Below are 144179 nucleotides of genomic sequence, written 5' to 3' on the forward strand. Positions count from 1 at the left end.
GAAGGATCGCCGCCGAGGTCGACATTGGCGGACACGTGCGTTTAGCCACCATCGACACCGGGGCATCACGAAGTTTTATTAGCCAGGACATCGCCGATGTAGTCGGCCAACCACACCAGTTTAGGGAAGTTCGTACGCAGATCAATCTCGCTGACACGTCTCGAGTAGAAGTAACTAGGTTACTCCTGGCGGACGTGACACTCGCACGGAAGACAATTCAGGTTCCCCTTCTAGTAATGCCCGCCATGCTAGAACCTTTGATCCTAGGGATGGACTTTCTCGCTTCCATCGGCACCACCCTCCGATGTGGTACGGCAAGCCTCACGCTGTCTCGGCGAAGCCCAGGAGAAGACGAGCCGACCAGGCGTAACGGAACGGAACACGGCAACCACACGGAACCACCACCTCGACCCCGACCACGACGACCACTCAGCCACGAAAATACGCCCAGGACATCGAGTACACCATCAACGGAACCGCGGCTTGGCATAGCCAATCATGACATAGGAGGACCACAGAATGACAGGGGTACCAATGTGCCCAAAGAGAACAAGGAGGAAAACACAGAGAACAACGAGGAAAGCACAAAGAACAACGAGGAAAGCACAAAGAACAACGAGGAAAGCACAAAGAACAACGAGGAAAACACAAAGAACAACGAGGAAAACACAGGGAACAACGAGGAAAACACAGAGAACAACGAGGAGAACCAGAAAGTCAGAATATCAACAGAGAACAACAAGGACGGAACGGCAGCAGAGAACACACGAGGGATACCCGACGAAGAGATCGAGACCCAGGGGTCTCAACCAAACAACATTGAGTACCAGGAAAGTGACTGCGAGATTAATCCGCAAGTCCAAGCGTTCCTTGACAAACATCTAGCACGATTCGAAGGAATGACGGGAGTAGCAAACATAGCAGAACACCGAATCACTATGAGGGATGACCGGCCGATTAAACAACGCTATTTCCCGAAGAACCCGGCCATGCAGCAGATCATAGACGAACAAGTGGACGCGTTGTTGGAACAGGGATGTATCGAACCGTCGTGTAGCCCGCACAGTGCCCCTTTGGTCCTGGTCCGGAAGAAAACCGGCAAGTGGCGCATGTGCGTGAACTACCGACAACTAAACGCAAAATCCATCCCGGACGCATATCCGTTGCCGCGTATTAATCACATCTTAGAACGACTGAGAAATGCAAAATACATCTCGACCCTGGATCTGCGCAATGGATACTGGCAGATACCCATGGCCGAAGACAGCCGGGCATGTACCGCATTTACGGTACCCGGACGAGGCCCTTTTTCAGTGGCGAGTCATGCCTTTCGGCTTGCATTCGGCCCCGGCAACATTCCAGCGTGCATTAGATAGCGTAATCGGGCCAGACCTCGAACCGTACGCGTTCGCCTACCTCGATGACATTATCGTCATCGGAGCCAGCCTGGAAGAACACATGGACAACCTGTACAAAGTCTTCGAGCGATTGAGGAGAGCCAACCTGCGTATTAACCAGGAAAAGTGCTCATTCTTCAAGAGGAAACTAGCCTACCTCGGACATGTGATCAGCGACCAGGGCATTCACACCGATCCGGACAAGGTAGCCGCCGTACGAAACCTGAGCCCTCCCACGAGCCTTCGGGAGCTGAGGAGATGTCTCGGAATGGCCTCTTGGTACCGGCGATTCGTGCCTAACTTCGCTACAGTGGTCCAGCCCATGACGAACCTGCTGAGGAAAAACCAACGGTGGAAGTGGGAGACGGAGCAACAGAGTGCCTTCGACCTCCTGAAAAGTCTACTGACAGACGCACCCGTGCTGGCATGCCCAGACTTCTCGGTCAAGATGACACTCCAGACCGACGCCAGCAATTACGGACTCGGAGGAGTATTGACCCAGGAAATCGACGGCCAGGAACGAGTTATTGCCTACGTCAGCCGCAAGCTCGACGCCGCGGAGTTAAATTATTCGCCCACAGAAAAGGAGTGTTTGGCCATAGTCTGGGGAATACGGAAATTGCGATGCTACCTCGAAGGTTACAGGTTCGATGTAATCACCGACCACTTGGCACTGAAATGGCTGGACCAAATAGAAAACCCAACCGGGAGAATTGCTAGATGGGCGTTAGAGCTCCAGCAATACCAATACGACGTACATTACCGCCGCGGGAAGTATAACGTAGTAGCCGACGCCCTATCTCGGCAACCTTTGGAACACCTACAGAGACTTACGCAAGGAGAGCACCAATGCAAGTGGTTGCAACGGAGAATGAAGGATGTCCAGGACGACCCACAGAAGTTCCCAGACTTCATCATCGAAAACGGAGAACTCTATCGTCACCTTGGCCACCGTCCAGATGACCAGGACTACATACCATGGAAACTGTGCGTAGCAGCCGAACACCGAGCTCGGATTCTACATGAATGCCATGATGCACCCACGGCCGGACATCTTGGCGTTAGGAAGACAATTATCAGGATCTCACAGAAGTACTACTGGCCAGGGATGTTTCGCGATGTGCGACGTCACATACGTCAGTGTATCCTGTGCCAGAAATACAAGGCAGAGCAGCGGCAACAAGCTGGGAAGATGCTAACGAGACAGGTCACCGAACCCTTTGGCATACTATGTGCAGATTTCGTCGGACCACTGCCTCGTTCGAAAGAGGGGAATACCATGCTCCTCGTCTTCTTCGACACCTTCACCAAGTGGGTTGAATTGATACCCCTACGGAAGGCAACCACGGCGACTCTGATACGAGCCTTCCGCGAACGGATCATCAGCCATTTCGGAGCCCCGAGGAAACTGGTGTGTGATAACGGATCACAGTTCACCAGCAAGGCGTTCAAGGACTTCCTCAAGGAAATGGGAGTAGAACTCCAATTCACCGCCCCATATTGCCCACGAGAGAACCCGACTGAGCGCGCGAACCGCACGGTCAAGACAATGATCGCACAGTACGTGGAGAATGGACAGAACACCTGGGACAGTTTATTACCCGAATTATCACTCGCGATCAACACAAGTGTCTCAGAATCAACCGGGTATAGCCCAGCCTTTCTTCTACAAGCTCGAGAACCGCGGCTACCTGGATCCTGGTATGACCGTGTGACCCCCGGAACAGCAACATCGCCCCAGAACCCATCGGAGAGAGCAGAGCGCTTGAAGGAAGTCTTCCAGATCGTCCAGAACAACCTTCAAAAGGCCAGCAGAGAGCAAGGGAGGCACTATAACCTACGCCGTCGAACTTGGAAGCCCAAGATGGGATCACTGGTCCTCGTGCGGCAACACCACCTGTCCAAAGCGGCAGAAGGGTTCGCAGCGAAGCTCGCCCCGAAATTCGACGGACCGTATAAAGTGGTCGCTTTTCCTTCGCCCAACGTCGTCCGAATCCGCCTACCCGGTCAGCGGAAGGGACGACTTGCTAATATTGGAGATTTAAAAGAGTTCCATTCTTCTTCCCCAGGTAACTCCGACGATGAAGACAGCGAGACCACCAAGGAGGACACCGGCGATCAACCCGGACCGTCCCAACGAAGCCAACCGGCCGACGCAATCAACGAGGGGTGATCTTAAGTGCCTCAACCTTCCTTTGTGACCCGCTAATGTTAAAGTCAAAGCCAGAAAACCCTTTCGCTGCTGCCCATTTATCCCTGTTTTTTAAGTATCAATAGAACTAAGATAGTTTAGTTGCCTCTTCCACAGATCGACCAACATGGAAACGATCGTCCTGTTATCCAGCGACAGCGAGGAGGAATCTGACCTCAGATTCCAAAACAACCGCCAGTCAAGGGCCACACGAGACCCTCGGCTACGTCCAGGAACGGCGTACGCCGAGAGGTCCACCCGGCCAAGCTCGACGGGAAGGCGCCAACCAGAAGGCTCTGGTGGAGCGACCCCACTCTCGTCAGGGCCCAGCGCTTGGACACGATCCCGCCACGCGTCAACCAGCGAGTCGGAGGACGAGCCGATGGCGTCCCCCGTTCCGACCAGAGGAGGCTCCCCATTCTACACGGACGCGGCCGGACACCGGATATACGAAGCATCCCGTCAGCGAGACCCGAGTCCAACCGGGTCACCAGAGAACACATACAACCCGTGCGGACGCGGCCCCAGCTACGAGTCGGAGGACGAGCCGATGTCGTCCCCCGTTCCGACCAGAGGAGGCTCCCCATTCTACACGGACGCGGCCGGACACCGGATTTACGAGGCATCCCGTCAGCGAGACCCAAGTCCAACCGGGTCATCAGAGACTAAACTCGAATACAACCCGTACGGACGCAGCCCCGACTACCGCGACCACCCGGAACCCTACGTAGAGGACGTCAGCAGCGACGAATCCGGACACAGGGAACAGGCGCCCTATGGTGAGGACGCTCATTCGAGTGTTAGTCACGAGAGCGGCGACGATCCCCAGGAAGGGGCGGCACACTACGTGTACACGGGCGAGGACCGTTATGGATACCATCAAGGGTCCTGGATCTATCTCCTCAAGACGAGCTGGGAGATGATCCAAATGGAGGCACCATACCGGCCACCCGACGACCCGGTCATAACTTTCCCGCCGTCCCCCGTGCATCTGTGCATCATGGGGCCCGACGAAATAGAGGGAGCCGATACCCTAGGCGGTCAGCCGAGATGCCCGGCCGACATCGACTGTCCCCAAGACGAGGAGATGGGACCGGAGTCGCCCACTGCATCTTCTCTGCGACCCAATGCAAAGCCCTCTCACGGGTCGCCAGCGATCGAACCCCTTGATGCGCCTGAGCTACCATACTACCCTACGGGTAAAGCAATGGAGTGGGAATCCGAGTCCAGCGACGACGAGGAGAGCACCGGGCAACGCTTCCGACGAAAGGAGCCTACCCTTGCGGTGGTGCCCTACCAGCCACCACCAGTCCACGGGGCCTGCCCCATGACTCCCCCACGAGGAGCAAACCCGGAACAAGTCCCGACTACGCCAGCGTCCAACACCTCGGACACCTCAATGGGAATGTCGCCCGCGACGTTACAACACCTGTTGGGACAGATAACGCCGGAACTGGAAGGCCTTTGGTGGGAGTCATCAGACGAATGGAACGGATTTCACAACACACAACCCGAGGCGACAGCTCCGATTGAAGATCGCTCGGCCCCCGAAATTACTCCACCCTCCGGTGGCGAGCGTTATCCACTCCCGGCTGGCTGGACATGCAACAGCGCGGACGGACGAGTCCCGGAGGAAGTTTGGCAGGCCATCTGCGAACGTCGCCCCGCAGCCCGGGTATCTAGGCAGCGTTTTAGGATCGCGACCAAAGACGGATCGTATCAGGTCACGATGAAGCCGACCGGCACTGGAGCCGTTTCTTTCCTTTCCCCGAAGTAGGGAGGGAATGTAACGCCCTAAATTAAGGGCGCACAAATTTTAAGTTTTTATTTTTCTTTGGTATAATTATTAGCTATAAGTTCGGACACGGAGTCCTCCACCCAGTATTAGTTTAAGTATTAGAAAATAAGGATATTTTGTTAGATTAAGCCAAGACCCACACCCCGACCCTAACGCGTTATCGCACTCGCGCCCCGAACGCGATACTCGACAAAAGTGCGATCTCTGACGGGAGAATCGCAGCCAACTTCGCGATTACCGGGGTTTAGCTCGATCTCTTCCGTTCCTGACCTTTGCCGAGTGCAGACGCCTGCTCAATCCACGTAAGCCAAACATACCCCTTCGTGAGAACAGCAGCCAGGGCCCCTTTTTGAATAAAAATAACCTAGAAAAGCAATATAAAATTCTCGTGAATTATTTCTACACCTACACCCCCTTTTCCTTCTCCTATTCCTAGAACTCCTGCCTTAAAATAACCGTAGCCTCCGAGCCAACCGGAGAGTAACATTTTAGAATCCCTGCAGACTTCGAGTCCAACCGGAGTGCAGTACCTTAGAATCCCTGTAGACTCCGAGTCCAACCGGAATATAGCACCTTGAAATCCTTGTAGACTCCGAGCCCAGCCGGAGTATAGAGCCTTGGAATCCTTGTAGACTCCGAGCCCAGCCGGAGGGTAGAACCTCAGCCTCCCCCAATACACTCCGAGTCAACCCGGAATGTTGATTTCCCCCGCCTCCGCAGATCCCGAGTCCAATCAGAATCCTCCGCCGTAGTTAACCACCACCGAATATTCCCGGGATCCTCACCCCGCAGTGGGATCACTCATAGTACCTCTTCCCACCGACAGAGGGCGCGGCGAACTAAATATTCCCAGGTTCCCCGCCAAATACTGAGATTACCATTCTCTCCACCGGTAGAGGGCGTCGTGAACCAGTTTTATTTCCCGGTTCCCCGCCAAGCAGTGCGATCGGGTAGTACCCGTCTTTAACCGAGACTACAACCCCCTCATACGAATTCCTACTACAGGTTCCACCCTTCTATATAAATTTCTTGTATAGATTCCCTGGCCCCGATTGAGATTTTATCCCGGCCAGAGAACAAACATTACAGTCTAAATACGATTGCATCTAAATATGCTATGCTATTGTCCTTTTTTAGTTCCATTGTGAATTTAATTATATTGTCGGGTCCTTAATGCGCGCTCTTATCTTATCTGCATAATAACCATCGCTCTCTATCTCTACCATTCTATTCGCTCTCTCGTTGCTTGTTGGCTTCTACTCTGGGTCTGAAATTGTCTGATCCGTTGTAATTCTAACTCTTCCTTTCGATCTCGCGGACCATTTTTGTTAATTGCTTCTGCTAAAATAATTTCGCTGCCTTTGCAGAAACCGAACTCTAAATTTTCGTGTTTTTATTTAAATAGCTAAAAAAAAAGCTTATAAGCTCAACAATTATTATTGAAGGAATTTAAGGTGGTCAATGTATTTTCTATTTCGTCTTCTTTAATTATTCCAAAAAGATCGTCCACATATTTCGTCAATAGTCTCGGTGGTCGTCTTAAATTCTCCATCGTGTTCTATAATAAAATTTCCATGACAATATCAGCAACTACCGGTGAGGCGGGTGATCCCATTGGCATTCCTCCCCAAGGATATCTATTTTACGGTGCAGCGCCGCATTCTGCTCTTCTAGATAGTTGTTACGTTCTAAAATGGTAAATTAATTTATTTAAAAGGGATTGAAAATCCGTGAGGTTTTTCACGGAATCGAAAATTATAAAATGGACTTGCGGTGTAGCAGCCTAGCTGGGAATTTTCCGTCGCACGAAAGCAGACGCAAAGACGAATCGATGTAAATGCAATTTATTGCGCGGGCGCAGCCAACAACGACGAGAGATTGATATCGACTCACTCACACGAGCAGTGCCAAATTCTTACGAGGTTACAACTCTCAAAGCTTATCAGTATAAGAGTAAGAGTAAGAGTAAACTAATGTACAAGCGAGGCTTAGAGTACAAAGAACTTCATGTGACTTCAATTTCATCTACTTCAACTTATCTTTTTACTTATAATTACTTATTATTCTAAATTTACATTCGACTGCTCCAACAGGGATTTTATATATACCTAACTATATACAGCAAATAATACCTTTTAAGGCGGAAATTATCCTTTCTTCGGCTGAATCTGTGAAAAAAATTGAAAAAGGGAATTAAAAATTAAAAAAAAAAGTCAAGAAACTTACGAGATACGGATGGCTGATCTGCAAGTAGTGAAATAATTTTTTAATTTAAGTTTTTTTTAATGGAATTTATACTTACTCGACTCGGCAAAGCCAATTCGCCTAATTTTTATTGGTGGCTCCGACATTCTAAGTAAATAAAAAAGTACATAATTAAAATCATTGTTTTATAAATTTAAACCAGTTTAGCTTATTATAAGCTAGATTTTTAATAAAAATAAGCTAGAATAAGCTAAAATTAAAAAAATGCTATTTTTTTTTTTTTTAAGCTATAAGCTAGATGCAAATTTAACAAGCTTTTCCCGTTTCAAATATGCTTGAGATGGCTTATGTTAATCGGAGGACCGAAGTCATGTGTATTAATGCAGATTTAACATAACATAACATAAAAATAGCATTTTTTTAATTTTAGCCTATTCTAGCTTATTTTATTAAAAATCTAGCTTATTCGGACGCTCATCACATGGCAACACTGATCGTCAGGGGCGGACGCAGGGGGGGTCCGGGGGTCCGGACCCCCCAAAATCTCAGACTTTTTCAAATTCCCTTACAGCACAAGGTCTTTCAACCATATAAACTAAATCGTCCACATCACAAGTTGGTACATTTAAAATATGATTCATTCTGTTTTGTTTTGTAAAGGGACAGAAAGTGAGGTCCTACTAAAAGCTTACTATCGATAACTTTAGTCTATAGATGATAATCGACAGTAATCCAATGCGTTACATTCGTTTGCTTCATCGTTAATGAAAATGGCATCTAATAAAATCACTTCGTTTTTTAAACCGACAAATGCAAATGCTAAACGCGAACGCGAACAGACCGAAGAGGTATCCACTGCAAAAAAATCGCGGCATGACAAGGAAAATGATCGTCAACCGGAGCCCGTAGTAAGTTTTTTTAATTTTCGCCTAGTTCAATTTTGATGACTTTCTGAACTCTCAGAAACTTCAAGATCACGTGCATGATGTCCAACGGTTCTGTAGACGAAAACTTGACAATACCGAGATGTACGATCTCTTAGTCAATGTATGGACACCGGATTCTGATTTTGTGTTTCCAGCAACGGAAATTAACAGAAAACAGTTGAAATTCCAACATTCGTGGTTGCACAAGTATCCGTGGCTCACTTACTCAGCTTCTGAAGACGGTGCTTATTGTCGAGTTTGCATTTTATTTGCACAAAAAGAAGTTGGACATGGAAAACATGAACGTTTGGGTTCATTTGTGCAAATTAGTTTCCAAAATTGGAAAAAAGCTTTAGAGAAATTTAAAGAACACCAATTAAAAAAATATCACTTGGACGCCTTTACAGATGCACAGAATTTTAAGCTTATTTATGAAAGTAAGAAAAATGATGTCATTGTCGAGATCGACCAGAGCCGAAAACGGCTTCAAATGGAAAATAGGCGGAAGCTTGCTCCCATCATTCGTGCGGTTTTGTTCTGCTGCAGACAAGGACTGTCGCTACGAGGACATAGAGATGATGGCCCACTGGCGCTGGAAATTCCAAAAGATAATGACGGAAATTTCAGGGCACTTCTGCGTTTTTCGGTGGATAGTGGAGATCTGGCACTACAAGAACATTTAAAGGTGGCTGGTGGTAATGCAACATACTTGAGCCATAGAATCCAGAACGAGATCATTGATGCTGGAGCGGAAATTATCACAACAGAGTTGGTGAGAGGGATCAATGAGACGAAGTGTTTCACTGTAACCGCAGATGAAACGTCTGATGTAAGTGGAATCGAACAATTCACGATTGGTGCTAGGTTCGTTCAGGAAATCGAAGGGAAACACACGATCCGAGAAGACTTCTTGTGCTTTGTTCCTGTAGAGGACATGACTGGCGCCGGACTTGCAAATTTGCTGCTTACAACTTTGCAAAAACTTGGAGTTGACACTCACTTCATGAAAGGGCAAGGTAAGCTGGATAACACTCCAATTAACAAGGATGAAACTCCAATTAACCAGGATAAAACTCCAATTAACCAGGATAAAACTCCAATTAACAAGGAAAAACTCCAATTAACAAGGAAAAACTCAATTTAATAAGTATAAAACTTAAATAAACTAATTTAAAATTGAAATACTATAAAATACCATTATTTAATTTTAAACATTAATATATTGAATAAAAAATATTTGTCTAATATTTAATGTATTGTTGTATACCTCACGTTCACTCAATAAAACTAATAATTAAGAAAAAATAAAATTAACATGAATTAGCTAAAAGTAGAAAAAGAAAGTCAAGTTTTGGAACTACATACTATCCATTATCCATTTTGGATCAAAGGTTATGATGGAGCTCGAGCAATGAGTGGACAGTTGAAAGGCTGTGCAGCCATTGTAAAGAAGACATGTCCAGATGCTCTTTACCTTCATTGTGCCAATCACAACCTTAACCTGGCCATTACCCATGCGTGCGACATTGCACCAATTCGGAACTGCATTGGAACAGTTAAGCAAGTTGTGAACTTCTTTCGTTTGTCGAGCAAAGCTGGAAATTTATTGAAAAAACATATCCTGGCAGAAAATCCTAGTGCCAAGCAGACACGTCTGCTAAAATTTTGTGAAACGCGTTGGGTCGAACATCTGGCTTCTCTAGGATTGTTCTATGAAGCAGTGGAATTCATCTGTTTGACGCTCGAAGATTTAAATGAGCTGAGATCAAAAACTGATGGAGTACAGCCGAATAGCTTGCTTGCTTCCATCCAAACATCGCAATTCATTGTTGCATTGGCTGTTATGGTACCAGTGTTCAGCTTGACGAAGAACCTGAGCCAGAATTTGCAAAAAGAAGAATGCGATTTGAGTGACTGCGTCCAATATGCGAACAATGTTCACGAAGAACTAAAGGAGATACGCGCCAGGGCCGACGAAAAATTTGCAGAAATATTCCAGTCAGCAAATCAAATTGCTGGGAAGATGGGTATAGAGCTAACTGTTCCTCGGCGAGTAGGACGTCAAAATAATCGTGACAATTATTTTGGGAGTCCTGAAGAGTACTATCGACGGTCAATATTTATCCCATTTTTGGATAAATATCTGGAAGAACTTGACTCGAGATTTCTCGAACATCGAGCACTGTTGTCAATGATACAGAATATCATCCCAGCCAAATGCGCAGAGCTCGATGAAGAGGCAATAAAAAAAACTGCAAGTGTTTTTGAAGAAAAATGGCCGAACGACATCACTGGGTCTGTGGAGGAGTTGCAAGTAGACATCAAGCTTTGGAAAAGGTAATCATCAGTTATAAAAGGGTCTATTAATTTATTAATTGATTTTTTACATTTCAGGTTCTGTTCAAACATTCCAGAAAAAGAACGCCCAAAATCATTTATTGAAGCTCTGGACGTTTGCAATAGAAGATTAAACCCCCAAATATACAGGCTTCTTCAAATTTGTGGGACACTACCGGTCACAGTTGCATCTAGTGAACGGTCCTTCTCCACTTTGCGAAGATTAAAAACTTACTTGCGCAACCGCACTGGAGAGGAACGGCTGAACGGACTGGCGCTTCTGAACATTCACAGAGATGTGAATGTTACCAGTGATCAAATTCTGGATATCCTCGCAAAAAGATCAAGAAGGATTGACATCACTTTGTAGACTGCCTAATATTAAATATGCCTAATATTCCAAAATATTAAATGTGCCTAATATTCAAAATTTTTCGATCGGACCCCCCAAAAATTTTTTCTGCGTCCGCCCCTGCTGATCGTACAGTTGATGCAAAGAAACCATTAGGCGTCGATTTGGATCGGCTTTAACTGCATTGGGCCCAGCTTACGATTAAAAACAATTTATTAACTGTGCGCTGGCGCACGTAAGAGGTAGTTCACTTTTTTTACCCTTGCAGAGCAAAGGGTATTATAATTTCAGTCAGAATTTTGCAACGCAGTGAAGGAGGCACCTCAGACCCCATAAAGTATATATATTCTTGATCAGCATCACGATCTGAATCGAAATCCGTCTGTACGTCGGTCCGTCTGTCCGTCTGTCTGTTTCTATGTAAACTAGTCTCTCAGTTTTGAAGCCATCGTTCTGAAACTTTCCGAAAAGTTGTATAGTTATTGCACGCAGTATATAAGTCGGAACGAGCCGGATCGGCCAAGTATATCGGATAGCTCCCATACGAGAGATTAAAAGGAATTCTCACTCCGTTGTTTTTGATCAGATCGACTTGATTTCTTCCAGATGGCGTTTTGTGTACTACTATTGAATTTCGGTTTAAATTTTATCAAAATCGGATAACTCTGCCATAGCTGCCATAGGAGAGATCAAAATGTATATATAGAGTTAATGGAAATTAATTAATAACGTCATTGTTTTTCATCACACGACTATGATTTTTTTGAGTATGAAATTTTTTAACTAGCCTTGATTTATAAAAAAAAGTTTCATAAAAATCGGACAACTATATCATATAGCTGCCATAGGAAAGATCGAAAAATCTATATAGAATTAACGGAAATAAAATGATAACATCGTTATTTCTCTTCAGAAAATCATGATTTTTGCAATATAGAGTTTTCTAACGACTCTTGAATAACAAATTAAATTTTATCAATATCAGACGACTATATCATATAGCTGCCATATGAACAATATGGCAATATGGTATATAAGCTTCGGCAAGCCGAAGTTAGCTTCCTTTCTTGTTTTTTAAATAATATAGTTAATATTTAAAATTAATTAATATTGATTTATAATTTGACTAATAAATTTAATTTAACCCTCAGCGCACACACCTCTGTTTTTTAACACAACGCACACACTGGGTGTTTTTCACCCATTCGACTTTGCCCGTTAATAACTTTACTTGTAATTCTCCGATTTTCAAAAACTTTTTTTTTTTAATATGGAGAATTTTCTCAAGAATATTATGGTATAAGCTGTGAAGTTGTAAATTCAATTTTTCATACTTTAATTCGTAAAAAACTGATTGGTGTTCATGAAAAAGTCACTTTTTTTTCAAAAATTGTTATTAAAATGAAAAAAGTGATCAGTCTACAAAAAAATCATTTTTTCGAGAGTTCAGGGTACGAAATTTCAGATTTTAATGGCAGTTTAACCGTACTCTCCAAAAAGTATATTTTTTTAGTCATTTGAAAATGGGTCAATTTTTTCGTTGTTGCGGGTAAAGTGTGGTATAGAGTAATGCATTTTGGGGCTCAAATTCTTTGTCTTTTGTGTTTAGACATTTTGTTCTCAAGTAAAAAGTCTTTTGGGTCGTCCATTTCAGGCCTATCTTGGTAGTTTACGAATTGTTCAATTTGCAACCGCAATTGCATTTGCAACGATGGTAACAACAATCTCCTAACCAGAAATGGCTTCACAAGGGCCCGCGTCAGCATATTGGCGCCTTTTCTATTAAAACAATGATATGTCACATGTAAAAACGCGAAAAAGGGGGTCTACAATTAAAATTTCAAAATAACACGATGTCTGTACTTACGTGGAATTTGGAACACAACGCACACACTGGGTGAAATTCACCCGCTGAGCAACTTTCGATATTTCCCCTTCAACGAATTTTGGGACACTGAAGCTGAAACTCGGTGTGCGCGTAGTGGTGGCGCATAAGTTTCCCCCACTCACAAGCCACAACCTCCATCCATATTTAAATGCCGAACCGCCGAAAAATCGCGCTGGGTGAAATTCACCCAGTCTGTGCGTTGAGGGTTAAATATTATTCCCAGACAATAGCTGGTATATAATATTGTATAGTAATATTGTATATAATTATTTTCATTTTAAGTAAGTTATTTTAAAAAACTTTAAAACCCTTAAGTATACATAAGTCGAGCATGCCTCAGCCGTGGTTTCCACCGAAAACCCAAATTTGTGTTTCTAACGGTAAATGCATTGCCATGGCAACAATGCAATAAGAAAAACGAAAAAATAGAAGACAAATTTTTAGTCGGGCCGTCGTCGGGTGCAAGCAACAAAATCGTTTTATAAGAGTGAGAAAGAGAGGGAAACTTAGGAATATCCCTTTTCCTTTCAAACGAATTTATTATATGTAATAAGTAATAATAAAAATATTTTTTGTACCATAGATGGACGCAAAACAGCCGATGTCCTGCAAATATTCCACATAAATGGTAAACAAAAACTTTCTAATTTCATATTATTTATGTACTTATCTCTTATGTTACAGAATAAGATTTATTAATAAAATAAAAAAGAAATAAATATATATATATGGTTTTTCATATGAATTTGGGGATGACATTTTTAGGCTTGACATAGATGATTTCACTAAGGGCATCCTCGCAAAAGCCATCGATGAAAACTTCGCCTCCACGTCCATACAAAATTCGTATAAGCCACCGACGACTTGTTCGATGAAACGGACAAAAAGTTTATCGAGAGCGACATGTATACCGAAAACGGCTATGCCATATAAAATTTCTCTATGAAGTGTCGTCGGTGCGGCAACGGTTGCCGTCGTCGGTGTGTCTTCGCACATTTCATCGACGACAAAGCAATTTTGGAACTGCAGGGTGTAAACAAAAAGTATTCCCACTCATACATTCCTATTTGCCATGTTATTGGTATTTTATAGCTAAACAAATTCAGTATATTATATAGATTTCTGCTACTACTTATCGATTATCACAGTCAGCTTCACATTGTTTGCCGGCTTCTTAATAAGCTATGATTTATTTAGCTGCTATATAAATTTGTAAATAACAGTAATTGTTGAAAACAAATAAAATAACTGATTGCTAATTTTAGGCAATTCAGTGCTAATTGTGCTCGCATTGCCGACACCAACCTGAAAAAGGATGACCTACACTCCTGCTGCCACTGCGCCTACTGCCCGTAGACAAACAAATTAGAATTTGATCACCATTGCTACAACGACTCACTGGCGATGACGCCAGCGCTCCTCCTCTCTGGTTTGCTGTACATGGAAAAATCACCACTTTCCAGATTTGTTTCCCAGGACTGCTGTAATCCATTACTCCATGGCACTTCTTGGACGCTACACAATAAGGTATCTAGTCTTAAGTATTTTATTACTAATTAACTAAAATTAATTAGAATAAATTAACATATAAATTCGTAAACAATGTAAACAAAATCTGTTAACAGCTTTTATATGAAAACAACGAGTACGGCCACTCTGTAAACATTTCTCTTCCATTCCCATTCGCCATGTTACTGGTATTTTTCTTATAGCTAAAACAAAGTCAGTATCTTAACTTGAATACATTTATCTCTTATCGATATTTTAAAGTTAACATCACATTGTTTGCCGGCTTCTAGAGCTGGGATAAAATCGATTCTCGGTGCATCGATTCTATCGATTAAATCGAACAAAAAAAACAAATATTTATTTTTTTCAAATCTTATAAATTATGGAACAATGAACTTAAAAAGCTAACAAAAACAAAAACAGGAAAAAGAAAAAAAAGTAAATAAAAATAAAATTTTTCAAAATAAGCAAAGCATTTAAATTTCTGTTAGCCATTGGTTTTTGCTTGCAAAAATTAGTTTATCAACATATAACAATTTCTTTAAATTATAAAAAACCTTCCAATACTCCATCTGGAGTTGCGTGCGGCTTCTCCAAATATTGTCGGAGTACAATAATAGCATCAGATTTCGGTGTCCTCACTTTATTTTCCAATTTGATTTTCATGAATGATAATATAGGTGCTTTTCCCTGGGACTCGTGTGTTGGTGCATCGTTTTGTGAATCGAAGTATGGGTTCAAATTTGTTGGATGGTTGGATATTTCGTTCTTCAGAGCTTCAACTGCGAGATCAGCAGAGACGGTGGTTCGAAAGCCCTCCTTTTTAAAACGGGGATCTAATATTGTTGCTATTTTGGACACAGTCCTGCTTTCGTACGGAAACAGCCGAGTGTTTATCTCTTGCAATATGTAATTGCACGTTTCGACACCATCCAATGTCTTAAAAGATGGAATCATGTTGCTAAGACGATGGTGGAGATCAGCCGATAACAGTATTATTAATGATATTGTCACATAACTGCTTCTTGAGACCCTGTTGTTAGCAGCATCAAACGGCTCAAACAATAGCTTAAGGTGGTATAGAACTGAAACTTCTTCTGCTGTTAGCGATGAAAGAGCCTTTTTGTATCCAATAATACACGAAAAATTTAGTCTTTTATTTTAAGAATCCTGCTCACCATTTTGTAGCAGCTATTCCACCTAGTCGGGACTTCTTGTGTAAGACCGTAAGATGCATGACTTTCCTGGACAGACTTTAATTTCGCCTACGCATTTGAGCTGCTCTTAAAAAAAGCGTCGATACGGCTTTATCTTTTCCAGCTGTAAGGTAGAGCTGCAAAAAAATCGATAGGGCCATCGATAATATCGATGGTTGGCCGCCGGTCACCGACTTCGATATTTTTCAGACTATCACGATAGTTTTACAAAAATTCCCATCACTTGGACTTCGAACGAATAAGAAGGTACGCATATTTTGCACACAAAAAATGTAATATATAATAATTTTCTCTAGTTTTCGACAGAAATATTCAGATTCTGGTGGTTCCGGTGTTGTTGTGGTTCCTTTAAGGAACCTAACAATCTGTGACCGACGGGCGTCCCTGAAGCCAAAAACCGTCCACAAACTGTTATTTGTCAACAAAAATTGGTTTTTAACCAAAGAAATATGATTTAATTTCTCCTTCCAAATATGAATTAAAAGGATCTCATTTGAATTGAAACTAAATGCGTTTTTAATTAAAACAGGGGTATTCCCAAACAAAAATTATTTTAAGTATGTTGGTTTTACATGAATACCCCTAATGTTTATATATGAGCGATAGTATCGAGGTTTAGTCCGCAAACTATCAAAACTATCGATGGGGCTACCATCGATGTTTTTGCAGCTCTACTGTAAGGATTCCTGCATGATGAGATTCAAGGTATGGGCGAAGCAAGGCATGTGACGTTTTCCTACAATTGAGCAGGACTTGATCATGGAGGAAGCATTATCTGTCACAATGGCAGATACGTTGCTGGCCACACCCCACTCTGAGAGAACCTCGTGAAGAGAGCTAGCAATGTTTTCGCTCATGTGATCCAAATCGTTTAGCAGTTTGCTTGTGCACAAGACTGCGCTTTTGATGTCAAATATATCTTCATACATGTTTGACAATAAGACATCATTTAATGTCCTCCTGCAGGGTAAAGTGTATTGCGGGTCCAGACAGTAGACAAAATTGCGGAATCCTGCGCCCTCCACAATCCTGAAAGGCTGTAGGTCTGTAGCGATCATCGAAATAAGAGCCTTGTCCAGCGAAGATTTCCGGAATGAGCCATTTTCGTACGTTTTCTTTGAATTAGTGTCGAAAAAGTCCGCAATCCTTGCTACGCCTTTTGGAACGCTGAGCACAGTCGGATGAGCCCGCTTCAAATGATTGAACAGATTTGTGGTGTTTCCACAGGATTTGTTAACATGCCCACAGATGACGCATTTGGCTGATCCACTTTCTAATCGTTTGAAATGATTCCAAACATTGGACTTTCCACATTTGCGCTTGGGCTCATTCCGTTCCGGGAAAACTTTCTGGACCTCCGATTCCTTATCAATTTCAAAAAAATCAAAAATGTATCAATATAATATTGCATCAATGTATAATGAATAATAATGTATAAGATATATACATAATAAGTAAATGAAACTCCAAGTACTCACATCGCGATGCACGTGCTTTAAATTGAATTTATGAATATTTACCTGAGACTCCTAAAAACTTGTCCATTACTCCGATTCTCCGATCCACCAACACACAACAATCCTAGAGATTTGTTAAAAACTATTATTTATTATAATAAATATATCTATTCATAATTTGTGGGTGTTAGCGACCTTTCCAATCGAGTTCTTGGTGTTTTGCCGGCTCAAGGTCTGGGGGACATCAAAAAACACAATTTATGTTTTTGAAAAACCAATATATTTCGGTTGGTGGGGCGTCCGACTGAAGGCAGCAAAACTCTTGGTGGGCAGCGATGGCTGGCGGTGTTAAGCTGTGGGGGTGAGAAAAAGCACTCGGCGATCGCGGGAAGGAAAAACACTTGGATTTCGGGTAAAAGCGCGGACCGGCCGGGCGTTTATTCAAACGATGACGAATTTGGTACTACAATCAAATTAAATTAAAAATACCAAAATACTTGGAGATTCATTTTTTTATTATTTGATTTGTTTTTTTTGTCGAGCAACATAAAATAATTTTTTTTAAATTTATTTCTTTGTCTGGTTCTGGTAGGTTAATATTTAAATTGTAAGAAAACTGTATTTTAATGTTGATTGTTTTTTGTTTTTGTGTAGTTGCCCTGAAGACGGTTGCCGAGGAGCAACCGAAATATATTGGTTTTTAAAAAACATAAATTGTGTTTTTGATGTCCCTCAGACCTTGAGCCGGCAAAACACCAAGTATATTTAATCATTTTAAATCACAATTTTAATTAACTTACCCTTATTTGCTAGTTTTTCCCCTTTTCTTATTCACAGTGATGGCATTTTTTTTTTATGCTTCCGATACATCGATTCCCTGAAAACCGATTGATGCATCGGCCTAAAAAATTATCGATGTAATCGATGTTGACATCGATTTTATCCCAACTCTACCGGCTTCCTAATAAGCTAGACGTATTATTCTTAAAACCGACTATGGTTTCCGGTCTCTGCATAATTTATTTAGCCGCTACATAAATTTGTAAATAACATAGTAATTGTTGAAAACAAATAAAATAACTGTTTGCGATTTCCAGGCAACAGTGCTATTTGGGCTCGCATTGCCGACCCCGAAAACCACCAAACCGGGTTTTTTTTTAAACCAGCTAAAACAATTATGCTCGTAGGAAAGAGTGAACTTAAGGATAAAATTATACTAATACTGCTACCTTTTTAATAATATAATATCCTTGCTAACTTCGTATACATATTTGTATAACTAAATTAAATATCACAAATGTAACATATTTAACCTAGGTTTTTAATTCCTATTCTACGTTTCTAAAAGTCGCTATGTAAGACCCCCGCGAAAGCTCTTAAACATATTTCATAAACGTCTGTATATAGAGGTAAAGGAATAATAAAGAGGCGACTCAGTCTCGGCGTTATTAGTGCTCGCATAATTTCGACATACAAAGCAAATGCGTTGTTTCGATGGAATTTGATGTAGACAACTTGGAGTTGAAAACGTCGAACAAATCATTCATAAGTTTGAAAAGATCGGCGGTCTCGCACGCGCTGTCTACATCATATCCCAACGAATAGCATTGTCGGATGGAGCTTGCGGTTGTATTGGAAAACGTATTGTATTGGGTCGCCAACTTAGCCTTCTGCTTAGCAAGTGAGCTAACATTAATATGATCTTGAGTAATCTTAAATAATATAGATATATCAGACCTAGCGCAGTGGTTAATAGCCTGTTGGACTGTCGTCTTTGTCAATTTTTTCTGTTAACAAACAAACCGAAGTCGATGTGGTGATTTCTAATCAACTTTACCAAATGAGGGGTATCCGAAAACATTTTGAAATTTTCATCTGCTGGATGACTTAACCAGGTTTTTGCTGAAAAAAAAATTATTAGGGTAAGATGGGGTAAAACCGCCAAAAATGTATATTTGACGATGTCAAGCTTTCATTTATAAAATGATCAATGATCCAAATCATATTTCTGAAAGTTTAATCCCTTGGCTACATAATTCATTTAGAAAGTTTTTATGTAGCTTTTATTTTAAAAGAATTGTGATCGTTCAGAAGAAAAGTTTAAAACGGCGGTTTTACCCCACCTAGTGGGGTAAAAACGCCATTCTGGTTTTAGTGTAGTTAAGTACCCAAATAATGTCAATAACTTCTGAGAAAAATTTTTATTCAATTCAAATGGATATTACATGTCACAACGAATATATTATATAAAAGTAAAAATAAGAAATTGAAGCGAAGTCATAAGCAAGTCGTCGAACTGCTGTCCGAGAGAAACCATGAAACATAGCTGATGCTTTCATGAGATATTTCTCAAGCGATGCCTCTTGGTCGTCAGTAAAAATCTGTAAAATAAGAATTACGTGGTTAAAATAGTTTTAAACTAAGAATAAATGTCGCATTAACAAAGGTTTGAAACTGAAAATTAAAATATTCTTATTTAAAAGATAAAATCATTTTATACAAAACTGTTTGCAATTATCTGTTCAAAAAGAAAGGCTGTTATTTTTAAATTGAATTGAATTCAAAATCATGACATTACATATTGTTTCAATTAACAAAAATTGTGAATATTTGACACTTTACCTGGGGATGATGGCCATAATAAGCGTTGTGCGCTTTGTTGACTCGGTCTCGCAAAGTCTCTCGGGGAATCCCATATTTTTCGGCAGCAACTGCCACCTTGCTGCCCTCCTGAACTTCCTCGATTGCCCGTTGAAATATATTTTCATCAATTTTTGATTTTTTTCTTGCGTAATTGCGAGGCATGATGCTGAAAGACATTCATTCTCGATTAAAACGAGTTTTTCCGTTATCAAATTGTGTGGCGTTTTTACCCCACCTTTTCGCGGCGTTTTTACCCCACGCGCCAATTTTTTTCGAGGTCACTTAGTTTGTACAATTTTGGAAATATTGGCTAACTTGATACATGTACATCAGTATCAAGGTTCGTACTATAAGCGGACACTTACCTTTTTTTTTTAAGCCGTTCACTTACACTTGATTGAGCAATCTTTATAACAAAAATTTTTTGGCGCCGTCGAGTGAAACAAAAATGGCGCTATAGAAATTGTCACGATAAAGCTGCAGTATTCCGACCGACTTCAAAAACCGCGCATTATCAATCAGAATCTACATTATCAACGGTTAATCGTTTCGGCGCTTCATTTGAATTTGAAATCCAAATGGCGGTTTTACCCACCGGCGGTTTTACCCCATCTTACCCTAATATTTGACGACTTGTATTATTTTTCTTTTTTTAACTTACTCTCTGAAATGCCTAGCTCACTCCATAGCCTTTGGATTCCAGGTCCCAAATCAGACACAATTGGAACTACTGGGTAGCCTTTTTGGTGCAAATTACTTATAATTTTATACAGAGTATCTGTGTCCATCCGAGCGTTAAAATCGAAGAAGACTGGCTACTTCCACTACTTTTTTAAGCCACGGACTATGGCTAGTTACACATAGTTTCTCAAGAGCTATCGAACTCAAAAGCAGCAGCAACCTTCATTTCGTCAAAAGCCAAGACGCAAAGCTTGTCCACTTCGGGCATCTGCTCGTCATCCATTAGGTCGATCACCACATCTAGAGTGCCGGGATTGATTTTTACTTCGGTCAACCATCTACATAATGTGCCCCGACTCGGATAAGGAAAGCCTTTCTTGAACAAATGGTGATAAGCTGTAGGTCCGGCGGAATGGAGACATATAGCTGCCGACAAGTCTTCCGTATTGAAATTCGCTCTTCTTCCTTCATTATACCCTTGCAGAGCAAAGGGTATTATAATTTTGGCCAGAAGTTTGCAACGCAGTGAAGGAGACACCTTAGACCCCATAAAGTATATATATTCTTGATCAGCATCACCATCTGAATCGAAATACGTCTGTACGTCTGTCCGTCTGTCTGTCTGTCCGTCTCACAGTGGGCGATTTGGTCTCGCTAGCGGCATTTAATTAATAACTTCTAAACTAAAATAGATATCTTCAGTCGGTTTTTTTTCACCGATCAAAGAAAAATCATACAATTTTTTAAGTAAAAAAAGTAGTTTTTTTATACTTTTTTATTTTTTTTTTTAAATTTAAAAAAAATATTTTTTAATTTTAAATTTTGTTTTATTTTTATGTTTTTTAAACTTCAATTAATATATTCCATAAACAAACATAATTTAAAAATGGCTAGAATTTTATTCAGAATCATCGGAATCAGACGGCGGCATAGTAAAAATACTAAAATATACTAAAAAAGAACCCTTTTTTGCTACTGACATTGTGCCTTAAAAGTACCATAGATTGAAGGCTAGCAGGTACTAGCAGTTCATATTACACACATTGGACGCCACTGATTCACACTTTCGGCTAATAAAAGAGTTAGACTGAATCCACTTGAATCAGGTAAGTTCTTCTCCACGAAAGACAGGTGTACGCTAATCCGGGCTCGTTGTTAATACACTGAATTGCAACTACGTTTTATGAGCTACACATTTATAGACCGGTCACAAACATTAATTTTTTTGTAATGCATACCTTGAAATTAATAAAAAACCAAACTTTTAATAAATTCACTAAAAATTGTAAATTTCCGAGGAACTTGAATTTTATGCGCGCAAACAGGTAAAATTTTGTAAAGTTCTTTGCAAAATCATTTTCTGTGTTTGTCCGTTCACAGCTGATGATCAGCTCATCGTAGAGCTTTTAAAATGCTTGGATAAATCTAATCAAAGTATCTATTATCGAATTGTGAAAAAAAATCATCGCTTTTTGAAAGTTGAAATTTGAATTAAATGCCGCTGGCGAGACCAAATCGCCCACTGTGCGTCTGTCCTCCTGTCCGTTTCTGCCCAAACTAGTCTCTCAGTTTTAAAGCTATCTTGCTGAAACTTTCCCAAAAGGTGTGTAGTTATTGCACGCAGTATATAAGTCGGAACGGGCTGGATCGGGCGACTATATAGGATAGCTCCAATACAAGAGATTGAAATACAAAATTCTAACGCCGTTGTTTTTGATCAGATCGACTTGATTTCTTCCACATGGCGTTTTCTAGTTACTATTGAATTTCGGGTTAAATTTGATCGAAATCGGATAACTCTATCATATAGCTGCCATAGGAGAGATCAAAAAATATATATAGAATTAATGGAAATTAATTGATAACGTTATTGTTTTTCATCACACGACTATGATTTATCGAGTATCAAGTTTTTTAACTAGCATTGGTTGATAAAAAAAATTTCATACAAATCGGACAACTATATCATATAGCTGCCATAGGAAAGATCGAAAAATCTATATAGAATTAACGGAAATAAAATGATAAGATCGTTATTTCTCATCAGAAAATCATGATTTTTGGAATATAGAGTTTTCTAAGGACTCTTGAATAACAAATAAAATTTCATTAAAATCGGACGACTATATCATATAGCTGCCATATGAACATTAGTCAAAAATATGAAAAATTAATAGAAAAGTCGTCTTTGCTTCGATGTTGTTTAGCCTTTGAGTATTCTGTTCGAAATATTTGATGACTGCAAGGGTATATAGGCTTCGGCTTGCCGAAGCTAGCTTCCTTTCTTGTTTTTTTATATTTTTATTTGTGTTTCCGTGAAGATCTTGCCTAGGTACTTTTCCAGTTTCTCGTACTCGTTAAGCTGCTGGCGTAAGTGCTGGATTTCTTTCTCTATTGAACCAAGTTTTTTTTCAGGTTCTGGTTCTTAATAGCCATTGCATGGGTTAATACTTGCCTACACTAGTTGTCAAAATTATTTAGACGACCCCTTTTTACTACTTATTTTAGCTGTTTGAGTTTAATGGAATAATTTTAAAAGAAAATATAATATATAAACAAATTTATTTTATATTACTTTAAATTTATGTTAATCATCGTTTTTTGTTATCTTTTGTTAATTTTTTAACCAAAATTAAGTGATTTATAAATATAATTTTTGTCAGTTAAGCTTAAAAAAAGTGTGGTGTGCATTTGGAAGTCAAATTTTGAACATTTTATGGTAAACACGATGGTAGGGGATATATTTGGCGTTAATGGTGCTGATACTTAAAATATAACATTAATACGCTATTATATACCTACAAAAAAATTTCAACTCGATATTCCTACTGGAAGTATTTTTGGCCGCCTTCTCCATACAAGACCGACCACTGTGGGAAGGTGGGAAATATCGGTTCGGAGAACTTTGGACTCGATGCAGCGGTGAAGCTGCAGACTTTGGACCCAAATATCATTGAGTCTGCGGAATTCGGACCCGCGCAAAGAGACTGTGAACTAACGGTACCGCGGAGGACTTTGTACGTGTTATAACGGTGAAGTTGCAGTCGCGGGCTTGGACTCGCACAAAGCGGAGTGACCGTGAATTAACGGGACCGCTCTTGCACTTTGGACCCGATCACGCCACCGTTCTTGCACTTAAAACTCGATATGGAGGGAAATTGCGGGACCATGGACGGCGTATAAAAGGAGGACGTACGCACGCTGGAGGGACAGTCAAGTGAAAGTCGTGCAAGAGATCGTACCAACACGAGTGAAAAACCCAAGATCGCCGAGTCAAGAAGCCCAACGTTGGTGGAGTCCTAGCAGTGGATGTGATGCGAGAGGTACCCGGCGTCGGTTTACACAAGAGTGAGGACCTGCCGAGGGCCAGGCCGACGAAAATCCAATTGAGTTGTGCGAAAGGTACCCGGTGTCCGTCCACACGAGAGTGAGGGCCTGCCGAGGGCCAGGCCGACGAAGTCCCGACCATGGTACAATTATACAAGGTAGTCTCGTCGGCTGCCTAATCGTTCGGCTTTTTAGTCAGTGCGTTCGTGCTTGTTGAAGGATGAGCACGCGTGCGGACGAATTTTTTTAGAGTATTAACCCTTGTGCAAAGATGTCGTTCTGCCCTTGGCTGCAAACTTTTTTTGTTTTTTAACATGTCGTTTCAGATAATTTTAGTATAACAAAAAATGTAAAGGAGAAACTATTAATAGCTGCTAAGAAACATTAATTTAGATATTACAAAAATTTACTTTAATATTGACATTTATTTTAAAAATAAGAACCTAAACAAAGAAATAACTACCCAAAAATATAAACAACGTTCAATTTTAAATTCAAAACTATTAAAAATTAATTTATAAAAAACTTCAACTCCTATTACTATAAATGAGTAATTTAAGACCCATGCACCATCTAAGGACTAAGCAAAAAACTCTTTTGTCGTTTCACTCGCACTTACTACGCAGACTCCTCTCACTCGCACTTGTGGTGAGTAATGAATAAGGGAGTGCTTTTTGCCGACGAGACTACCTTGTATAATTGTACCATGGTCCCGACCAACTCCGGGGTGGAGCGAAGAGTGTTGACTGCAGGCAGCGCAGCTTAGCCCCGCTAGTGAGGTTTCTGCTTAACATCCTCCAAGTTGTGAGAGACCAGTAGTGAGCCTAGTACGCGACCGGTAACAGAAAGATTCGGTAAGGCAGAGGACGCGAGATAGGCGTGCCGCCGCGGGAGTCATCACCGGCGTCAACGAAGGCGATATCGTCGCCAGACAGCAGCGGTTCAGATCGAATCAACTTATAAAATCGAGAATTAATAAACCAATCTCCCTATTTCTAAATCTAACCCTATTTCAGTGTATTTCTTGGTTTGGGGGTCACGCACATAAAAATTTGGTGGGACGAACACACAAACTCAGCGTTTACGTAGCGAGCAAAGATAAAAAATCAGTTCGTTACAAAGTATACCATCAAGATAAAGGCTCATCGAAATAGGCTTGGGCTGTCTTCAACCTGGAACACTAGCCACACACGACTCCGGCGACCCCACCCAGCTATTGTTAGGGCCGTTATTCCAAAAAAACTTTATTTTAACTAATTAATTATATGTATTAGGCTAAGATCAGAAGGTATTTGAAGCGAGGGTCGACTACGGGCGACGACGAAGGGGACGACCAAAGCTCCGATGCACATTGGGCCAGCGAGCCGATTTTTTGACGAAAATTCAAATTTTTCATAGAAAGTAAACCTTTTTTAATAATAAAATTTGAATAGTATATACTTTGACTAAAATGAATCAAAAGATTTTAATTGTTTTAATGCATTCCTGAAATTTTGGTAGCCCTTCAAAGTCAGCTGTTTGATTGCATGCGTGCGAAACTAAAAAGAGCGGGAAAGATTTTGTTTACTTGCGAGCGTGCCAAAATTGTTGTGGTTTAAGCAATATTTACTAAAATTATGGAAAAGAAAGACAAAGGTATGTAGGATTTGTGTATTAAAAAAGACTTTGTTCGTGTTTGATAATGTGTTCTTTGTGTGCGTTTATTGTTGTTGTCCAAAAGTAGAAAAAAGCTAATCTGGTAACCCGTCTGTTGTGGATTATAACAAATTTTGTGCCAAAAAGTAACTATGTGTCATTAAAGTTCAAAGTGTATATAAACTAATTCTATTAAGCTTTTTTGCTCCATTTTGCACCGATATGTATAAATCCCACATGTTGTAGCTGTGGTTGAGTTCGCCTATGAGCAACTGCTCGATATTTATATACAAAACAATCGTAGCGCATCTGCCGTTTCGAGTTGGATTTATGATCAACTAAAAGAATTCGACTTAAGCGCGGAGAAAAAGGATGAAATCAATACCAAAGTGAGAAGCTTTCACCTTTACATATATAAAACCAAGTTTTGTAACAGAAGTATGGCCAGATTTAAGACAAAGCAAACCGAATGGCTTCTGTCCAATATGACCATAACAATAAGTTCATTCTTGTCCTCAAATCCAAAGCCGTCAACATTAAGACCAGTTGGACCCCCACCCGTTGAATATGCTAACGCCGGTCCCCGTCAGAAGAGAAAATTGGCAACCGATTTAGCTGTAAATCAGGGTCAAAACACATCTCTTCTTGTACATGCCGCCGCTGTTTCGGCCGAAAAAACGAACGAGAAAAATACAGCCCTTGTGTTAAAAAATACATTTCTTACTCCGAGTAACCCCAATGAGGCTAGAAACAGTTTTTTTAATCAGAAAAATGACTCGGTTCGTCTAACGGAGGATGAAGCATTAGCATATCTGCTTGAAAATTCATTGACTAAAAGTCAGTATAACAACTTTCGCGAGCTCAGCATTTCCCGATCTTGTGAACTTTTTCCTGCTTACAACAAAGTCAGAGAAGCTAAGTTAAAATGTAGACCTTTTCATATAAATGTAACCGAGTCAGTTGCTGGAGTTCGGCTGCAAAGTCTTCTAGACCACACTAGTTGCCGTATAATTCAAATGCAAGAAGATATATTTAAGCAGCTTGGCAATACTTTAAGCCTGACCCTTATTGCAAGCTATGGATTTGACGGAACAACCGGACAAAGCAGCTATAAGCAACACTTTTTTGGATGTGATTCATTTCTTTCTGACGACTCGCTTTTTGCAACAACAATAATCCCCCTAAAATTAATGGACCATATTGGAAATGTATTTTGGATGAATCGTACTCCTCAGTCGATTAGATTTTGTAGACCAGTCAAGCTTGAGTTTGTTAAAGAGACAAAAGACCATATTCTTGCTGAGAAAAAAAGTTTGGATAGTCAAATAAAAGATTTGTCTTCATATGTCTGCTCCGCTGTAAATGGGAAATCAATTTCAGTAAAATATGATCTTCAAATGACACTTTTAGACGGAAAGGTTTTAAACATTTTGACTGAAACCAAATCTTGCCAATTGTGTCCGATATGTGGAGCGAGTCCAAAAGTCTACATGGAAAATGTTAACATAGACTCACCAAAATTTAAGCCAAGATATGAAGCATTAAAATATGGCATAAGTCCTCTACATGGTTGGATTCGATTTTTTGAATTCGTTCTTAAAATTGCATATAGACTGAAACTTAAAAAATGGCAAGTGAGAGATGAAAATGGAAAAAAAGAAGTGGTGAATCAAAAAAAGACGATTCAGAAGCAGATGTGGAGTGCTATGGGTTTACATGTGGATAAGCCCAAGCAGAATGGCAATGGAAATACCAACGACGGCAATACAGCAAGGAGGGCGTTTGCACAACCTAAGCTACTAGCTGAAATCTTAGGTCTTGATGAAATTCTCATTGCATATTTTAACAATATTTTAATTGCTATTTCTTGCCACCTACCAATTGATCCAACAAAATTTAAAAAATATTGTCAGAAAACCATTACACTCTATACGTCCTTGTATCCATGGTTTCCAATGTCGGCAACAGTCCATAAAGTGTTAATGCACGGCTACCAAATAACAGAAGCATCAATCCTTCCATTAGGTGTTCTCGGCGAGAACGCTTCAGAGGCTCGCAACAAGTACTATAAGAGTGACAGGAGGTTACATGCTCGAAAGAGTACACGGCAGAACAACATGGCAGACGTTTTCCACAGAGCCATGGATACCTCAGATCCTCTTGTTTCGAGCATCTACCTATCAAAAAGATTGGGTCAGCAAAATAAACTACCCCTTCCACCAGACGTAATCGAACTTTTGGAATCACCAAACTCGCTATATTCTTGTAGCATGAACAATAATAATAATGTTCCCGATTTTGGTGTTAGCAAAAGTGATAGTGGTTCAGATTCTGACTCTGACTCTGAAAATCCGTTTTCAATAGAAATTAATGTAGAAGACGACTGTTAGGAACATTTTTAAATGAAACCACTTATTTATAGTCATTTCGAATGCATTGTTATTTTTTACTTCTTAATATTAAGGATAAGTGTAAAAAAAATGAATAAAAAACATTTGTTAAATTTAACGAGTGCTAGCATTATTTATTACCGCCCAAGTATCAATAAGAGGAAACCTATCTCATATGGGCGGCAAGGAAGGCGTGGTCAGATCGGTCTGAAATTTAGATATATTTTTATGTGCATCGACACTATCATATGTACCAAATTTGAAGAACCTAGCTTTAAAACTTTAATTTTCGTCGAAAAATCGGCTCGCTGGCCCAATGTGCGATGGCAGGACCAAGTGGAGGAGAACCTGACTGCACTGGGTATTTCCGATTGGAGGAGGCGCACGAAGAGCAGAGACGTCTGGAGGGAGACGCTGTAGTCAGCTAAAACCCGAATCGGGTTGTAGTGCCACCTAATAATAATAATAATAATTTGGCTAAGATTTGAATACTTATCGACAGTCTCGTAGAGAAAGGATTCGATAAATAAACACCGTAATTACAAAAAAAGAAAACAAGAAAGGAAGCTAGCTTCGGAAACCGAAGCTTATATACCCTTGCAGTCATAAAAAATGTAGATCAAAACGCATAATGGCTAAAAAAACATCGAAGCTATGAAGATTTTTCTATAAATTTTCCATATTTTCGACTATTGTTCATATGACAGCTATATGATATATGTAGTAGTCCGATTTTAATTCGTAATTCAAGAGTCTTTAGAAAACTCGATATTCCAAAAATTATGATTGTCTGATGAAAACAACGATGTTATCATTTTATTTCCGTTATTTCTTTCGCCACCAGATGGCAACGTAACATTCACTGTAATACGCCCTATGTTCCAACAACGTCGTCTTCCAAACAGGACTTTATAATTTCTGTACAAAATTTACTCAGTTCTAGACTGATGTATAATTACCTACTGAGTTTGCAATCTATAAGCGAAAAAATAAAATTATTAAAACATTAAAATCAAAATCGGTCCAGCCGTTAAGGAGGAGTTCTATGACAAACACACGTACAGAAGATTTCCCGTCACACGGGAACGCTGTCGAAATGTTACATAAAACGATGCCATTACCAAAACCCCAAAAACTTGACTTCACTTCAATTCACCAAAATCACAAAAATTGAGTTAAAATGCTATGTAAGCGTGTGTTTGTCAGTGTGATGAGGTAGTAAGTCACTTTATATGCGATTTTTGGTATGTCGAACAGGATTTAAGAGGATGAAAAGTAGGTGTGGGTTGATTCTTAGACCTATGCAATACGCTCACAAAATTTCATGAGAATCGGTATAGCCGTTTCGGAGGAGTATGGTAACAAAAAATGTGACACGAGAATTTTATATATTAGATTAAATGGTCTTTTTGTCTTTGAGAAAGTCTATTGCTTTGTTTAAGTTTTTGTAGGATGTGATTTCCTCTATAGTTGTTTCAAGGTATTTGTTTCTTTGACTGTGGTAGAGAGTTCTAATCTATTAGGATGTGGAGAATGGTAAGGGTTATGTTACGATTGGGACAGAGTGTAGGATTTTGTAGCATGTAACTATCTGTTGGGAGAATGAGCTGATGGAATTGATAACGTATAAGCGGAGCACGCGGTATCCTTGTCTTTTCTTTTATTTAGTCTAGTCGGCTTGGGGTGGGTTAACAGAAAAACAGCAACGTTTTATGCTCAAATGCTAATCAAAATAACTAAAATTCGCGTACTGTATTTTTAGAGAAGGGGATAGCCAACGAATAAGGCGAAGAAGAGGAAGAATATAAAAATAGAGAAAGAAGTACAAAAAAAAAAAAAAAATACATCATTCCTTTTACTACGCAAAAAGTTGCGAAGAGCCCACCCAACCTTGATCTTATTAGTCCTACATTTCCTCGATAAGATTCCTTGGAATGATCACCAATTGCATTGACCCTTGGGCAATCATGATCTCCAGTTAGGAGATATTTAGCTAAAATTCATTTTTTTATTTTTATTATTTATACAAAAAAATAAGAAAATAATTTCATATAACATTAATTCTATTTATTTTCTTGATGATAGACCAAAATTCAGGCTTCTAATTTTATTTCTTATTCTATCCATAACAATTCTTCTTGCTTATGTACTTAAATTTAAACTATACTAATCCAATAATAAATTTCCCTCATCAATAATATTTTAATTCTTTCATTGTTTTAATTTATGTTTTAAGTTCAATTTTTAATGGCAAAGAGAATTATGTTGCTAGAAAAGAGCGGGGTTAATATAATGTGATGCGGTAATATATTATAAGAAATTTTTTTTAGAAAAATAATAATATTAAATTAAATTAAAAGAAAACGAATAATAGAAAAAAATATAAATGAAAAGTAAACATAGTTTTAAACAATAAAAAAATAACGAAAAAGTTTTAATTTCCAGTGACTGTAATTACTATTGTAAATTTTTGGGGGAAACTTTTGTGACCACCCTCGCTAGGAAAGCTCATTATCTTTATTTATATTCTCATTACATGTCGAGCTTTGGCAGTAATACAGCTCTGAGAAAAATTAGTTATGATCAAACCAAAAATAATGCAAATAATAATTAAATAAAAAAATGTGTGTCAACCAATGACGAAAATAACCAAATAACAAGAAAGGAAGCAAGCCGAAGCTTATATACCCTTGCAGTCATTAAATATGTCGAACAAAATACATAAAGGCTAAACAACATCAAAGCTATGACGGTTTTTCTATACATTTTCCATATTGTTCATATGACAGCTATGTGATATAGTCGTCCGATTTTGATGAAATTTAATTTGAAACTCAAGACTCATTAGAAAACTCTATATTCCAAAAATCATGATTGTCTGATGAAAAACAACGAGGTAATCATTTTATTTCCGTTATTTCTATATAGATTTTTCGATCTTTCCTATGGCAGCTATATATATAGTACTCTGATTTTTATGAAATTTTTTTCTCGAATGAAGAGTATTTAAAAAACTTGATGTTCCAAAAATCATGCTCGTGGGATTAAAAACAACAACGTTATAATTTTTTTTTCCATTATTTACATATATATTTTTTTGATCTCTCCTATGGGAGCTATATGATAGAGTTATCTGATTTTGATAAAATTTAATCCGAAATTCAATAGCAGTTAGAAAACGCCATCTGGAAGAAATCAAGTCGATCCGATCAAAAACAGCTGCCTGAGAATTTTTTATTTCGTTCATACATATACAGACGTACATACATATTTGGATTCTGATCGTGATGCTGATCATGAATATATATACTTTATGGGGTCTGAGGTGTCTCCTCAAATCGTTGCAAACTTCTGACTGAAATTATAATACCCTTTTGCTCGGCATAAAAAAGATTCAGCTAAACCTGGTCCTTAGTACCGTTCTTTCTTCTTAGGAAAATAATAGGTACATTAAAAATAATACGCGTGGTATAATCTGAATGTCTGCACTGTAGATTGTGAATTAATCGAAAACTTAAAAAAAAATCATAACATAATAGTTAATAATTTATATTCAAAATAAGTTCAACGGCACCTATATGCCACACGCCGGTAGTGTAGAGGAGCAGTAACGCTTGCCCGCTTCAGCGACCGAAAACGAAAAAAGCGACAGAGAGATTAAAACAACGGGAAGCGCTGTAGTTGAAAGTGTGTGTATGCGTGTGCATGCGCTAGCGGCTCTCCCTTTTCAATGTATCAGCGTGACGCGCGAAAATGGTGCATGAAAACAACAAAAATGGCGCCAGAGCTGGGGAAAATGGAAAAAAATGGCGCTAATTCTTGGGACAATGGCGGAGAAGCGCGGCCCTTTTCTGAAAGAAACTGATTTTTGTCTGTGCGTTTTACTGTAAACTTGTCGCTCAGTTTTAAAGCTACACACCTCGAGAATCCAAAATATGTGTAGTTATTGTACGCAGAAAACAGGTTTCTTCAATGGTGTTTTTTTAGGACTTTTAAATTTCTGTTAAATTTCATTTAAAAACGGATGAAAATCGATGGAAAAATCGAAAAATCTATATAAAATTAATTAGCGTAGTTTTTTACCTACTATTAAATCAGCAAAAAAAATCGTAAAATTCTATTACCACATACAGTGGTGGCGCACTATGCATGTCATATTTCCAAACTCTAATTTCTCCTTTCCCTGGATATATTTCGTCGATTTTTGATTTGATTTTATTTAAATTTGTTAAAATTATTTAGGAAAATAATACAGCTGTAGATCAGCTCCAAATCGACATACCTTGGAAACAAATTTTTCCAAACAATCAGTAGGTTATTCAAATGCTCCTTTGCGAACTGAAAACTGGCATCAAAGATTTTTTTTGGATACGGGCAGCTTGTGCACAGCTATGCACCCTCGTATATTTTTTATACCCTTTTATACCCTTGCAGATCAAAGGGTATTATAATTTCAGTCAGAAGTTTGCAACGCAGTGAAGAAGACACCTCAGACCCCATAAAGTACCTATATATATTGATCAGCATCACGATCAGAATCCAAATACGTATGTACGTCTAACCCTCTGTCTGTCTGTCCGTCTGTCCGTTTCTATGAAAACTAGTCTCTCAGTTATAAAACTTTATAACTTTATAACTCACTTATAACTATATAAGTCGGAACGAGCCGGATCGGCCGACTATATCAGATAGCTCCAATACGAGAGAACGAAATAAAAAATTCTCAGGCAGCTGTTTTTAATCGGATCGACTTGATTTCTTCCAGATGTCATTTTCCAACTGCTATTGAATTTTGGATTAAATTTTATCAAAATCAGATAATTCTATCATATAGCTGCCATAGGAGAGATCAAAAAATATATACACATGTCGGAAACAAGGTTCTTTCTTCCATTATTCACACAACTTTTATTACTGATGCGCCAGCACAGCGAGTTCCGCTCACTTTCGTTACCAAAACTAGATTGCTTCGATCTCATCGATCCTCGTCTTATATATTGTCAGACTACATATATTGTCATCTCTTTCAATCTCAGGACTTTAGGTAACCCGTCAACGGACTTCACTCATCAGCAGAGACCGCCAGCGTCTCTGCTGATATGCTTTACGCATAAATTCTTGTACTTCCCCGAATTTCAACCCGACAATTCGCCAGCAGAGACTGCCACCGTCTCTGCTGCTATGCCTTTCTCATGAATCCTTATACTTCGTCGAATTTCCTCCCATCACTTACTAGCAGAGGCTGCTACCGACTCTGCTGCTATGCCTTTAGCCTTAATTCTGTGCTTCCTCGAATTTATTTCCGACACATATATAAATAATTGAAAAAAATTATAATGACGTTGTTTTTAATCCCACGAGCATGATTTTTGGAACATCAAGTTTTTTAAATACTCTTAAATCGAGAAAAAAAAATTTCATAAAAATCAGTACTATATCGTATAGCTGCTATAGGAAAGATCGAAAAAAATATATAGATCTAGAAATAACGGAAATAATGGTTACCTTGTTGTTTTTCATCAGACAATCATGATTTTTGGAACATAGAGTTTTCTAATAAGTCTTGAGTTTCAAATTAAATTTCATCAAAATCGGACGATGATATCACATAGCTGTCATATGAACAATATGGAAAATGTATAGAAAAACTGCCATAGCTTTGATGTTGTTTAGCCTTTATGTATTTTGTTCGACATGTTTAATGACTGCAAGGGTATATAAGCTTCGGTTTGCCGAAGCTAGCTTCCTTTCTTGCTTTCTATTTAACACTACCCACACACGACTCCAGCGAAGAGATCACCCCACCTAGCTATAGTTAGGGCCGATATTCCAAAAAAAAATTTATTTTAACTTATTAATTATATGTAATAGGCTAAGATTTGAATACCTGTCGTCAGTCTCGTTGAGAGAAGATTTGATAAATAAACATCGTAATTGAAATAAAATAAGTTTCAGGTAAACCTGGTTTACTACCGTTCTTTCTTCTTAGGAAAATGATACATTAAAAATAATACGCGTGGTATAATCTGAATGTCTGCACTGTAGATTGTGAATTAATCGAAAACTTAAAAAAAATCATAACATAATAGTTAATAATTTACATATATTCAAAATAAGTTCAACGGCACCTATATGCCACACGCCGGTAGTGTAGAGGAGCACATGCTAAACGCAAATACAGCAACGCTTGCCCACTTCAGCGACCGAAAACGAAAATGGCGTCAGAGAGGGGAAGCGCTGTAGTTGAAAGTGTGTGTATGCGTGTGCATGCGCTAGCGGCTCTCCCTTTTCAATGAATCAGCGTGACGCGCGAAAATGGTGCATGAAAACAACAAAAATGGCGCCAGAGCTGGGGAAAATGGCGCTAATTCTTTGGACAATGGTGGAGAAAGTGTTTGAAAACACTACACTACTGTACAGATCTGTTATGCCACAAATGAGTGCATTCATGCAGAAGTCTAGTCTGTCCGTCTGTCTGTTTCTCTTTAAACTAGTTTCTCAGTTTTAAAGCTATCTTGCTGAAACTTTTCCAAAAGGTGTGTAGTTGTTGCACGCAGTATATAAGTCGGAACGGGCCGGATCGACCGACTATATCGGATAGCTCCCATACGAGAAAATGAAATAAAAAATTCTCACGCCGTTTTTTTTATCAGATCGACTTGATTTCTTCAGGATGGCGTTTTCGAAGTGTTATTGAGTTTCGGATTACATTTGATAAAAATCGGATAACTCTATCATATAGCTGGCATAGGAGAGATTGAAAAATATATATGGGTGATTCCATATCAGATTTACAGTCGATATTGGGAAATTCGATGAGATATTTTTTTCATGCTCTTTATCGAAAATAAATCGACACGTATTTTTTATATGGCTCAGAAAATTTTTTTGACAAAGTTATGATTTTTTGAATTTTGGATGAACTGCCTTTTTATTGATGACAGTCGCGTCTTCCAGCCCCAATAACTCGATAACCGTACGTCGCAGAAAAAAAATCTATAGGAAGTAAAAATTTCATCCTTCCTTCTTCTTTGCAAAACTTTCGTGAAATAATTTTTTTAAACAATTTTTCACCACAAAAAGTTCAAATGTTTATAACAAATTAATTTTTCTCCAACTTGGACAATTTTGATTTTTTTTTTTATCACAATAAATCCTTCAAATTCTTCTGATGAACATTCTAAAATTTCAAAATGGTATCAAAAGTAGATTTTGAGTTATAGAATTAAATAGCATTAAAAATTCATTTCGTTGACCCTTACTATGCGCGCGCGAAGCGAATTGACGCTCATTAGAGTCGTTGGTCGGCGCACGCCCTGAGACCGAGCGCGCGGACCGTGCATGATAATCTTGAATATTCTATAACTCAAAATCTACTTTTGATACCATTTTGAAATTTTAGTATGTTCATCAGAAGAATTTGAAGGATTTATTGTGATAAAAAAAAAAATCAAAATTGTCCAAGTTGGAGAAAAATTAATTTGTTATAAACATTTGAACTTTTTGTGGTGAAAAATTGTTTAAAAAAATTATTTCACGAAAGTTTTGCAAAGAAGAAGGAAGGATGAAATTTTTACTTCCTATAGATTTTTTTCTGCGACGTACGGTTATCGAGTTATTGGGGCTGGAAGACGCGACTGTCATCAATAAAAAGGCAGTTCATCCAAAATTCAAAAAATCATAACTTTGTCAAAAAAATTTTCTGAGCCATATAAAAAAATACGTGTCGATTTATTTTCGATGAAGAGCATGAAAAAAAATATCTCATCGAATTTCCCAATATCGACTGTAAATCTGATATGGAATCACCCATATAGAATTACAACTCTTATAATGAGAAAAAAGTTTCATAAAAATCGGACAACTATATCTTATGGCAGTCATAGGAAAAATCGAAAAATCTATATAGAAATAACGGAAATAAAATTATAACATCGTTGTTTTTCATCAGATAAGCATGCTTTTTGGAATATAAAGTTTTCTAACGGCTCTTGAATTACGAATTAAATTTGATCAAAATCGGAAAACTATATCATAAAGCTCCTATCTATCTATCTATAGTCGAAAATACGGAAAATAAATAGAAAAATCGTCTTAGCTTCGATGTTGTTTAGCCTTTATGCATTTTGTTCGACATATTTGATGACTGCAAGGGTATATAAGCTTCGGCTTGCCGAAGCTAGCTGCCTTTCTTGTTTTTTAAATAATTTTTTTCTGACCCCATCATGATTTCATAAATAAAATATTTGCCGTCGGCAACAACAACTTTCGTTTTGCTAAGGGGTTGATAAATCTATTGCCAAAAGTTATTGTCAATGCTGGCGTACTTGTAGTGGAACAAAACAACCACTTAAGGGGTTATATACCTTTTTCAAGCTCCAAAAATCTTTATGATTTTTTTTTATATACATACTTTGAACAATTTTTCTGCAAAATTTTCTAGAGATCGGGGCACTAGAACCTAAGATACAGCCGTTCATAGCGCACGGTGTGCATGACTACCTAATGTCCACCTAAAACTTTAAACGCGATTATCTCGGAACTGCATTTTTGAAAAAGGTCATTGCGATGAGCACGATATCTCGGTAACCACTACATCGATCGATTTAAAATTTTGGGGGATTGTTTGTAGATACAATAGCTAGTTCGTGAACGAAGGAATTTTATTTTCGACAAATTTTTCTATTTTTTTGGGGCGAAAAACTAAATTATTAGACCTCGAAAAACCGGTTTTTTTGAAAAAATAATCACTGTAACTTTAAAAAATTTTTTTCGTAAAATCCTTCGTTCACGAACTAGGTAACACTATATAATAACGTAGTTTTTTTTTTTTTTGATTGAGCTGTTTTTTTGTTTTCATGCTCACCGTAAGCCACTAATGAAAAAAGGACTTTTGCGGCAAGGACTATAACTTCCACAATTATCAAAATTTTCACTCGAAATTTTATACGAATTAACTTAAAGACACGTACTTTGATAAAATTTTTATTGAATTTAAATAAAACAATGGTAACACGCTAAAAAAAAAAAAATAAAAACCCCGTATTTCTCTGGTGAAAAAGGTATATAACCCCTTAAAAATACTTATAAAATGAAAAAGAAGAAAAAAATATTTGTAAAGAAAAGTTAAATAAGCTTTTTATAAATAAATATGATTATTTTAGTTTCTTAAATGGCAAAAGTGCAGTCAAAAAGTTGTTGAGAATAGTGGAATGAAAGCTGCAAAAAAGGTGGCAGCCTCTTATTGTGGGAAACAGCTGATTTCTGATGGAGGCTAATTTGAACTTTTGAAAATGTAAGTAAGACAACTTAATTTGTATTATCAAAACTAAATGCAAAGCTATTGTTTTTAGCGGGAAGCATAAGTCAGCGCTCCAAGTCAGCTGTTTGAACAGTGAGAAACATTGAAAAAATGAACCATTCCGATAACGAAACGATGACAAATAGTTTGTGAAAACCAAAAACGAAAACAAAAAAAAAAAGTAATAACCGAAGCCTGCCGGATAATAATAAACACTTTTATAAGCAAAAACAATTGCCAACAGTTCTTTTTATACCCTTGCAGAGCAAAGGGTATTACAATTTCAGTCAGAAGTTTGCAACGCACTGAAGGAGACACCTCAGACCCTATAAAGTATATATATTCTTGATCAGCATCACGATCTGAATCGAAATCCGTCTGTACGTCGGTCCGTCGGTCCGTCTGTCCTTAGATGAATAAACTCGCAGTACTACTTGATCTTTTGATAATATTTCAATAAGCTCGTCCAATTCACACTGCAGTTCTTTAGTCGATTCGAAAGGTAAGTCATTTCTTGTTAAAAATCTTAGGTCCAGGTAATGTCTTAGGTCTTCGGTAATCCAAGTATTCGTAAAACATCTTATTTATTCTCTGGAGGCTTTATTTTAAGAATTGCTTCAAGATGCTTCCTTTTGGGCTTAATTTGCCCTTCAGATAATATGTGTCCCATAAATTCTAACTACTTGAAGCTGACTATATTTAACCTTATCTGGATTAAAACGTACTCTATTAGCTTTTGCTCGCTCTAATACCTACGTAACGAACTGCTTTTTTGTCTTTGGTCGCTACGTAAACGCGCGGCTAGCTCAGCTGAGTTTATGTGTTCATCCCAGCAAATTTATATGTGCGTGACCCCGTAACCAAGAAATACAAAGATAGTTAGATTATAGGGGGGAGTATGGTTTGTTAACTGATATTGATACCAATATTTTCCTGTTATTTTCCTCCAGATCGGTTGAGTGATAAGGTCCAAAGTGCAGAAAGGTTCCGCTAATTCACGGTCTCTCCGCTTTGGGCGGGTCCGAAGTCCGCAAACTCCCCTTTGTACTGGGTCCAAAGTCTGCAGAGCCGTTAAATCCTTTACCCTCTGCATGCAGCTCCTCCCGCTGTTGCCATGCAGAACTCCCCTGCACTTATAATTGTGGGGAGTTTTACAACTCCTCACATCTCCTCCTTCTTTCGGAAACTTTTTACACTTTGGGCTCCTTCCTCGTCGACCTCCATCTCGTGATGCAGCGAAGGGCTTCCTGGATCTCAGCCGCATTTTTAGCATTTTTATTCACCTTTGACGCAGTATAACGGTACCGTGGGCGATAAATGTAAAAAAATTCTTTTCTGGTGTCGTAGAGAATTCTATTACGAACATCCCCATATATCTCACTACGTATAATTATTCAATTTTAACGTTCGTTTTTGCATAAAGGCGAAAAATTGCGTTATTGTTTCATTTATCAACCGAAACAGTTAGCTGGTTTGTTGTAGATTAAGTTAAAGTATTATACGCTTCAAAATTATTTTACCTACGTTTTCGAGGTTGCTGAACAAGCCTCCGTCATGAGAATTTTCATTCGACCAAAAAAATTCAATGCAGTTGCAGTTTTAAGAAAAAAACGAAAATCAGGTAACACAAAGTACTTTCTTGCCTAATTTTGTATCAGGAAAAATTAGTTGGTTTGTTATAGAGTATTATATTTCAGTACAAATATGTAAAACTGTCGTGTTTGTTATGACAGTTCCACATACTCTGTGATTACTCTAAACAGGAAGATTTGAAAGTTTCAAATGCTGCCGAACTTGTATCACGTGTAAGTTAACACAGTCACCCGGCGGCAAAATTAATTAATATAATAATTACATATTTGGTCATATAGTCGTAAAACCCGACCCCAATGGACTTGGGTAGCAGTAAGGCGAGTTTTAGAGATAGGAACATTTCGGTACTTTGTTTTCGTTTAGAGATCAAGCTTTAGAGATAAGAACATTTCTGAACTCTGGTTTTGGTAGTTGAGCTAGCATTAGAGATAAGAACATTTTCTGTACTTAGTCAGTCAATTTTTGGAGATCATACGCGCCGGTCATCGCTAGCTAAATGGCATCGTTTAGAGTGTATCCGTGTAAGACCAATCCGGATCGGTTTTGCTACGTTTGTGCAAAATACATTTTCGGTGGACCAGGAAGGAGTATAACTGTTGACGTTGAAAATGACTACAGAGAGTGTTTCGGTATTCCAATGCAGAATCAGAACAAATGTTGGGTGCCACATAAAATATGTACCACATGCCGATCTGGCCTAACGAAGCTCAAAAGTGGAAGTCTTCAGGCATTGCCTTTTGCGATTCCAGCTGTTTGGCGTGAACCATTCAATCATGACAGCGAATGTTATTTTTGCGTCATAAACACTAAGCTTGTGTCAAAAAAGTCAATTGTTTACCCAGAAGTTGCCTGTCTCGCAAAACCCGTCCGGTCAGCCTTACCCTCTAAATTTGAAGATAGAGTATTTAGCCGACCTTTAACCACATCAATAACATCAATGTCATCTCAAGAATTACATGCGTACGAAGATTCTGATGCTGTGAAGTTGTTCACGCAAGATAAGGTTAACGATCTCATCAAGAAACTACACTTGACCATCGAGAATTCAGAGTATCAGGCTTCCGTATTGAAATGCCATAATGTTTGCGAAAAAGGTACTTGTTAAAAGTTTACAAGTGATTGTGACAGTATATATATGTAAATTTTCATTCAAGGTTTTAAGTCGTCAATCTATCGTACCCGAAATCGGCAACTGGCAAGATATTTTAAGGAGGAAAATGCCATTATATATTGCCATGACGTCGAGGGATTATTCACGGAATTTCACCAAATTCACGAAAAAAGCGAATGGCGACTTTTTATTGATGGTTTTGTTGAAAGCTTAAAAGCAGTTTTGGTACACAATGGAAATATAAAGCCTTCGGTCCCAATCGCATACGCGTACAAAATGAAAGAAACGTACGCATCACTATCAGGCATCTTATCTTTGATTCGGTACGATAGTTACAAATGGAAAGTTTGTGCTGACTTGAAGGTTGTCGCAATTTTGACAGGCCTGCAAGGTGGCTATACCAAGTATTGCTGTTTTCTTTGCCTATGGGATAGTCGTAATCGGGTTGAACACTATACCAAAAAAATTTGGCCCAAACGAGTTGACAAAATGCTTGGTACACATAACGTTTCTTTTCGGTCACTGGTCGACAACGAAAATATTATTTTGCCACCATGGCATATTAAACTTGGTTTAATGAAGCAATTCGTCAAAGCCTTAGATGAAGATTCACTAGCTTTTTAATATCTGAAATCGAAATTTCCATCTTTGTGAACGCTAAGATTAAAGAAGACGTGTTCGCTGGCCCACGAATCCGCAAGTTGTTCCATGATGAACAATTTCAGAAATGTTTGAACTCTGTAGAGGTCAGAGCATGGAATTGCTTCAAAAACGTAGTTGAAGGCTTTCTTGGGTCTTATCGTTCCCCAAACTACGAAAACTTGGTGAAAGAATTGCTTCGAAGTTATGAAGCGATTGGAGCAACAATGTCTTTAAAACTTAATTTCCTGCATTCCCATCTTGATTTCTTCCCGGTAAATCTTGGTGATATGTCTGATGAACAACGTGAACGATTTCATCAAGATATAAAAGTTATCGAGGCCAGATACAAAAGAAAGTGTGCTGGTCATATGATGGGCGAATATACTTGGTTCTTATAACTATCAAACAGTAAAGACAGGGGAAAAAGGAAGTCTAAGTCAACAGTTTTGAAGATTAAAGTAGGTGTCGGGTCATCCAGCCGCAGCAGATAATTAGTTTCTCTTAATGCGAGCGCTTATCTTCTCAGTATAGCTTCCATCGCTCTCTCTCTACCTTTTTCTATCGCTCTCTCGTTGCTTGATATCTTCTACTTTGGGTCAGAAATCGGCTGATCCACTTCTCACTTGTAATTCCAACTCTTTCTTTCGATCTCGCGGACCATTTGTTAATCTATTCTGCTAAAATAAAATAGCTGCCTTTGCAGAACTCAAACTTAAATTTTCGTCGTTTAAATTCAACAGCTAATAAAAAAGCTTATTAGCTCAACAGTAGGATAAAGTGTAAAAATATTTAAATAATATTACGATTAGAAAAAATACTTTTTTGTAAAGAATCTCGAATAAATGTATTTGATTAACAATTATACGATGCATCCTTTTTTTCCAATATATTTTTAAGGATATACAATGTTACCGAAGAAATCTTCTAGATTCGAACTGAAACAATAACGCAATGTTTCACCTTTATGCAAAAATGAACGTTAAGATTGAATAATTATACGTAGTGATATGTATAGGGATGTTCGTAATAAAATTCTCTACGACCCCATTTTTTTTTTACATTTCTTGCCCCACGGTACCGTTATACAACGTCAAAAGTGAATAAAAATGCTAAAAATGCGATTTTATTGAACAACATTTCCTACACTTTTGGCTATAACTCGTGATAGCAATGAGGTAGACAACGAAAAATGGGCTTAAAATTGCGTAATAGTATTACCTTTGAAACAAAGTATTGATAAACTCTATCGGATAAAAATTTTAGCTAATACTTGTAAGAAAGTCGGAGTCATTTTTTTAAAAAGGGAATTAAAATTATAACATCGTTTTTCATCAGATAAGCACCAGTTTAGGAATACTCTATTGAGTTTTCTAACGACTCTTGAATTACGAATTAAATTTGATCAAAATCGGACAACTATATCATATAGCTGCCATATGAACATTAGTCAAAACAAGAAAGGAAGCTAGCTTCGGCAAGCCGAAGCTTATATACCCTTGCAGTCATTGAAAATGTCAAACAAAATACATAAAGGCTAACAACATCGAATCTATGACGATTTTTATATTATTTACTATATTGTTCATATGACAGCTATATGATAAAGTCGTCCGATTTTGATAAAATTTAATATATAACTCAAGACTCATTAGAAAACTCTATATTCCAAAAATCATGATTGTCTGATGAAAAACAACGAGGTTATAATTTTATTTCCGTTATTTCTATATAGATTTTTCGATCTTTCCTATGGCAGCTATATGATATAGTACTCCGATTTTTATGAATTTTTTTTCTCGATTTAAGAGTATTTCAAAAACTTGATGTTCCAAAAATCATGCTCGTGGCATTAAAAACAACGGCATTATAATTTTTTTTCCATTATTTATATATATATTTTTTGATCTCTCCTATGGCAGCTATATGATAGAGTTATCCGATTTTCATAAAATTTAATACGAAATTCAATAGTAGTTAGAAAACACCATCTGGAAGAAATCAAGTCGATCTGATCAAAAACAACTGAGTAAGAATTTTTTATTTCATTCTCTTGTATGGGAGCTATCCGATATAGTCGGCCGATCCGGCTCGTTCCGACCTATATACTGCGTGCAACAATTACACAACTTTTGGGAAAGTTTCAGCGAGATAGCTTTAAAACTGAGAGACTAGTTTGGGCAGAAACGGACAGGAGGACAGACGGACAGACAGACAGACGGACAGACGTACAGGCGTATTTCGATTCAGATCGTAATGCTGATCAAGAATATATATACTTTATGGGGTCTGAGGTGTCTCCTTCCCTGCATTGCAAACTTCTGACTGAAATTATAATACCCTTTTGCTCTGCAAGGGTATAAATATGAAAAATTTATACTAATATCGTCAGAGCATCGATTGTTTAGCCTTTATGCATTTGATGAGTATTTATCAAATATGACTGCAATAAGCTTCGGCTTGCCGAAGCTAGCATCCTTTTGATTTTTTTTAATCTTTTTTGTAGTCATTTCGTCACCCCCAACCCAAAAAAATACACCCCATCTCCGTTGCAAAATCTTTGTAAGACAGTGTTATTTATCTACTTAAACAAAATTACCGCCCTATTCTTATTTATTACTTTTTATTTATTAATTTATATATATTAGGTTGTCAAAAAGTCTTGCGGTATTTTCGCTAGTTGGCGCTGAAAGCGCGTAGTTCTTGTTTTATTCGTCGCATCAGGTCACACTATACCTTTTTGGAAAGCTCATTTCAATGTTTGATTGATTGTCTTTTCTTTTAAGTCGTTCGTTAGTTATAGCGTCGCAATCATGGAGCAAAATAAAGAGAAAATACGGCATATTTTACAGTACTACTACGAAAAAGGCAAAAATTCATCTCAAGCCGCCAATAAAATTTGTGCAATTTATGGACCCGATACAGTTTCCATTTCCACCGCACAACGATGGTTTCAACGTAGTATTAGAAACACAAATTAAAAACACAAATAATAGTAACTTGCGACTTTTCATCGCTATAAGCGTCTTTTTGCCGTTTATTTTTATTTTACTTCGCTTTTTTTAACGATTGTCCGTTTTGTTTTTTTTATTTATTATGCTGCATGGAAATACTCTTGGTTGTTCCCCTTCCTGGGATAAGACGTTGACTAGCCGCCAACTACACCGCGCGAAAAGCACGACATGACATAATAAAAACTAATTTAATAAAAACAAATAAATATAAAAATAAATTTTTGTGTGCCAATATTCTTACGACCTTCCAAAAAATGTATTGGTGAATTCATATAGGACATGATTTAAAAAGTCACCGGTGGTTTAAAGTACCTAGGTCTATTTTCAAAGACTCATTGATGAATGCACCTTTGCAAACTGAAATCTGGCATCAAAGTTTATTTGATATGCACCCCCGTAAACTTTTTTCATTTAATCGCCTTTTTGCTGTCCTCGAGTATAAGTCTATATTAAATTTTAATGATATTTATTACTCTAGAGCCCTTAAATGAGTATTTTTCAGAAACATTTTTGATAAGTCTGCCTTCTTTGTCAATTTGTTTTTCGGGCTCTGGCTTTTCACTAGTGGGTTTAGTACTTCCATTGCTTTTAATATGTCTTAAAGCATTGTTTACCATTTTACAGGAACATTTTTAGTCTTCAGAAATCTCTGTAATCGTTTTTTCAGCTGATTTAGGAGTCTGGATGAATTCCTGTGTCCTTTGGAGATCTTAGAAGCTATTGGGATTTCAAATACAACTTTTTATTCTCTCTTAATGACAACCAGAATTGTCAGTTAACTTTAACCAAAAATAAACGAGACCGCCGTTGTCAAGAACTAAAAGTTGGAAGAGTGTGCTAAACTGGTGTCCAGCCTGATTTCGAATTATCTTGGTTCAAAGGATTGGTAAAGGAAAACGGTAAAAGCGAATAGGACAAAATTAACGGTGCATGTTGTCCGATTAATAGAGCAAACGTAGGGGAGGGTGGCCCGATACCGACCCCCTAAATGGCAAAGGCGATAAAGGTGAGAAAAATCAATTTTTCAGTTCAGTTTTACTATGTAGAGGGATCAGTTTACTATACATCTAATTGATAAGTAAGTGCGTAGGTGCTTTGAAGCGTTAGATATTCAGGCAAATATAAAACTCCACTTTTTGGTCGTACTCAAAAGTAGTGGTCCGAAACCGACCCCCTATTTCTTAACAGAAAAATTTAATAACATAAAATAGAATTTAATGATTTCGACGTTTATTAAGAAATATATTGAAGGTTCTTTCCAGAAAATAAAAATTAATGTATGAAATAAAGGGCACTGTAGTCAATTGATGAAGTCTGAGTTGTCCTCTTTCTCATAGTAAGTTTTCGCGTTGTTTTTCGAAAGCCGCTCGTTTATGACTGTCTCTTCGCTTTCTTCTGATGTTTTTGCTGTTTCTGTTACTTTTCTTTACTGAATCTTGTTTACTTTTTCATATTTTCCCTCAAAAATACGCTATGACATATTAAGCTGCCAATAAATGGGGATCGGTTTCGGACCATCACTTCGCGGTCGGTTTCGGACCACCACAACCTTTTCTAATTAACTGCTCGCCATTATCTAATGACGCAAAGAGCGATGTAATTCTAATAGCGTGAATGACAGCTAGGACTATCAACTATCAGAAAACCTTACCCTCCGATTTTTATGCGGAGAAAAAAAACTTTAAAAATATTTAAGCTCAAGTTCAGTAAAGCTCAAAAATGAATGTCACAGGCGTTGAAGCAAAACAAACGGAAAAATTGCAGTGAAACAAAAGAAGTCAAATTGGCTATCTATCCCCAAAATGTCTGTGTTATAACAGCTTTTTACTGAAGTTACCGACAATTCGGCTAGCATCGCCATCTCGAAGAAACATGGGGGGGTCGGTATGGTACGACCGGTCGGTATCGGGCCACCCTCCCCTACATTAAAAAAATCGTGGAAAATCTCCAGGGAAAGGAGAAATTAGAGTTCGAATATGGGGCATGCATAGTGTGTTAAACTTGTGGCCACCACTGTACGTGGTAAATGAATTTTACGAATTTTTTGCTGATTTAATAGTAGGTAACAAACTACGCTAATTCATTTTATATAGATTTTTCGATTTTTCCATCGATTTTCATCCGTTTTTAAATGAAATTTAACAGAAATTTAAAAGTCCTAAAAAAACACCATTGAAGAAACCTGTTTTCTGCGTACAATAACTACACATCTTTTGGATTCTCGAGGTGTGTAGCTTTAAAACTGAGCGACAAGTTTACAGTAAAACGCACAGACAAAAATCAGTTTCTTTCAGAAAAGGGCCGCGCTTCTCCGCCATTGTCCCAAGAATTAGCGCCATTTTTTTCCATTTTCCATTTTCCCCAGCTCTGGCGCCATTTTTGTTGTTTTCATGCACCATTTTCGCGCGTCACGCTGATACATTGAAAAGGGAGAGCCGCTAGCGCATGCACATGCATACACACACTTTCAACTACAGCGCTTCCCCTTGTTTTAATCTCTCTGTCGCCTTTTTCGTTTTCGGTCGCTGAAGTGGGCAAGCGTTGCTGTATTTGCGTTTAGCATGTGCTCCTCTACACTACCGGCGTGTGGCATATAGGTGCCGTTGAACTTATTTTGAATATAAATTATTATCTATTATGCTATGATTTTTTTGTAAGTTTTCAATTAATCCACAATCTACAGTGCAGACATTCAGATTATACCACGCGTATTATTTTTAATGTATCATTTTCCTTAGGAGAAAGAACGGTAGTAAAGACCAGGTTTACCTAAAACTTTTTTTTTAATTACAGTGTTTATTTATCGAATCTTCTATCTACGAGACTGACGACATGTATTCAAATCTTAGCCAAATACATATAATAAATTGGTAAAAATAAAGTTTTTTTGGAATATCGACCCTAACTATAGCTAGGTGGGGTGAGCCGGAGTGGCTAGTGTACCAGGTTAAAGACCGCGCAAGCCTATTTGGATAAGCCTGTATCTTGATTAGCATACGATCAAGATACAGGCTTATCCAAATAGGCTTTTACATTGTGGATTTCCTCCATAACAGATCCCACGTTCAAATCTCTGTGAATGTTTTCATTCCGTATGTACCACGGAGCACCAGTTATAGTTCTCAGTAACTTTGATTGAGCTTTCTGGATTACTTCTAGGTTACTAACGCATGCGTTTCCCCATTGCTCGGAGCCATACTTCCAAATTGGTTTGAGAACTGCATCGTACAGAAGTATCATGTACTCAAATTTTAGCGGAGAACGGGCATTTATTAAACAATGTAGGCTCCTTACTCTTAGTTTTAATTGTGTTCTCTTAGCTTCGATGTGCCTTCTCCTTCAAGGTAGACTCTAAGACATGTTACTTCCGTCGTTTGTGGAATATGTATGTTGTTCAGATATGGTGGGAGGCAAGTTTGACTATTTAGGGTAAAGGTGACGTGCTTGTACTTTTTTTCGTTAACCTTTAGCGCCAATCTGCTAGCCATTTCTGATATAGATACAATGGCAGTATCATCAGCAAATGTTGAAGTTATTGTAAGACTGGTTATCGGAAGGTCTGCTGTCTAGATTATATACAGCGTTGGCCCAAGCTCGCTTCCTTGAGCTATTCCAGCTTTAATGGATGGTATTCAGAGAGGAAATCTTTACATCGTACTGCGAAACTTCTATGCGCAAAATATGACTACTGTATTTTGTGGATGTTCTGTGGTAGCAAATTTTTAATATTATAAATCAAGCCGTCCAACCAAACGCATCCAGAAAGACCGCGGAACAGGGGCGGATCTAGCGAGGGGCGAAAGGGGCAAGCGCCTCGGGCGCCAAATCTAATGGGTTTCGAAATTTCATGTTTTCCCGCGACGCTACGCATGTAAAAAGTTCCTACTAGAGTTGCCGCCGAATACCGAATATCGAACGTTAACAAGCAATGCTGTCACCCGAAGCGACGAATATTTGGCCATAGCACAGTGGTCCGGATGCTGCCATAAATCCAATTTTTCAATAGTCCTGGATTTCAAAATTTCTAATTCTAATAAATTCTTGAATACTTGAACTATGGTTCCCCAAAGTATTAGCTTGTTTTAATTCCGTTTACATAAAAATTTTTAATCTTAAAAGTGACAAGTGACGAAAATCCTATAAAAATATAATATAATTTTTTTTCTATTTACGAACATTTCTACGATACAATTTTTTTTAACAGTTCATTATTACTGTAAACTATATTATCAATAACAATTTTTATCAATATGTATTGTTGTATTGATGGGATTCTCATTTAATTAGCAAAAAATTTTTTTTTTTTAAAATAATTTTTTTTGAATCGAATATTTTTAGCCTTCCATCAGCTTCCAACCAGAGACCATAAAGGTAATATTAGTACACATCTGTGCTACAGTACCCAATTTAAAACTTTTGCGCAAAATGGCGCAAACGCAAATGCGAACATTTTTTCCACACCTATTGCCGAAATTAAGCACCAGCCTTATCAGCAGCGAAAGCGACAAAAACAAAAGTCAGCGATTTTATCTTCCCTAGTTCTACTTTGCGCTCATTCTCATTCTCGCACGTGTGCATATGCATATTAAAAAACAAAAATCCAAAAAAAGTAAAAAAAAAAAAAACAAAAATTCGAATTAAAAAAATAAAAAAAATTAAAAGAAACATTAAAAAATTTTTTTTTTAAATTTCAAAAATTAAAAAAAAAAAAAAAAAGAAAAGTCTAAATTTACCGTAAACCTCCACGTGGTACTCTGCGGGGTCGAGAAAAATGAGATAATATATTAACCAGCTATTTACGGAAGTCACAACTGCCATATTAGAGCCGCGATTTTGAATTTTGAAATTTCCACTTCATATTCGAAATCAGCGACCCCCAAAACCCCCGAGTACAAATTTTGAAGTCTCTAAGTTGAGTTTTTGATTTATGACCACTTTTTCCATATAGCCGGACCACTGTGCATAGGGAGAAGGCCGAAGTGCAAGTGAGTATTTTTGGATATGCGTGATCATGCATGAAGAGAGCGCTCGAAACGTCAAAACATACTTTTTTAATAGACATTACAAGTTGTAAATAAGTAAGTCTAAATAAAAGTGACGTTTGGCAATACTGCAGTGCAAATCAAAACAACCGAAATGAAAGGAATAAAACCAAGTGGCGCCCAGTTAAAAAAAATTCGGACAAAAAAACAATTGACCGAAGGCTTGTCAAAAAATTTCATGTTAAATTACATGAAAAGCCATAATCCTTCGGTTTCTGGATCAAACCTAGAAAATCCAGCACAGCCAAAAAAATTATGTTTCATAAGTAATATTTTATAGAGCATAAGATAATTAATAAACCTTCAAATACAAAAAAAACTTTAAATGTTATTCATTTTATTCACGTTCAGTGGGAAGAGGGGTTGAGGGGCGCAAATTTTCTGCTTCGCCCCAGGCGCCAGTTTACCCTACGCCACTGCTGCGGAACAATATTCTCGACTTTCAAATGTATTTTGTATCTCGGAGGTTATTCGGTTTACTTGTTCAATGGTTCCGTTTCTGGCGGAAACCAAATTGGTGGCTTGGTGGATGGCATTGTGGGACTAAAGGTATTCCTTTATGCTATTTAGGAGCAGCTTTTCAAATATCTTTGATAGGAACGGCAGAAGACTGATTGGCCCATGTACAATATAATATATGATGAAGGCTGGAACTTGTCCTTTCCAGCTTTATGGATCATAGTGATGACAGACTTTTTCCATTGTTGTGGATAATAGCCCCATTTCACCATGCTGTTAAATATCATGGTGAGAAGATTAACTGCACAGTTCTGCAATTCCATAATCATTTTAGAGGAGATTAAATCGTGTCCTGGCGCTTTCATTTTTTCTTGAGCCTCTATCACTCTTATCACTTCTCTTGATTGGAATGTGATAGGCAGGGTAGCCTCTGAGTGATATGCCATTTTTTTGTTGATTTGTTTTGTTGCCCCTGATGGTTCTCCTTGTTTATTGGGCATGCCTTTGTGACGGTCCGCCGCCACTATTTTAAATGAGCGGGCAATCGATTACTATTCACGCAACCCTGATAAAGCGATAGAGACCGATAACTATTTACGCAGCCCTGATCCATCGATAACGATCGATGACTATCGGGTAATCGTGGGATAAGCCCACCTGCTATCTGGGCACACTAATTACCACCTGGGGCCTATATAAACAGTGCCACGTCCCCATTCCAGTCACTTGTGCTCAGGCGTTGGACCGAGCAACATCAAAGGGGTAAGTGTTCTGATTTCTATTCTGGTGGTGGTTTCCGTAAGAGTGCGGATCTTGATTCGGCTCGAGACCTAGGAGGGCTCAGGGAACGGAGACTGCACGTTTTTTTTTTTTGTGATTTATCTGAAATAGTATTTTCAACTTCTTTATTAATGTTTTGAAATTCTGAAAATTAAAATATTTTATTTTATAAAAATAATGTTTTAAATATATTCAACTCACCTTTTTGTACTCCACTTGAAATAGTATTATTAACTTCTTTATTTTTATTCTGCAAAAACAAACATTTTTCCCTACTCAATCAGATTATATTGTCACTATTAGTTATTTTGAAGTCATTAATGTCATTAATTAGAATTTAACTTTCTTTTTTATTTAAATATTCAATTAGCATTTGAGATGCTAAATTTCTCTTTCTCAAATATATTCCATAAATTTTTTCTGCTGCTTCGATACCTATTTCATTTATTTGTGGGGCATCGCTAAGATATCCTGGTTCTTCATCTCCTAAGAAGATCGGCATCTTTCGGAATTCTTTCATATACTTTCCTATCTTTCTCTCTCTCTGCATGTATTACTGAATGTGTTAAAACTTCAGCAAATTCAAAGCAATTTATCCTTAATGTTGCTAGGGGGTATTAATATTTCGCTTAGATTTTCGTTGGTGGTGGCGAGGAGATAAATGTTTTGTATTCCTACGTTTAGATTTATTTGCACTACGTTTAACATGCGATCTTCCTTATATATTATTGTAGTGACATTTAACACCTACCGTAGCACTTTTATATGTTACGGTGAAGAATCTATTTAACCCCCTTCTTCCTAAATCCAGGTGCCCCCCTATTTTCCTTTCATTCTCAATTAATTGGTTTTTAAAATTCTGTATTATTCCTCTCTTTGTAAATTCTATTTGAGAGTTATGCATGTTTTCAGTGTTTTTTTAATTTTTGTGTTGTGTTCCTTTTTATCGGAACTCGTGTTGCACTTTCAAATTCGGTATCACTATCATTGATCCCCAAAACTATTTCTTGAGAGGTATTACTAATTTTAGGTGCTCGACTTACGATTTACAAATCTGCCTCACTATCATTGATACCCATAACAATTTTTGGTGATTTTTTAGATTCTATGGTTTTATTTTCTATATTCTTAACAGTTGTATCTTTCCTATTAAAATCAAAAAGATTGGGTGTGTTTGATGTTGTTGTTGCAGATATTTTGATGTTGCAGATGTTGTTGTTGTAGATGTTGTTGTAGTTGCAGATGTAGTTGTTGTTGTAGATGCTGCTGTACTTGATTCTTCTTCCTCCTCCACCAGAAACCTACTTATCAAAGTAGGTGGGTTTGATATTGATGTTGTAGGTGTTGTTGTTGTTTTAATTGTTTCTTCAACTGTGCTTGCAGTTGATGGGTTTACATTAATACTATTATTATTAGTATTAATTATTTGCGTATCAAGTTCACTTTTTTAAATTTTTTTCACTATCATCACTAGTCTTGTTTAAAAGATCAATAAAAATATGGCTATCTTCCAAGATCTCGAATTTGAAATCAATTTTTATTATTTTTTTTAATTTTGGCATATTAATGAATAATCCAATTGAATTATTCGATTTAGAGGGGTTCTCAATAATCGTCATTTCACTGGGCACCGGTAACATTTTCACAAGCGGATTCATTAGTGAAATTAAAAAAAATATTATTAAAAACGACATTTTTGTTTTTTAATAATCGAACGAAGGCACGCACAAACGAATAAACGAACCGAAATTGACTTTCGCGAACGAATAGACGAAAACTGAATACTTTTTTGAAATGCTTTCCCTTTATAACCTCCAGATTGGTAAATGCATATATATATAAATATATATACATGAGTTTATTTCACGCATTGACGTCAATGTGTACATTTTAATTGTTCTTTGCTTCAAGTTATTGTTGTTGTTTTTGTGAATCCAACTATCTGCTAATATTAAAAAAGTCTACACAGTGCGTAACTATACAATCATCTTTTTGTTTTAGAATCTTTAGGGTTCAAGTTCTATTCAAAATTTAGAGTTCTCTGAACCTACTCAACACACAAGCACATAATCATTTCCATTCGAATTCTTATCTTTACATGTTTCTTCACACTTAACAATGTCCATATTGTAATGTATTAATTTTATTGTTTTGTATAACGAGCTTTGTATCTTTGTGACTGAGAACAACTTTTTTACATTTAACTGTTGATAAAAGATGATTTTTAGATCTAATCATTGACATAGATCCTACCACTTCCTCTTCCGAAAACAAGCACTTCTTTTAACTACCTTTGATTTTTTCACTGTTTTTTCAGAGATGTCATTAATATTAGATGACTTAAGGCATACATTTTTGATCTTAAACCAACAAAATCAGTCATCGGTCTGCCACTGAGTTCATCTTTAAAAAATCCCAACCTCTTTTTATTAGCTTTAGGGAAATTATAGAGATTAAGTAATTCATCAGAATAATCTGATGTATCAAACTTCATCTCAATATCATTCTGAATATCTTTATAAAAATCTTCAGTATTAATAGTGTATATAAAAGAATCTGTATCCATCTAATTTAGTTGCACATTTTCATTGTATTTAGGTTTTATTTAATTATAATGAAAATCATACATTTTCCATATTGATAAATCTAATACAGCAAAACCTATATATAAAGGTTTATTGTATAACACACTTAACCTTTTAATTTGAAATGCAAAGAAATTTTCTGAAAACTGTTTTACGCTATGGAAGTTGGACTTTGAAATAAGAGATCTAGCACAATGCCTTTTAGGACCAGAAGAGCCTGATGGTGAAGCACTTTCCCATTCTGTTATTAACTTTACATCCACTCGTTTATCCACATTTTCCATGGTTTTTCCATAGACAGCATTATTTAAAAGTTTAATAAAATCTTATTTAAATGTATTTTTTGCATTAGTTCTATGGAATGTATTTAAATCAATATATGCTTTTAACCAAGGCTTCTGAAAAAAACGAAGACCTCTATGGATTTTTGTTAGAATTAGGCCATTTTCTAAACCCATTCTGAAACCATCCTGAAACCCATTCAAAACCTATGGTAAAGATTGTGACACAGCTCAACCATATAAATTATTTGCATCCAAATAAATTATATATGATGATTTTTGAGTACTATCAAAATTCTCAACATATTTATTATTTGCTTTAGCATATCTACATGTACATTGTACTAAGCCACCTCGAATACCACTTTGAATAAATTTATACTGATCTATATCAGTTAATAAATCTAATTCAATTTTAGTACATTTCAACATAGCTTCCCATGATAAACCTGGAGTTGTGTAAAAATGCGCTGGATCAAGTGAATAAATTTTAATGCAAAGTCTTCGGAAGTTTTCAAAGACATCAGACATTAACAAAACATCTGTTTTCAAATACAACTCTAAATAATCTTTTAGATTCTCACATGAAAACTCATTCCATACCTCTTGCGCATGAGTATAATTTTCAATTGAACATTCACTTTCAGTTAAGGAACTATAGAAAGCTTCTCTAGGAGGTAATTTACTTTCTTTTAATTTCTCAACTGAATCTAAATATTCATAAGGAAATACACCCTTTCTTCGCATAAGGTTAAACTGATTTTCATTTGGGAAAAATGATCTTGTAATATGCATTTGATCACTATTCAGGTTTGAAGCTAATTTGTCTAATGCAGAAGGCATAAATCGAAACGAATCTAGAAAACGGATTTCAAAGTTTTCACCATTACTTAAAGTTATAATTTTTAAAATTGAAATATGTATACTGTTCCTTATTTAATGGAATTACCTTTATTTCACCAGGTATGAGAGCCAAATCTTTTACAAATAAATGGCAATCATACCTGGTGAAATGTGGAAGAAAACAGGAATAAATTTTGGAACTTTATAACCCCTAAATTTTCCTGTGAAGTGGCAATGATCCCTAACTCTATCTAATAAAAGAAGAGTGTTACATATGTGACAATTAATAGATTTTTTAAAATCTTCTTCTTCAACATTAGACATTTGTATTGGTACATTTTTAGAAATATGATTCTCATATATAACTGTTAAATTTTCTATAAGAGATGTGATAAAATTCATTCCTGAGTTTAATTTAGTTTCTAAAACAAACTTATCTAAACTATTATCATGTGCAGACTTTATATAGTATGCATATGAAATAGGCTTATGAATATTTATTATATTTAAATTTATTGTTTCGTTTTTATTAATAGGTTAAAGGATGCATTCAAAATCAGCGTAAACTGTGAATGGTATCATCACTTCCTTTTGAAAATTTACATATTTTAAAACTGCATCCCTCGGGTTTGGTAGACGTGAGACTTTTTTTTACCACACACTTCAGAGTGTCGGTTGGCAGCATCCTCACTCAAGGAATAATTTAAGCAAATTTGGCAGAACCATTTCTTTGATTTATCTCTCGAAACTTGAGAGGAAACCAAACTAAAATAAAAGATAAACAAAGAAAACAAATTTTTTTTAAAATATGAAAACATATACATTTTATCAAATTTAAAACAAAAACACAAATAAAAAAAATTAATAATACAAAATACATAATAATGATATAATAAAACTACTTACTTTGATAGATTTTTTATCCATGTATAATGTGCTTTGCATCCTTCCTCCAGTAGCAACATATTTATCGAATTTTTCCTCACTTCAGGGGAATAGAATATGGGTCCAAAAATAGCTCCATCGTCGAATCCGAAAAGTGTTATATTAATGTCTTTATTTATTTGCATAAATTTATTTATGTCTGAAGGTTTAAGTGGAAATTCCAATCCACTGAAATTTAATATGATCCCATTGACTTGAATGAGATCATCATTTATATTCACTTAGTAACTTGTGCACCTGTTTGCATTTTTATTCAGATTGCTTAATGCAGCGATTAAGCTCCACTTAAAACATTCATCACTCAGGTTTTTAACATTTATTATTGCTTTTTTATTTTCCAAAGAAGTGGGTAATTTTATATATGAAGATCCTCTTAAGGGCGAATATTGATTAATATTCATTTCTAAACGTATGAGGTGAACCAATGTCCATCCACTATACCTTTTTTGGAATTCCTCCATCCTCACCAAAGTTTTATCCATGTGCTCCTTATATTCGGTTTCTATATTGGAGTAGGCGGTGATTATTGTCATTTTACTTTGAAATGACTTTATTTCTTCACATTCCTTTTCTTCCTTCAATAGTGCGTATTTTCCAAACAGTTCAAAGTATATTTTCACCGATGCATAACTCTCCAACAATGGATATAAGTGAGGGAGAAAAGCTTCTCCTGCTTCCTCCATAAATTTTGTTGGATAAATCACGTCATTATGGGCATTTTCATACAAGTACTGAATAATCCTTCCTTGGAATCCAGAACTGATTTTTTAATTTTCGAATCCACTGCCTCGATAACGTTTCTTTTGTGTTGCTCCGTCCGCAGATGGTGACTCCACGAAATGTTACCCGATAGGGTAATGTTGCACTTTTCACAATACTTATTCATTTTGTTTTGTTTTGTTTTTAAGTATTGTTTTGTATTGTTATTTTTTTCACTTCTTCTTTTCACTTTATTATTCTTTACTGACTAGTCGGGGGCGGTGTCTTCCGGTCCAGTCCAAATATTTGCCCACACAAAATAACTTTTATTTATGATTTATTTTTTTTTATTCTCTTTGCACTTTTCACTTGCTGGAAGAGATGTATATATGTTGATATTGGATGTTATAATATAGGTACTAAAAACTGGATGCATATATGTATATATATTGATGGAAATTATATATGTGTATGTAGTACTATATTAATTATTTTAAATTTATGCAATTTTAATTTGGTGGATTTTAATTTCTTGTAAGTGTTTTATTAATGTTTTTAATTAATGTTTGAGATGTGGACTGTATTGGAATTTATACAATTGGAATTTATACAAAGTCGCAATATGGCGATCTTATGTATATATATGTATGAAATGATGTATGCACCGGAGTGTGCATACATATATAAGTAATTATGCAATTGGAATAATTGCCGTAGGAAATTGGAAATTAAACGAAGCCGCAACACGGCGATCGTTTATATATATATATATATGTTTTTTTGGAATTAAGTATGCACTGGAGTGTGCATACGCATGTACATATATATAATATATCGGACTTGGAAATTACATATGCGAAGGCAATATGGCGATCGCATATATATATGTATGAAAATTCGTACTTATGTATCTTGAACTTGAAAACTCCGCCGGTGTGGTCGCTGGTGATGCAAAATTATCCGGTCGATGGATCAAATGACTAGTCGGGGGGCGGTGTCTTCCTTCGGGATTAGATAGCACTCGGAAATAGAAAAGAATATTTTTCGCGTCGCGGAAAATAAAAAGACGGTGGTTCGGAAATATGCACTTTGGCACTTTATTGAGGTAGGTTAGTTTTTACACTGGTTGGATGTAACTCCAGGAGAGGGCGGCAAAGCGGTGTGGAGACAATTAGCAGACCAAGAGAGCGAGATGAGAGATCATCTGGAGAGAACTGCTCTCTGGTCTGTTAATTGTTACACTGCCATAAAGAAGTGTCCCGTCTTGGCGCGGACATTTACTTTAACTGTAAAGTATTTTATTTTCTTTTTTAATTAGTTTACACAAATTGATTTCAGTTTATTCACACACACACAACTCAAATTTGGGTATTTCACAAGTTAGTACAACTTTACTTAAACTGTAAAGTGTTTGGATTTTTATAGTGTAGATACGTTCACATATATCGACTCCACTTGAAACAAAAATTAAGACGACTTTTCTTTAACTTGAAATTTCCGGAGGGTTCGCACGAAGGTTTTAGATGATTCGCTCAACTCGGATAGTTTTCTTAAACTGAACTACTTTCCACATTTCTCCTTAACACATAACTTTTTTGAAAACTTGGAAAGTAACCGTTTTTCTTTCATAATATAAACGTGTGAGAAAAAATGTTCGAATATGATTAAATAAAAACGTATTTGACTAAATAAACGATCTCATTTGTTTTTGTGTATATTCTGTTAGGAACCACCACCACCTCCACTATAGAATTGAAACATTTAAGATTACCCTCCCCTTAACTTAATATGTACAAGTTAGAAGCAACATACTTTAGTGTTCGGTAATGCTCGCTAAAGAGGGGGAGGTTCTCGTACTCACGCTTGTTTCATACCACAAAAGTATGCGGTCTATTATCACTCAAACCAACACCTTTTGTCCACAAGACCACTGAAGACAGGTTAAACTAACAGATATCATCTACAACCCTAATTGAATCAACAAAACGGACACGCATAATAAAACAACTTCCCCCTCCTTCTCCTACTACTCAACCTAAATATCGTTTTACAAATTCGTACGCATTACAAAACACCCCTCACACACACACCTTTGGGGTGAGAAAAAAACAAGACAAGACAAGACATGACAAAACACCCCACCCACTTTCACTAGTTCTTTTGGGTGATCCTCACACCTCACACCCCTTTCTAACTTAATTATGTGACCTTTTTATGCTAATTAGGTCATTATGACACCTGTGTGCATCCTAACGGTCACCCAAATTTTACTTATAACTTCATCCCTCATTTGCTCAGTTTGTAATATAAAGTCTATATCATTTGGCATAACTCCCACCGTGCCAACTAAATTAACCAATTCCACTTCCTTTTGTAATTTTGCTAAATTTGCGAACTCCACAAGCCTTGCATTTTCTAAAGCCTTCAACTCTACTACTCTAGTCGACTCTGACGATTCTACCAATTCAGACTTTTCTGACAATTCTAGTAATTCTGACTTTTCTAACAACTCTGACGAGTTTACTAATTTTGACTTTCCTGACGATTCTGACGGTTCTGACGATTCCGATGGTTCTGGAACTACACACGGTTCTTCCATTACCCTTTCTACCTTATTGCTTAACAATTCCGTTTGCCTACATAGGGCATCAACATGCGGCATACTTTCTCCAGGACGGTGGTTAATTTTATAATCGTAGTTCTCTAATTCTAACGATGATAGACTTTTTTACTTAATGTTTGTACTAAAGAATGACAATCCGTCACAATCTTAAAAGGCATCTGTTCTAAATAAACCCTAAAACGACAAAGTAGCGTCAGTATGCAATTCTGTTTCATGTTGCGTAGCGTTGTTTGAAGTCCTGCTACTCCTTGACAAACATCGGCCAGATCCTCTCGAAACGTGCGATCATCCAGTCCAATCTGGGCCACATGCTGCGCAAGAGATTCTGCATGGACTATCTGGTTTTGTAAATCGGCATCGCCTCCCGCAGCGTGGTCTTTCCACACGATGTCGTCTGCAGCTGCCTGATCATCTTCGTCATCCTGGCCAGACTCCTGTTTGTTGCTCATCTTGAACAAAGTGTTTGCCGCAATGCGCAATTGGTGTATGGAAGCGTTGGCGTCAAAATGCACCTCGTTGGCTCTCAATAGCTGTAGTAATTCTTCCTTTGATTGCTTCAATATTTCGCAATACAACATGGGGATTAGACGAGAAAGCTGTGGGCAATCACCCCACGCCTGAATTGTAAATGATGTTCCTTTATTTTAAAGATTGTAATTTTGCTCTTTTATTTTGTGTGCTCTTGTCTTCTTCTTTTCAAAATCAATCACATTTGTTTTGTATCGACAATCGAGTTCACATTCTTATCTATATCAGTTGTCTTAAATATATTAAATATAAAGTACGCACTAATATACATTGCATCACTTAACAGTATGTTCACAATTACTACTATTTATCACATACATATATTATTATATGTTTACACTTTATATATTCAATGGTTGAATCATCTAAAGTGAGTATCCTTCCGGTAAGTATAGGATATACTCTTCAAGTTCAAGAGTGAGGGCCATTCCAAAGCTGGTTTTTTTTACGTTGAGCTCGTTGTTGATCCAGCCATCGACAATGACAAGTACTTCTCTTCATACTTATCATTGTCGATGGCTGGATCAACATATCCCTCCCTCCTCGTCGAAAAGGGCCATTTTGTCGCTAAGGGTCTGAAACTCCTTCCAAGCGATGTGAAGCCTGTCCAGAAGCACAGTTATTTCATCCAGTTCCCAATTTGATCCCGCACGTGGATCTTGTGATGCAGTTAGCAAGCGGGTGAGGCTTGCCTTTGCGCGGCTTCTGGCCGCCTTTACCATCTTCAGTTGCTCCATGGTAATCTATAACTTTATCCGGTTCCGAATGATCAAAGATATGTTGTTGAATAAGATGCCAAATGAAACACCTTATTTCCCAGTTGAGTGGACTGTATATTTCAACCCTTTTCTTGTTACAAATTACACATGGTTTTTTCCCATTTTTGTTGTTGCAGACTAAACTTTAGATCCCTTCAAAATCCCAAAAATTAGTGTGTCGCAGCACAAAATATACCAAATCCATAAGGCAAAAATACTTAAACTTATCACTCAGTTTCAGACCAAAATATGTTTATAAATCGAATTAACAGCTGCAATGCGTTCATCAACACTAATAAAAGAGGAGTGTTGCATATATGACAATTAATAGATTTTTTAAAATCTTCTTCTTTAACATAAGACATTTGTATAGGTACATTTTTAGAAATATGGTTCTCATATATAAGTGTTAAATTTTCTATAAGAGATAGGAGGAAATTCATTCCTGAGTTAAATTTAGTTTCTTAAACAAACTTATCTAAACTATTATCATGTGCACACTTTATAAAGTATGCATATGAAATAGGTTTATGTATATTTACTATATTTAAATTTAATGTTTTATTTTTATCAATCGGTTGAAGGATACATCAAAATCAGCGTGAACTGTGAATGGTATCATCACTTCCTTTTGAAAATTCATATATTTTAAAGTTGCATCCCTCGGGTTTGGTAGACGTGAGACTTTTTTTTACCGCACAATTCAGAGTGTCAGTTGGCAGCATCCTCACTCAAGGAATAATTTACACAAATTTGACAGAACCATTTCTTTGATTTATCTCTCGAAACTTGAGAGGAAACCAAACTAAAATAAAAGATAAACAAAGAAAACAAATTTTTTTAAAATATGAAAACATATACATTTTATCAAATTTAAAACAAAAACACAAACAAAAAAATTAATAATACAAAATACATAATAATGATATAATAAAACTACTTACTTTGATAGATTTTTTATCCATGTATAATGTGCTTTGCATCCTTCCTCCAGTAGCAACATATTTATCGAATTTTTCCTCACTTCAGGGGAATAGAATATGGGTCCAAAAATAGCTCCATCGTCGAATCCGAAAAGTGTTATATTAATGTCTTTATTTATTTGCATAAATTTATTTATGTCTGAAGGTTTAAGTGGAAATTCCAATCCACTGAAATTTAATATGATCCCATTGACTTGAATGAGATCATCTTTTATATTCACTTAGTAACTTGTGCACCTGTTTGCATTTTTATTCAGATTGCTTAATGCAGCGATTAAGCTCCACTTAAAACAGTATTCATCACTCAGGTTTTTAACATTTATTATTGCTTTTTTATTTTCCAAAGAAGTGGGTAATTTTATATATGAAGATCCTCTTAAGGGCGAATATTGATTAATATTCATTTCTAAACGTATGAGATGAACCGAACCAATGTCCATCCACTATCCCTTTCTTGCCCCAAGCGCCAGTTACCTGCGGAACAATATTCTCGACTTTCAAATGTATTTTGTATCTCGGAGGTTATTCGGTTTACTTGTTCAATGGTTCCGCGTTTTTCGCGGAAACAAAATTGGTGGCTTGGTGGATGGCATTGTGGGACTAAAGGTATTCCTTTATGCTATTTAGGAGCAGCTTTTCAAATATCTTTGATAGGAACGGCAGAAGACTGATTGGCCCATGTACAATATAATATATGATGAAGGCTGGAACTTGTCCTTTCCAGCTTTATGGATCATAGTGATGACAGACTTTTTCCATTGTTGTGGATAATAGCCCCATTTCACCATGCTGTTAAATATCATGGTGAGAAGATTAACTGCACAGTTCTGCAATTCCATAATCATTTTAGAGGAGATTAAATCGTGTCCTGGCGCTTTCATTTTTCTTGAGCCTCTATCACTCTTATCACTTCTCTTGATTGGAATGTGATAGGCAGGGTAGCCTCTGAGTGATATGCCATTTTTTTGTTGATTTGTTTTGTTGCCCCTGATGGTTCTCCTTGTTTATTGGGCATGCCTTTGTGACGGTCCGCCGCCACTATTTTAAATGAGCGGGCAATCGATTACTATTCACGCAACCCTGATAAAGCGATAGAGACCGATAACTATTTACGCAGCCCTGATCCATCGATAACGATCGATGACTATCGGGTAATCGTGGGATAAGCCCACCTGCTATCTGGGCACACTAATTACCACCTGGGGCCTATATAAACAGTGCCACGTCCCCATTCCAGTCACTTGTGCTCAGGCGTTGGACCGAGCAACATCAAAGGGGTAAGTGTTCTGATTTCTATTCTGGTGGTGGTTTCCGTAAGAGTGCGGATCTTGATTCGGCTCGAGACCTAGGAGAGACCAGGCCATGGTACAATTATACAAGGTAGTCTCGTCGGCTGCCTAATCGTTCGGCTTTTTATTCAGTGCGTTCGTGCTTGTTGAAGGAAGAGCACGCGTGCGGACGAATTTTTTCAGAGTATTAACCCTTATGCAAAGATGTCGTTCTGCCCTTGGCTGCCAACTTTTTTTTTGTTTTTTAACATGTCGTTTCAGATAATTTTAGTAAAACAAAAAATGTAAAGGAGAAACTCTTAATAGCTGCAAAAAAACATTAATTTAGATATTACAAAATTTTACTTTAATATTGACATTTATTTTAAAATTAAGAACCTAAACAAAGAAATAACTATCCAATAATAGAAACAACGTTCAATTTTAAATTCAAAACTTTTAAAAATTAAATTATAAAAACTTCAACTCTTTTTACTATAAATGAATAATTTAAGCCCCATGCACCATCTAAGGGTTAACAAAAAGCTTTTTTGTCGTTTCTCTCGCACTTACTACGCAGACTCCTCTCACTCGCACTTGTTGTGAGTAATGAATAACGGAGTGCTTTTGCCGACGAGACTACCTTGTATAATTGTACCATGGACCAGGCAACGGAGACTGCACGTAGAGCGCAGTAAGTCTTCGTATGACCGTATTCCTGACAATTCATACATTGCACAGGTCCATTTCGCTTGTGGGGCTCATCAACGGTGATCCAACGGTGCAGCAGATATTAAAGTTTATATATTGGGAGAACTTCATTGTTTTTTCTATTTTCATAGTTTCCGGCTCCACTCTACCTTGTACATTGGCTGCGGAACTTTGTTTTATTTAATATATTCCTAGTCTGTTTGACATTAAAGCCCTTTTCTTAAAGTCCAGCTATGATCTCATATATATGGACTGTTGCTTCGATTTCTTTAATTACTACTGGTGTAGTAACTTATTTTTCCGTTCTCAAGGTGTTTGGCCACAGATAGATAGTCTTGTTGTATAATTGTTTTATTTATGTTATCCCTTTTTAAGGATTTAACATAAAAATGTTTTGAAATTCTGAAAATAAAAATATTTTATTATATAAAAATATTATTCTATATATATTCAACTCACCTTTTTGTGATTTATCTGAAATAGTATTTTCAACTTCTTTATTAATGTTTTGAAATTCTGAAAATAAAATATTTTATTTTATAAAAATATTATTTTAAATATATTCAACTCACCTTTTTGTACTCCACTTGAAATAGTATTATTAACTTCTTTATTTATATTCTGCAAAAACAAACATTTTTCCCTACTCAATCAGATTATATTGTCACTATTAGTTATTTTGAAGTCATTAATGTCATTAATTAGAATTTAACTTTCTTTTTATTTAAATATTCAATTAGCATTTGAGATGCTAAATTTCTCTTTCTCAAATATATTCCATAAATTTTTTCTGCTGCTTCGATACCTATTTCATTTATTTGTGGGGCATCGCTAAGATATCCTGGTTCTTCATCTCCTATCTCTTCCCGTTTACTCTCTTGTATGGAAAGAAGATCGGCATCTTTCGGAATTCTTTCATATACTTTCCTATCTTTCTCTCTCTCTGCATGTATTACTGAATGTGTTAAAACTTCAGCAAATTCAAAGCAATTTATCCTTAATGTTGCTAGGGGGGTATTAATATTTCGCTTAGATTTTCGTTGGTGGTGGCGAGGAGATAAATGTTTTGTATTCCTACGTTTAGATTTATTTGCACTACGTTTAACATGCGATCTTCCTTATATATTATTGTAGTGACATTTAACACCTACCGTAGCACTTTTATATGTTACGGTGAAGAATCTATTTAACCCCCTTCTTCCTAAATCCAGGTGCCCCCTATTTTCCTTTCATTCTCAATTAATTGGTTTTTAAAATTCTGTATTATTCCTCTCTTTGTAAATTCTATTTGAGAGTTATGCATGTTTTCAGTGTTTTTTTTAATTTTTGTGTTGTGTTCCTTTTTATCGGAACTCGTGTTGCACTTTCAAATTCGGTATCACTATCATTGATCCCCAAAACTATTTCTTGAGAGGTATTACTAATTTTAGGTGCTCGACTTACGATTTACAAATCTGCCTCACTATCATTGATACCCATAAAAATTTTTGGTGATTTTTTAGATTCTATGGTTTTATTTTCTATATTCTCAACAGTTGTATCTTTCCTATTAAAATCAAAAAGATTGGGTGTGTTTGATGTTGTTGTTGCAGATATTTTGATGTTGCAGATGTTGTTGTTGTAGATGTTGTTGTAGTTGCAGATGTAGTTGTTGTTGTAGATGCTGCTGTACTTGATTCTTCTTCCTCCTCCACCAGAAACCTACTTATCAAAGTAGGTGGGTTTGATATTGATGTTGTAGGTGTTGTTGTTGTTTTAATTGTTTCTTCAACTGTGCTTGCAGTTGATGGGTTTACATTAATACTATTATTATTAGTATTAATTATTTGCGTATCAAGTTCACTTTTTTAAATTTTTTTCACTATCATCACTAGTCTTGTTTAAAAGATCAATAAAAATATGGCTATCTTCCAAGATCTCGAATTTGAAATCAATTTTTATTATTTTTTTAATTTTGGCATATTAATGAATAATCCAATTGAATTATTCGATTTAGAGGGGTTCTCAATAATCGTCATTTCACTGGGCACCGGTAACATTTTCACAAGCGGATTCATTAGTGAAATTAAAAAAAATATTATTAAAAACGACATTTTTGTTTTTTAATAATCGAACGAAGGCACGCACAAACGAATAAACGAACCGAAATTGACTTTCGTGAACGAATAGACGAAAACTGAATACTTTTTGAAATGCTTTCCCTTTATAACCTCCAGATTGGTAAATGCATATATATATAAATATATATACATGAGTTTATTTCACGCATTGACGTCAATGTGTACATTTTAATTGTTCTTTGCTTCAAGTTATTGTTGTTGTTTTTGTGAATCCAACTATCTGCTAATATTAAAAAAGTCTACACAGTGCGTAACTATACAATCATCTTTTTGTTTTAGAATCTTTAGGGTTCAAGTTCTATTCAAAATTTAGAGTTCTCTGAACCTACTCAACACACAAGCACATAATCATTTCCATTCGAATTCTTATCTTTACATGTTTCTTCACACTTTACAATGTCCATATTGTAATGTATTAATTTTATTGTTTTGTATAACGAGCTTTGTATCTTTGTGACTGAGAACAACTTTTTTACATTTAACTGTTGATAAAAGATGATTTTTAGATCTAATCATTGACATAGATCCTACCACTTCCTCTTCCGAAAACAAGCACTTCTTTTAACTACCTTTGATTTTTTCACTGTTTTTTCAGAGATGTCATTAATATTAGATGACTTAAGGCATACATTTTTGATCTTAAACCAACAAAATCAGTCATCGGTCTGCCACTGAGTTCATCTTTAAAAAATCCCAACCTCTTTTTATTAGCTTTAGGGAAATTATAGAGATTAAGTAATTCATCAAAATAATCTGATGTATCAAACTTCATCTCAATATCATTCTGAATATCTTTATAAAAATCTTCAGTATTAATAGTGTATATAAAAGAATCTGTATCCATCTAATTTAGTTGCACATTTTCATTGTATTTAGGTTTTATTTAATTATAATGAAAATCATACATTTTCCATATTGATAAATCTAATACAGCAAAACCTATATATAAAGGTTTATTGTATAACACACTTAACCTTTTAATTTGAAATGCAAAGAAATTTTCTGAAAACTGTTTTACGCTATGGAAGTTGGACTTTGAAATAAGAGATCTAGCACAATGCCTTTTAGGACCAGAAGAGCCTGATGGTGAAGCACTTTCCCATTCTGTTATTAACTTTACATCCACTCGTTTATCCACATTTTCCATGGTTTTTCCATAGACAGCATTATTTAAAAGTTTAATAAAATCTTTTTTAAATGTATTTTTTGCATTAGTTCTATGGAATGTATTTAAATCAATATATGCTTTAAACCAAGGCTTCTGAAAGAAACGAAGACCTCTATGGATTTTTGTTAGAATTAGGCCATTTTCTAAACCCATTCTGAAACCATCCTGAAACCCATTCAAAACCTATGGTAAAGATTGTGACACAGCTCAACCATATAAATTATTTGCATCCAAATAAATTAAATATGATGATTTTTGAGTACTATCAAAATTCTCAACATATTTATTATTTGCTTTAGCATATCTACATGTACATTGTACTAAGCCACCTCGAATACCACTTTGAATAAATTTATACTGATCTATATCAGTTAATAAATCTAATTCAATTTTAGTACATTTCAACATAGCTTCCCATGATAAACCTGGTGTTGTGAAAAAATGCGCTGGATCAAGTGAATAAATTTTAATGCAAAGTCTTCGGAAGTTTTCAAAGACATCAGACATTAACAAAACATCTGTTTTCAAATACAACTCTAAATAATCTTTTAGATTCTCACATGAAAACTCATTCCATACCTCTTGCGCATGAGTATAATTTTCAATTGAACATTCACTTTCAGTTAAGGAACTATAGAAAGCTTCTCTAGGAGGTAATTTACTTTCTTTTAATTTCTCAACTGAATCTAAATATTCATAAGGAAATACACCCTTTCTTCGCATAAGGTTAAACTGATTTTCATTTGGGAAAAATGATCTTGTAATATGCATTTGATCACTATTCAGGTTTGAAGCTAATTTGTCTAATGCAGAAGGCATAAATCGAAACGAATCTAGAAAACGGATTTCAAAGTTTTCACCATTACTTAAAGTTATAATTTTTAAAATTGAAATATGTATACTGTTCCTTATTTAATGGAATTACCTTTATTTCACCAGGTATGAGAGCCAAATCTTTTACAAATAAATGGCAATCATACCTGGTGAAATTGTGGAAGAAAACAGGAATAAATTTTGGAACTTTATAACCCCTAAATTTTCCTGTGAAGTGGCAATGATCCCTAACTCTATCTAATAAAAGAAGAGTGTTACATATGTGACAATTAATAGATTTTTTAAAATCTTCTTCTTCAACATTAGACATTTGTATTGGTACATTTTTAGAAATATGATTCTCATATATAACTGTTAAATTTTCTATAAGAGATGTGATAAAATTCATTCCTGAGTTTAATTTAGTTTCTAAAACAAACTTATCTAAACTATTATCATGTGCAGACTTTATATAGTATGCATATGAAATAGGCTTATGAATATTTATTATATTTAAATTTATTGTTTCGTTTTTATTAATAGGTTAAAGGATGCATTCAAAATCAGCGTAAACTGTGAATGGTATCATCACTTCCTTTTGAAAATTTACATATTTTAAAACTGCATCCCTCGGGTTTGGTAGACGTGAGACTTTTTTTTACCACACACTTCAGAGTGTCGGTTGGCAGCATCCTCACTCAAGGAATAATTTAAGCAAATTTGGCAGAACCATTTCTTTGATTTATCTCTCGAAACTTGAGAGGAAACCAAACTAAAATAAAAGATAAACAAAGAAAACAAATTTTTTTAAAATATGAAAACATATACATTTTATCAAATTTAAAACAAAAACACAAATAAAAAAATTAATAATACAAAATACATAATAATGATATAATAAAACTACTTACTTTGATAGATTTTTTATCCATGTATAATGTGCTTTGCATCCTTCCTCCAGTAGCAACATATTTATCGAATTTTTCCTCACTTCAGGGGAATAGAATATGGGTCCAAAAATAGCTCCATCGTCGAATCCGAAAAGTGTTATATTAATGTCTTTATTTATTTGCATAAATTTATTTATGTCTGAAGGTTTAAGTGGAAATTCCAATCCACTGAAATTTAATATGATCCCATTGACTTGAATGAGATCATCATTTATATTCACTTAGTAACTTGTGCACCTGTTTGCATTTTTATTCAGATTGCTTAATGCAGCGATTAAGCTCCACTTAAAACATTCATCACTCAGGTTTTTAACATTTATTATTGCTTTTTTATTTTCCAAAGAAGTGGGTAATTTTATATATGAAGATCCTCTTAAGGGCGAATATTGATTAATATTCATTTCTAAACGTATGAGGTGAACCAATGTCCATCCACTATACCTTTTTTGGAATTCCTCCATCCTCACCAAAGTTTTATCCATGTGCTCCTTATATTCGGTTTCTATATTGGAGTAGGCGGTGATTATTGTCATTTTACTTTGAAATGACTTTATTTCTTCACATTCCTTTTCTTCCTTCAATAGTGCGTATTTTCCAAACAGTTCAAAGTATATTTTCACCGATGCATAACTCTCCAACAATGGATATAAGTGAGGGAGAAAAGCTTCTCCTGCTTCCTCCATAAATTTTGTTGGATAAATCACGTCATTATGGGCATTTTCATACAAGTGCTGAATAATCCTTCCTTGGAATCCAGAACTGATTTTTTTAATTTTCGAATCCACTGCCTCGATAACGTTTCTTTTGTGTTGCTCCGTCCGCAGATGGTGACTCCACGAAATGTTACCCGATAGGGTAATGTTGCACTTTTCACAATACTTATTCATTTTGTTTTGTTTTGTTTTTAAGTATTGTTTTGTATTGTTATTTTTTTCACTTCTTCTTTTCACTTTATTATTCTTTACTGACTAGTCGGGGGGCGGTGTCTTCCGGTCCAGTCCAAATATTTGCCCACACAAAATAACTTTTATTTATGATTTATTTTTTTTTATTCTCTTTGCACTTTTCACTTGCTGGAAGAGATGTATATATGTTGATATTGGATGTTATAATATAGGTACTAAAAACTGGATGCATATATGTATATATATTGATGGAAATTATATATGTGTATGTAGTACTATATTAATTATTTTAAATTTATGCAATTTTAATTTGGTGGATTTTAATTTCTTGTAAGTGTTTTATTAATGTTTTTAATTAATGTTTGAGATGTGGACTGTATTGGAATTTATACAATTGGAATTTATACAAAGTCGCAATATGGCGATCTTATGTATATATATGTATGAAATGATGTATGCACCGGAGTGTGCATACATATATATGTAAGTAATTATGCAATTGGAATAATTGCCGTAGGAAATTGGAAATTAAACGAAGCCTCAATACGGCGATCGTTTATATATATATATGTTTTTTTTTGGAATTAAGTATGCACTGGAGTGTGCATACGCATGTACATATATATAATATATCGGACTTGGAAATTACATATGCGAAGGCAATATGGCGATCGCATATATATATGTATGAAAATTCGTACTTATGTATCTTGAACTTGAAAACTCCGCCGGTGTGGTCGCTGGTGATGCAAAATTATCCGGTCGATGGATCAAATGACTAGTCGGGGGCGGTGTCTTCCTTCGGGATTAGATAGCACTCGGAAATAGAAAAGAATATTTTTCGCGTCGCGGAAAATAAAAAAGACGGTGGTTCGGAAATATGCACTTTGGCACTTTATTGAGGTAGGTTAGTTTTTACACTGGTTGGATGTAACTCCAGGAGAGGGCGGCAAAGCGGTGTGGAGACAATTAGCAGACCAAGAGAGCGAGATGAGAGATCATCTGGAGAGAACTGCTCTCTGGTCTGTTAATTGTTACACTGCCATAAAGAAGTGTCCCGTCTTGGCGCGGACATTTACTTTAACTGTAAAGTATTTTATTTTCTTTTTTAATTAGTTTACACAAATTGATTTCAGTTTATTCACACACACACAACTCAAATTTGGGTATTTCACAAGTTAGTACAACTTTACTTAAACTGTAAAGTGTTTGGATTTTTATAGTGAAGATACGGACACGCATAATAAAACAACTTCCCCCTCCTTCTCCTACTACTCAACCTAAATATCGTTTTACAAATTCGTACGCATTACAAAACACCCCTCACACACACACCTTTGGGGTGAGAAAAAAACAAGACAAGACAAGACATGACAAAACACCCCACCCACTTTCACTAGTTCTTTTGGGTGATCCTCACACCTCACACCCCTTTCTAACTTAATTATGTGACCTTTTTATGCTAATGAGGTCATTATGACACCTGTGTGCATCCTAACGGTCACCCAAATTTTACTTATAACTTCATCCCTCATTTGCTCAGTTTGTAATATAAAGTCTATATCATTTGGCATAACTCCCACCGTGCCAACTAAATTAACCAATTCCACTTCCTTTTGTAATTTTGCTAAATTTGCGAACTCCACAAGCCTTGCATTTTCTAAAGCCTTCAACTCTACTACTCTAGTCGACTCTGACGATTCTACCAATTCAGACTTTTCTGACAATTCTAGTAATTCTGACTTTTCTAACAACTCTGACGAGTTTACTAATTTTGACTTTCCTGACGATTCTGACGGTTCTGACGATTCCGATGGTTCTGGAACTACACACGGTTCTTCCATTACCCTTTCTACCTTATTGCTTAACAATTCCGTTTGCCTACATAGGGCATCAACATGCGGCATACTTTCTCCAGGACGGTGGTTAATTTTATAATCGTAGTTCTCTAATTCTAACGATGATAGACTTTTTACTTAATGTTTGTACTAAAGAATGACAATCCGTCACAATCTTAAAAGGCATCTGTTCTAAATAAACCCTAAAACGACAAAGTAGCGTCAGTATGCAATTCTGTTTCATGTTGCGTAGCGTTGTTTGAAGTCCTGCTACTCCTTGACAAACATCGGCCAGATCCTCTCGAAACGTGCGATCATCCAGTCCAATCTGGGCCACATGCTGCGCAAGAGATTCTGCATGGACTATCTGGTTTTGTAAATCGGCATCGCCTCCCGCAGCGTGGTCTTTCCACACGATGTCGTCTGCAGCTGCCTGATCATCTTCGTCATCCTGGCCAGACTCCTGTTTGTTGCTCATCTTGAACAAAGTGTTTGCCGCAATGCGCAATTGGTGTATGGAAGCGTTGGCGTCAAAATGCACCTCGTTGGCTCTCAATAGCTGTAGTAATTCTTCCTTTGATTGCTTCAATATTTCGCAATACAACATGGGGATTAGACGAGAAAGCTGTGGGCAATCACCCCACGCCTGAATTGTAAATGATGTTCCTTTATTTTAAATATTGTAATTTTGCTCTTTTATTTTGTGTGCTCTTGTCTTCTTCTTTTCAAAATCAATCACATTTGTTTTGTATCGACAATCGAGTTCACATTCTTATCTATATCAGTTGTCTTAAATATATTAAATATAAAGTACGCACTAATATACATTGCATCACTTAACAGTATGTTCACAATTACTACTATTTATCACATACATATATTATTATATGTTTACACTTTATATATTCAATGGTTGAATCATCTAAAGTGAGTATCCTTCCGGTAAGTACAGCATATACTCTTCAAGTTCAAGAGTGAGGGCCATTCCAAAGCTGGTTTTTTTACGTTGAGCGCGTTGAATAGGGTAGCGCACATCCGATTCCATCCTTGTCTTTGTTAAGAGAGGTTTTGGTAGGTTACCATTAAAATCCTTGAGTCCTTCATCATTTCCGGATTGACGATTTGTAGTTGTTTCTTCATGTAGTTGTTTCTTCTTGTAGTTGTTGTTGTTTTTAGCTGTTTCTTCTTCTTCTTGTAGTTGTTGTTTTTACTTGTTTTAACTGCTTTTGTTGTTGTTTTTGTTGTTTTTATCAGTTTGTTATTGTTGTTTTTATCAGTTTGTTGTTGTTTGCGAGATGATTTAAGTTGAAACTTTTAACTTGAATATTTTGCACACTTTACACTTTTCGTTAAAGTTTGGAATTTTCACTTCTTATTAAAGTTTGAAATTTTCACTTTTTAATTTTTATTTGGAATTTTTGCTCTTTTGATGTATACTTTTATGTATGTGTACGGTTTTACTTTGATGTTCGGGCCAAATGTACTTAGAAATTTTGTACAAAGAGGAATTGGAAGAATATGGCGGCACGATCAAAGAAAAAACGGAAAATGGAAGAGATCTTATTAATTACCGTTTTCGGATTTAATCTGACTTGGATTGTAGAAAAAATCATGCAGAAAGTCAAACGAAACAGTGTTTTCGAGTGGCTGACTGCAGAGCGGCAAATTAATAACGATCTTCGTACTTATCTTGAGCAACTTGAAACAACTCCTTGGGTCGCTGGGTCAATCCGGCTCGAAGGACCAAAAAATTAAGGAGCGGGGCGTCCAAAATGAAGGCAGCAAACTTGGAGGGCAGCGACGGCTGGCGGTGGTGAGCTGTGGGGGCGAGAAAAAGACACTCGGCGATCGCGGAAAAGTAAAAAGACTTGGAAGGTTCGATAAGTGGCGCGGACTGGCCGGGCGTTTATTTAATCGCTGACGTTTTTGAACTACATTAAGCTTATCAAAGCTAGGCGCTTGGAGGCACAGCGGAGGCTTCTTGCGCTCGGGGAGTGGAGAGCCTGGACGGCCGAGCACGACACGCTCAAAGCTCCGGGAGAGGGAGAGTGCGGTGTGGGGAGAAGCTCAGGGAGAACGGGAGAGCGGGAGAGGCCAGATCCGCGGCCTGAACACAGGTGGTTTTTAAATGTGAATTAAAATAACTTTTAATTAACATATATGTATGCTTAGGGTAACTTAAAACTATCATTTAGACATTTAACATTTAAAAAGGCTTTGCTTGAATTTAAGATCTAATAGTTGAAGTAATTTTAGTTTTTATTTACTTTTTTATTTTTAATCTTATTTTCATTTTTATTTTATTTTCATTTTTAATTTTCGTTTCATTATGCTGTATTTTGGTAGCATATCATATTTTGAAGAGCATATCATTTCCAATCAGTTTTATTGAAGAGGGTAATTGATTCCATATGCGAATAGCGTGAATAAAGAATTGCCTTTCTGAGGTCAATGTTCTGTGCCTTTTAACTATCATGTTTTTCATTCGTTCTGAAGGCGTAAACTGAAGTTTTCTGTACAGGTACGCTGGTTCTTTTGAATAAATAATCTTGTGCAGTAATATTAAAGTTCTAAAGTTCATATACAGGCAGGCTGCGGTTTTCACTTTCACAAGATTCTCTCGTTTTCGTTTTTGAAAACGAGAATTGGTGCTCCCGTTTTCACTTTCACAACATTTTTTCGTTTTCAAAAACGAGCAAGTTTTTTTGTCGAAATGAAAAGTAAATGCCTTTTTCTACATCAAATCGGTTCTTAATTGCAAAAGGAAAAAAATAGTTGACTCCTTGGTCTATTGATGTTCATTTCACATCATCAGTAGGTCAATCTAATTCGTATTTATTTTTTAAATAATTATTTTCTGAACCCATCTTGATTTCATACATAAAATATTTGCCGTCGGGAACAACAACTTTCGTTTTGCTGAGGGGCCGATAAATCTATTGCCAAAAGTTATCGTCAATGCTGCCGTACTTGTAGTGGAACAAAACAACCACTTAAAAATTCTTATAAAGTGAAAACGAAGCTAAAATATTTGTAGAGAAAAGTTAAATAAGCTTTTATAGATAAATATTATTAATTTCAGTTGTTTGAACAATGAGAAACGATGAAAAAATAAACCGTTCCGATAACGGAACGATGACAAAAAGTTTGTGAAAACCGTAGCACCTAAAACGAAAACGTACGTTTTCGCCCAAAACCGAAAACGAGAAATAAAGTGAAAACCGGAGCCTGCCTGATAGTCTTTTATACTTAATCCCGATATATTACATGCTAGTGTCGAGACATGATCATACAACCTCAGCAAGCAAGCAGCAACTTCAAGCAAACATTGACTTTACGGAGACTAACTAAATCACAATTCGCAAAGATTTCAACACCATACATTATGGTTATCTTAATATTTTTTTATTTCTACCAATTGATGTTAAATCAATTATTGTCTCAAAAATAGACTTCTGCCTTCCCGTATATGGACGTGCACCCAAATCCCAGCTTAATCAGTTAAAAATCTCACTTAACTCAGCAATAAGATCAGCACTGGGAGCAAATCGCTCCACACCCATAAATAACCTTCTAGCCGAAGCCGAAATCAACATAGAGCACAAAAGAGACTTTCTAACTGGTAAACTCTCCAAAAACTTTCTCCAAACCAAAAACACCCCACTAAAAACCCTTATTAAAATTTCAAAAATGACCTTCAGATACGCCAGTACCATAGGCGAAATAATAAAAATATGCAAATCCCATTCCATCCCTTACCTTCCAACAAGTAGTAAAACCTCCAAAAAATTAAACTTGCTAAATGTCATCAAAGCCACGAACACCTCCCTTTCAAAATACAATAAAAACACAACCCCCCATTTGTACTTCAGCAACTATTCCACTCCCTCAAACTCTCCTATCGTAATCCCAACTTTATTTACACCGACGCACATATTTGAAACAAAAATCCGGACGAAATTATTTATTAGCATTTGTTTATTCTTTATGAAATGCAAGCCAATACTAAATCATAATTTCATGTAAAAAAAAATATGGGAAAAATTTGAAGAAAAAAATAAAAAATTTAAAGAAATTTTTATGAAATTCAGTCAATCAGAATCATTATCCTGATCAGAGTCGGTGCTATAATAACTCGTGGACCTTTCCATTAAAATAGACATTGCCTCCTTGGAAAGAGGTTTGATTTTCTTCTTCGTACTGGAACCGATCAACGCGTCCGATGTTAGCAATAACCAATTTAATATATCTCTATTGCAGTCTATTCTAGAAAATTTCATGGCATAGTCCACACGATATTTCCTAAAATGTTTATTTCCTGTTTCAGCGGCTTCATCTGATAGCTGTCCGATCGTACAATGGCTTCTGATATTATTTGAGCACCATGCATCAAGATCTTGTGAACTGTAGGCGACATTGGATGCCAACCATACAGATCAACGTACAATCGAGCAGTCTTTTATGCATAGTTATCAAATTTATTCGGATCCATCTCGTGTCCACATGATACAATCTCAAGCATAACTTGGAACATCTTTATTAATTCTACGGTGACTCCTGTTATTCGTGAAGAGCATTCTGGGTTTTCGAAAAACCTTCTGGATGTGTTGCCGTCATTACTGTTGCCATAGCCAGCTTTGGGTATGTCAACAATAAGGCCCATCTCTACTCTAAACATTTTTTGAATACTTTCTTTTGTTTCTTTCAAAACTTTCTTTTCTTCAAGCGTCCGAGCTTGCCACTTCTGTAGGGGTATTTTATATGCCAAGTGCAAAAGTAATTCAAAAAATCGAATTCTCGCGTGCACGACAGAGAGTCCAAACTTCAGCGCTCCTTCAGTAACGTTTCATTTTTTTAATTTATTAAAATCTTTGGAAGTTTGCCCACATATATAGCATCTCATGGTCGATGTTGTATCTGTCAGAGCATTGCATACGGGGCTAACCGAGTTGAGCAGAAAATTGCAAAAAATTGTCCGAGTTGAGCAGAAACGATTTTTGCACATAAAAAATGAACATCCGAGTTAAGCAAAAACGCTTTTTTTGCTCAATGCCAGAGATGCGTCAAAATCTTTATTTATTCATATATTTTTTATTTATTATTCATTTATTTGCAAATAATTACATATTACTTAATAATCATATATTGTAGCATATGTATCAATGCATAAGTGCGCGCGCACTTTTTCATTGATACATATGCTATATGATTATTAAGTATTTTTTCAAAAAAAAAAAACTAAACTGAGAACTGAAAAAATAACCTTTTTTCAGAAAAATTAAATTATTTAATTAATAATGATTTTGTGGCATCTCGGACATTGATTTTTTATGAGGAAAAGGCGTTCATGCGCAACTCGGAGGTTTTTTTTGTTTTTTTTTTACCGTAATCGATTTTCTGCTCAACTCGGACGTTTTTTTTTATGTGCAAAAATCGTTTCTGCTCAACTCGGAATTTTTTTTTTTACCGTAATCGGCTTTCTGCTCAACTCGGTATCGCCCATTGTGCCTATTTTTGCAGCACCCATACTTTTTTTTTTTCAAAATGTCTACCGAGCTAACGAAAAACAAAATTATGATATTTGGATTGCAAGTGATAAGAACAAGCGTTTGGATACGGTTTGTGATTATTTTTGGAAATATCATCCTTTAGTTGAATTTTCTGAAGGCTCTTAAAAAATAAATTGAATTAACCATACACGGTATTGTATATTAAATTCCTATTTCATCTAACCCTGGGAGACCACAAAAATAATTTGAGGATGGCTGCGAACACAACAAAAGAAGAAAGGTACAAGATCTTATTGATTCTACTATCCCTCATGAAATTGCAGTTGCAACCCAGAAAGGTAAACGCAACTTTGCTGCAATCGTTAAGGAATTGACATTGAATTTTCCAAGTAAAGGAACCCAAATAAAAATTTTGAATCTTCTATACCTACTGAAGAAGTGTTGAGTATGATTCAAGATGCTAATTTATCAGTTCATCAATATGACACAGTACGTCAAAGGATTAATAAAACCGATAAAAACCTATCTATCTGTAACATTCAATCATTGGTTGAACATAAAACTTCTGAAAATGGGTGGAAAGGAGCTATCGTTGTTAATAAAATGGGGTTGTGATGGAGCGCAGCAAAAAAAGTATAAACAGAAATTTTCATCATCAGACTGTATTGATGAAAACCTATTTAGCACTTGCATGGAGCCAATTCAAAAGAATTATAATGTTGATGGAGGTAAAAAATCATAGTTTGGCAAAATCCAGCACCTTCATCTACAAGATACTGCCGCCCAATTAGGCAAAAAGAAATCACGAAATTAATAAACGAAGAAGTGTCTTTGGTGAAAAAAGATATTGAAATGCTTCAACCTGTTAAAATTAAAATAGACAATTTCTATGTAACGGTGAGAAGGCAAACCCTCAAATGTTGCTAAGATCGGCAGCTAAAAAAGATTAGGAACCCGATCAATCCACAGTGGAGTGTATGAGACCAATGCCTATAAAAAGTTCTGATTTGTCTGAAGGTGGTTTTCAAACTGTAATTCCACCTAACCAGCCAAATATACCCCCACAAGAGGTTTCTGAGACCGGACTACCGGCCCAAATTGTCACCACAGGCCCACAGCCTGCAGTAGCCAAACCCCTCACAGTGGTTCCACAAATGAGACAAATATTTGTTTCTCGGCTGCACCCTGACCTCACATCATTTGATGTCTCGTCTTACATCAAAGACAAAATAAATGCCGATAAAAAAAAAAATTTAACTTTCATATGCTAGGAACACTTCATCTTTCAAGATAAGTGCTTCTGACGAACTTTTTAACACCATATGCTCGAGCGATTTTTCGCCCGCAAAAATGGTGGCTAAGGAGTTCGTAGCAAATATAAAAAGAAAGGCCCTATGGGAATAAAACTCCCCGGCCGGGACCACAAAACTGCGCCGTCCTTAGCTCCTTCCCCAAAAAACCAACCACTAACTTCCTAATTAGCTATCAGAATACAAGAGGTTTGCGTAGCAAGCCAACCTACAATTTGATAGCTTTTCGTTTGCATCCCAAGTTATTGTGTTCACAGAAACCTGGTTAAAGCCGGAGATCTTTAGCTCCGAAGTTTTTCACGGTAAGTACACAATATATAGGCATGACCGTCCCTCTAGACGGGGAGGGGGCGTCCTTATTGCAGTGGACGCTAACCTCACGTCAGAAGAGGTTTTAACAGAAAATCCTTTGAACTTAAAGTTAGAATTTTTATGCGTAAAACTGTCTGTCGCTAGCTGGTTAATTTTTATTATATACCTCCTTGTCCGATCTTGAGGACTATTTTAGGCACCTATCAGTTATAAAGTTGTTATGTGCGTACTAGCAATAAAAACAAGAATTTCAACAAACCAAACAAAACAAAAAAAACAGGTAAACAATGGTTGTTTACTGGCCGTCCACGGATAACAAAATCATTTATTATACGTGAGTCCAGGGAGAAGCACCACCGAAGCCCCGGACTTGGTTCCCCGAATCGAGAAATTCCAATGTGAACTGAGACTTGAACCGGAAAATCTTTTATCCAAAATTGCTAAGATTTTTTTATGAAGCGTTAGTTGAATAAAAAGTGCTCAAATAAATAAATTGTTATTTAGAGTCAATCCCGGAAAAAATATTGGAGCTGGTTTTGGACAAGTTGAAGGAGGAGCAGCACCCCAAGAGGGCAAATTTTTTTAAAGGAAAATTGGCCACTCATTACTGGGTGGCCCGAGGTTTTTATGAACTTATCTATTTATTTATAAAAATTAATTAGATTTAAGTAAAAGTCAAACCCAAATATAAAGTGAAAAATAAATAAAATAATTCAATAGTCCAAGTGAACATTTTCAAAATAAAGTAATACCATATAACACCTATTTATTTATTTAAAATCTTTATATTAACATGTAATACACGCCATATTTATTTATTATTCACTATTTATACTTTATTTATTGATTTATTATTTATTTATAATTTATTATTTTATGTTCCGTGTAATCGTCCCTCGGTAGCGTGGGTAGGTGTAATTATGTTAGTGTTTAAGGACAAGAAATGAATTAAAACGAATGGGAAAAATGAATTTCTGTGAGTAGGCATTCGTGTTGGGGGGGGGGACTCCAAGGGCTACAAATTTAGCAGAGTGGTTCAGTTGAGATGTTCCAAAATCCATTGTGTAAAAATTAGCCGTTGTCCAAGTTTAAAATTCTTTTTTTGAAGTGAAACTTCTTTAGGCGCGTTATGGATTTTCGGGGACGGAGTAAAACCGATTCATGACCGTCACGAAAATTACCGTCACGAAAATTGCCGTCACGAAAAAGCGAGGATCCCCATCCCTTTCTAACCGCTGACGAACGATGTCTCTATCCTCCTCTATCCTTTCTCGCTCTCAGCGCGCTCGCACAAAGTTGCAGTTGAAAAAGGGGTGAGAGGTGTGAATGTCAAAAGGAATTCAAATCGAACAGGTTGCATACAGATATTAATTGGCACCATAATTTCTATCCATTTTATTTGACCTAGAAATGAAAACACATATCGATATGTATTTGTCTTCTTCTTCTTCTCAATCGGTTTGTTAACTTTTGAGAGTCGCCAGCACATTTCGAGACCTCTAAAATGAAGCGTCTAATAAGGCTTTTATTCGGTTTCCTACAGAATTTCAATTTTAACAAGAAAGGAAGCTAGCTTCGGCAAGCCGAAGCTTATATACCCTTGCAGTCATCAAATATGTCGAACTAAATACAAAAAGGCTAAACAGTATCGAAGCTATGACGATTTTTCTATTCATTTTCCGTATTTTCGACTATTGTTCAAATGACGACTATATGATATAGTCGTCCGATTTTGATCAAATTTAATTCGTAATTCAAGAGTCGTAAGAAAACTCTATATTCCAAAAATCATACTTGTCTGATAAAAAAACAACGATGTTATAAATTTGTTTCCATTATTTCGATATAAATTTTTCGATCTTTCCTATGGCAGCTATAAGATATAGATGACCGATTTTTATGAAACTTTTTTCTCAATATAAACGTTGTTAAAAAACTTGATATTCAAAAAATCATGGGATAAAAAACAACGATGTTATCAATTTATTTCCATTAATTCTATATATAATTTTCGATCTCTCCTATGGCAGCTATATGATAGAGTTATCCGATTTTGATCAAATTTAATCCGAAATTCAATAACAGTTAGAAAACGCCATCTTGAAGAATTCAAGTAGATCTGACGAAAAACACCGGCGTGAGAATTTTTCATTTCATTCCCTCGTATGGGAGCTATCCTTTATAGTCGGCCGATCCGGCCCGTGCCGACTTATATACTGCGTGCAATAACTACACACCTTTTGGGAAAGTTTCAGCAAGATAGCTTTAAAACTGAGAGACTAGTTTGCGCGGAAACGAACAGACGGACAGATGGACAGACGGACAGACGTACAGACGTATTCCGATTCTGCTCGTGATGCTGATCAAGAATATATATACTTTATGGGGTCTGAGGTGTCTCCTTCACTGCGTTGCAAACTTCTGACTGAAATTATAATACCCTTTTGCTCTGCAAGTGTATAAAAATGAGTAGTGATGAAGAAGTTTCACTTCTGTCGTGCGTAGGCTGGACACACCCCTTTTTTTTTTTTGTTTTTCTGCTGCGTGGAAATATTCTTGGTTGTATCCCTCCCTGGGATAACGTTGACTAGCAGGCAACTACACCGCGCGAAAAGCAGGACCTGACAAAGTCAATTTCGAGTTCTTTGTCCGATATGGATCAGTTGGTAGTTCTAGATGATTTAAATATACCTGGGACTACGTGGTCCTCGGACCACCAACGACATAGGTGCCAAAGTCGGAAAGGCCATGATAAACGCGGCAGCGTTCGCTGATGATCTGGTGCTTTTTGCGGAAACTCCGATGGGCCTTCAAAAATTATTGGACAATACAGTTGACTTTTTGTCTTCTGTGGGACTCAACCTAAATGCTAGCAAGTGTTTCACTGTTAGTATAAAGGGACAGCCAAAGCAGAAGTGTAGTGTTGTGACGCAACACAGCTTTCGCATAGGCTCGCGAGAATGTCCTTCGATGAAGCGCGCTGACGAGTGGAAATATTTAGGTATCCGGCTCACAGCGGAAGGGAGAGCCCGGTACAATCCAGCTGAAGACTTCGGTCCGAAGCTGTTGAGATTGACACGGGCCCCCGTGAAGCCTCAACAGAAGTTGTTTGCCCTTAGGACTGTCCTTATCCCACAACTCTATCACAAGCTGACCCTTGGGAGTGTGACGATAGGCGTTCTAAAAAAATGTGACAACTTGGTACGATTCTATATCCGGAAATGGTTAGATCTTCCGGCGGATGTGCCAGCATCCTCCTCTTCTTCTACGCCCCCATAATTCTGGGGGACTCGGTATACCATCATTAAGGTGGATAGCTCCAATGCTACGTCTGAAACGATTGGGCAGTATTAAGTGGCCCCACCTCGAACAATCCGAGGCGGCCAGCTCTTTCATGGACGACGAAATGCAGCTGGCCCGGGTTAGATTACTAGCGGGAAATGAGGAACTGCTATCACGTTCGGCCATAGAATCGTACTGGTCAAATAGATTGTACATGTCTGTTGATGGCATCGGTCTCCGTGAAGCTGGTAAATTTCACCAGCAACATGGATGGGTAAGTCAGCCCACGCGTTTACTAACAGGAAAGGAATATTTGAACGGAAACAAGTTGCGGATAAATGCCCTACCCTCAAAGTCTCATACTACGAGGGGACGGCACGAATTGGATAGACGGATGTCGGGCAGGATGTGACGCTTCCGAAACAACAAACCACATCTTGCAAAAATGTTACCGTACGCATATAAGGCGGGTAACTAAACACAACAGCGTAGTAAGTTCAATCAAGTTGGGACTTGAGAGAAGAGGCTGCGTTGGCATGTCGAACCAAGTCTGCAATGCGAAGCCGGCTTGAATAAACCTGACCTGGTGGCTATCCGACAAAATCGCATTTATGTGAAAATACGGAGGGGCAAGTGACATTGAATTCCACTCCGCAACACTTAACTGCAGGGGAATCTGGAGTAGTCAGTCCATAAAACGATTGATTGCACAGGATCCGGAATGAAGATCGCCGAGTCAAGAAGCCCAACGACGGTCACGTCTACATAAGCTGAGACTGCCAAGCTGAGATCCCGAGGGTACAAGGTAAGTTGTAGGGTGTGTCTACGAGTCTCAAAATCGACGAAGTTGATGGAGTCTTGGCAGTGGATGTTGTGCGAAAGGTACCTGGTGTCGGTCCACACGTGAGTGAGGACCTGCCGAGGACCAGGCCGATGAAGTCCAGACCGAACTCCGGGGTGAAGCGAAGAGTGGTGACTGCAGGCACAAGGGCGATATAGTTGCCAGACAGAAGAGCCACAGAATCAAACATCACATTGTAAATCTACGATCAATAAACCCATCTTATAATTCTAATTCTAACCTCATTTCTGCGTATTTCTTGGTTTCGGGGTCACGCTACAATAAATTTGGTGGGACGAACACACAAATTCAGCTGAGCTAGCCGCACGTTTTACGTAGCGAGCGAAAGTCAAAAAGCAGTTCGTTACAGCGCATTCCGCATAATAATATACAAATTTTGATAAACAATAACTAATTATTTTGACCAAGTAAACGTTTTCAAGCAACTCGGATGTTTTTTTTTTACCGTTATCGGTTTCTTGTGGAATTCGGACATTGATTTTTTATGTGCAAAAAGCGTTCCTGCGCAACTCGGAAGTTTTTTTTTTTACCGTAATCTGCTTGTTGTGCACCTCGGTATCTCCCTTCGCAGCAGCCAGCGAGCGCAAGGGGCGTAAGCCAGGCGGGCCGGTAGGTCAACGCTGGGGCTGCTGTGGGCGCATTTCCATCAGATTCATTACCGATTTTAGCATTTGAAGAAAACACGAAAAAGAAAATATGATATATAGATCTATGCCGAAGTTTTCAAACTGAATCTCCGCAGGCGCAGCTGCGGGAGCTTACTGTATATATACTTAGAAATTCTGACAGCACTGAATGAGTTGTTCATCCTGCAGGCGACTATTTCAGAATGATCAATTGAACCGCCGGGGGCGGGTTTATATATGGTCCGTCGCCCTCAGTGTGACCAACTGTTTGTGTTGTCCATTTGCCCAATACTAATAGTGAATTAGTATTTTTATTTTCATCTTTAATTTTATTGACGCTAACAATTTGGGTGTGATATGGTCTGCACTTGCACGATGCTCAATTAAATTAAGCGTTGGGATTCGGGACGTGAAAAAAGACTAAGAAAATAGTTAGCTAACGATTTATAGAAGTTCATGCTCTGCAAGAAGTATAACAGAAGAATTTAACAAAAAAACGATCCGTTATCTGCTGCTGCACAAAATAGAGAGTAGCATTAAATGGACTAATTTTTAGAAAATCTGACGACACGTACCATCGAAAAATACCCATTCGTCGCCAACGTCAAAGAAATAAAATTAAAAAGATTAACTTCGCTAAAAGAAACAATAATTTTTGTCCTTTGGCTTTTGAGCAAAGTGCTTTACAGTGAAGAGTTTTCAAAGGCTCAGAGCGATGCCGACGATTCTGGAATAAGATTTACAAGCCTTTTGGACACGAACCATATCGAAAAATACCAATTGGTTGTGAACTAATTGACCCAATATGTCAAGAACCCCACGGATCTTTACTCTGAATTGAATTATTCTGATAAAATCTTACATTTCATTATAATTTTGTTTTAAGGTACATAATTGAATATGATTGATTTTTCGAACTTCTGCTGCTACTGAAATATAAACTCTTTCTTATTAAAAATGATTTTTTAAGTTTTTAGTTCGGATTTTCTTTTTAACTATTATTTATTTATTATAATTTTCTGGGACTCGAACAAAAAGATATAACATGTAAACATTGTATTATTTTAAATACTAATTAATGTAAAAACATACCAATAGTTATAATTGTATAGAGTTAGGAATAAACTATAGTGTAATCAATGTATAGAGAGGTGAGTGAACAATGAAGATGACACTTGATGGAGAATAAAGGAGTGGAGGTAAAGCCCACAAGAATATAGTGAAGGAAACCTACGATGGAATATAGTGTCATTAAAAAAACCAAATAAATTAATAATTAATTAATTTTAAAACAAAAAACGTTCGTTCGACAAAGACGCGCTCATTGGACAACTGCGCAATGCCATAAAAAATGTAATTAGTAAAAATCAAGACAAATTCATAGCGACAAACCTAGTGAAAGACTTAAAAAACAGATGACATGATAAACCCGGAAAATTTAATTATTGCAACGGAGAACGAAGATAAGTGAACTTTGAAAAAAAAAATGGAACAAAATACGTAATTTCTGAAAACTTTATTCCCGAAATCGACGGCGATGAGAGTATGAGGAAGAAAGAGATGTTTGGTGCAAACCATTGGCGGATCCACGGGGGGGTTTTCGGGTCCGGACCCCCCCCATGAGATCATATACTTTCAAATTTTATGCTTTTATTGGGCATGTTGGTGGAGTTGAAACACAAAGTTATTGATAAAAATTCGTAATTTTTTGAATGTTTTACACAAATTTTAATTTATTTTCGAATAATAAATCAAGAAAAAATATATATGATCCACAAACGGTGGATCACTCTTAAATTTCCGAGGTTTTTCAAAAACTTTCTGAGAATTTCGTCTTCAGTCAAAGTTATGCGATGATGAATGTTCAAAGATGCAAGACCTTTGAGATGCTCTTGACCCATCGTGTTTCTCAGATAATCTTTCATTCTCCTCAAAGTCGAAAATGATCGTTCTGGAGTTGCTGTGGTAACGGGTATTACCGCCAAAACCCATTGGGACAGTTTTAGATCAACCAAAACATACATTTCTAGCAATAGGCTTTGGGTCATATTCTTGGTTGAATCTAAATCGATTCCATTTAGCCAAGTTATTGACACTTTTCACCAAACTTTCTTTGTAATTTGTTAAATATATATAAACATTCATGATACTGGCAATAAAAACTTAGTTCCCGACCCCGGATGCAGCCATATATGATGAAGATTTGTGATCCAAGTGGTTGTGGCAGGATAAACGCAGAATTCAGTTGAAAAACAATAAGAACTTTATTTAAGCGTCCATTCGCTGGAGAGTTATGCCAAAGAGTCAGTGTGACCAAAAACATACAAAGCTAAATATACAGAGCCACATTGTTTCAGTATTTTAACACCCTTCCTCAATGTGTGTCTGTTTACATTTGTTCATACAAATTCATAAGCTTAACAAAATGACAATGCTTTTGTTTCTGCAGGTTTTTCGTGAAGATATCAGCAATCATATCCGCGGTTGCCACATACTTCAGCTCGACTTCTCCTTTTTGTACGATTTCCCTGATGAAATGATGACGGATATCGATGTGTTTTGAGCGTGCATGAAAGACGGGGTTTTTTGCCAAAGCTTGTGCACTTAGATTATCTCCGTACAGCACAATTGCAGATTCCGCCTCACCGCATCCAATTTCGATCACCAGTCGCCTTAGGTGAAGTGCCTCCTTCGTTGCGGAAGTCAATGCCATATACTCGGATTCTGTTCTACTTAAGGCAACACAGTCTTGCCTCTCAGATTTCCAAGATATTGGTCCACCTGCTAACATGAATACGAACCCAGTGTAGGATCGACGTGTTCCGACATCTCCGCCCCAATCCGCATCTGCATACCCTCGTAGTGCCTGTCCACAACGCCGGTAGTTCAAGTTGTGGTCCATCGTAGCTCCTAGATACCTTAGTAGATGCTTGACTGCTGCAACATGCTCGCTATGGGGTTCCTTGTTCCGTTGGGCCAGTTTCACAACTGAATGATATATATCGGGCCTTGACGTTAAGGCCAGCCACATCAGTTCCCCGATGACTGATTGGTACTCTGCTGGATCTTCCAGCACGCAATCCGATTTGCAGCAAGCTATTTGAAAACCAGGGTCCAGCGGAGTTGCCACAGGTCGAAAATTAAGCATGTTGTGTCTCTCAAGCATGTCCTTAATATAGAGCTGCTGGTTTACTTGTATAGCTCCGATCTCGCCTTCTCGCTTTATCTGCATCCCTAGAAACATTTCCAGTTGTCCTTTATCTACGCACTCGAACTTCATGGCAATCTTCGTCTTGATGTCAATTATGTCCTCTTTTTGCTGGCAAGCAATAAGCAAATCATCAACGTAGATAAGTATCAGGCAAAGTCGGCCATCTACATCCATCTTGTACAAACATGGCTCGTTCTGACAAGGAGTAAATCCTATATCGCATAGGGCTTCGTTCAACTTTCCATGCCACTCCCTTCCTGCTTGCTTTAAGCCATAGATTGCCTTATTCAACCGTAAGACTTTACGTGGTGATACCGCATCAATGTATCCCTCAGGCTGTTTCATATAGACAACATCGGTTAACTCGCTATTTAGGTAGGCCGTGCACACATCCATTTGGTGCAAGTGAAGATTCAGCTCAGCAGCCAAGGCCAGGACCAAACGTATTGTCTCGTACCGACAAACTGGCGAATACGTTTCCTTATAGTTGACTCCATATCTTTGCGAGCAACCCTTGGCTACAAGGCGAGACTTATAGCGCTGCACGTTTCCACTGCTGTCCCTCTTAATGGTATACACCCACTTACAGCCAATCGCTTGCTGTCCCTTGGGTAAATCTGTCAGGATCCAAGTACCATTTTTTACCAGCGAAGTGTATTCCTTTTCCGTGGATTCTTTCCAGTAAGCAGCCTGCTTTCCAATTGTCGCTTCTTTATATGTACCAGGAAGCAAGAACTCTTGCGTAGCCATAAAGTTCAGAACGTTGTATTGCTTTCTCGGACGGCCGGGCTTGCCAGTCCGCACCATCTTTGGTCTACCAGGACCGATCTGCACGCCTTCCATCTGATGTCCATCTGCCTCACGATTCTCATCGTCATTCTGCAACTCTGTTGGCATGTCCGGCTCGGATTCAGCCTCCTCTGCGCTTTGGAATTCTTCGCTCAAAATGTCTTCCTTTTCGAAACGATCTGGCTGCACTTTGTCTGTTTCCAACAAAGACAAAGGAAAATTTGTAGTCGTACTCTCTTCGAATAAAACATCCCGTTTTTCGATGACTTCGCGTGCCTCCTTATCATACAGCCTGTATGCCTTTGACACGAGCGAGTATCCTACCAGTTTATATTCCCTTCCTTTTGCCTGGAACTTACTGTGCCGTGTTTTATCCAAAGCGACCGCTATAGATCCAAATGTCCGCATTCCGGAAACACTGGGTTTCCTCCCGTACCATGCTTCATAAGGTGTTTTGCCAATCAAAGCGGATGTTGGCGACCTGTTCCTTATGTAGCAAGCAGTTTGGATAGCTTCTGCCCACAAAAACTCTCCTAGATCGGCGTGTACTAGCATGCTTCTTGCCATCTCGACAAGAGTACGGTTGGCACGTTCTGCCACACCATTTTGTTGGGGCGTATAGGGCACCGTGAGCTGACGTAGGATTCCATGTTCTCTCAAATATTCATCAAAACGCCTGTTCACAAACTCGCCGCCATTGTCGCTTCTCAGGGACTTTATTCTCTTTCCAGTTTGCCGCTCTGCCATATTTTTGAATTCCACGAATTTACTGAAAACTTCATCCTTAGACTTCAGGAAGTACGTAAACATTCGCCTGGACATGTCATCAACAAACAACAAGAAATATGCAGAGCCACCCAGAGAACGTTTCTGGAAAGGCCCACAGACATCTGTGTGCACAAGTTCTAAAAGACACTTGGCTCTGTTTTCCGAAAGCGTCGGAAATGGCTGTGAATGGATCTTACATTTCATGCACGTCAAACATGAACTCGCTTCTGAGAAATTTACATTTTCCAACCCTGAAACCATTCCTTGTTTCGAGAGATTCATCAGACTCGCGTAGTTCAAATGGCCATATCTATTATGCCAAACACTTGCATCGGTTTGCCTGGCTCTGAAGCAAAGATTCCGTTCGGACTCGAACATAAAGAGCTTATTCCTCTTGAATGCCTCCAAAATCTTTTCGCCATCCTGACTTACTGTTGCTTTTCCTTGATCGAACGTCACTGTACATCCTCGTTCGATGGCCCTTGTGACTGAAATGAAATTCCCTTTCATCCCTGGCACATGCAGAACATTCTCCAGCTTTAGCTCGCAGAATCCTGTCTGGAGTTTGACGCTACCCTGGCCAACTGCCTTTATGATGCTGTTGTCTGCCAAAATTACATCCTCGGCATGAGAAATGTAGTCTGTGAACATACTCTTCACGCAACACATATGCGCGGTTGCACCTGAATCCATACACCATCTTGAAGGTTCCAGGTCATTCGCTTCAGCCGCCGCCAGAACCGTGAAAGACTTAGTGATGTCCTGCTTTTCCGTTTTTTCCTTTTTCTTGACTTTGCATTCCCTCTTGTAATGCCCACGCTGACCGCAATTGTAGCACTGTACATTTGCGTTCTTTTTCTGCCAAGCAGCAGCCGCACTCTGCTCTACCTTGGCCTGGAATGCCAGTTGCTCGTTTCCGGAAGATCCTGGTTCGCTTGCCCTGCGTTCCCCTTCTTCTAGCAACTTGATCTTCAGCCGCTCCAGACATGGCAGCTTGTCTCGAGTTTCCATGGCGATCACAAAGTTCTCATAATCTTTGGGTAGACTGGAGAGCAAGATTATCACAGCGAGCTCGTCCCCTAGCTCGATGTCTACCTCCGAAAGCTTGTCTACAGTTGAACAAAAATTATTAACGTACTCGCACATACTGTCCTCACCTGACATTCGCAACCCAAGCAATTTTTTGTACAACGACACCTTTCTAGCAGGTCCGCTAGGCTCATGCACATCCTTCAACACTGTCCAAGCATCCGTTGCTGTTGTGCAATTCTTCAAGTAGCCTAACTGCGTTGGCCTCACGCTCAAAGTGATCATAGCCAAAGCCTTCTCGTTAAGCGCATCCCAGCGAGGCTCCTCATCTGGTCTCAATTCGTTGACGACCTTCCATACCTCCGCATGCACCAACACGCTTCGCATTTGGATCGACCAGGTATCATAATTCCCGGTATCCAACTTTTCTATTTGATAGAACGAACTCATTTTCTCCACGTGCTTTCTAGAAAATTCTTGCACTCCTGTGCCCTTCTAGAAACTTCTTGCACTCCTGTGCTTTTCAACTCCTGCCGGTCAACCACACACTAATCTTATCTGCCCGCACTCACGTGATCTGGGCCCATAACCTGATGAAGATTTGTGATCCAAGTGGTTGTGGCAGGATAAACGCAGAATTCAGTTGAAAAACAATAAGAACTTTATTTAAGCGTCCATTCGCTGGAGAGTTATGCCAAAGAGTCAGTGTGACCAAAAACATACAAAGCTAAATATACAGAGCCACATTGTTTCAGTATTTTAACAATATAAGCCCAAACCATGACATGGTCATGGTTAGTTTCCATCTTCGTATTGGAACATCTCCTCACTTAGCGTCTTCCAACCAACCCAAAATAATTAAAAATTATTCGTCTGCTTAAATTTCGTCATTCCAGAAATAAATCGGCCGAATTTCTAACACCATGGCGAACTTGACCCAAGTCATCATATTTGTATACTTTTGAATATATATGCAACTTGATCATTAAAGTTATGGTGGTGCAATATTTTCCGAACTGTATTTGGGTAAAATTTGTTGACAATTTCGATCCCAATCTGCGCAGCAATTTTTGAAGGTGTTCTTGAGGTGTTCCTTAGTTTTCCGGACAAAGCAGCGCTCCTCGAGATCGTTGAATATTTGGTTTAGTGCAATCCGGCCCTTTATTGTAGCCCTTTCTTGATCTAGAACTGTCCCAATGGGATTAATACGCCAACACAGTCTCCAGACTTAAATTTATTGAACAATTGTTGAAAATTTTGGTCTTGGAGATTCGAAAAAGTGGATTTTCCAACGAAAATGACCTGAAGATTTCTTTACTGCAGAAGTGGGCTAAAATACCCGTTAAAACAACTAGAAAAATGTTGAAATCTTTATGAAATTAATTTTAAAAATTAAACGCAACTTTGCTGCAATCGGAATTGACATTGAATTTTCCAAGTAAAGGAACCCAAATAAAAATTTTGAATCTTCTATACCTACTGAAGAAGTGTTGAGTATGATTCAAGATGCTAATTTATCAGTTCATCAATATGACACAGTACGTCAAAGGATTAATAAAACCGATAAAAACCTATCTATCTGTAACATTCAATCATTGGTTGAACATAAAACTTCTGAAAATGGGTGGAAAGGAGCTATCGTTGTTAATAAAATGGGGTTGTGATGGAGCGCAGCAAAAAAAGTATAAACAGAAATTTTCATCATCAGACAGAAAACCTATTTAGCACTTGCATGGAGCCAATTCAAAAGAATTATAATGTTGATGGAGGTAAAAAATCATAGTTTGGCAAAATCCAGCACCTTCATCTACAAGATACTGCCGCCCAATTAGGCAAAAAGAAATCACGGAATTAATAAACGAAGAAGTGACTTTCGTGAAAAAAGATATTGAAATGCTTCAACCTGTTAAAATTAAAATAGACAATTTCTATGTAACGGTGAGAAGGCAAACCCTCAAATGTTGCAAAGATCGGCAGCTAAAAAAGATTCGGAACCCGATCAATCCACAGTGGAGTGTATGAGACCAATGCCTATAAAAAGTTCTGATTTGTCTGAAGGTGGTTTTCAAACTGTAATTCCACCTAACCAGCCAAATATACCCCCACAAGAGGTTTCTGAGACCGGACTACCGGCCCAAATTGTCACCGCAGGCCCACAGCCTGCAGTAGCCAAACCCCTCACAGTGGTTCCACAAATGAGACAAATATTTGTTTCTCGGCTCCACCCTGACCTCACATCATTTGATGTCTCGTCTTACATCAAAGACAAAATAAATGCCGATACAAAAAAAAAAAATTTAACTTTCATATGCTAGGAACATTTCATCTTTCAAGATAAGTGTTTCTGACGAACTTTTTAACACCATATGCTCGAGCGATTTTTCGCCCGCAAAAATGGTGGCTAAGGAGTTCGTAGCAAATATAAAAAAGAAAGGCCCTATGGGAATTAAACTCCCCGGCCGGGACCACAAAACTCCGCCGTCCTTAGCTCCTTCCCCAAAAAACCAACCACTAACTTCCTAATTAGCTATCAGAATACAAGAGGTTTGCGTAGCAAGCCAACCTACAATTTGATAGCTTTTCGTTTGCATCCCAAGTTATTGTGTTCACAGAAACCTGGTTAAAGCCGGAGATCTTTAGCTCCGAAGTTTTTCCCGGTGAGTACACAATATATAGGCATGACCGTCCCTCTAGACGGGGAGGGGGCGTCCTTATTGCAGTGGACGCTAACCTCACGTTAGAAGAGGTTTTGACAGAAGATCCTCTGAACTTAAAGTTAGAATTTTTATGCGTAAAACTGTCTGTCGCTGGCAGGTTAATTTTTATTACCTGCTCTTAGGACTATTTTAGGCACCTATCTGTTATAAAGTCAATTTCGAGTTCTTTGTCCGATATGGATCAGTTGGTAGTTCTAGGTGATTTTAATATACTTTTATAATATACCATCCAAGGAAAGGTGTATCACAGGATTGGTTCCTTACTTCCCGCAAATAATGAACAATCAAAGTTTTTACAACTTTATTTCATGGGCGATGAAGAAAACGAAGCTGATCGTGGTGTCAAAATATACAAGGAACCGAAAGGGATACTGTTTTAAAAAGCCAGAGAATGTTGCATGAACATAATCGCCTTATCAACACTTTCAAAACAGCACTAGAAAGAATGCTGGGAGAGGATTATAGGTTGGTGATGCACCCCGATCGCACACCAAGTGGGGAACATGAAAGGCGGTATAATGCACCGTTTATAAATGAAGTCGCTGCCATGGTTACAGGCGAGTTTGCTTCCCGTGATATAGCTTTACAGGCCCGAGATGACACATTAACCAGGGTGCCTGAAACTCATAAATTTTATGATGCGTTGTAAGGGTTTGTAAAACGCCTTACAAGTTTGAGTGCAGGAGAGCCGCATAGCAACAGCGGGATGCGCGGCATGCAGAGGAAAAAGGGAAATAACGGTGCAAAGGACTTTGGACTCAATGCTGCGGTGAGTCTGCAGACTTTGGACCCAATAACGGTGAGTCTGCGGACTTCGGACCCGCGCAAAGAGGAGAGACCGTGAACTAACGGTACCGTTCTGGACTTTGTACCCGTTATAACGGTGAAGTTCTGGACTTTGTACCCGTTATAACGGTGAAGTTGGCGGACTTTGGACCAGCACAAAGAGGAGAGACCGTGAACTAACGGGACTTGTGCTGCCCTTTGGACTCGATCACGCCACTTGTCCTGCACTTTGGACCCAATCACGCCACCGAAGGAGGGAAATAACGGGACCAGGGTGGCATATAAAAGAAGGACGCGTGCAGGAAGCTGGACAGTCAAGTGAAGGCCGTGCAAGAGACCGTACCAACGCGAGTGAAAGCCCAAGTGAACAACAAGTGCCAGGATACCAGGAATCAAGATCGCCGAGTCGAGAAGCCCAACGACGGTCACGTCTACATAAGCTGAGACTGCCAAGCTGAGATCCCGAGGGTACAAGGTAAGTTGTAGGGTGCGTCTACGAGTCTCGAAAACGACGGTATTGGTGGAGTCCGAGTAAGTGGATGTTGTGCGAAAGGTACCCAGCGTCGGTTCGCATGAGATATTGAGAACCTGCTGAGGGCCAGCTGACGAAGATCCAGTGGATGTTGTGCGAAAGGTACCCGGCGTCGGTTTCTCATGAAAGATTGAGGACCTGCCGAGGCCCAGCCGACGAAATCCCGACCGACTTCAGGGTAGAGCGTGGAGTGTTGACTGCAGCAGCGCTGCTTAGCCCTCCAGTAAGGTTTTCTGCTCAATATCCGCCAAGTTGTGAGAGACTCGTAGCGAGCCTAGTACGCGACCGGTGCCCGAAAGACTCGGCAAGGCAGAGGACGCACGACAGGCGTGCCGTCGCAGGAGTCGACGCGGGAGCCATTACCGGCGTCAACGAGGGAGATCGAGTCATCAGACCGCGGAACCACGAGTCAATACCGAGCTGTAAAGCCACAACAATAAACCCAACAAGTATTCTTAAATCTAACCTAACTCTGTGTTGTTCTTTGGTCTCGGGGTTACGCATCAATAAATTTGGTGGGACGAACGCACAAACTCATCTGAGCTAGCCGCACGTTCTCGTAGCGAGCGAAGACACAAAAGCAGTTCGTTACATCTGGCGCCCAAGCGTGATACTCAGACCAAAGAAACCAGAAAATAGATTTGAGATGGGGAAGTCGGAGACTGCGGAGTTTCCGAAGGAAGGGGGAGGACGATACGGAGTATCGATGCAGTGCCTCCCACACACACGTATTTTGGAGCGCGAGCGCCAGGAGCGCGAGAAGCGGGTCAGAGGAGGGTACTTTGGAGCGCGAAAGCGGATTAGAGGAGGGTATGTATGCACAAGCCGTGGCAGAGAAAAAAAAACGGCCGGACACTTCAGCAGCGGCAGGAGTGTCTGCAGAAGCAGCAGCAACGACATGAGGATCGGCAGCAGCAACAACAGCGGCATCAGCAGCAGCACAACTACAGCAGCGGCAACAATTCAGGCCGAGGCGGAAGGCCGCGGCCAGCGGAACAGCCAAGGGCGAAGTGGGGGCTCCGGCGCTTGTCGCCGGTCCTCCAGCTACTGGCGTCCCCGCTGGTGCCGTTGTCTCCGTCGCCGGCCTGGCATGCGGTGGAAGTGGAGAAGAGGAGGTCAGCTGCCCAGGAGAGACGCCTAGCGGGACGCGCTAGGTCAGGGCCAGCGTCCCGGCGCATACGTCGCTGGAAGGATGCCGCAGCTCAACCCGGCTTGGAGAGGCCTAAAAAGGAACATTTGAGTGGTAAAAATCAAGAAAAGAAAGTCAAAACACTTACCATAACAAAACCACGAGGCCGGCGAAAAATTGGGAATGGGGTCGCCACGATAACGGCGGTCGATCGATAGTGCGATCGATGGGAGCTAAAAAATACTGGAAACATCGCTGGCCGGTCACACTGAATATGACGGCACCCTGAGGAGTGGCAACGCCACGATCGATAGACGAGTTATCGATTGTGCGCGGGGAAATTCTGCGCGGGAGACTTTTCAAATTTGAAACGAGGATCGGAAGGAGTCGCGCGCTGGGAGTTTTCGACAGCCAAGATGCCCTGGTCAAGAAGCCCAACGACGGGAAGTCTACATAAGCTGAGACTTAGGTGCTGAGGTTGGAGGAGCTCTCAGCCGTGGCAGGAGGAGGTCGACGAGGAGTGGCAGCGGCCACAAGGATCAAGGAAGGATCGGTGTGCGCGCAAGGAGCCATGGAGGTCAAGACGCCGCAGTCAAGATGCCTTACTAAGCTGAGACTGTCCGGCTGAGATCCAGAGGGCCCTTGGCCGCACTCAGGAGTGGAGGTCGACGTGGGAAGGATGCAAATTGAAAACGTTTCCCCAGGACATTCCGGAGCCCGAAGCTTTTAAAAGTTTCCGAAGGAAGGGGGAGATGTAAGGGTTTGTAAAACGCCTTACAAGTTTGAGTGCAGGAGAGCCGCATAGCAACAGCGGGATGCGCGGCATGCAGAGGAAAAAGGGAAATAACGGTGCAAAGGACTTTGGACTCAATGCTGCGGTGAGTCTGCAGACTTTGGACCCAATAACGGTGAGTCTGCGGACTTCGGACCCGCGCAAAGAGGAGAGACCGTGAACTAACGGTACCGTTCTGGACTTTGTACCCGTTATAACGGTGAAGTTCTGGACTTTGTACCCGTTATAACGGTGAAGTTGGCGGACTTTGGACCAGCACAAAGAGGAGAGACCGTGAACTAACGGGACTTGTGCTGCCCTTTGGACTCGATCACGCCACTTGTCCTGCACTTTGGACCCAATCACGCCACCGAAGGAGGGAAATAACGGGACCAGGGTGGCATATAAAAGGAGGACGCGTGCAGGAAGCTGGACAGTCAAGTGAAGGCCGTGCAAGAGACCGTACCAACGCGAGTGAAAGCCCAAGTGAACAACAAGTGCCAGGATACCAGGAATCAAGATCGCCGAGTCGAGAAGCCCAACGACGGTCACGTCTACATAAGCTGAGACTGCCAAGCTGAGATCCCGAGGGTACAAGGTAAGTTGTAGGGTGCGTCTACGAGTCTCGAAAACGACGGTATTGGTGGAGTCCGAGTAAGTGGATGTTGTGCGAAAGGTACCCAGCGTCGGTTCGCATGAGATATTGAGAACCTGCTGAGGGCCAGCTGACGAAGATCCAGTGGATGTTGTGCGAAAGGTACCCGGCGTCGGTTTCTCATGAAAGATTGAGGACCTGCCGAGGCCCAGCCGACGAAATCCCGACCGACTTCAGGGTAGAGCGTGGAGTGTTGACTGCAGCAGCGCTGCTTAGCCCTCCAGTAAGGTTTTCTGCTCAATATCCGCCAAGTTGTGAGAGACTCGTAGCGAGCCTAGTACGCGACCGGTGCCCGAAAGACTCGGCAAGGCAGAGGACGCACGACAGGCGTGCCGTCGCAGGAGTCGACGCGGGAGCCATTACCGGCGTCAACGAGGGAGATCGAGTCATCAGACCGCGGAACCACGAGTCAATACCGAGCTGTAAAGCCACAACAATAAACCCAACAAGTATTCTTAAATCTAACCTAACTCTGTGTTGTTCTTTGGTCTCGGGGTTACGCATCAATAAATTTGGTGGGACGAACGCACAAACTCATCTGAGCTAGCCGCACGTTCTCGTAGCGAGCGAAGACACAAAAGCAGTTCGTTACAGCGTTGCAATATCCGATCATATTTAGTAAGGGACAAGAAGGGTACCACTTTCAAGTTCCTCAAATTAATCCTGTAACAGGTCTTCCCTTGCATAACAAAAAGGTTTCATGCATGGATTTTTATGCCTACAACATGATGATACGAGAAAAAAACTTTAACATTGTACAAATAACATATGCAAGCAACTGGCCAATCAGTTTTACGTTGACATGTACCTTAGAGTTTTTAGACTAAAAGTTAAAAAACTAGTGGATTTGATTAATAAAGGCCGAGTTTTCGGAGAAGCGCGCTGCTTTATGTACTCTGTCGAATGGCAGAAACGTTGACTGCCACATGTGACACGTCCATACATTGTTGTGGTTAAAAGATAAGTTACGACCCGATCAAATTGATAACATAATCAGCGCTGAAATACCGGATCCTAACATTGACAAGACTCTCCATGACATTGTAAAAAATATGATTCACGGTCCATCTGGACCCGAAAATCCATAGTGCCCCTGCATGAATGACGGAAAATGCACAAAAAAATGTCCTCGCAAGTTAGTGAAAGAGACCGTTCAGAACGACCACGGATATCCGCAGTATCGTAGAAGAGCGCCAGCAGACGGAGGTCGAACAGCAACCGTGAAGCTCCGAAATGGTAGCTACGTTACGGTTGATAATAGTTGGGTTACCCAATACGTTTTGGACTATTCTGTATATACATAGTTGTAAACATCACGAGCAAATTCCTCTACACTTCGTGGTCATTTTTTGCAAGCATATGAGGGACAAAGATGAAAAGAGTGACATTTAAATTTTCTTAGAAATAGATTCGGAATACAACAAACAATTTTGACATGGAATGATGTTGTCCAAACATGGAATTGGTTCCGTCAGCTGCAAAGCCAACCATATTTTCCTTGTATGGAATATTCCTTTCTTCAAAATGTTTTGTACAAGCATTATGTAAAGCTGTAGCTGTACCATCAACAACTGGTATTAGACATAGAAAACTATCTTCAACATGAAAATCAACTGCAGTTCTTACAATAAGTGCCAAATGTTTAATTGATGATCTGTCTGTGCTTTCATCAACTATTAGTGAAAACTTATTTTTTTGTAATATTTCAATTAATTGGTTTTCTGCTACTTTACCAGTAACATTTGTAACAATAGCATATGCCTTTGTTCTTCCAAAAGTTAATTTTGATGCAAGCTTTGAATCTCGGGCAACTAAGTAGATTGTGCTCTGCAAGGAAACATGCCATCTTTATTTCTCCAGACTTAATTGTATCTGTGGTTGACTTTGGTGCAGACCCAGGCACCATTAAAGTAATAGTAGGTTTATGTACTGCACCTGAATGAAAGTAAAAACAAAAGCATCAACAGGACTTCACATTTATCATGTGTAAATGCTGGCTGTAAAACAATTAGACCACACCAACCTTTAATATTATTCTCATGTTTAATAGATTCCGCATGCTTTGTCAAAACTCTTTTACCTCCACCACATTTCAAGTCACACTTACAGACATTACAATAACAATAGTAATCTCCTTTGTTGCTTTTTTTAATCCAACTGGATAAATTTTTTTTTTTTTCCCACAATTGTAAGTATTTTTGTTCATAATGCAGCTTTCTCTTTTTGGTAGGAGTAACATTTTGCTCTTCCTCACTGTCACTGCTTATTTCCATAATTGAATCCAATTAAATTGAACAGGAAGATGAAAAATATCAAAATAAACCAACACCTTCGAAATCTTAGTTCGAAATATTTTTTTAGGTTATGAAGTTTCACTTTGACGGTTTACTACACTACACTCTACACTACACACGCGGTCGGTTACGTCACATTTCATTTCCTCCGTTTCAAATGAATGGCGCGAGGCGAGGGGTGGGCGTTAGTATGAAACGGAACGTTTATTAATTTTTTCGCGAAAATAAAGGTAATTATGCCCATTCAGTCTATTTTGCAAATTTAAACAATTTTGATAGAAAGTACGTAGATTCTGGGACTAAAGTTCGTAGGTTTGCAAGAAAGGCTTAAAGTACGTAGATCTACGTAAAAAGACGTAGAGTTGGCAACCCTGCCTCAGAGTTACCTCTGGTGTACCACAAGGAAGTCATCTGGGGCCATTACTTTTTACCTTGTTTATTAATGATCTTCCATTGATCATTGCGCATTCTAATGAATGATAATGAATACTTCCGTCATTCAAACCTTCAAGCAAACCTAAACAATTTTCAAAATTGGTTTCACGACAATTTACTGAAATTAAACAGCTCTAAGTGCAAGCTGATGACGTTTTGTCGGGTCAATCCGCATAATGTCACCTATTCGCTAAGTGGTAATGCCTTGGAAAGAATAACGCTTGTTGACGATCTTGGCGTCCTCTTGGACCCTAAACTTAAATTATCTCTTGATATCTTTTCATAAACGATGGTCGAAGGAATTTGAGGATCCTTACGTTACCAAGACTTTATTTATATCGATGATCCGACCAATCCTTGAGTATGGGGTACCCGTATGGAGTCCCCAATACGGAGTACACGCTGATCGTATAGAATCAGTCCAAAAAAAGCTTTTTAATTTTGCCCTACGCCGCCTAAGCTAGAATGCAAACCTATTCCTACCCTCCTATCCTAATAGATTGCTCCTTATTAACTTGCCCTCCCTTAATAATCGTAGAATGATGCTTGTTACAGTGTTCACTCACAATCTTATCCGTGCAATGAGTCACATCCAAAAAAGTTTTGCTTATAGCTGCTTTGTCCGGTTGTACCGTCAAATCCATAGCTTGCAAAAAGGGTCAGACCTAAAGTATTGGCAAGCTGCTTAAATATATATTCTTGCATTTGAATTATACGGCAACTTGTGTGGTCTAGAAGACTTTGCAGCGGAACTTAAGCAAATGACTCGGTTACATTAATATCAAAAGGTCTACATTTTGATTTAGCTTATCTGACTTTGTTGTAAGTAGGAAAAAGTTCACAAGATCGGGAAATGCTGAGCTCGCGAAAGTTTTTGTACTGACTTTTAGTCAATGAATTTTCAAGCAGATATGCTAAAGCTTCATCCTCCGTTAGTTGAACCGAGTCATTTTTCTGAGTAAAAAAATTGTTTCTATCCCCATTGGGGTTACTCGGAGTAAGAAATTAATTTTTTAACACAAGGGCTGTATTTTTCTCATTCGTTTTTTCGGCCGAAACAGCGGCGGCATGTACAAGAAGAGATGTGTTGTGACCCTGATTAACAGCTAAATCGGATGCCAATTTTCTCTTCTGACGGGGACCGGCGTTAGCATATTCAATGGGTGGGCGTCCAACTGGTCTTAATGTTGACGGCTTTGGATTTGAGAACAAGAATGAACTTACTGTTGTAGTTATATTGGACAGAAGCCTTTGTATGCTTTGTCTTTAATCTGGTCATACTTCTGTTACATTTTGCCAAGTTTTTATATATGTAAAGGTGAAAGCTTCTCACTTTGGTATAGATTTCATCCTTTTTCTCCGTGCTTAAGTCGAATTCTTTTGGTTCATTATAAATCCAACTCGAAACGGCAGATGCGCTACGATTGTTTTGTACATAAATATCGAGCAGTTGCTCATAGGCGAACTCAACCACAGCTACAATATGTGGGATTTATACATATCGGTGCAGAATGAAGCAAAAAAGCTTAATAAAAAGTTTATATACACTTTGAACTTTAATGAGAAAGTGGTTGTTCCCCTCCCTGGGATATCGATGGCTGGTCGGCAAGCGGCACAGTACACACGAGAATAAAGGCAGGACATGACATCATTTTAGTCAAATCATTTTATTCAAATTTTTTTTATTAAAATAGGTTTATTTTCTATGAAAAATTTGAACTCTCGTCGAAAAATCGGATCGCAGGCCCAATGTGCCGTGGTGAAATAGACAGTGCTTAGTTGTTAAGTAGACTTTTTTCTCGGTTCCAAGTAGATTTACTAGAAATTGTGTTCCTTTAGTTTTAAATCTTTGTAGATCTATGTAATTAAGACGTGCATGAGCCTGTAAGGGTTCTTTGTTCGGACTATACTTGACTTTCAAGGCGAACGGTCGTGTTTTTTTGTGCGCTCCGAATTTTTTATTTGTTTTTGCTAAAGCCACCGGTGGTTTTAAATCAATTCATTAAAATTTCGGCTTTTAAGCCTATATACCTTTAAACTCCGTTCGCTTCGCGAGTGAATCTGTTTTTGACTGTGTTCTATTTCTATAAATAAATATTAATTTTTCTTGTGCTTCTTGTTTTTTTGATCTGTGTCTTGCATTTCTCCCTATCCGCAGTGTTGTTTTTGTTTGTTGTTAGTGCAAGCTAACAGCGCTGTGTTTCTCCCGCTTTCGCTCTCTCTCAAAACCTAAAGTTCCATGCGTGCAGGCTGCGCTCTTGCGGTACTTTTAACTGCTCGCTTGAAAGTTTTTGTTTTGTTTTTCTTCATACAGTGGTAAGAAGTTAATTAATTATGGAACTAAATGTGGTCTGTTGTCATCCAAAATGTTGTCAGGTAATTAAGCCTGATCAACCAATAATGACTTGTTGGCTGTGTGATAAAATAGTGCACACTAAGTGCGCTGGTTTTAACGGCCGAACAAGTGATGACCTAGCTAAGGGTCAAACCTGAAGTACTTGTGTGATACATGTCTTGGGGTTGCGAACGAAATGAAATCGTTCATGCGTCAAACCAAAGGTGGCTTAAAGGGGCTGATCAGCTGTTTTGGCGTGGCTAGAGATAGTTTTCGCCGAGCAGATGATTTCCTCTCAGCGCTGGACTCTCAATTCAATGGCTATAAGCTATTGGATGAGTCTCCAAAGCGCAAAAAAGCCGCTGGTGGAAGGCAGCCGAAAGGGAGCATCCCGCAGCCCCGCGCAGTTGACCAGAAGGTCCCCACTGAGGAGCAGCCGAAAACCGCAACAAATCCTCAAATGTTGCTTAGATCGGCAGCAAAAAAAGATTCGGATCATTCCGATCAATCCTCAGTGGAGAGCGTTCAGACCGGCACCCCTAGCTTATCCGATTCGTCCGCACTGGTCATACAACCAGTGATTCCACTTACCCCAAATTGTTTACCGCCAAAAGGGAACTCTGAGGCCGGTTTACCGGCTCAAGTTGGTGTTGCAGAAATACAAACTGTAGTGCCAAAACCCCTTTCAGTGGTTCCACTTAAGAAACAGATTTTCGTTTCTCGGCTTTCCCCTGATCAATCATCATCTGATGTACTGTCTTATATACAAGGCAAAACAAAGGCCGATAACATTAAAGTGGAAAAATTTAACTTTTCCTACGCTCGGGATATTTCATCTTTCAGGATCACTGTCCCGGAAGAGCTTTTTTTCAACCATATGTTCGGGCAATTTTTGGCCGGATAGTATGGTGGTAAAGGAGTTCGAAGCTAGGATCAAAAATAAAAAAAAAGGCCCGTGGGAATAAAACTTCCTTCGAGTGGCCAGACCACTAAACCTTCATCTACATCTTCCTCTTCCTCAAAAAACTAACATCAAGCCTTCTTCTTTCCTATCAAAATGCAAGGGGCTTGCGTAGCAAGCTAACTAAATTGCATTCTGATAGCTTTTCTTTGCATCCCATATTATTGTGTTTACAGAAACGTGGTTAAAGTCGGAGATTCTTAACTCCGAAGTTTTTCCAGGTATGTAGACAATATACAGGCATGACCGGCCTTCCAAGCGGGGTGGTGGAGTCTTAATTGCGGTTGGGTCCACCCTCACTTCGGAAGAGGTGCTTTTTGATGAGCTCAATAGCATAGAATTTATGCGTGAAGCTGTCGCTTCCCGATAGACGTATTTATATAACTTGCTCCTATATTCCGCCATCCTCTGAAACTTCAGTATATTTTAATCATTTGTCTGTTATACAGTCTGTTTCGGATAAGCTTTCAGATAGGGATCAATTGGTAGTTCTAGGAGATTTTAATATTCCTGGAACTATTTGGTCCCCAGATGAAAAATCAAATGTCCTACTGCCTACAGCACAAAATGACTTTATTGACGGCTTGCTTGACACTTCATTATCGCAAGTCAATCATATACGAAATTGTCTAGGTCGTTTACTGGACGTCTGTTTTGTATCTAATCCTGAAAATGTGTTTCTCTCCAGGGTAGCACCAATTACTCAACCTGAAGATCCGTATCATCCTACTCTTGAGGTGACAATCGACACAGGTACCATAATAAAAGAGCAATCTGTCAAGTCTGCTAAACGAATTTACTGTTTTCGCAAGGCAGACTTTTTGAGGCTAAGAAAATTAATATCTTGCTATAATTGGTCCGATCTTTACACTTGCAATAATATGGCGGATGCCATAAATATATTTTATACTGTAATCAAGACCTTTTTTTATTCTTGTGTTCCGAAATACTATCCGTCTATCTCTAGCAAACCTCCTTGGTTCAATAAAGAGTTGACACACTTAAGAAATGTAAAATCCAGACTTTATAGGAAATTTAAAGATACCGGTTCTCACTCTATCTTTTCAAAATATTTAAAAGCTCGGTCAAATTTTACCGTGCTTAATGCTCAGTATTACAAAAACTATTTAAACCGTTGCAAGGTCCAGTTTGCGCAGGATCCGAAACAGTTTTATAATTTCGTTAATACTAAGCGTAAAACATCTTCTTTCCCTTCCTCGTTATCATTTGAAAATACTACGGCAACATCGGATCAGGCAATAGCCGATTTATTTGCCGAGTTTTTTCAAACAACATATTCACCTCACTTACCTCACTATGATCAACCCTATTCTTATGCTGTATTCAAGTCGAGTTTAGTATTCTGTCCCACGTTAAGCGAGAGCTCCCTACTTTGCGATCTTCAGCGTGTTAAGCCTCTATATTCGCCAGGCCCCGATGAAATTCCTGGCTGTGTGCTTAAATATTGCGCGGAAGCCTTGTGCAAGCCGCTTCTCAAATTGTTTACCCTCTCTTTGGAAACGTCACAGTTTCCCCATATGTAAAGTCTTTTGTCATTCCTCTTCACAAAAAAGGTAACAAATCGGATGCAAATCTCTAAATTGTCTGCCATTCCTAAGCTTTTTGAAAAAGTTATCACCCCTCACTTGCAGCACCTCTGTAGGTCAATAATTTCACCGTGTCAACACGGTTTTATAAAACAAAGATCAACAACCACTAATCTCTTGGAGTTTACTTCATTCGTTATAAGGGGTTTTAAACACAATTTTCAAACAGATGTCATTTACACTGACATTAGTAAAGCATTTGACTCTGTAAATCATTCACTTCTTATAAGGAAACTTGACTTATTAGGTTTCCCAGTTGATCTTCTAGAATGGATCTTAAGTTATCTGAATGGCAGGACACAAAGGGTCCTTTTTAAGAATTCACTTTCTTGTGTTCTCCGAGTCACCTCCGGCGTCCCTCAAGGGAGCCCCCTTGGCCCGCTACTATTTACCTTATTTATTAATGACCTTAATGCTCTTTGGACAGAATAACTCAGGTGGATGACCTTGGTGTTCTTCTGGACCCTAAATTAAAATTTTCCCTCCATATTTCGTCTATGGTGAATAAAGCCAGGAGTGTGCTGGGATTATATAAAAGGTGGTCAAAGGAATTTGACGACCCTTACATAACTAAAAATTTATTTATTTCGCTTGTCCGTCCAATTCTTGAATATGGATCACCGGTCTGGAGTCCCCAATATGGAGTTCATTCGGATCGTATTGAATCGGTCCAAAAAAACGATGCTTGGAACAGTTTTTATGTTTAATCTTATTTGTGGTAAAATTGATAGCCCCGACTTAGTTAGCAGGCTAAACTTTTCTGTTCCAAGTAGATTAACCAGAAATTAGATCCCCCTAATTTTAAATCAATGTAGATCTAACTATGAACTGCATGATCCCTACAGAGTATTGTTTTCTGACTATAATAGACTTTATCCTATTATATCTATTTCTGACTCTCTGCCGCCCTTAAATCGATCTCTTCTGACTTTTTTGGCTCATAATTAGATCTTATTGTCTTCCTCCTCATTTTCCTCGCCCTTTTTCCTATTTTTCTAAGTCGCGACTCTTCTCTCGTGAACCTCGTTTTAATAATCGCGTCAAATTAACGCGAATCGTGCCGTACGATACACGGCGGTCGCCCTTCGGTCGGTTGGGCGGGTAAGTGGGCCGTGGGACTACGCGCGAAAAAAAAAAAAAAAAAAAAAAAAAAAATAGTAGAGTGTTTACTATAGTATCTTCTTCTGACTCTCTACAGCTCCTAAAGCGATTAATACTAACATTTCTGGCTCGAAATTAGGTCTTTAAATTTAAAATTTAACTTTTCTTTCGTGTTTTAATTTTTCGCCTTTTTTTCTTTTAAAAATCGGGTCCAAATTCTCGCGAATCGTGCCGTACGATACACGGCTGTCACCCCTCGTTCGGTTGGTTGCGTGTGGTAGGCCGTGGGACTACGCACGTAAATTTAAAAAAAAAAAAAAAAAAAAAAAACGATCAAGGTCTTAATCTGGAACTTATTCACAGGTTCCACATCATTTTAGAAACTTTAGGGTTAGGTTTTCCTACAAGTTTAGCGGCTTTTGATGAATACACGAAAGAAACCAGTAAATTGTACCTTAAAGAATACTCTTGGTACAACATGCCCGTCTCTGTCCATAAAGTATTATATCATGGAAAAGATGTCATAGCTTCGTGCATTCTCCCAATTGGACAGCTATCGGAAGAAGCGCAAAAGGCAAGGAATATGGACGTTGGAAGATACCAGGAAATGTTTACCCAGAAAACATTAAGAATAGTACCAACACCGATCTTATAAATAGATTGTAAGTATCTTCGGATCTTCCGTGCCAGCTTGTAATAATTTGTTTTTAATAATGCAAGTAGCAGGAGGCAAATAATCAAAAATTATACTCAGTTTTATTCAAAACACACTGTACAAATAAATTAATTAATTTTAATCTAAATGGCGAATTCCATTTTTCTTTTCCCTCTTTTTGAAAACTTTTCTATAACTCTCTCGATGTCAATACTGATTTCGGAATGCGTATGTAGCAACGCTAGACCAGTTAGTCTTCCCTCACCCATAGTTGTACGCAACCATGTTTTCAACCTGCGAAGAGTTGAAAAACTACGTTCTGCCGTGGCATTGCTATCCGGAAGTGTGGCCAAAATCTTGACGAGTATTCTCATAGCTGGAAACATATATTGGTCGCAATCATTTAGGGCTTCCGCTGCTGATTGTGGAATTGATGTTTTCTTGCCAGTCCAGAGTTCTGACCACACTGTGTACTCCCCTTGCAAATTCGCACCGCTTTTTCCCAGAAAACATGTGTAACGTTCACCAAGCGATTCTATAAGCTTTAAAACTTTGTCTTCTTTTTCAAGTGAAACGGTTTTCACAATTCTGGCCGGTAACAGAAAATTCAAATCGAAAACTTCTAAAGTTTCTTTTGGCAGTCTCTCTTGAAGATCATTCACAATGTGATTCAATAATGGCATGAATATTGCCCTACGATAATATTCTTCAACATTAGCCATCGGATTCATCGCACGATGAATTTGTTTTATCGTAAGCCGAGGAGTACTGATGTTAAATCCTAATCTTCCGGCAACGTTCGAGATTTTCGTGAACAATTTTGAAAATTGAGTGTCTGCAGATTCTTGATAATTCTTGAGAATATTCAAAGTATTTTTCATCGCTTCAGAGGCTTGGTTCAAATCAATCGCCCCTATCCCTGCCTAATCGTTCGGTTTTTTATCAGTGCGTTCGTGCTTGTTGAAGAAAAAGGTTGTGTGCGGACGATTTTTTTTTTGGCTATTAACCATTGTTTACGATGTCGTTCTGCAATTTCTGTCGGAAGCACGTGTATGGCGTAAAATTTATAAATACACCAAAATGTATAACGAAGAGGACATTGTGGGAGGTAAACCTTGGCTGCAAACTTGGCGAAAAGTCCAAGCTTTGCGAAACACACTTTAAATCTTCGGACTGGAAGTCGGCACCAGTTAATAGAGATGGTTACAAGAGAAGACGTCTATTAAATGATGCTGTTCCTCAAAAAGAGAGTGAGCCAGAACAAAAAATTTTAAAATTAGGCTTCTCAGAGTCAACCACGCAAACAGAGTAAGTTAAATGTGTTAAAATAAATAAGTATATGCTAAAAAAAAATATTTGAAATTCAGGGACAAAGTTATAGATCGTGCACTATTTTTGGAAAACGTAAAACAGCGGAAAAAGATTCGTCTGATGGAAAAAGAAAAAAGTCATTTACGATGTCAACTTGAGGAGTATAAGGAATTAGACAAATCTCTTGCCAACACTTTTACGGAGAACCAAATTCAAATATTAAAGAATGGAGGAAAGAGGGTCTTATTTTATCCAACAGACATGTCTGCTGCTATGTCTTAGAGTACATAGCAAGCGATGTTATTAAAAAAATGAGACTTTCGAATGAGATTGCCGAAAAGTCATCGTTTGGAGGCCTTATAAAACCGTCCATAAATTTCATGGACAAAATTAAGGAGCTGGAAATTGTATTTTTAAATATTGGTTCTGATTATTTTAGTATTACATAAAAGGTTAAGGATAAACTATTAAAAGCTTCTAAGAATATAAACATAAATTTAGATATTAAAAAATTGTACTTTAAGATTCGCATATATTTTAAAATTAAGCCAAAAAAATCCATACAAAAACATAAACAATGATTACTTTCAAATTCAAAACTATTAAAAATTATATTATAAAAAACTTAAACTCTTTTTAGTGAGGAGTCTGCGTAGTAAGTGCGAGTGAAACGACAAAAGAGCTTTTTGCTTAGCCCTTAGATGGTGCATGGGTCTTAAATTGCTCATTTATAATAATAGGAGTTGAAGTTTTTTATAAATTAATTTTTAATAGTTTTGAGTTTTAAATTAAACGTTGTTTTTATTTTTGGATAGTTATTTCTTTGTTTAGGTTCTTAATTTTAAAATAAATGTCAATATTAAAGTAAGTTTTTTTAATATCTAAATTAATGTTTCATAGTAGCTATTAATAGTTTCTCCTTTACATTTTTTGTTACACTAAAATTATCTGAAACGATATGTTACAAAAAAGTTTGCAGCCAAGGGCAGAACGACATCTTTGCACAAGGGTTAATACTCTAAAAAAATTCGTCCGCACGCGTGCTCATCCTTCAACAAGCACGAACGCACTGACTAAAAAGCCGAACGATTAGGCAGCCGACGAGACTACCTTGTATAACACTGTGCGACAAAAAAATGTTTAAGTTGAATTTTTCTTATTTTTCACTTCTACTAATCAAAATAAGAATACAAGTTTGTGGATTTGTTAATATCAATAGCCAATCAGCTTCTACGCACACTCAAATGTCCCAAAAACGCGTGTTTTTGCATATTTCACAGCCTTATAATCACATATTGGGAAAATATTTTTTCACCGTTAAAAGCGTTAATGCAAGTTCAATATCTATTAATTAAAATATATTAAGCAAATATACCGTTAGGCTTTTATCACAATGCTTTAAAAATTTTTTCTCCCAGCTCTATACTCTGGGCGACTACGTATGGAACTTGTTACGCGAGAATACCTCTGAAAAAGCCAAAAAAATCAGAAAAAAATTTCACTTTAAAAAAAATAATAGTTTATTGAAGTAAAAAAAAAAATAGTATTTTGTGTTAAATATTTTCATAATAATAATTTCATAAAATTTATCATAAAAAAAGAAATCCTATCACTTACATCACATCACATGATTGCCATGGTACAATTCCAAGGCAAATGATTGAAAAAATTTTCCAATGGTGGAAAAGCTTTTTTAAGGGTGTTTGGATACGCTTTTGCGTTCATGTGTGAGAATAAGAATTGGAGTTCACAAGTCCCATAATAAGATATGGCTCCCCAAACCATAACTCCGCCTACTCGACTATGTAAACGCTCCAATTGATGCGTCTCTTTCCTCAGAACATTTTTTTTTTTTTTTTTTTTTTTTGTAAAAATTTGTATTTGGTATTAACGAGTTTACTGTTACCGCTGAGGCAACTTAGTCTAGTTACATATAGGAAAAACAAAAACAAAAAAGATCACATGATCACATATACAAATTAGAAAATATCTTACATTTTACTACATTCATATACATTTATGTTATGACCCTTGAAGGTAAATCGGCTGGGTGGCATCTTTTTAGGCGTCTTCTCGTCGGACTTGGGGACCTTTAGGTTCCTCTCGATGCCCCTATTTCGGATGTACCAAGGGACGCCGGAAATTTTCCTCAACATTTTGGATAGCGCCACTGTTTATGGGGAAGACAACGAATATGCCACCCTTGTAAATAACCAAACGCACGAATAGGTTTTAATTATTTAAGTATTTATTTGGAGCTGCAACTCTTCGTTTTTATGTTTTCGATTATGTGCGAACAATGTATGCGAGATAACTAATTGCTTGAGTGAGGTGAGATAAGCCGAAAGCGCGGCTTCTTTATACCGGCGCTTTGACAATAATAGATAAAATAGATAGACAACATAGATAAGCAAAGAGAGGCTTGAAGAGCGGACTCCAAATATGCAACTGCAGCGGCACACCTATGCGATCCAGATTAGGGACTGGCTGTCTGCTCCGAACATACTCCCCCCGCTGGAAGAGGTACGGTTCCAACTATATGGAAGTCGATGAGCAGAACGGTTTGGAGGCGGCTGCCCGTAGCCGTTCAGACCATAGCTACTCTGACGATGCCGTCCTCGCCGGGTATGACTTCTTGAACGCGTCCAACGCCAATTGCTCTGGCTGAGAAACCCATACTCCTTGGCTAAGTGAACCTGTTGGATGCTCCTTAGAAGAAGTACGGTCCCCGAGTTGATCTCCTCAACGGATAGATGGCCATCTGAAGGTAAAGCTTTGGCTCTGCAATTCGAAATAAAACGAAACATGTATCGAAATGGAAATATAGAAATATCCATGCAAACGGCTCCAATTTGAGTTGCGAAACGATGATTGAGATTAGTTGGGACATGATGCCAAGACATTCCCATCTCCTGAATATTTGCGATTCGGTTGGATATAAAAGCGTTAAACTCCCTCGGAGGTTGCCGAATCCACGCCAACACGATAGACGAGCCAGACCAGCAAAGAAAGACACAATCGAGATCCTTGCGTCGCTCCCGCTGATGCAACATGAATCGCAGCTCGTCGTTCGCATCGTCCTGCATGTCGTAGGCTTGGTGATTCGCCTCGCAATCGCTTCGGGCCCTCATAGCTGCCAGGGCTCCAGCCGCCGCCTTGTTCCTCTGTGTTCCGCTGGGGGTGGGTGGTTGCCTGCCTGGTGGAGGCATCGGTGGTGGAACAGAGACATTGGTCATGGAGTAGACACACGACATGACCTTGCTGTCGGCCAGTGGCTCCTGCAAGTCCTGTTTTACGGGGGCGGTGTTGCGAGAATCATCGATAATCTTGGCATCAGAAGTGGACCTTGGTAAAACGATTTTGTCCAGATATGTAGAATTGCCAGCTGTGGCACCAGCAAATGGCAATTTGCGTTGGGCCGCTAAGCGTCGATTTAGCTTAGCCTCCACATCCATGACGACCTCCGAAAATTCCAGCCTTGTGTCCAGCTCCAGCTCCGCCAAGTCCAGCCTTTCCAGCGATGTCTGGGCAGAATCAAATGCCAAGTTTTGTGCGTCAATCCATTTTAACCGCGCGAGAATATCGGCCTCATCAAATTGATTAATATTGCTGGGCACCAAAAAATCCTTCATCGCGTTGATTTGCCGAAAATAGGATTGCACTTTGGCACGAAAGTATTCTATGTCACTAGGGCCGTTTTGAAGCTGAATCTCGTTCACAAATTTAGGCATTTTATAAATCACGCGAAAAAATAAAAAATAAAAGGTAATTTCTGAACGGATTCACGATGCACGAAACACCCTGTGATTTAAAGCGCGAAAATGTTAAGGCACCAAGCGTCACAAAAAGGTTACGGAACCTATGTACAAGTTGTTGTTGTTCTTGCACAGATTTTGTCCGATTAGCAAAAGCGAAAGAACAGCGCGAAATGTTCAAAATCAAACGCCCGGCTAAATGCACTTTGTATGCGCGTTTGTGTGTTTGTGACCGAATGCCCGCAAACGACGACAAATGACAAAGTTTTTAAGCGAAATTAAAACGAACGAAAACTAAGTTGCAGACTCCGATTTGAACGAATATTACGTGAACGAATATCACGTCGGGGTCACCAAAATGTTTATGGGGAAGACAACGAACATGCCACCCTTGTAAGAAACCAAACGCACGAATAGGTTTAGTTAATTAATTGTATATTTATTTGGAGCTGCAACTCTTCGGTTTGTGTGTTGCGCGAACAATGTATGCGAGATATGTAATAGCTTGAGTGAGGTGGTTGATCTGAGGCGAGATAAGCCGAAAGCGCGGCTTATTTATACCGTCGCTTTGACAATTATAGATAAAATAGATAGATAACATAGATAAGCAAAGAGAGGCTTGAAGAGCGGCTCCTAACTCCCTACACCTATGTGCATCAAATTATGTGCTGGCGTTCTGCTCCGAACAGCCACCCTAATTTTATTTAAATTGGACTTCGCTGCACTGCCATATGTTTGGAAAGCGTATTTCTATATAGGGCAAAAGATCGCCTTGTATATTGCAATCTTATTGCGCAGGGTCAGCTTGTTCTGCGGTGAGAGCAGCCACTCCATTCGCTTAGTCTTCTGCAGGTCAGAATGCTTTACCATTGTGGTGTGTGCTTGGATGTTGAGCGTCCTGTTAAGTATGACACCCAGGTATTTGTGGGACCCTTTGTGCTCCAGTGTAGAGCCCGACATAGTGATCTCACCGCAGGACTAATTCTCGTTGAGAAAGTAACGTTTGCGCACTTACTGCTGTTGACTCCTATGTTCCACTTCTTTGCCCAGTTATCGAAGCTGTGAACATAGGTTTGTAGAGGTTGCCAAGCTGTTTGAATAATTGGGCTTCTCGTCAGCACGGCAGTGTCGTCGGCAAACGTTGCAATAAGAACATCGTTCTCATCAATCCCTGCTATCGCCCTTGCGGTTGGCATATTCCTCAGATCATAAAAATAATAATCATCATAAAAAACTACGCGCTTCCACTCGTTACGCCATGACATATTGACGCGGCAAAAGGTCAACCGAGCTTCTTTTCGCTTAGGGTAAAGCAGTGTTTTTTTTAAGTTTCAAACATTTAAGATGTTTAGCTTTCGAAATAACTCGCCAAACAGTAGTTTTGTTCGCGTCAACACCTGCTTTGACCCTTGTCTTGCGACCTTTCATATTTTTTCCATAGTTTTGTTTGTTTTTTATAAAATTGTATACGACTTTTCTGTTTCTTCCAATTTTTTCCGCTATATTAGCTACAGAAAGGTGACAGTCAATATAGCTTTGTATTTGGGTCTGTTCTTTGTGACTTAGTGACGTTCCACGACCCATAATTGCACAAAATGATTAAACTATGTTTAAAATTCATAAATTAATTGAAAAACGTATATGATCCCCTTTGGGCCGAGTTCTCCCCAATGCCCGCAGTCCGACAACATAAAATCGATTGATCGATGTCTCACAACGCAAGGGGGACAATTTGCCCCGGGCCCCACGTTTATGGGGGCCCCGCGCGATAGGACAATCTCCCAAAATTGAAGGCCCCCGCAGTTTTTTGTGCCGGGCCCCAGACTACTTCTGTGCGCCCCTGAATAATACTCCATCTCCCCCACAGAAATAACTTATTCACTCATCGTTACAAACTGTCCTTTAATAATTCATATAAGTTTATCCATATTTAACATTTTGCTTCTAATTAATTCTATCCAAAATTTTATTGCTCATTAGGCCTCGGAATCAACAATCAACCGCCGGATAAATATATTTAGCGGTCAAAGCGGAGTCTACAACAAAGGAAGGGACACTCACCGACGAAAATGTTCTGCCACCCTTATATCGGCAGAACTCAATTGGTTAATACGGCTGAAATTTTTGGTCACATAATCCTAAGGAGCTCCATGTAAAAAGAAGGGACGCCGAAGGGTGTGGGAGTTTTACACACACTATTCCTTTATTCTAATTAATGCGACCTTTTTTGTTTTAGACAAACCGCCGGTCAAATGAGAATCTTTGGACGAACGCACAATAGACTTAACAATACAAAGTATTTAAATTGTTAAGGACTACACATTTCATTAAATTATTTTTTTTTTTTTAATTTCAGGACTTGCGAATGGGCTTCCCCCACCAGGGAACCGCACCACATGGAATTTGGAGAGGTATGTTGCTGGACTGGCCAACCTCGTGACACGAGGTTTCCCTCGCGAGGGAAATTGGCCACTATCGAAGGCACCCCGACATGGAACGGACTCACCGGAGATCTGGAGTCCGAGAGTGTGGACTGGGTCGTCAATGGTGAGTATTTCTCCAAAAATTATATTTTATATGTTCCTCAAAAAATGTCTTCCTCGAAAAAATACGCGCCTCCTCCAGAAATTAATATATTTTCCAAAGAGGTTGTGGGTTTCCTCCGAAAAGAAATTTTGGTTCCTCAAAAATTTTCGGAGTTTTCAAATATGTGTACTCCTTGCAAAAAAAAATTCAGCAGCGTGTCTCTTCCAAATAAATATTATGTAATTCGGCCTCCTCCAGAAAGATTGTGTTCTTCAAAAAAAAAAATCCCGGGGCCCTTTATTGTGGGACCTCGGTTTCCCTAAACAAAATAAACATTTATATTTCCAAAAGGAAAATTACAAATAAAACTCTAACTCACTTTTTCACAAAAAAAACGCGGGGGCCACGCTTGATGGGAAGTATTTTGATGTAGCTATCGTGCGCTCGTGTACTTTGTATACCCTTTTTAGATTACAGCCGGATGTGTTGGCGTGGTACACCCCCAGACTGCGACCCTGCAGATCCTTTAGCAAATAGGCGTTATTGCCAACGGCTTTGACCACCCTTGCCTTTAGGAATTTTCGGGCGAACTTTGCGTTGAACGCCTTACTAAAGTCGCTTAGGACAAAACTCCTGCGGAACACTTTCTGTCCAGGCTTGGCAATTAGCGTACGAGCTCGCTTGTCATAGCGTTGACAGCTGCTTCTGCACCTTAGCATGGATGACCTGCAACTTGTCCTTGGTCTGCATCCCGGCCATCTCATGGTCACACAGAGACCTAAGTCTCCTGGCTAATTTGTAGCGCCATTGAGGAACATGTGATGGCCGAATACGGTAAAGAACAGAGTAAAGACAGAGTTCCGGGTGGCCACTTCGATCTCGGGCAGGTGCACGTCCCACTCACGATGGTCCTCGTCCAGGTAGCTCCAAATCGCAGCCAACACGTTTCGGTTCACTCTCTCAGCTGCGTTACTCTGGGGTGAGTATACTGGAGTCCGGATGTGGCGAATGCCAAAACCATCCTTCAACTCCTCGAAGGCCTTCGAGGTGAACTGCTTCCCATTGTCCGAATGGATCGTTTCTGGTACTCCGAAATTATAAAAAACTTCGTTCACCACGAAGTCAATCACGTTCGGCACCGTCGCGTTTCTCATAGCTTTGAGGAAGGTATATTTGGAGAAGTGATCTACCACGATGAAGATCCAGGCGTGGCCGATTTTGGACCTCGGATACTTTTCCAGGAAGTCGATGTAGAGTTTCTGGAACGGCCTTTCCGTATCTATCATCTTTCCGAATCCAACCTGCATTCTGAAGTTTGGCGCTTTTGTCTCCTTACAAACTTCGCACCCGCAGACAAATTCGCGCACCTGGATAGTCATCTCTGGCCAATAGAATTGCCGTCGCAGCAGATCTAATGTCTTGCTCATCCCACCATGGCCTGCCTTGGGATGGGCACACTCTATTAAGCAGTGCGTCAAGCTTTGTGGAATCCACAGTTTCCATTCAGCTCCATCCAGCTCCTCGTCCATGTTTGGGATTTTCGTGCGCTTGAATATGAGTCCAACCGCGAACTCCAAATCTGGTAAGTGTGTTTTGTTCTCCTCCACTTCCCGAACTCCTCCGCAGCGAATTCAGCGGTCTCAAACCCTAATAACTCCGTGGGGACAACGTATCGGCAACCACGTTCTCACTGTCCTTGCGATGTTCGATGCTAAAGTTGTAGCCCTGCAGCTGCAGAGACCATCTGGCAAGTCGTCCGGACAGATCCTTCATCGTCATCAGCCATTTGAGACTCGCATGATCTGTGATGCACGTAAAAGGCATCCCTTCCACATACGGCCTGAACTGGCGGATGGCTAGGATTGCGGCTAGGCATTCCTTCTCCGTGACTGGGTAATTGACCTGGTGTTTGTTCATCTTGGCCGAGAAGAAAGCGATCGGTTGTTCTGCCCCGTCCTGGTTCCGCTGAAACAGCACTGCGCCTACTCCGACGTGGGAGGCATCGCATTGGATAAAAAAATGTTTTTTTAAGATCCGCATGATCCAGGACTGGCGCTTTCGTCAAGGCCAACTTCAGGCCATCAAAGGCTCGCTTGGCGCTGGGACTCAAGGAGAACTTGGCATTCCCTGTATTTTTCAACGATTCGGTTAGAGGAGCCGCTAGCGTAGCGAAGTTGTTGATGAAGCGACGATACCATCCTGCCGTGCCAAGGAAAGCTCGCACTTCCTTCATTGACGCAGAATACGGTATCCTTTGGATTGCGGAAACTCGTCCAGGATCCATGCGCAGCGTTCCACCTCCAACAGCGAAGCCCAGGTACGTCAATGACTTCAAGCAGAATTTTGACTTTTTTAACCCAATCGTTAAACCTGCTGCTTTCAGACTCTGTGCCACCCGGTCCAAGTACTTCAAGTGCGTCTGGAAGTCTTGATCCAAAATCAGTAGGTCATCTAGGTAGACTAAGACGTTGGTTCTCAGCTCCGCTGGGATCACCCTGTCCATCAGCCGCACCAGACGTTGCGCTGCATTGCTCAATCTGAAAGGTATCATCCGAAATTGGTACAACGGCCTGCCTGGGACTGTGAAGGCGGTGTACTCCTTACTGCTGTCATCGAGCTCGATCTGCCAAAAAGCAAACTTCAGATCCACGCTGGAGATGTAATGCGTCTGGTCTATCCTAATATCCATCGATGCTGGGCAGAGGGTACGCGTCCTTCACCGTCAAAGCATTCAGTTTCCTGGCATCCAGGCAGAACCGATCCTTCCCGGGCTTCGACACCACGGTCGTGCGATTGCTCCAGGGACTCTTGCTCTCCTCGATGACTCCCAGTTCAAGCATCTTATCGATCTCGTCTTCGACCACCTTCTGCTTCGATGGAGACATCGGATATGGCCGATCCTTGAAGACTCGGGCTCCTTCTACCAGTTCGATGGATCGTCGTTCCAGGCTTGTCGTGCCTAGACCGTCTCGCTCGAAGGTAAGGAATTCCATCTTGACTTTCTCTAAAGCCTCTTTCTCCTCCACAGAAAGGCTCCATGACTCGGGATCCTCCTTCGTCTCGTCCTCGTCTTCCTGCTCCATCTGACTGGCATGAATTTCCTCGGCTTTGTTTCCGCCTCCTGACACCGGAACTCCTACGACTGTTGGAGCAAGACCAAACGTCCGCCAAAAATCGAATCCAAAGTAAGCTGCCTGTTCCAGGTATGGACAGAGATAAAATAATATCGTCCTGCTTATCCCTCGGTACCCCACAGGCAACTCAGCTCGTCCGATAATTGACCGGTCTTCTTCGACAAGTAGGGCTGGACAGTGATGCCTAACGCCTCGACAAGACCTCTGCAACCTTTGCCTAGCAAGCTGACACTGGCACCAGTGTCGAGCAAGCCGGTAATTGGCTGGCCAAAAACCTTAATATTTGCAAAAGGTCGAGGATCAACTGACTCCACACGTTTGACTGCCGCGACTACTTCTCGTCGTCGGGCGAAAATTCGGTTTCGAGCTTCCAGGTAGCGACGCATCCTCTCCTCCGCAGGTAAGTATCTAAGATTAACCTTAAAGCTACTAGGTGGGCTAACTATTTTGTTCTCCAGTCTGCCGTTTTTCGCGCAGTCGGGACACTTTGGCAAGACTGTGTCTGGTCGGCCACATCAGTAACAGAACAGCTTGCGATCTACGGCCTCGCAAACCCGGAATCCGTGATCAGCGGCACCGCAGTTCCAGCAACCCGTCCGGAATGGATTCCTACTCCGTCCACGCAACTTATCCACGTCGAAGGAATATGCATCCTCCTGAGGCTCCGGTACGCAAGCTTCGGCCACTCGGGGTCTATCCTCTACCGGATGACGCAATGGTGGTTGATACGAGGTGCGTCCTCGGCGACCGAAATTCCGCTCCACCTCAATGCATTCTTGCCGCAATTCGTCCACGGTAAATATGTCCATCGCATAGATGAAACCGCAACGCCACTTTGACCAACTGCCGCTCCGGCATTGGTTTTTTTAGCCGCGAGGCGAGCTGCTGCATGCAGTGGATGAAATCCTCCACGGTCACTCCCGACTGCTGTTCCCGCTGCAGGAGCTCGTGCATGCGGTCATGCTCGGTCTGGTGTCCGCGAAATCGCTCAAGTAGAGCGCGACGTAGCTGCAGCCAACTATTCACCCTGGACTGACGCACGTGGATCCACTACCACTCCTTGGCACGGCCGGTGAGAAACACGTGGAAATGACGGAGGACCTCCTGCCATGGACATTGGTGCTGCCGCTGCAGGAACTCCACCCGGAAGACGAAATCCTCCACAGCATTCCTCTCGTCGTCTCCACCGAACGAGACGTTCCACCGGTCCACCTTGAGATACAGGCTGCTGCACCCTGTGCCCACGTTGGCATACATCCTATGGTCGCCAGGATATTCTCCAGCCCCGTGGTCCTCGACGCGCCAGGTTCGCCCATGGATGTCCTGCCGCCTGTGCTGCTCGAACTCTAGCGGATGATCCGGACTGCTGCTGGTCCACTCCGACGCTGCCTCAGCTCTTCGCTGCGGCTTTGGCGGAACCAGTGGAGGCGGACGACACGGTTTGCTGCCCTTCGGAATCGCGCCCTGTATCTGCTGGGCTGACGCTTCTGCTGCTGGTGGCTGTTGCTGCCGATCAACTTGCTGCTGCGTCGCCGGAGGAGGCAGAGGGTTCGCTGGCCTGATCGCATCGTTGAGGAGCTTCATCATTTCGAGGATACCGCTTCGGATTTCCTCTCTCAACGACTGGCTGACTCCTGCCTCCTGTGCTTTCCGGTAGGTTTCCGCCGCCTGTGCTACCGCCAAGTTCGCCGCGGACTTCTCCTCCAAACCGACGTTGACAAAAACGAGCTGCCTTGGCTCGACGGGATTCGGGAGGTTGATCCGTTCCCGATACCGCTCCACCGGCGTCCTCGGCAATCCTCCAGCCATCGACACGCGCTCTCCCCCTGCAGCACCCTCTACGTCCGTAGACCAAAGCGCGTCTTCATCTCCTTCGGGAGGACCCATCGACCTTAACTGGTGGTCGTGCCTATCCCCAGCATTTGTTTCTCTTGGCATATTTAATTAGATAAATTTTTAATACCTAATACCACAACAACACAATTATAAATTACGAGAAATATAACCAACAAAATTTACTAATAAATAATGGCAATAAATAAATTTGTACGAAATAAATAAACAATAAATAAATAAATAAGTAAATAAATATCAAAATAAATAATGAACTAATGACAAAATAAATAATGAAATAAATAACAGAAAATTAAATAACAGAATAAATAAATAAATTATGAAACGACCAAAAACATAACTCCTGTAATAAATAATAATACCCAACAATCACCACTAACTTCTAAAGTCTTCGAGCCACCAGATAACTAATCTCTTTTTTCCTATTTATCTTCCAGGTCTAGCGTGGGGAGATGGAATAATTGTCGCCGGTGGACTTCCGACCATTGTACGCCTACGCATCGCTCCAAATATCTTCAAATTTCCGCCCCTATCCAGCCGTTCGTCAACTGTCTAGCTATCACTTTAAGTAATAGCTGCCAGTTAAGGACACCAGCTGCTCCTAGACTGCTGTTGGTCTTCTTCCTCATCTGCGGTTTCCATCGCAAATCGAGGGACTCGTGCATCGCGTGTGCTTCCACGGGCCACGAATACCAATTAAGTTTCTTTAGCCGACTGGAAATTGGAAACCCACAGGAAGAAAAACCCAGGAATCCACACCTCATTTATAGACAACCAAAACAAAAATATAAATAAATAAATTAATATTACAACTGTCAGACAAAAACAAAAATATAAATAAATACATTTTACAAAAATAACCGGCAAAGAAAATGAGACTATTTATCTATTTATCACAGTGTAAATTTTCGGAGACCGAGATCAATTGGCCAGAATAAATCCGGACAAGCCTCTCGTTCTCCTCAGCTTCTCCTTGGTTCGCCAGTCCCTTATCCCGATGCAATTGCAACTTCCTTGCAAGTCACCATTTTGAAGGACTGGCCGACTAAGTCAGCTCCTCGCGAGACGTCGTCGCCTCGACCATGTTCATATATTTTTTTTTTATATTGGGCGCCACTATGTTACGAACTGCTTTTTTCGTGGGCAGCGCTGCTACCTCAGCGATCTCTTTTTGGGCCGAGTTCTCCCCAATGCCCGCAGTCCGACAACATAAACAAAACAAACATCGATGACTCTTCGTCTCACAACACTTAATTTCTGCGATCGAAAATTTAAATTCAAAACATTAACTTAGGCGACGGAAATTCTTGGACCTTTGGTTTGGTTTGGAACCGCAAGCACCACCTTAGCAAGCTGATATAAATTCCGGTACTGAAATTGCTTCTCACTCCAGTACTGCATTATATCAGCGCCTAGGCTGATGGACTTTGGGCTGTAACTATCAATTTCAGCATATCCTTTTAATAATTTCTGCTGCCCATCATCGTCAGCTGGTCTCTGTCAAGCTAGAGGTTGAGCAGGCTTCATCTGTATCAATCTGAAAATATGTTGAATTAATTATTGCTTATTATTTATATAAAATGAATTTACTAACCTTTTCCTTCAACTGCCACAGTTGGCGTAAGAGCTATTAAAGCTCCGTTTTCGCGCGCATCACGTTTTCAGGGTGTTGCAGCAATATGCGACGTAAGCGTGGGTCCAGGAAGAGGCTGCAAATGACGACTTTATTTGCTAACAGGCTTTCTTCTCGCGCCTCAATAGCAAGCCTTAACGCTTTACTATAAGTTGTCTGCTTTGCCCGTCTATGAGCTTGAGTTCCATCCAAAGCTTGTAGAAGTCGCTCATAAATAATTGGCTGCTTTGAAATTGCAATGTTGCCAAGTAAGCTGGCTCCAAAGCTTCCACCAATTGTTTTAAATCCAACCACTCAGTCGGAGTCAGCTTCATTGAATTTTTGAAGTGGCGCTCGCAAAAGGTCTCAAAGCCCAGCAGTTTACTCAACATATAAAATTATATGTTGAGCTCCATCGAGTCGCAACATCAATTAAAGGCTGCGGTAATGCTGCCTCAGTTATCAAATGCCTAAATATATATAAAAAAAATAGTCAATTTATAAAAGGTAATAAATAAAATGTTATGAAACAGACCCGTAGGTTGGCGTCCTTAACAGCTTCACAAGTTTTCGCGCTTTACAAATAAAATCAGCTGCTTCCAAGTCTTCCAGGAAGTCCTTCACAGCTGGCTGAAGGGTGTGTGCTGCACAACGTACGGAGGTGATGGAAGCAATGCTAGTATTAAACATTAGCTCTTCCTCATCCTCGTCGTCCTCGTCAATGTCAGCAGTCTCCGTATCATTAAGCAGCTCAACTGCTTTCACCATATTTCGGCCATTGTCCGTGGTTATGGTGTATATTTGCTGCTTCTGAATCGCAAATTGGCTCCGCAGTGACTCCATTTCAGAGCAAATGTTTCTGGACGTGTGCGACATCTTTAACTCAATAAGGCCCAAGGTCCTTATCGCAATACCAGTGTCGTGAATATATTGCACATTTACGCACAAGATCCCACGATTACACCGGGTGGCTGTGTCCATTTTTAAGCTAAGCATTTTGTCCTTGAGACTGGCCATTATGCTGTTTTTAATGTCATTATATTTTCCACCACCATGCCCATTATGTTTCTGGACGAAACAGCCGGCATATCCAGTGCAGAAAATATTTGAGACGTTGGCGTGTTGAAGCACTCCGAATCAAAAATAGCCAAGGGAAGCTTTTCCAGCGTCACCAAATCGATGTACGCATCCTTCACTTCATTTTTGCCCATTGTTATTGCAAATTTAATTTTTCTTTCGGCAGCTTCGTCTTCCTGAATGTTAGCTATCTCAGCTTCATACTCCGATTTATGCTTAGTTTGCATATGCCGCTTCAACGTTAATTTGCAAATTTTGCACTCCCGCGTGGAAATTAAAATTTTCCATTAATAATGGAAGAACAAAATTTCGCTTGCGACCCATATCGAAACTCAATAGAAATGATCTACAATAAGTCATTCTTACTGATAAGTTTCAGTCTTAGACTAAGATAAGCGCTACTAAAAATAGATCTAAGCGCGTGCGCTTTCGCTGTCTTCTTTTGTTTTCTCTTCTCGTACGCTTTCGGCCTAAGGTAAGCTTTATCACTTTGATCATTATGATGATTATCATTATCATTATCATTATTATAATTGTTTTGGTAATTGTGTATATATGCTGCTGCTGCTCTGTATGTAACAGTTGACCTTATATTAAATAATTGCAACAAACACAGGTAAAATACATTTTGTTGTTGTTGTTGTTGTTGTCAATTGTTGCTCTAGGGTCCCTTTTTAAGGACATAGGACAATATTGGCAATATCCTTAAAGGATCAAAAACTTTTGCTTAGTGAGTTTTATTTTGAGCGAAAATTTAATAAAAATCACGAATAATCATTATTTTTGAGTTTTATTTTTTTTGCTCAAGCTTAATGATTACATATTTCAATTGATTGGTTTTCTGCTACTTTACCAGTGTGCGGACTCTGCCGAATGCAGAGTTATTAGAATAGAATAAAACGTTCGACTTGTTTCGGTCTCTAATATGCACTGATTTTAATGTTCGATTTCGAGTTTACAAGAGAGAGATATGTATGTATGTACATGTGTGAGCTGCATGTATAAAAGAGCGTAAGGCGAATTCAAAACATAAGCATATGATTACAGTGTGAGGTAGTAAAATAGAACAAGTTGGCAAAGACTTCAAAATATTAAGCAAATTAAACATGTTATTCATACAAATAATAATAATGAAATCAAAATTTATGTTGACTTATGATGTCATCGAACAACCAGTAACATTTGTAACAATAGCATGTGCCTTTGTTCTTCCAAAAGTTAATTCTGGTGCAAGCTTTGAGTCTTGGGCAACTGATTGTATAAGATCCTTTAGATCAGTGGTTCCCAAACTCTTTTCTTTCATAGACCATTTTCAAAACTTTGCCCTGGCGGACCCCTGTAGCTAAATTCAAAATCAATTCTCGCAAATCGTAATTAAACAAACGTCAAAACGAAGTGGCAAAAATATGTAGGTATTTATTCAAATGTTGAAATTATTACAATATTAATTATTATTGTTATAACAGTCGTAACGTAATGTAACTTCTACAATGGTAATTACGAAAAATATATAATTTTAATAAGATGGATGTACTTGATGTTTTGTTAGCAAATTATCAATATTTGGCTTGAGTTTTGTAAGTAATAACCGCAAATCTCCCCGTTCTGTGATATTCAATCTGCTCCTTTTTTTTGGTAATAAGTTTGTAACGGCACTAAAACTTTTTCGACGAGATATGAAGAGGGAAACGCTATAAGAAGCTTTTGCGCTATTGCCCGAGTTACCGCCTCAACAATTAGCCTCGGCGGTCCCCCACCAAAACCGCCGCGACTATAGTAACCGCCGCTACAGCAAACACTTAAGCGGCCACCCGATCGCACCCTCAGCAAACACTTAAGCGGCCACCAGATCGCAGCCTCAGCAAACACTTAAGTGGCCACCCGATCGTCACGCCGCCTCAGCAAACACTTCAGCGGCCATCCGATCGCCCTACTAATAACCGATGCATCGAATCGCAGACGAATCAAAACAATAGCATCCGCTCCGCTTAGCCACTCTACTAAACTACTCCAATTATACGACCCACTTCAAATCCATAGAGTAAGCACTTTCCGTTAGATCAGCATTTTATGTTAGAATAAGAATCAACAAGCCAACCAAAAGAGAAATACAGAATCAGTCTAAAAGTTGAACTCAAACCATCCGGGCGTTTTATTCAAAATCTTGTGAAGTCAAAGTGTTTCCCAAATCAAGTACAACATTCCCAATTCGAACCTATTATAACTGGCGCAGTCGGTAGTCTTCGCCCACGAACGGATTCTACAAAGGACCTTTGGACAATCAAGGACGAGCAGGATCCGAGACGACGAAGACCGAGAAGGATGATTAGGATCCTAATTATTATTATGTAAGAAAGTGAGTAGAGTGAAGTGTGTGACATGGAGTGAATAGTAAAGTAAAAGTAACAAAAGTAAAAGCAATAATAATGGAGAAGAGAAAGCCTATAATCAAGAAATATATTAAGATCGGTAAAAGGAGTGAAGTACAGCGGGATCGAATCGTACCCTCAGGAAAAAAGAAAATTAATAAAGACTAAAACTAGAGGGTATGATATTGAATGCGAGGCGTATTAATATAAAAGAGAGAATATGATAAAAAGGTGGAGAATTATAGTATTGAGCAGTGTGAGTGTGCAAATAATTGATTATAAGTAAACGAAATAATGTTGATGTAGGCGAAAAGTCAAATGAGGTCAAGTTGAATAGCAGAATGCATCGAGCATCGACCTAGTCATGGGTACCAACAGTTTGACGTTAAGTAGGTCGGTGCGATCAACGGTGGGTGTAGGTCAAGCACTTCGATCGGAGTTGGCAGCAGGTCGAGGGTTTGATGCGCACCGAGTGGTCCGGTCGAGCGGCTCGATCGGCGACGTTGTGGTTATAGTTAGTACACAATGGGTCGACCGAGCAAGCTCGGGCACCCTGCACAGTAGGAAGTTAACTGAACGAATAAATAATGATGGATGAATACTAGACAAACGGTGCACAATGTCAATAAGAAATACGTTGAACATGGAGAATAATGTTCAGTTGTGAGTGAATAGTTATTTCGGTTGGACTTTCAGTTGTATTAAATGGCGAACTGTAGAGCACAGAGCGACTGTTTAGCAAGGGAAGTGTTAATTCGAAGTAAAACCGAGTAGGAGGAAAGAAATCCATTGGCATGTATTAGACTGCGCCTTGTAACGCACAGGGCGGTGGTTTAGCATGAAGGTGGAAGGATTAGAACAAGGAAGGAATATATAGCTGAAGACATAAGGTACACGATTTGGTCATTCACACGTAGTAGGTGACACACTGTGGTCACTTAGCGTAGGAATGACCGAAGACAATTATAAGACCAGGAGCGGTGAAAAGGAAATTAAAGAGGAAACTGGCAATGACTGTCCGCAAGTAGTTGTTTAGCTGTAGCTCACAGCTGAACAACTAGCTTCAGCATGCTAGGAGCAGCGAGTGCTCGAAACAATAATGTTAGGGACGAAAACGGCTACTTTACAGATGATAGCAGAATAAATGTTAATAGGAAGTCCATTGTTGCTATTGGAAAAAGAAAAAGGAAAATCTTTTTGAGGTTTAACTTACGATAATTAATTACAGAACTCCAAGTCTCCACACGGAAACTCACGAAGCCACTACACTATAACAACAACAGAAGATAGGAATAACATTGAGATAACCAACCAGCAGAATATATAGTAAATAAGAACACACATAATACTTACCTATTAATTATTATTACATCACTAAAAGATTAAGCTAAGTATTATAAGAAAATTACGAATAAGCAAGATAGACTTTGGGAATTCCAAGAAAGTTAAGTCCGAAAGTAATGCAGGTAGAAAAGGAACCCGTAGCAATGGCAACAACAAGCGTACTGGAGGCGATTAAGGTAGTAGACCTAGTGGAGATTATTCCAAAGTACGAGGGGGAGTCTGGAAAATTAAACGGATTTATAGCAGCGGTAGAGCAGGTCCTAGGTCTTATTAAAGGGGAAGAAAGGTCGAGTGTAGGACTAATAGCATTAAGGGCCATTAGGAGCAAGATTGTAGGAGCAGCGGATAGGGCTCTGGATCTAGATGAATCGGAATTGAACTGGGACCGTATCAAGGAAACGCTAATAACACATTTCAAGGACAAGAGGTCGGAGCAAGACCTAATTATGGAGTTAACACACCTGAAGGGAAAGAAATTGGATTTGGACACTTTGTACACGAAGGTTATGGCCTTGAAGAAAGCCCTCGTTAACCAGAACAAGGCCTTGGAACGGGGGATGATACTCAGGGGAGACAAACCCAAATGGTATGAGGAGATAGCGTTGAATGCCTTCATATCAGCGCTGGACGGACCAGTAGGCGTGACCATTAGGAACATGAGTGTGCCAACTATAGCAAAGGCATATGAAATAGCTTGTCGAGAAAGGAACTTAGGAGAGATGGATAAAAAGAACCTGGAGCCAAGGAATCAGGAACTGACCGAGTCGCAAAGGAAGGAGGTTAAAGAGATTCCGAAACAGGAGCACGAGGAGGTGCCGATTCCGATAGCAGAAACGCAAACAGGCACCTGGGCACAGTATCGATGGGGAGACAATGCCCAACCACCATTCCCGATGCCGTTCGCAATGCCAAATATGAATGGATGGCCAGGATTCGGGTTTCCATACCCAATGATGGGCAATTCATTTGGGCCAAACAATTTTGGTCAAGGAGAGACATCCGGGTACCCAAGGCAATATCGCAACTACCAGAATAGGAACGCTAAATGGAATTATGGACAACAAAATCGAGACAGGCAATGGAATAGTAACTATAACTATAATAATGGCAAGCCCAGAGGGGGAAGTCAGTTAGCAATCCAGGCACCAAAAGATACGCAAGGAAGTGGGCAATCAAGGATGTCTGGGAATTCAAATTATTCAGGGCAATCATACAACTCCAACAACTCCAGGCAGTCGAATTTTTCGAACAATTCGAAGCGATCATATAACTCGACCAATAGTTCCAATAGAGGAGAAAACAGATCGGCAACTGGGGGGCAGCTACATAACATCCAGGAGGAGGATGGAAATTTTCAGCAGCTAGCCTCGAACAATCAACAGGATATTTAGGGACGAGGAAAGGTCACTCCACTCTACCGTATTTGAAGATCAGAGGCACCTCAGGAATAGTTAAGATATTAATTGATACGGGATCCACCTTTTCTTTTATCCGGCCTGAATTGGTACAAACACAAGACATAAGAGAGTTACGAGAGCCAATAAATATTAAAGCAATAACCCAATCTCATGCAATTTTAAGAGAGGCGTTTATTCCAATGTTTGAAGAACTGGGAGGAGTAGGGGAGATGAGAATGCTACTATTCAAATTTCACCAGTTTTTTGAAGGATTAATTGGAATAGATGTGTTACAGCAACTAGGAGCCATTATCGATGTAGAAAAGGGGTGGTTCCACACGGCAAGCGGGAAGTTGAAGATTCATTTCGAGAAATATAGACCAACGGATGTATACACGATAGAAGCGGGAACAAAAAGAGTTGTTTCCGTCCCGGTACAAATGCAGGATGGAGATTTCTTGTTGGGTAGGACGTCAATAAAGGAGGACATGGTTTTCTCGGAAGGTATTTATACAGCGGTAGCCGGACGGAGCCTAGTGGAGGTGACGAATTATGCAGAGGTAGACCAAGAATTGTTTTTGGAGGAACCGTTGAAGGTTACTGAATTTAAATCAGAACAACACTTCGAACTGAACAACATAGAGGAGATAGGAAACGGAAACAAGGATATACCGTTCGACAAGATTAGAACGGAACATTTAAATTGTGAGGAATTGGCTGAACTAAGAAGGATTTGTAGGAAATACCCCAAGGTATTCCACAGAGAAGGGGAAAACTTATCGTTTACGAATGCGGTCAAACACCATATAAGAACAAAGGACGACATTCCGATATACGTCAGGCCGTACAGATATGCGTTTAAAGAAAGGCAGGAGATCAGGAAACAGTTGGAGAAGCTATTGGACCAAAGGATTATTAGGCATAGCCATTCTCCATGGAGTGCTCCGGTCTGGTTAGTGCCAAAGAAGAAAGACGCATCGGGGGAGAGAAAATGGAGGATGGTAGTGGACTACAGGAAGCTTAACGAAAAAGTAATCAAGGACAGGTATCCACTACCAATAATTAACGATGTGCTAGACAGTTTGGGAAGAGCAAAATACTTCTCAACCCTGGACTTGGCTAGCGGTTACCATCAAATTGAAGTAAAGGAGGCAGACATTCCGAAGACAGCCTTCTCGGCAGAAGGCGGTCATTTCGAATACGTAAGGATGCCGTTCGGACTGAACAATGCTCCGGCGACCTTCCAGAGGCTGATGAACAACATTTTCGGAGAATTGCTGGGGAAGTGTTGCCTAATATACATGGACGATATAATGGTATATTCAACATCCCTACAAGAACATATCACGGACCTGGAAAAAGTCTTTAGGAAACTTACAGAAGCCAATTTCAAGCTGCAACTAGACAAGACGGAATTTTTAAGGAAAGAAGTAGAATATTTAGGGCATGTAGTAACCCAACAGGGCATCAAACCGAACCCGGGGAAAATCGAGGCGATAAAGAAATTTGAAATTCCCAAGACTAGAAAACAGATTAAGTCCTTCCTAGGATTACTAGGATATTACAGGAAATTTATAAGGGATTTCGCAGCCATAACAAAACCAATGACAAGACAATTGAAAGGGAAAAAGGCCGTACAAGTGGACGAAGAGTACAGAGAAACATTTGAGGTGTGCAAAACCTTGTTGTGTAACGACCCGATATTACAATTCCCAGATTTCGAGAAACCGTTCATCCTTACTACAGATGCCAGCAATTATGCAATTGGAGCTGTTTTGTCCCAAGGGAATTTGGGGACAGATAGGCCAATAGCGTATGGGAGTAGAACGTTATCAGGAGCAGAGGTGAATTACGCGACCATAGAGAAAGAAATGCTGGCCATTATTTGGGCGATTAAACACTTTAGACACTACCTGTTTGGTACCAAGTTTAAGATAGTGACGGATCATAGGCCATTAACCTGGCTTATGAGCATCAAAGAACCGGATTCTAAACTAGTAAGATGGAGGCTTCAAATGCTGGAGTACGATTACGAGATAGTGTATAAAAAAGGATCCCTGAATGTGGTGGCAGACGCGTTGAGCAGGATCCAGCCAGAGATGAATGTGTTAGAAAATGTCTCGGAGGTAGCAACGAACGGTGAAACGATCCACTCTGCAGGAGAGGACTTACAGCTTGGGTTTCCTATATCGGAAAAACCATTAAATGAATTTAACATTCAAGTAGTTGTTGAAGAAGGGCGACAATCGAAAATAAAAAAAGAAATTCCGTTTAGGAATAAACTAAGAATAACTTGGACAGAAAATACTTTCAATGAGGAAAATATTGCCCGGAGATTAAAGGAATTTTTAAAACCAAAAAGAACAGTAGCGTTATTAATACCAGATAACTTAGTAATAACAATCCAGGACGTATATTGCAAGTACTTTGCATATAGTAAGCTGTATAAAGCAATACGATGTGTAATATTATTACCGGACATTACGGAGAAAATACAACAAGAACAAATTATTAGGGATTATCACGGAAAAAGTAATCATAGGGGAATAGATGAAACTTTAGCCCACCTAAAAAGAAGGGTGTTCTTTCCGCACATGAGACAGGCTATAGCACAAACAATTAATAACTGCGATAGTTGTCAAATACAGAAATACGACAGGAATCCACACAAAATTAAATACAGCATGACGGAAACTCCACAGGGACCCATGGAGGTAGTGCATATAGATTTATATTTTATTAATAAGAAAAATATATTAACCATAATAGATAAGTTCTCAAGATATGCGTGGGGAAAAACGATTCCAGCAAAAGAAAGTATAAACGTGGTAAAGGCGATAAAAAATTTCATGGCTTTGTTCGGGATACCCAAAAAGTTAGTATGTGACCAGGGAGTGGAATTCTCTTCCAACCTGTTTAAGGACTTTTGTAGGCAGTACGAATTGGAACTGCATACAACCTCCTTTCAACAGTCGTCAAGTAATTCCACAATCGAAAGACTGCACTCTACCTTGACAGAAATATATAGATTAATAACCGAGGCAAAGAAAACAAATAAAATGGAAATTAAGCATGAGGAAATATTGGACGAAGCATTCATAACATACAACAATGCTATTCATTCGGCTACAAAGTTAACACCACAGGAATTATTCACGGGTAGAACGCATCATTTTCGGAATAACATAGCGTTTAACAACGAGCATGATTATTTGCAGAAAATCAATGCGTTTCAGGCCGAATTATACCCAAAAATCAGGGAGATGGTGGAACAGAGGAAAAATAAACGTATAGAATCAGCAAATACAAACAGAGAGTATCCGAACCCAGTAGAACCAGGGGATACAATATTTAGGAAAGAGAACAGGAGGGACAAACTTACCCCTAGATTTTCAAAACACAAGGTGCTGGAAGACAACGGATTAACACTAACATCTACCAAACCCCAGAAAATCCACAAGGAAAAAATTAGAAGACTAACCAAATCAAACGAACAATAACAATTACAGGTGGTCGGTGACCATGGCCGAAGGAAGGAGTCTCGAGATTCGGGAGTTACAAGGAGACGAGCCGTTAGCACAAATAAACTTAGGCCCTGCAAGAATAATACAAACACATAGGAATTTGATACACATAGTAAGGTTGCAAGAATACCAGGAAGCAATAGAAAACATAGGAAAGACACTCAGAGACATAGCTGACGATGCAGAAACAAGAGACCTCGTGAGAGCATTACAGAACAAGTTAAATATGATTAAAACAAGACTAGAGACAATATGCCCTAAGAAAAGGAAACCAAGGGGACTAATTAATGGGTTAGGATCAGTTGTTAAGTCCATAACAGGAAATCTAGATGCAGAAGATGCAGAGAAATTAGAACAGGAAATAAGGAAAATACAGAACGAGGAGGAGAGATTACGAGAGGCCGTGTCCGCACAGGAGAAAACAGGTAACAAGTTCGGCATAATGTTTAAAAATTTGACGAAATATATTAATGAAGAACAAAGCAGGGTAGCCACGTTTATTAATAACTATAAGAATGGAATAAGTAAGACGTTTTTAGAGGAAGATAAGAGGATATATAGGTTAGAATACATAGACAGGATTTCAGTAACAATAGATATGCTTGGATTAAATTTAAACGACGTTGCTGAAAGTTTATTGTTGGCAAAAATGGGGTTAATTTCAAAATTTATATTCGAAAAGCAGGAAGCAACTAAATGCATACAGGAGTTAGAGGAACAGGGCGTTCAGATAACATCAGAGGAAAACATGTATGAATTTTTAGAATTTAAAGCTATAATGAATGAAACTGACCTAATATTTGCAATAAAATTACCAATTTTTAAAAATGAAACATATTCACTACATAGAATAATAGCACTACCTATGAATAAGACGGAATTTGTAATAACGCCAGAATATGTGGCAATGAATAATGAAGAAATGTACTATTATAAGAATAAATGTCAGCAAATAAGGAACTTATATATATGTAAGAATGATAAAATTGTAAACCAGGTTAATGAAAATTGTTTAAGAAAACTGATCAGCGGAAAGGAAGCGGATTGTGAGACGAGAGATGCTGGGCTCAAAACAAGGATTTTTGAACCGGAAGAGGGGTACATCGCCGTTTTTAATGGAGAAAATGTGGAACTGCGTACGGACTGTGGTCAAGAAAGAACAATAAATGGATCAGCACTAATCACGTTCAACGAATGCAGAACTATGGTTAACAACGTCCAGTACGAAGCAACGGAGAGGCTTGGCACAGCCAAACTGAACTTGGACATACCACACATCGGAACTATCAACACAAATAGAACAACACAGGAACTGGGAATTCACGAACTAAAGATGGAAGATATAGAAACGAAACTACAAATCAACAGACTACAAATGGGAACCACTATACATACGACAGCAACATACTCGATGTTAATCATAATGTTGATAGTGTTGCTGGCCGTGGCCGTTTGCTCAAAAAGAACGACCACCTTCACACCAACTTCACCAATTGCGACGTTGACACCAACCATTAGTCCGCCTGCCACCTTCACATCAACTATTACTGCACCTGCCACTTTCACACCAACCATCGCTCCGCTATGGTCGGTAGTTCAATCTGAGGAGGGAGGAGTTACCGCCTCAACAATTAGCCTCGGCGGTCCCCCACCAAAACCGCCGCGACTATAGTAACCGCCGCTACAGCAAACACTTAAGCGGCCACCCGATCGCACCCTCAGCAAACACTTAAGCGGCCACCAGATCGCAGCCTCAGCAAACACTTAAGTGGCCACCCGATCGTCACGCCGCCTCAGCAAACACTTCAGCGGCCATCCGATCGCCCTACTAATAACCGATGCATCGAATCGCAGACGAATCAAAACAATAGCATCCGCTCCGCTTAGCCACTCTACTAAACTACTCCAATTATACGACCCACTTCAAATCCATAGAGTAAGCACTTTCCGTTAGATCAGCATTTTATGTTAGAATAAGAATCAACAAGCCAACCAAAAGAGAAATACAGAATCAGTCTAAAAGTTGAACTCAAACCATCCGGGCGTTTTATTCAAAATCTTGTGAAGTCAAAGTGTTTCCCAAATCAAGTACAACATTCCCAATTCGAACCTATTATAACTCCCGCAGCCAAAATTTTTGATACCCTTTTTTAAATGTTACTTTCAGCTCCTCATTAGTGCTAAGCTCGAGTAGATCCTCTTGTAATATCACATTCTCCACTTCTGTTTCATTGTTGTACTGAATATGAAATATTATTATACATGTTTTTACAAGTAGCAGTCGCTGAGCTTCTTAAAACATTATATGCCGATATTGATAGAAGAAGTCAAACCAACATTTTAGTTCTTCACTATTGATGGTGAATAGATCACGCTAAATGGTTTGTAAGACCAGACAATGATGGTGAATAGATCACGCTAAATGGTTTGTAAGACCATTTTCAAATTGGTTGATGGTGAATAGATCACGCTAAATGGTTTGTAAGACCATTTTCAAATTGGTTGATAGAATAATACTCAATTAGTTCACAATAAGAATTTACGCTTTATTTCATGTTGACAGCTCGTGGTCAGGACGAAGAGAGAGAGAGCAAAATAGACAGACCAGACCATCTCAAGAAAGAATATCTTACATGCTATTAAATATACTAGATTATTGTAATTAGTAGTGAGGTTCCTCAACAACTATCGAAACCGAATTAAATTTAATGCACCCCCGTACACGAAGTGTAGACCCCCATTTTTTTTCACGCGGAACGTAGACTCCCGTCGAGTCTCCCGTGAACCCCTAGTGGTCCACCTGGACCACTTTGGGAATCAATGCTTTAGATCATCTGCTAAGCTAAATGGTAGATTGTGCTCTGCAAGGAAACATGCCATCTTTATTTCTCCAGACTTAATTCTATCTGTGGTTGACTTTGATGCAGACCCAGGCACCATTAAAGTAATAGTGGGTTTATGTACTGCACCTGAATGAAAGTAAAAACAAAAGCATCAACAGGATTTCACATTTATCATGTGTGTTGGGCTGTAGGCGGCGGGTCTTCCTTCCTTCTTATTGAAAATTTCGGGTGGAATAAAAACGCGGGCAAAGTTTTCGTTAAACGTTATAAAAAACTTCACTCTTTATTTTCACGACTTCACTGGTACACTTGGAAATTAGAACTAAACTTAAGCTACGGGGTGGAAAACTTTGAGAGCCGCTTGGAGAGCGGATTGGAGACCCTTAACAGTGCCTGAGAGCGAGATGCAAGCGATCTGGAAGAACTGCTCTCACGACTGTTAAGACTCCAAGGGCGGTTCAAAAAGGACTGGAAAGCGCCGCTCTGGCGCGAACATTCCTCCCCCTTGCGAGGACGAGCGAAGCAACGGATTAGGCGTATCTGCATGCTCCAGACACGACCCATCCAAATACCGTTGTTGGGGGTTTACCTGTGGCTATAGATTAGTATCCAGATCGAACGACCAAAAATAATACTCAGATTTTAATTTTTATTTCTTGTCGCTTTCGCTGCTTGCTGTCGCTAGTCCACACATTACTTAACACAACTTTTTTAGAGTTACCCTTCTTCATTTTTTATATTTTTTTTAGCACTTAATTTTTAAGGAATTTATAACACTGAGTTTTTTTTCGTTGTGGATTTGAAATTTAAAATAAACAAAAATAAGAATACAACATCCTCCTCCCAAGTATTGCCTTGTAATATAATTCAGTTTTTGGCAATACTTCCTTTCTTTTACATAGTTTTCTTAACATCTAATTTAATTAACTTAACAATTGGTCTTTTATAAATGTTACCTTTTATCTTAACGTCTACGATTCGAACAAAGTTGTCTTTGGCAGGATAAGTTTTAACAATAATGCCTTTCGGCCAAACATTTCTTGGCAAATCTGCATCCATCACCAGCACAATATCACCCTCTTTCAAATTATCAAATTTTTTAACCCACTTGCGGCTACACAAAAGATATTGTCTGTATTCTTTTCTCCACTTTATCCAAAAAATATCTGCAAGTCTCTGAGAAGCCTTCCACATATTTAACAATTTCATGTCTTCATCTAATACATCACAGTGGAAAGATTCTCTATAGTTTGGTCCGATCAACAAATCATTTGGCGTAAATAAGTCTGAATCTGGTAATTCGGAAGACATAAACAAAAGAGGACGACTATTTATCATGAATTCAATTTCGCAAAACAAGGTTGTAAGGGTATACTCTTTTGGAAATCGTTCCTTAAGTAAAAAACATAAATATTTCTTAATCGATTGAATTAATCTTTCCCATGCTCCTCCCATATGAGGCGACAAAGGCGGGTTGAATGTCCAGGTGCAATTTTTGTGTGCCAAAAATTGAGTCATTTCGTTTTTTGACCAATTATCTATAATCAATTTAAGATCCTTACTGGCTCGCTTGAAATTGGTCCCATTGTCTGAATATAGTTCTATCGGAAAACCACGACGGCAACCAAACTGACGAAAAACATGCATAAATGCATTGCAAGACAAGTCCTCTGCTATTTCTAGATGAACAGCCCGGGTGACCATACAAGTGAAAATTACTCCATATCGTTTTACATGACTCCTATTTACCAACACCTCGATAGGCCCAAAATAGTCCAGTCCAACTTTTAAAAAAGCCCTTTCAGTTGGTTCAATTCTACATTTGGGAAGCTGTCCTATTAAGGCAGTCAGTGGTTTGGCACGTCTATTCTTACAAAATTGGCAGTTACGAATTATTTTCTTGACCGTATTTCTGCATCTCACTATCCAATATTTCATTCGCAAATTAGAAATGACTGTTTCGGTACAAATGTGACAGTATTGTTGATGATAGAAATATATTAGAAGTGTAGTTATTGGGTGATCATTACTCAGTAGAATCGGATTTTTGGCATTCAAGTCATACTCATCATCATTTAAATTATCCAATCTACCTTTCAATCTTAGTAACCCATCAGTGGATAACTGCAGTGGCAATGATTTTAGGCGACTTGAATTCCCTATGGCTTCTCCTCTTTGTACACTTTGAATTTCAACTTGAAAGGAATCCGATTGCATTTTTTTATAAATTACGTTTTCGGCCTCCATTAATTCCTTTGCCGTTAGTTCGCCACAAGTTCGGTGTTCTTTATTAGTTTTAACATTGTTTATAAATCGTAATAACCAAGCTGTTGTTCGTAAATATCTCATCCAACTAGAAAATCTGTTTACATCAGGTAGGATAGGTATATGTTTTGCGTCAGTCATTACATTTACATATTCGTTTGAGTCTTCTTCCAAGGTTATTTTACTTGTTGGCCACTCGACAATCTCTTTGTAGAGGAATTCCGGTCCATTTATCCATGAATTGTTTGTATTAAAGTCAACCTTTGTGACCTTCGTTGCTTCATCAGCAGGATTCATTTTAGAAGGAACGTATCTCCAATTGCCGACATTCGTTATTTCTTGTATTTCACCTAAACGCTGAGCTACAAAGGTTTTAAATCGCTTGCTGCTAGACTTTAGCCAATACAACACAATTTGAGAGTCCGTCCATAAATATGTCTTACTAATTGGTAATTGTAACGATTCCAAAAGTGATTTGCTCATTCTGGCTCCTAACAAGGCGCCCTGTAACTCCAGCCTTGGGATTGACATAGGCTTAAGGGGAGCGACTCGTGACTTGGCTGTTATCAACATGCAGTCAATGGTATCATCTTTTTTGAAACGAATGTATGCACATGCGGCGTATGCATTTTTGGAGGCGTCAGAAAATATGTGTAGTTGAATGTCACAATCATTTATGGGTAATTTTGTCATAAGTCTTGGTATTGTAAAATTTTTGATTTTTAGGAATGATTCGCAAAGAGTTTTCCAAATGGCAAAATGTTCGTCTATTATTTCCTCGTCCCAGCCAATACCACTGTCCCATATGGCTTGTAAAAGTATCTTATTTGTTATAAGAAGGTTTGACAAGAAACCCAATGGATCGAAGATAGACATTGTAATCTTTAGGACCTCGCGCTTAGTTGGACGTCTGCATGTGCTTGTTATCTCATTATGTGACTTGGTAAATTGCAGATTATAGGTAAATGTATCGTTGTCGTGATTCCACATTAACCCTAAAACACGTTCTTCTGTTAGTGTTTTTATTTTTGGGCGAAGCCTGAGCTTTGTGACAATTGACAGGATCAATTTGGTTCAGAATAGACTTCTGCATGAATGCACTCATTTGTGGCATAACAGATCTGTACAGTAGTGTAGTGTTTTCAAAAACACTGCACTCATTCGTTACTGTACAGTATACTCTATAGGTCAGAAGAAGATAGCACAACATTTTTAGTGTACTCACTTCGAGTGAGTTCAGTATATGGTTGTACTCTTCGTAAGGAGTACAATATTTGTCAGACGTTGTACAGCTTGTATGTTGTCTGTGAACAACTGTGCAGATGAGTGCAGTAATTTTCTGTTGCCAAAAATTTAATTTGCGAAAAACGGTAAAAAATTGCCACCAATGAAGACATGGTGAACAAAATAATGTTCCTTCAATCTAATATTAATAACTTAAATATACATTCTCTAATTACATAAAATAATTATTATAATTAGTTTAAATTTAAATATAAATAATTTTAAAATTCTTTATTTTATAATAAATACATTTAAAAGGAAAAAACAAATTAATTTTTTAATCGGACATACATACACACGAGAACTATATATATATGTGTGTATGTACCAGTCATGAAGTTTCACTCACTGTACAGTAAGTCAACTGCACACCAAAACACTGTACAGTGCGTTGACTACTGCACACCAATGTTGCTGTTCTCATTAACAGCTGTACAACTATGGAATGAGTGAGACTACTGTCACCCTGCAGTTCTGGCTGTCACCTGGTGACTCGTGTCATTTAAGCAATCGTGTGTGTAGGAAAGGAAAAGGGATATTCCTAAGTTTCCCTCTCCTTCTCACTCTTATAATACGAATCGTTGCTTGCATCCGACGGCGGCCCGACTCCAAATTTGTCTTCGTTTTTTTTTCTTGCCATGTTGTCATTCTCCGTTAGAAACAATTTGGGTTTCGATGGGAAATATGGCTGAGGGGCGCTCGACTTATGTATACTCTTTTGATGCTAAAGTTCTTCATATATTAGGTATAATATATATAAACTTATATATATAATATAGTTTATATATACATTATTATGTAAATTATTGAACCAAGGTAACCATGTTTGGAGAGTTCTCTTGTTATGTTTATGTAAAGCGGGGGTCGGGGCTTAATAAAGCTTTCTCGCTCAGGCGAATTCGGCCGCCGAATACTGAGCGGGAGTCAGTACTTTAGGTATAGGCATGTAAGAGAATTTTATGAAATTAAAAGTTTAGTTGAAATCTGAACTCCTTATCGTGCGCATCGCCGCAACTTTCGTCTTATTTTCGCTATTCGACTAATAAAAACCAGCGCAAAGAATTAACCACTGCAATCGCAAAGTTTTTCGTTTCGGCAATAAAAATGCTTATTGTTGTTTCACATGACATAACATTAATTACAAATATGGAAATAATATACATATGTAACTCGCGAGTTATTTATGGTCGGCTATAACCCAAAAAAGAAGGGTATACTAAAACGAAAAAAAACAGAGCAAAGGGTGAAAATTGAAATTGACCTGCGTCATTCTTTTGCGTAGTGCGTTGACGATTGGTTGTGAAATTACTTAATTTATGCAACGGGCAGTGGAGAGTGTTTAAAAATCATGTAAGTGTCGATAAGATTATAAAAATAGTATGTTTTTTAACTAAAAACCTATTTAAATATTCTTAAATATTTTAAAGATTCAGCCATATGTCCGATATATTCGTTTGAAAGGTAAGTTTGCTTTTAAATCATAAAAGTCATATATAATATGTAATAATAAAAATATTTTTTATACCATTTCAAGGGAGACGGACGCAAAACAGACTCTGCCCTGCGAATATTCGTCAGAAGCCATTTTAATTTGTAACCACATATAAATGGTAAACAAAAACTTTCGAATTTCATATTATTTATCAACTTATCTCTTATGTTATAAAATAAGATATTTTAATAAAATTAAAAAAGAAATAAATATATATATATTGTTTTTCATATGAATTTGGGGATGACATTTTTAGACATTGACATTAATGATTTCACTAAGGGTATCCTCCCAAAAGCCATCGATGAAATTGTCTCCCCCACGTCACCAACGAAATCATCAATGGCTTATACGAATTTTCTCCATACAAAATTCGTATAAGCCACCGATGACTCGTTCGATGAAACGGACAAAATTGTCATCCAGAGCGTCATGCATGACAAAACCGGCGATCCCATACAAATGACTATATGAATTGTCATCGAATAGCCACCAGTGGCTGCTTCCCCTGTCATCGGTGGGTCGTCGTCCATTTCATCGACGAAAAGCCACTTTTGGAACTGCAGGGGCAATTAAAACAGACAATACTACCCTATTCACTCACACCCAAATATACTGTGCAGAAAAAATAGTGTGCCCACTTTTTAGAATTAGTGATTCATTTGTCGTTTTGGATGCATTCATGCAGAAGTCTAGTTCAGAACCTCTGCTGAATTCGATATCCAGTTACACATCTGGAATCCGCCTTGTTGGTGAACAAAGGATACGTCTTCAATCAGTTGAACGGCGCTGTCAATGTCATCTGCTCCGCCTAAATAGTCGTCCATATAATGATTTGTTAATATGTTCTTACAGGCTTTGGGATACTTTTCCTTAAACTCGTTAGCGTTATGATTTCTTACTTGTTGTGCAATACTCGGACTACATTTGGCTCCAAAAAACAGCACTTGGATTTCATATACGTCCGGAGGATCATGTCTTTTATTTCCTCTCCATAGAATTCTTTGAGCCTGTCTGTCTTTTTCTGGTATTTTAATTTGTAGAAACATTTCTTTGATATCTCCTACAAAGGCAATTTTATGTTTTCTAAAATTCATGAGAACTGAAGATAGTTGAGTATAGAGGTCAGGTCCGGGTAATAAGAAGTCATTCAAGCAGTAGTTATGAGTTTTAGAAGCGGCATCGAACATTATTCGCAATTTTTCTGGTTTATTGCTATTTTGCACACCGAAATGAGGCAGATAAAAGGTCAGTTTTGTTTCGTGTCTGGCTTCTGTGGGATTTAATTTTTTTAAATACCCTTTCGAAATATTAGATTGCATTACTTCGTAATATTTTTGACCATACTCAGGATTTTTGTCAATCTTGCGTTCACATGTCAATAGCCTAGAGAAAGCGTTCTTATAGCTCTCAGGAAGCTGAGTGTTATCTTTTCTCCAGAAAAGACCGCATTCGAAGCTGTTGCCAACTCGTTTTAATGTATGTATTATTAACAATACTTATACATCGTTTGTCGTCTACAGACATTGGAAAGTCTTTTTGAGTTGCAAATTCGTTTTCAATTGACCAATAAGACTTAACTAGATTATGTAGTTCATCTAGATCGTCCTTTTCGTGAAAATGCTCGTGTACATGAAAGGTATGATTTGTCTCAGCTAGAAGTCTTTTAGGTTGTGTTAAACCATGTACGACCCAGCCTAACAATGTTTTGCTAGCGACTGGGACGCTAAAGGTTTCGTACTTTAGCTTGCGGGACACTATAAGAGACCAATTATCTTGTCCTATAAGTATTCTTGGCTGTGCCTGATTGTAAGAGCAATGTGTAAAATTCTTTAAAAACTTAAAGTTGTCTGTCATCTGGTCTACGCTTAAAGTTTGTTCTGGCAAATTAAGGTTGGAGACAGTCCTAGCTCTTCTCATCATGTGTGTCTTAGTATTCATGTCATTACCTTTAATGCGTATGCTAACTACTTTAGAATCTTCCTGCTCGTAAACTTCATTGTTAGTCCATTGCATTTTTAATGGCTTTGTTGAACCGTCAAGACCTAGATTGTTAGCCAAGTTCTCGTCAATCAATGATATGGTTGAAGCCTCATCAAGAAGAGCATATGTGTCAATAGTATTTTTTGGTCCTATAAGGGTGACCTGTACCACTTTTAACAAAACCTTATTTGCACCCAAATTTACGTTACAGTTTTTCTCAATGTTGTTGAAAACAGATTGATCACCATCGTCAGACTTGTTTGTTATTATGTTTTCAGATTTGTCTTTATGCAAAAGGTTGTTATGATTGAAGCTACAATTGTTAATATTGCATTGCCTTTTACGTTTGCAGTCTTTAAGTAAATGATTTTTACCCAGGCACGAGATACACAAGCTATTTTGAGAAACATGTTCCCAGCGCTTGTCAGTAGGTAAATCTTTAAATTTGGAACAAGTTGTAACATAATGATCACTCAGCTTGCAATAATTACAAAAACCTTTGTTTTTACCTTTGTATGTGTCATCCCGAACACCTGAAACTGTCAGTGTGCAATCTTTTGATTTGTTGATATTTTGGCCAAATCCTAAAACTGTGGCAGCTTTAACTGTCTCGCCTAGCCATGATTGAAATACAATTATTTTTGGCTCAGAAGGTTTCAGCTTTTGACAATGTTTGATGAAAGCGATACGTTGAGGTACGGGTAGTTTGTCTAAAATTTCATCAAAGATTAATGGGTTTCTTAATTGATCCACATCTCCTACATTTAACAAAGTGTGGATAAGATTGTTGATTATGTCGTAGAATGCAAAAAGCTTCTCGTATTTGTCGTCCCTAACTACTGGTAGTTGTTTGATCTTGTCAAGAAGCAATCTTATTATGTAAGATGGATCCCCATAGCGCTCTTTTAGAATATCGATAATTGAGTCGACATTCTCTGGTAAAACCAATAGAGCCTGAACACATTCTTTGGCACGTCCTACTAGAGCCTTTCTAAGTCTACTTAGGTTTTAATAGTTAGTAAAGTTACAAGTTTTTGTGCTATTTTCAAACTCAGCATAGAATATGGGCCACTCTAATGGGTCCCCTGAGAATGATGGAAGATCTTGTTTAATTGTCTGTCTGGCCATAAACGTTTCGATGTTGTAATGGTTATTGACTTCGTTGTAGGACACATTATCGCTTTCAAACTTAAGTCTACGTTGAGCCCCATCTACCCACTCACGCGTGCGGACATCTTTGTTGTCGTCGTCATCGATTTCGTCCATGTTGTCTCCAATTCTGCTACCTGCGGCTGATCCTAATTGTGCCAGTTGTAACTTCTGCTCGAGCTCCAATTGTTCCTGTTCAAACTCAAGGCGTGCTCGCTCCTGTTCCTGTCGTGCCTGCTGATCTCGAAGTTTCTGCTGCTTTTTCAAGTACTCAAGCTGTACCTGAAGTCGTTGCACCTTGGTTGAGTTGCGGGATAATTGGCTTCCTTCAGAGATGTGTGATTTGGCAAGTTCATCACAGAGTTGTCCAGGAGGATTGTGTGTGGCTAGAATCGCCGGCGTAGATGCAACCAGTTTTTTGTTGCGATTTTCCATGATGGTTACTTCTTGCTCCGATTGATCAAGTCTGGGCGTGTCGATAACCCTGTCGTCTTCATTTTTTGGTTGTGTGCTTAGATCCTTTTGTTGGCTTTTGCCTTGTAACTTCTTTTTAGATCCTGTTGGTGCCATAATGCTGTCCGCGTCTTATTTTACCGTCACAGAGATCGTGGTGAAATTATTCTTTGGCGTCGTAGTTTTTTGCGCAAATTCACTAATACACACAACTTAAGTCGTCATTTGTGTAAGTGTGTATGTGTGGTTGTCTGGGCAAACTGCGAAATCTATTTCGCAATCCATTTGCTGTTCAGTTGACTTCGAAGGACCATGTTGGGGGGTTTACCTGTGGCTATAGATTAGTATCCAGATCGAACGACCATGTTGGGGGTTTACCTGTGGCTATAGATTAGTATCCAGATCGAACGACCAAAAATAATACTCAGATTTTAATTTTTATTTCTTGTCGCTTTCGCTGCTTGCTGTCGCTAGTCCACACATTACTTAACACTACTTTTTTTAGAGTTACCCTTCTTCATTTTTTATATTTTTTTTAGCACTTAATTTTTAAGGAATTTATAACACTGAGTTTTTTTTCGTTGTGGATTTGAAATTTAAAATAAACAAAAATAAGAATACAACAACCGTGCTCTGTGCGACGGGCAGCCCATCTCGTATATTTAGGAACCCGGGCCGGATGACGTCGGGGTATACGTCCGAGCCCAACACCAGCGAGACTGTTGCTGGGCGATGGAATCGCTCATCGGCAAGACGGACGTCGTTGAACTGGGCTCGCATATCTTCAGTCAGCGCGCGGATCGGGGTACGGATGCGTAGCTTCGGGCTGATCTTCAGGAGCACCTCGATCTGGAAATCGCCCGTTCTCGACCGGATCGTCGTCGAGCAGACCTCCTCACCCCCACTGTCGTCGTGGGGAGCTTGAAGGCAGTTGCCAGGGAGCTGTCGATGGTGCTGACGGGAGTGCACGGGTCGATCAATGCGGCCGTCTCGAAGGTGGTGGTCCCAGATTCCAGCAACACGATGGCCGTCGGGAGAATGTGGAGGCTCTGATGCTGCGCTAGAGCCGCTACGGATGGAGTTGCCGCTGGAGTTGGTCGTCGTACCAGTGCTTGCCTTGCCGGTGGTGATGGAGACCGGGAGACTGATCTCGACAGGCGAACGGTCGATGCGCGATGTTGCTCGACGGGCGATGAACGGCGTTGAGGGGAAGGCGATTGGCGGCGTGGCTGGATGGGCGTTCGTCGAGGACTCCTGGGCATATCGTGCAGGAGTGTGGTGATCCTTCCCGCATTTTTTGCAAGCGTCGCCACTGCGACATTGCCCTTCGGAGTGCTGATGCGCCAGGCAATTCGCACAATATTTATTTATAAGAACGGCGCGGAGCCGCTTCTCCGTGCTGAGCCTGAGGAAACGGCTGCACTTCCGTAGCGGATGGATTCCCCGACAGACTCGGCAGCGGTAGGAGCGAGTACCTCGAGAACGTCTGTCGTCCAAAGTTTGGGCGCTGCGAGGACGTGGAGCCATGGTATTTATGCTTTAATAAAAAAAAATAAGCGAACTTAGTATCAATTGTGGACGGATTTTGAAGCATAAGGACAGAAGGCACTAGTTTGGAAAAGCGGAGGTTGCCTTGGCCTCCATAGAAAGAAGTGCTAGAAGGAGGACAGAATGCATTATTTCGGAAAGGCGGAGGTTGCCTGGTCCTCCATAGGAAGAAGTACTAGTTTGTGGATGGGACGTGTTATAGTCCCTCGAGCAGTACGGATCTCAACTACGCGAACTCTACTATCGGCTCCTGGAAGAACAGATACAACTCTGCCGAGCCGCCATTCGTTTGATGGCATGTTGTCTTCTTTGACAACCACCATGTCATCGACTTGGATATCTCTGGAAGGAGTCTGCCACTTATTGCGCTTGTGAAGTTCCTTTAAGTACTCCTCCTTCCATCGCGCACTGAACTGCTGATGTAGGGCCTTTAAGTGCTGCCAGCGATTTATAATTGACTGAGCATCGCCCTTAATTTCAGGTTCAGCTGTTGAAAGCAAAGGTCCCCCAATCAGAAAATGGCCTGGCGTCAATGCCAATAACTCAGATGGATTTTCGGACATGGGAGACAGCGGCCTGGAATTAAGGAAGGCTTCAACTTTGGCGAGAAGCGTGGCGAACTCTTCAAAGTGTACTTCCGACTTGACGTCGACTTGTAAAAGAGTGCCTTGAAGCTCTTTACTCCAGCCTCCCACAATCCTCCCATATGTGGAGCCCCTGGTGGAATGAACCGCCACACAAGTCCCTGATGGCTATAGGTTCCAGCTACAGACTCCTTGATCGTCTGCATGAAATCTCTAGAAAGTAGAGTCGCTGCCCCCACAAAGGTTTTGCCATTATCCGAATGGACTCGCTGAGGACAACCTCTTCTTGCGACGAATCGGGCAAATGTCGCGAGGAACTTCTCCGTTGTCAGGTCGGACGTAGGCTCTAAATGGATAGCCTTCGTGGAAAAACACACAAACACGCAAACATATCCCTTGGTAATAAGGCATGCTCTGCCAGTATAGTTTTTAATTTCAAACGGGCCTGCATAACCCATGCCCGTATATGTGAATGGCCTGGAAAAGGAAACTCGATCGGTAGGGAGATCGCCCATCAATTGCGTCTGGACTCTCTTCCTGTAAATAGTACACACCTTACAGGAATTCAGCACAGCTTTTACCAGATTTTTGATTTTAGGAATCCAATACTTCGATCGGATGAGGCGTACCACTAGTTGGTTGCCGCCATGCAGGGAAATCTGGTGTGAAAAAAGGACGAGAAGACGAGCTAACCGACAGTTGTATGGCAGTATAATAGGATGCTCGTCGTACTGGAGGGCCGTTGAGGCCGTAATGCGCCCACATGCCCTTAACAGGCCTTGTTGGTCTAGAAATGGAAACAGGTTGGCGATCGGGCTGGAAACTGGAATCGAACGCTTATCGTTTAGGACTTTGAGCTCTTGGGTATATTCTCCCCGCTGAGCATTTCGAATGAGGACTCTTTCAGCTTTTTGGACCTCTTCCTTGGTGGGTCGCTCAGCAGCGTCCCTCGGCATCTTGCGGCAGCGTTGAGTGAACCGTATTACGTACGCAAGGACCCGCAGAGCCTTGTCCAACGCGGAGAAACGTTCCAAAAAATCTTCGGATGGGGCCTTGGCGAAATTGACCTTCACAGCACGCTGCTCTATGTCTGTGACTGGAGGTCCTAGCTCCCGTGTTGGCCACATGTCCTTCGGCTGTTGCAACCAGTCCGGTCCTTCCCACCAGAGTTGGCTATGAACCAGCTCCCGCAGCGAAACGCCTCGACTGGCCAGGTCCGCGGAATTGTGCTCAGATCGCACATGCGCCCAATGCTCAGCGCTCGTTACCTGAGTAATTTTTGTCACCCGGTTGGCGACAAACGTGGTCCAGTGGCATGCCGGCTTGCTCAACCATGCGAGGACGATGGTGGAATCGGTCCGGCAGAAAATGTCGGAATTGGAAATTGGCATATTCGGAAGGACAGCTGCAATCATCTCTGACAACAGCAATGCCCCACACAGCTCGAGCCGTGGAAGGGACACCGTTTTAACAGGGGCGCCTCGGGTTTTGGCGGTAAGCAGACGTGTCATAATGTTGTGGCCTACTTCCACCCGCAAGTATATAGCGGCCCCATAGGCCTTCTGAGACGCATCACAAAACCCGTGATGCTCTACCTTCACTCCTGGCTGGAAACCAACCCACCTTGGAATGCGGATCTGCTCAAGCTCGGAATAGCTGCGCAAAAAATCTTGCCATCTTTGATCCATTTCTGTGGGGATGTTTTCATCCCAGCCCAACTCCTGCAACCAAATTTCTTGCATAAAGATTTTTGAGCGGACAATAAACGGAGACAGCCATCCGGCTGGGTCAAAAGCTTCGCAATTTGGGAAAGAACCTCTCTCTTCGTATGAGTGGATTTAATCGACACTGGCGGTGAAACAAAACAGAACTCGTCCGAGGTCGCATTCCACCGAACGCCCAGTGTTTTGGCAAAGCTTTCGGAATGAAGATCGCGAAAGTCCTCGTGGAGTAGATGCTCGTTTGGGATGTCTTCGAGTATGCTCTTCTGGTTGGCCGTCCACTTTCTCAATGGGAACCTGGCGCTGCTGAAAGCGTGGCGAAGTTCGCTGATTGCCAGTCGAGCCTCTTGTATGGAAGTGGTCCCTGCCAGAACGTCGTCTACGTACATAAAGTGACGAATAATGTTGCTTGCTGTAGGGAAGTCCTTTTCTACGTCGTCTGCCAATTGTTGGAGTACGCGGAGTGCCAGAAATGGTGCACAGTTCACACCAAAGGTGACTGCTTTTAACTCGAAATCGTTTACTTCTCCATCTTTATTCCGGAATAAGATTCTTTGGAACGGCGTATGTTTGGGGTCGACCCAGATTTGACGGTACATCTTGGTGATATCTGCGCTGAACACGTACTGGAAATAACGCCACTTCAATATCTGAATGGTTAAATCAGATTGTAGGACTGGACCAGCATGAAGAATGTCGTTCAAGCTTGTCCCATTGGATGAAGGGCTAGAAGCATTGAATACCACGCGAAGTTTGGCGGTAGTGCTCTCGGGTTTGATCACCGCGTGGTGTGGCAGGTAATAGTTTGGAGAATCGTACGACGGGGGAATTTCTCTCATATGACCCAGATCCAAATACTCTTGAATGATTGAGTCATACTGCTCTTTTAATGGAAAGTCTCTCTTCAAACGGTTTTCGTTTCTAAGAAACTGAGCTAGGGCACTGGATCGCGAGTGCCCCAATTGGGACCCGAGATTTTCAGGCTCGCGAAATGGTAAAGATACTACGTATCTCCCGCTTGCGTCTCTAGTGGTCGTTTGGAGAAAATTGTTTTCGCAATAGGAATCGGAGTCCTTTACCCTTTTAGTGGGTATATTCTCCACCTCCCAAAACTTAGTGAGAAGTTTTTCTAAGACTCTGTCACCCGTTTCGGTTATCTGGGTCGTGAAAGCGGATACTCGATTCTGACTAGATGTACTTGAAACTGGGCCGGTAAGCACCCAGCCAAAAATAGTTTCTTGACCTAGAAGAGAGCCACAAATGTTTGTGCGCATGCCGCTCAGCAGAACGGATGGTAACATGTCGGCTCCGATCAGAACATCTATCTGGGAGCTCTCAAGAAATGTAGGATCTGCCAGGGGGATAG

The 144179-nt window shown here is 39.2% G+C and overlaps 4 protein-coding genes across 4 annotated transcripts in view; 2 read left to right on the plus strand and 2 right to left on the minus strand.

Annotated features, from left to right (window-relative positions):
• The first annotated feature begins 9007 nt into the window (after positions 1–9007).
• Positions 9008–11224, plus strand: LOC122320914 (52 kDa repressor of the inhibitor of the protein kinase-like). The gene is made up of 3 exons (XM_043209558.1): positions 9008–9533; positions 9909–10854; positions 10912–11224. The coding sequence occupies exons 1-3, from the start codon at positions 9008–9010 to the stop codon at positions 11222–11224; spliced, it is 1785 nt and encodes a 594-aa protein (XP_043065493.1).
• Positions 11225–16491: 5267 nt separating this feature from the next.
• On the minus strand, positions 16492–17365 carry LOC122320915 (E3 SUMO-protein ligase ZBED1-like). The gene is made up of 2 exons (XM_043209559.1): positions 17341–17365; positions 16492–17093 (listed from the first exon to the last, which is right to left on the minus strand). The coding sequence occupies exons 1-2, from the start codon at positions 17363–17365 to the stop codon at positions 16492–16494; spliced, it is 627 nt and encodes a 208-aa protein (XP_043065494.1).
• Positions 17366–61286: 43921 nt separating this feature from the next.
• LOC108101622 lies at positions 61287–111710 on the plus strand. Its single transcript, XM_043209560.1, has 6 exons — positions 61287–61414; positions 110635–110806; positions 110891–110950; positions 111011–111201; positions 111280–111419; positions 111651–111710. Exons 2-6 carry the CDS (start codon positions 110724–110726, stop codon positions 111708–111710), a joined length of 534 nt encoding a protein of 177 aa, XP_043065495.1. The 5' UTR covers positions 61287–61414; positions 110635–110723.
• Positions 111711–140636: 28926 nt separating this feature from the next.
• The window catches only part of LOC122320916, a 5222-nt gene continuing 1679 nt past the window's right edge, over positions 140637–144179 (minus strand). The window contains exons 2-5 of the mRNA XM_043209561.1: positions 142909–144179; positions 141647–142813; positions 141144–141451; positions 140637–141084 (exon numbers count right to left, since the gene is read on the minus strand). The exon at positions 142909–144179 is cut by the window's right edge and continues 1013 nt beyond it. Coding sequence (XP_043065496.1) covers positions 140637–141084; positions 141144–141451; positions 141647–142813; positions 142909–144179 — 3194 coding nt within the window. The remainder of the gene's footprint in view (positions 141085–141143; positions 141452–141646; positions 142814–142908) is intronic.

The sequence above is a fragment of the Drosophila ficusphila genome, unplaced genomic scaffold (assembly GCF_018152265.1).
Source record: "Drosophila ficusphila isolate 14025-0441.05 unplaced genomic scaffold, ASM1815226v1 contig_197, whole genome shotgun sequence".
NCBI classification, from domain to species: Eukaryota; Metazoa; Arthropoda; class Insecta; order Diptera; family Drosophilidae; genus Drosophila; species Drosophila ficusphila.

What these genes read in the sequence shown, in the direction of transcription:
- LOC122320915 (XM_043209559.1), bottom strand. Translation starts at nt 17,365, where the DNA reads ATGGACAAGTTTTTAGGAGTCTCAG. An exon ending in CAAGTTTTTAGGAGTCTCAG is followed by an intron (nt 17,094 to 17,340) that starts GTAAATATTCAT and finishes TCAAACGATTAG; the next exon opens with AAAGTGGATCAGCCAAATGC.
- LOC108101622 (XM_043209560.1), top strand. Translation starts at nt 110,724, where the DNA reads ATGTTCTGCCACCCTTATATCGGCAGAACTCAATTGGTTAATACGGCT. An exon ending in ATAATCCTAAGGAGCTCCAT is followed by an intron (nt 110,807 to 110,890) that starts GTAAAAAGAAGG and finishes TTTTTGTTTTAG; the next exon opens with ACAAACCGCCGGTCAAATGA. An exon ending in CTCTTCCAAATAAATATTAT is followed by an intron (nt 111,420 to 111,650) that starts GTAATTCGGCCT and finishes TACCCTTTTTAG; the next exon opens with ATTACAGCCGGATGTGTTGG.
- LOC122320914 (XM_043209558.1), top strand. Translation starts at nt 9,008, where the DNA reads ATGGAAAATAGGCGGAAGCTTGCTCCCATCATTCGTGCGGTTTTGTTC. An exon ending in TCACTTCATGAAAGGGCAAG is followed by an intron (nt 9,534 to 9,908) that starts GTAAGCTGGATA and finishes TTTGGATCAAAG; the next exon opens with GTTATGATGGAGCTCGAGCA. An exon ending in GACATCAAGCTTTGGAAAAG is followed by an intron (nt 10,855 to 10,911) that starts GTAATCATCAGT and finishes TTTACATTTCAG; the next exon opens with GTTCTGTTCAAACATTCCAG.